We start from the raw sequence: 142,356 nt of genomic DNA, 5'->3' as shown, positions 1-142,356 counted from the left end.
CTGCGCAGCTCTCAGACTGCTCTCCAGAGCCCCCTCCCAAAGAGCGCCTTCACATCATCCTCGCCAGAGACCCCAGAGGAAATCGGCCACATCCTCCTCCCCCCGCTGCCCCCCCATCCAAAAAATGATCTGGATCCCCCAAACCTGGGCAGTAGGGCCATAAGAGAGGGACCCCGTTCCTCCAAGTCTTAAAGGGCTCTGCAGCTTGTATGTGCAGCCTGTGGTGTCAGCACCACGTGGAAAGCAGCCCCAGTGCCTCCCCTGGCCAACAGCTCCAGAACATCTGCTTCCCACAGGCAGCAGCCATTAATTAACCAGTTTACCAAGGAGGAGGAGGCACTGCTGGTGTGGGCTAGGATAGTATCAAAGCTTGGGAAAAGAGCTGCATGGACCGGACAGGACTGGGTGGGAGCTGGACGTGACCTGAGGGTGGCTATGCCTCAGTTTACATCACCTCTCGGTCACGATGGAAGAGCTGAATCAGCTCCAGTCTTTGTGGAAGAAGAAGGTGAACTGGCCTGGGCTGAGAAGCCAGGAGAAAGGGGAGTGAGATGGAGACAGTGCCAGCTAGAGTGAGGGGAAGCCAGAAACAAGGCCTGAGCAGGCTGGGCAGGGCCAAGAGAAGGGACGGGGTGGAAGAGCCAGGAAAAGAGGGTGCTGAGGGCCAGAGAGGCAACTTAGTGTAGACTACACTATAGAACAAAAGGGCTCAGAGCTCAACTGCCTGGGGACGAATCCTGCCTCTGCCACTTTCTCACTTGTTGCATCACCTTCGTCAAGCTTCTTAGTGTATCTGTGCCTCACTTTCCATATCTGAACATGAGGCTAATAATAGAACCCTCATGGGTAGGTGTAAGGGTGAAATAGGATGTAGTAAAATGCTCCAGGCAGTGCCTAACACAGAGTAAGCACTCAATAAATTAAATGCAGGGTATTATTACTTCCCCTTTCTTTCTTTCCTCCCTCCCTCCCTTCCTTCCTTCCTTCCTCTCCTCCTCCTCTTCTTCTTCCTCTCCCTCTCCCTCTCCTTCTTCTTCTTCTCTCTCTCTCTTAAATAAATGACCTTTGAGGTAGTATGAACATTGGGGGGTGGGGGGGAGAAAGGAGGACGACAACATAACACAGTACCACAGTGGCCCCTAGGGATCTCCCTTTGCAGGAATCCCTCTTTCTGCACAGAAAGCCTGGGAGAGGAGGGGGGTCCCAGCATAGGAAAGCACCGAATCATGGAACATTTGTGCTGGGGAGCCTTATGGATGATGCAGTTCAACCTTCTCATTTTACAGGGGAGAGACAGACTTGCAAAGCTGGGCCTAGACTCTCTGAGGTCCTGACTGCAGCCCAGAGCTCTCCCCACCACTCACAGCAGGAGATGGGAGAAGCAGGCTGCTCAGTGGAAGGGGAGCTATCCCAGGGCAGGGGTTGTTTTATCCCCATATTCCCAGGCCTAGTCCAGCGCCTGGCACACAGTAGTTATCCAAAACACATCTGATGACTGAATTAGGAGGGGGCAATGAGAAAGCTGCTGAATTAGGGAGAGTGGTGTGGTCCCCAGAGGAGACAGAAGCCTGGGGGAGGGGAGGGGCCTAGGCAGAGGGGTCTGGAGCAGGCCCAGAGGGATGGGGTTCTCACCTGCCGCCCCACTCGGTTGTTGTGGAGCCTCATGCGCGCATGGATGTCTCTGTGAGGCTCCCGGGAGTCCAGAAAGTCTTTAGAGAAGCGCTCTCCGAAACCCACGTCGGGGCTGCAGCCGCCCCACTCCCAGGAGTCCTGCAGGCCTGGGCTGGCAGAAGGCAGGGCAGGGTGCTCGGGAACTCCGTGGCTCAGGCCCTTACCGCGCTGCAGCGCCTCCAGCTGCAGGCGGTGCAACTTCCGACGGAAGGCCTCCTCGTCCCCGCGCCGAGACGCGTCGCAGCCACAGGCCCTCAGCTTGCCCAGGGCGCAGGCGTTGGATACCGCGTGCACCACGCCAGCTGCCGAGATGGCATAGGCGAAGGCACTCTCTCGGAAACCTGCACAGAGAGACACAGGAAACAACCTTTGAGGAGCCTCCACATCCCATCCCTCTGCCCTCCCTGCCCAACCTTCTCACCATACTGAGAGGAAGTGGAGGCCCAGTGTTGGGGGAGAATCTGGTACAAGGGCATAGATTCAAAGAGGGGCAGAAATCACACCGGAAGTTCTGCACACAATGGAATGGGAGAGGTCTCTCCCACAGCCCTCCGTTTTGAACTCCTTTCCCTTGCTTCACCCTTAGCAAGTTCAGAATTGAGACTACATCTCTCCTGCTGGACAGAAAGTATCTAGTAAACATTATTTTTTTTTTAACCATCAGGGACTTAAGCTACTACCTCTCATGTGATATCTGCAATTTTAAGATAAGCCTGCAGAAAGAAGGCAAATTTTAACCTAAAAAATATTACCAGTGATGGAATTCAGGGCCCCAGGAGATGTTAATGGGCAGAAGGGTAAGTAAGAGGAGAAGGTGTCCTAAAGTTCCCGGCCCCAAGATCTCCTGCCTGCAGCCACCCCCTTAGGCCCATCAAAGTACGCTATCTGACGGCCACATGCGAGAGGCAAACAAAAGAGCCAGCAGAATTTCCCCTTTGCCTGTCTGGACATCCTAGAAGTTCTCCTCAGAAAAGGGCATCGCCCAGCCACCAGCCACCGACCAGCTTGTGGTCGGTCGAGGTCAGCTGAAGAGGTTGTTCGAAGGATGCTGGAGGTGAGCCCACCGCCTGCTCAGGGTTAATCACATAGTGGTGTTGAACACTGAGAAGGAACGGTTAGCTAAGGTAGATGCCTTCCTGAGATGCTTAGGGGTGCAAAGACTCCCTGATGAGCCACTCTCAGGAGTCCAGGACTTGTCTACACTGCTTTCCTCCTTGGTGTTCTCAAGCCTGAGCCATCCTCTGGGCCTGTGGCAGGGGGAGGCCTACTTGCGGAGAAGGGTCGGGCTCTGGGACCTGCAAGCTGCTTCTTCCTTATTCTGCATCTGAGAAAGGACCGGCGAGGGGCAGGTTCTGGTACCGGTCACTGACCAGCCTCTGAACCTGAGAGAGTTCAAGCAGTGGAGAAACTAAGGGTCATAACAGCTCCCACACTAGGAGAAGAATCCACCTGTGCCATAGACACCTGTGGGGGAAGCCCAGAACCCATCTGGAGGCTGATGGCTTGGTAGAGGCCAGAAATTCAGAAAAACAAAACAAAACAAAATTGGGTCCTTCTACATCAGTTCCAAAGACTGGGAGGACTTGGAGACCTCACTGATCCCAGAGAGTCAACCAGGATAGATGCCCGAGGCTGCAGGAGTTACGGAGCTGGACACAGCCCCAGCTCTCCCAGCAGGCCTGGCCACCTTCTGCTGAAGGACATTGGCTCTGGGGAAGACAAGCTGCTGAGTAAGAAACCCAGGTAGCCCACTTCCCAGTCCTATGGCCCTGTCTATGCATGGCACCAGGAAAGAGCAAGATGCTGGTCCAGGGGAATGTGCTGGGCCAACCCAAACACCATTTTCCAGGCTCTGTTACATTCAAGGGCAGGCCTAGAGGAATCTGGAGAAAGCCCACAGCCTACAGAGAACACCCCTACCTACCCCAGGCAGCTAAAGACACCATCCCAATGGCCTCTGGCAGCTGTCACAGCCACTGAAGGAGTGACTGGGCAGGGCTTGTGTGGTCATCCTCTGATCCAAGCATTCAGGCCTCAGAGAAGTCCAGCCCATTGGGTCTGCCCCCCGCTCCTATTCAGGGCCCCAGTTTCGGTCCTGGCCCCGACTGTCTGGGGCAGATGCAGGCACTGTGCCATCTGGCCAGCTGGAGAGGGAGAGGGGAGGGGCCTTGGCCAGCTGGGCTGCCCGGAGCACTGGGGGTGGGGGGCTCCTTAAGACGCACAATTAGCCGCCCTGCCTTTGATCTGGGACAGGGACTGCCAGCATCTAAGTGGAGTCAGCTGCTGCTACAGGAAGAAGCCAACGGCCAGGAAGGGGCTGGGGGAGGAGGTTTGGAGGGCAGGGAAGTGTGGAAGAGAGAGGATTCCCGAGCCAGTGGGAGCTAGGAGGGGATAGAGAAGCTTGAGCCCTGCCCATTCAAGTCAAAGAGGGAGGAGAGGGGAGAGGTCTGGTCTCCATTCCCTCCGTGCAAATAATCTGTGCACAAATAATCTGTGCGTGCTCATGTGCCTGGGCTGGGGAGAGAGAGAGTGTTGTGTGCACGTGGGAACACTTAGGGGTGACGCTGAATGTAGCCACGTTTGCACAAACACGGGTAGGTGTTTGTGTGTGTGTTGTGTGCGCGCGCGCGTGCATATCAGTTCCATTTCTTGGATTACTCCTCCATTGCACCAGTTCACCTCTGGGCACCCGGTAGGAAATCATGGTGGCCTTGTAGCTTGGGAGGCAGTATGCAGGGGGTTGAGGGCATTCTCTAAAGACAGCTGGCCTGCATTTGAGTTCTGGCTCTACAGCTCACATACAAGCTGTGTGACTAATGGCAAGTTAACCAACCTCTCTTAGCTTCATTTGGAAATGAAGATAATGATAGGACCTACTGCACGGGGATTGTTTGAGGATACTAAAGTACAGATAAAGTGCTTTAGAACAGTGCCAAGCACACAGCAAGTACTTAATATGTTTTGGCTAATTTATTGGGTGCCACTAGAATAATAGGACCTTAAGTAATCCTGGGATACAACTGCCTGTGCCTCAGTCTCCCCATCTGAGTACCACCACATACCCCAGGCCTGGAGACCTAGGCATAAAACAAAGACTCCCTGAGGATAAATGTAAAAGGGAGGTGGGAGATGAAAGAGCCAGGGCCTTGGAGAGCAGAGGATGGACTCAAATTGTTGGGTTCCCCTGGGCTGGGAGCCTGGCTTACTGCAGAGCCGCAACCCCCTCTTTCCATCCATTCTCAATGGGCCTGGGCCTTAGAGAGGGCAGTACCCAAACTTCATGAGTGCTCCAGTACCCGCTGTGAGAATCTACTCACTTCCCTCCACCAAGCCTCTCCCTGTCCTCTCATCCCCTCTCACTCCAGTGCCCAAGCCCAGCCCAAAGTAGCCCCTTCCCCAAATGTCCCTCTGGTCCCCACATCCTGAGTAAGCGATGGAGGGGTTCTCTAGTCCTCACAATGAAGAGCTCCCCTGTAGCCGTTGTTTGTCCAGCGTCTCACCCATCGAGGCACCAACCCTGTGGATCCTCAGAACAGAAAGCTGGGGATACCATTGCCCTCGGCACTTAGGTCATAGCTGTGCCTGGGCTGGGGGGTCCTCTCACAGCTTATTTAGGACTGTTTCTAGCCCCGCTAGAGGCCCCTCTCTCTGTGCCCCAACTCCCAGGGCCCAGCACCCTCACATCCCTCTCCTTGGTTGGGTAAAGCCCTATTGTATGTCCTGCTTCCCAAGCACCCACTCTAGGTGCTCAAGAACCCTTCCGTCTCCCTCTTACGTCAGAACTCCAGCCCAGCCCACCTCAGGGAAGGTGTCAGGACAATTAGATGACAGTAACAGCATTCAGATGGAAGACCTGGGGGACCACCTCCTTCTAGCAGTCTCTGAATTTTAAACATGGCAGAGTGCACCTTTAAGAGAACCCCACTGGCAGCTTGGGTCAGAAGGGGGGTGGGCATCCTGATAGTCCACGTGGGGGAAACTGGGGTCACCTGACCCCATGATGGACAATCTGTGGCTTGAAAATAAGAGAGACTGGGGGAAGGATCCAGTCCAGGGGCAGGTTACCACCAAGATGGGCCCCATGGGATTCAAATTTAGCTAGTCCTTGAGGTGATGGGCCAAGATGGACCAAAAAAATGATCCCACAAGTGTTGAGTGAGGGAGACATGGCAATGGTGGCCCCTGGAGGTGGGAGGTGGAGGGAGCGGAAATTTCTTTCCAGAAGCCCAGAGTCCCCTCCGAGGAATGAGAGGTAGAAATGAGGTGTTGCAATGTGGGGGGCGGGGGGCAGAAACCACAGAGGTAGGACGGTGTTCCGAGGCCAAAGGAAGGAGGCCAGCCTCCCTGCGGGAGCCTAGGACCCACTGTCCCATCCCCTCCCGGCGCAGGGCGCCGCCCCGCGCCGGCTAGCTGTGGCAAGTCTCCCGCATCCACACCTCACCTCTCCCCACACCCGTCCCCCCAGCTCACCTCCCGCTTATTAAACTGCAGGTGAACCCGGGAGCATCTGGCACCGCGCCAACCCCGCGGGGTTCCACCGCTCCGAACTCGCCCTGAAGCTTCAAAGCCCCCCGTGTCCTCCACCAGCCGGAACAGGCCTCACCCGGGCGAAGCAATAGGGACTCCTGAGAGTCTAGAGGGGACAGGAGGACCAGAGTGGAAAGAGGGGACACCGAGGCCGGGAAGAGGGAGGAAGAGCTAGCCTCGCCTCACCCGAAGTGGCAGGGGTGAGAACCTCAATGCCTGCCCGAGCCCCCAGTGAGCAGAACCTGGAACGAGCTCGGGGCCCGAGCGCTGGAAAGAGAACCGGACTTCAGGGAGCGAGTGGGCTCGGGCGCGCGGCGGCGGCGGCGAGCGCTGGCCCGGCCCGGCCGGGTCAGGAGAGATGCCGTGGCCTGTCACTTCGTGTCCGCGAGGGAGAGGGCAGCGGGGGCGGCCGGGGCGGGGCGCCGGACCTGAGTTGGGCCGGCCGACCGGCGGGGGTCGCGGGGAGCCTCTCTGGGCAGACGGCTGGAGGGGCTCAGGGACTCAGGGGCTCAGGGGCGGGAGCGCCGGCCTGGGGAGGGGGGCGCCCTTTTTGAGAGGCGCGCGGCTGGGGCCGGGAGCCGTCTGCCGATGCCCGCGGGGATTAGTTCGCGGCTGCATGCCGCCACACGCGTCGGGCTGGGCTCGGCCGGGGAGAAACAGCGCCCTGGGCGCGCGGGGGCGGGAGGAGGGAAAGCGCGCGGGGGCGGGGCGGGGCTGGGCTGGGCTGGGGGAGGCTGGCGTGGCCCCTGACTTGGGGGCTCCGGGGATGCAAGGAGGGGTCCTGGTGGAAAGGGAAAGGCCCCTGACTCTGAGTTCTTTCTGAAGTTCGGGTACATTAGAGTCTGACTCTCCCAGAAGCCTCTGGGCCCCAAGGGTACAGGGGTACCCCTCCTCCTCTACTGTCACCTGAGAATTGTACAAGTCGCAAGGAGCCAGGTCCCCACACTGTCCCACTCAAGCAGCTGAGGGGAGAGAGAGATACCCAGCTAGGTCCATCCAGGAGACAGGACCCCCATCTTTCCCAAAAGACCTGAGTCAAAGTCTAAGATATCAGGGCAGGAGGTGGGTGTGAGTGGAAATGAGTGACAAAACCTTCTGTCACCTCCAGCCCAAGCCACTCAAGGGACTGTGAGGGTAGACCCTGGGTCACCCAGAAGTCCAGGGAGGAGGACAGATAGTGGGCTGCTGCTTCTCTGAGCTGTGAGGGGAAGAGGAATTGCCAGGGCCGTCGGGAAACACACCCATTGCCTCTGATTTAGAGAGGATTTTCAGGGGTGGCAAGGATGACACAGAGGCTGGTGGTGTAACCCCACTGGGAAGAGCTTCTGCAGAAGTACAGTTTTACTTGCCCAGGCTTCCCTCAACTACACCATTTAGCAAAAGTCCCTTACCCCTCTTCATGTTGATTCTGGGTACTTTATCCCAGGCTTCCATTCTACATGGTGTTTACTAGGTAGAGGGTAAATTGAGGCAGGCAACAGATACGGATATTTCCTGGGCCTGAGATATGCAGCGTCAGTCTCAGGGCAGATAACCCAGGAGTTCAATTCTCAGGCGTGAAACCTGCTGCCCTCATCCCACACAGCCCAGCCTGGAGCCACATCTACCCCATTAGTCTGACCCTCATGGACTTTCCCAGAGCAGAAAGAGGCAGGAGAGCAGCACGGCTGGCAGATGAGCACCTGGGGAGGTTGCCGGCTTGAGGGAGTGGGTTAGGGGACGGCTGGCAGATAGGTTCTGGAGTGGAAGTGCTGAGTGGGGTGGGCAGAAGGTCAAGGGTGGAGGGCAGCTACCTCTGCTGAAGATGGGACTCTCATAGGGGATCTTGTTTCGAGTCTCAAGACTAGAGCAGTTCCAGCGCTGGTCCCGGAACTGGTGCTGGCACTCGTGGATGGCGATCTGGATGCCCTGGATGGCCGAGGCGGCCACATCAGGGTGGCGCACACACACCTCCATCTGCCGCTTGCTTAGGCCTGGCAATGTCAGGCACACTGTGTTGGCGTTGAGCACGGGCTCCTGGGGGAGGCGGAGGCCCAGAATATCATTGGGTGAAGACCTGCAGGCATGTGGGGTGGGGGTGGGGTGGGTGAGTGTTTTTGGGGGCTGGGAGGGCCCCACCTAACTATACACACTCTGTCCCAAAGGCCATAATTCCTCTGTTCCCACCCCTGCTTTTGAAGGTTGAGCCCATCAGTATACCCCTAAACATTCTCCTTTCCTCGACCTTCTCACCAACATCCCCTCCAACACGACCCACCTAGCTGCACACCCACACAGATTACGTGCAAATGCACACACGTCCGGTATGCCTGCACACACAGTATTTCATAAGTACATCCCCAGGCATAGATGCTCTCATATGCAGTGTTCTCCGGGAGACCACTCCCAAACGGCATGTTTCAGACAGTCACATTCATGCAGGCACACTTCTGCACACAATGAGGTGGACACACAGACGCAGGAACACTTACCCACACGCACACTTCATCAGACATAGTTATACACATAGACACAGACACTCACAAGTACACACACATGTTCATCTTAACATACATTGATCCATGAGCCCTCGCATTCACACACGTGTGCACACACAGACTGCTGTTTACAACACAGCTTGCTGGGCTCACTCGATCACAGACAGACGAACAGACACACACACACACACACACACACATACTGAGAACGCTTCTAGCTGCAATCTCTCACTGACCCCACCTGGGCTACCCTCATTTGGCCCCCAACCCCTGTCCCCACCTGGGGGTGATCTGCAAGGTGGAGCAGGGCAGTTTGAGTTTTACTCCTGGGGTGGGGGGTGCATTCCCCCAGCACAGCAGGGACTCCAGGTTGGCACTTGCTTCCCCCTAAACACACACCTCCCCTTCTAGCAGCCCTCACTCTCCTGGGCACTGCCCTGTCTCCCTGGACTGCCCTTATTCTGTCACCAGTTCAACCCTCTCCTGTGAGAGTACTCTTTCATTGGTCACCAGCACTTTCCCGCGACACCGTCCCTCCCTCCTTCCAGGGTCCCCTGCCCCAGCAGGAGCTCAGACGCCCCTGTGGCTGAGGGTCCCAGCTCTCCAGGAGGGCGGGGCATAAGGTGAGGGCTCACCTGGGCAAGGCGGCAGCCAGCAGCAGTAGGAAGAAGAGGAGCGCGCAGAGCGCGGGCCGCGGCTGGGGCCGAGGTCGGAGCCGCAGCCAGGGGCAAGGGTGGGTGCTGCCCATCGCGCGCGGGCCGTGATGGGCCAGGAATGGGGGGCTCACAGCCCGGTGGGACCGGCGAGCCAGGGGCGACGGCGCATGATCCGCGGGGGTCGGGGCGGCTGCGACACACAGCTCCAACTCGGGTCACGGCTCCGGGAGCAGACGGTGCCCGCCTCCCCGCTCCATGGGGCAGCGCACCCGGGCACCGCCCTCGGGGGGGTGGGGGCGGGCGGGCTCACCGGGCACCTCCTGGCACAGGGGTTCGGGGAATTTCCCGAGGGCCCCCTGAAACAACTCCCGGTGCCTCTCGAGGGTAAGGGGGGGCCCGGAGGTGCTGCGGGCGAGGGACGAGAGGCTGGGGTGCCGGGAAGCCCCCCCAGCACAGCGCGGTGAGCCTGCGCTTCCGAGGGCGTGCGAGGCGGGCGGGGGTGGGGGGGCGGCGCTGTCTGTGCCCGGCCCCACCGCCCAGTGAGTGAGTGACTGTCCCGGCTCGGGGAGCTCCGCCGCCTCCCTCCCCGCCCCCCCCCCCCCCGCAGTGTGTATCAGGGCTCTACCCCACGTGACGTCATGACGACGGGGCGAGGGGGTGGCGGGTAGAGGCGTGTACTCGTCCCGAGGCCACTGTGTCCGCTCAGGATTCGGGGCGGGAGCAGCGGTGGGGAGGGTGGGGGCGAGGAGAGGTGTTGGGGTCTGTGCGATCAGGCACAGGGCGGTGCCAGTGAGCCGGCTCGCTGGTTTGTGTGGGAAGGTGCGTGTTACTGCGAGGTGTGTGCGCCTGGCTGAGCCGCAGCTGCTGGGGAGCCGTTCCCCCCCAGTATACACACCTGCAGGGGCTGGGGGCAGGGGCTGGCCCTCTGCTCGCCTCCCCCACCTCAGGAGGGACTTCCCAGGCTTGGCTGCCGAGGCAGGTGTGGGATCCTGCAAAGGGGTTTGGCAGCCTCTAGATCTTGCTCTTGTTCGCTGTGTGACCTACAACAGGTGCCTCCTGGACACTGAGCCACCCGCTGCCTCTGTGAAATGCGGTTAATGAGGCCCAACCTCATCTAGTCAGTGAGCCAATGAAGGTTAAGTTACTGGGACACCAGTGAATGCTTGTCTGGGTGCAGAGCACCCCGGGGTGGCACACCCTAGGAGGAGGGATTAGAGAGCCTTTTAATCCTAAAAGTGTGTTTCAAGGTCATCTTATTATGTCCCCTTTTATTTCACAAGAAAATACTGAAGCTCAGAGAGGGTCATGACTTACCCAAGTCCTCACAGCAAGTTAATGGAAGAGCTGGAACCAAACCCAGTGAGAGCACAGCAGCAGCGGCCCCAGCATTACGTACTGCTCGCCTGGGCCCTGCCTACAGATGCTCCAGGTCTTACCTTGGCCCGGCCAGCTGTACTTGGTCCTCTGAGAGCTCCCCAACACCAGCCTCCTGGCTCAGGCCCACTCCTCTCTGGGATCCCTTTCTACCTTCACACCCCAGCTGAACACTGGGCTCATCTCAATATGGGATGAGTGTACTAGACTCAGGTAAGGGTCTGAGAGCCAGAGGGTTGGGGACAGAGGCTCCAGCTTCTGTTTCTGGTTCTAACCTGGGCCCTGATAGTGAAACCTACTCCCACTGTGGCCTTGACATCCTCCTCTGTAAAATGGGCACAAACCTCCCACTCTACACATACACCTCCCTCCCAACCTCACTGCCCCCTCTCTCTGAAGAGAGCCCCTCCTGGTTTAAGGATAAACTACCAGAGCCTCTGGGCTCTGAGACAAAAGGGGCCCATTCCCGGGATTGCCCATCCCTGGGCAGTTGAAGGAGAGGGGTGGGGCCTTCCTTGTCCCCAGACTGTCAGGTGATGGGGGCGGCCTGAGCAACAGCAGGCTGACGGCATACTCCCCCTCCTTTCCCCCATCTCTGCTGGCAGCCACTGCAGCTGTCGGGAATTAAGGGCTTGAGGCTGCTGGGGGTGAGGGTGGGGCAGTGGGGGGAGCAGTCTGGCTGGACAGCAGGAAAACAGCCGGGGGGGCAGGAAGCAGTCTGCGTCAGCCAGAGCCTTGTTTGACCCCAGCCACCCCCTCCCCTCCCCACTCTCCCCCACCATGCTGCAGGGACAGGGACGGCTTGGATCTAGAGTTTGGGAAGGGTATGGGGAGGGGCAGGGCAGGACCACTTTCAACCCGGGAAGGAGGCATGAGCCCAGAGTGGCAGAGGGCACCAGCAGGGACAAGCCAGGCTTGGGAGTCAAATTCCCATTGGCTGTTGGGGAAACTGAGGCCCAGAAAGGATTAGGAACAGGCCCCATGTGATAAGGGAATGAGTTCATAATTCAGGTTGCAGACCTCCTTAACCTGCATCTACTGCTCCGCATTTCCCACACGTGATGCATCGGATGTAAATATCCCCTAGGGTAGGCCATTGAGGCAAATTCTGATTCTGGGCCCGTGCAGCTGACTCAGCCTTTCCGGGGGCAAGACCCAGGGGTCTGCATTTCTAACCAAGGCCCCAAGTGATTTTCTTGAGGCCCACACCTGGGAAATGCTACTGACCTGGCTGGGTGGCTGATTTCTGTTTTCCTCTGGCCTTCATGGGCTGAGGATGGTTTTTTGCTCCCCTACCCTCCACTGTTCATGAAATACAGAAGAGTAAGGGAGAGGAAGAAGACCCTTTCTTTGAAAACTCCAGGAAGTAAACAATACCCAAGCCTTGCTTGCACTCAGGCATGGTACGGGCCTGATGTCTTGAGGGCCCGGGAGTGCCCGTCTGGAGCGCTTCACCTCAGCCTAGGGAGGTGAGGGCATAGGTAGGCACACGGCCTTGGCATGTGTGAAGATGAAGCCCAGAGTGTCTGCAGCAGGATCGCCAGCGCCAGAGGACCCATGCCATGGGCAAGCCCCTATCAGCAGCCCCCAGGCCCTGCCCTGGCCCCGCCCTGGGCTCTGGCCCCAGCCCCTGCAGCCACCGCCTGAGACCACAATTACAGGGGCCACTGGTTGGGGGGAGCACCAGGGATGAAAGGCAGCGCGGAGAATGGTTCCAGCTGTGATGTCTCTGTAGGAGGTTGCAGGGAAGGGAGGGCTAGGGAGGCGCCAGGGTGAGAACAGGTGGGACCCTCACTGCCCCAGCCGAGCCCAGCCCGGCCTCAGTCCTGATGCCCTGCCAGAGAAGGTTATCTTCGTGAAGAAGAGAGGGAAGGAGCCCCAGACTGATAAGGGAGCTCTTTGTCCTATTGTCCAGGCCTCAGGGACCATGGCCCCTCAGCAAGGTAAGGGCGGCTCCAGTCTCCCAAACTCCTGTATGTTAGGTCATTGAAAGGAAGCGGAAATGCTTCCTGAGCCCTCGGCCTCAGGCTGATCCTGGGCCTTCCTGCCGGCCTCCCCACCCATCTGCCTGTGTTCCAACTGTTCCTGATGTGGTCATGCACACATCTGGAGTGCCTCTGTGCTCTTCCCCCATCTCCCCAGTTCCACATTCCCCCACCACTCAGCCAGCGGGGGACCTCGATGGCTCAGACTGTGCCTGGGGCTGAGCAGCTGGGTGAGCAAGGGGGGGTTGAGGTGATGGGGCATTTCTGAGCTCTGCTTCCAGCCCCCCTCCCAGGCAGCAGTGCAAAAGGGCAGAGCCATCTCTGAGCTTAAAGAGGACCAGGATAATTGTGAAAATGGTGCCTCCTGGGCCATCACTCTCACCTTTCACAGAAGGCAGTTCCCAGACTCTTGCTGGAGTTCCCAGTCTCTACTGGTCACAGAAGATGGATGCTAACATGTGAGTGCCATGTGAGTTTAACGACTGCAAGCACTCTCACAATGTGCTATCAGGAACCTCATTTCATTCTGGGGAAACTGAGGCTCAGAGAGATTAACTGACTTGACCCGGGTCAAGCTAGCAAACTAGGCTTTTTGCACTGTATCATGCTACTTCCACTGAATTCCTTTTAACCTGCTTGGGGTGGTGTCAGTCTCTGCCACTGCCTCAGTTTCCCTCTCTAGCATCATGGAGGAAGATATCCAGCATCACACACCCCATATCACCACCACCACTACCCCCCCCGCCCCCCGCCACGGAACCTGGCAGCAGAGACAGAGGCAGGCATCCCAGCCCTAAATCTGGGTCAGCCCAGAGGTCTCAGACAGTCTGGAACCCTAGCAGCTTGACCCGAGCTCTCCGTGGGCCTCCTTACTTCCTTTCCATCCTACCCTCTCCTGTCCACAGCTCTCTGAGTTCCCCCAGATGTCCTGCAGGTCCTATCTGTGAACCCTGTTATTAGGGAAGCTGGGCTCTGTGCGCCCTCTGGTGGCCTCTGAGAAAAGTGCAGCAGACTTTTAAAAAACAGTAAGTATTGTACACAGCCAGGGAGCGCTGGCGAAGGCAGAGCTTTGAATAAAAACCCTATCCTTACAGTGCTTCATTTTTCCACCATATGGCCCACAATACTGGTTCCACTCCCCCCCTCCTTGGTAAGTTAGCCAAGGTTCAAGAGACTCTGAGTCCAAATTCTCCATGACACTTCCCTGAAGCCCAGGTATTTGACTAGAGGGAGCCAGGAGGAAGAAGGAAGGAAGGAAGGAAGGAAGGAAGGAAGGAAGGACGGGGAGGAAGGGAGGAGGGGGAGGAAGAAGAGGAAGGGGAGGGAGGAAGGAAGGAAGGAAGGGAGGAAGGAAGGAAGGGAGGAAGGAAGGGAGGAAGGACGGGGAGGAAGGGAGGAGGGGGAGGAAGAGGAGGAAGGGGAAGGAAAGGAGGAAGGAAGGAAGGGAGGAAGGAAGGAAGGGAGGAAGGGGAAGGAAGGGAGGAAGGGGAAGGAAGGGAAGAAGGGGAAGGAAGGGAGGAAGGGAGGAGGGGAGGAAGGGAGGAAGGGGGAGGAAGGGAGGAAGGGGAAAGAAGGGAGGAAATGGAAGGAAGGAAGGAAGGGAGGAAGGGGAAGGTAGATAGGAAGGGAGGAAGGGAGGAAGGGGGAAGGGAGGAGGGGGTGGAAGGGAGGAAAGGGAAGGAAGGGAGGAAGGAAGGGAGGGAGGAAGTGAGGAAGGGGGAAGGGAGGAGGGAAAGGAAGGGAGGAAAGGGAAGGAAGGGAGGAAGGGGAAGGAAGATAGGAAGGAAGGGAGGAAGGGAGGAAGGAAGGAAGGGAGGAGGGGGAGGAAGGGAGGAAGGGGAAGGAAGGGAGGGAGGAAGGGAGGGAGGAAGGGAGGGAGGAAGGGAGGGAGGAAGGGAGGGAGGAAGGGAGGGAGGAAGGGAGGAAGGGGGAAGGGAGGAGGGAGAGGAAGGGAGGAAAGGGAAGGAAGGGAGGAAGGGGAAGGAAGATAGGAAGGAAGGGAGGAAGGGAGGGAAGGGAGGAAGGGAGGAGGGGGAGGAAGGGAGGAGGGGGAGGAAGGGAGGAAGGGGAAGGAAGGGAGGAAGGGGAAGGTAGATAGGAAGGAAGGGAGGAAGGGAGGAAGGGGGAAAGGGAGGAGGGGAGGAAGGGAGGAAGGGGAAGGAAGGGAGGAAGGGGAAGGAAGGGAGGAAGGAAGGAAGGGAGGAAGGGAGGAAGGGGGAAGGGAGGGGAAGGAAGGGAGGAAGGAAGGAAGGGAGGAAGGGAGGAAGGGAGGGAAGGGAGGAGGGGGAGGAAGGGGAAAGAAGAGAGGAAGGGAGGAAGGGGAGGAAGGGAGGAGGGGGAGGAAGCGAGGAGGGGGAGGAAGGGAGGAAGGAAGGGAGGGAGGAGAGGGAGGAAGTGGGGAAGGGGAAGGAAGGGAGGAAGGGAGGAAGGGAAGGAGGAAGGAAGGAAGAAAACCCAGATGCCCATTCCTTCTCACTGAAGGCTTATACCCCTTCTCCATACAGGCTTCACTCTGGAGCCCCAATGTGATCTTTGAGGGCTGAACCAGGCTAGGTCATACAGGTGGATCCGGGGCCATTGTCAGGACAGGGAAGATGCACTGGAAGCCATGGTTAGGGTCTGTCACATCCAGGACGAGTTCCCCTTCCCTCTGTTTCATTTGAAGTAATGTGCCCTCCCTGTGCCCCCATTCCCTGTGGTCCTAGGGGGGTTGCCAATCCCAGTCATGGTGGTACATTTTCCTCGACATTGTTATTAGTTCAGGGATAGGCAAGCGACCCAAGCTGACCTGATCCAGCTTCCTTAGGACTTCTGTTGGGAAAGCCATTACTTTTTGGATTAGCAGCACTAAGAATGTAGACATACGGCTACCATATAAAGGAAGTCTCTCTGCAGCAGGAGAGCATAAGGACAGTGTGAAAAGAGAGACAGACAAACGGAAACAATAGACATGGGGGTGGGGGTTTAGGGAAGAAGATGGGGGAGAGAGAGAGAGGGAAAGGGGGGGAGAGAGAGAGAGAGAGGGAGGGAGAGAGAGAGAAAGAGAGAGTGTTCAATGACATTAATCACTTGGGCCCCTGGGTTCAGCGGTGCCTAAATTCAGACTTACCGCTGGACTTCCCAGGTGTAAGATCCATTAATTAATTCCCTTTGGCCTAAGCTAGTTTGAGTTGGGTATCTTCATTTGCAATCAGGGCCTGCCCAACGCCTGCAAAAGCACCAGCTCTCTATCCCCTTTCTCACAGTAACTACCATTTATTAAACACAAATTTGTCATAAATTATTGTCAAATGCTAAGTGCTTTGCATATCTCAAAAAGTCTTTCCCACAATTCTATGAGGATGTGGATAGATTATGATGGTTGTAAATTCTTTGCCACTGTCCCTTTGAGAGGTGGAGTGTGTTTCCCCTTCTCTTGACTTTCGGCTGGTTCTGTGACTTGTGTCAACCAAAAAGGAGTGACAGTGATGCTGGGTAACTTCTAAGCCTGGACTTTAAGAAGAGACTTTCAGTTTCTGCCTTCAAGTTTGGTACAGTCTATTTTGAAAGCCAGCCTTATGTAAGAGGTCTGACTACACTGAGGCCACCATGTCATAAGGAAGCCCAAGCTAGTTACATGGAGGGGAGGCCACTGGAGAAGCTCTGGGGCACTAGAGGTATATGAGTGAAGCATCTTGGACTGTCCAGCCCAGCCGAACCACCAGCAGAATTAGCCAAGTGAATGACCAGAGCCAATAGTTCTCTCATAAGGAGCAGAAACATGCAGCTGAGTCCTGACAAATTCCTGACCTAAAGGATCATGAGAAGTAGTTACTTTGGGGTTGTTTGTTATGCAGCAAGGGATAACTGAAACAGAATGATATTCCCATTGCATAGGTAAAGAAACCGAGGCTAACATGGCCTATACTGTAAACTTGTGAGCAGCAGCGCTAGTTTCCAACCCAGAGTGTCTGAATCTAACGCTCATGCTTCGCCCTGCATACCTTGATGGGAGAGTCATTCCCCACTGCAGTATTTGGACTGTGGGAAAATTGGGGGCTCTGAATCCCAGCCATTGGGCTACACCCTCTCTCATTCTCTCTGGAGTTAGATGGAGGCCTGAGGCCCAGTTCTGGCGAACCCAGAACCCCAAATCCTTCTTCTGTCCCTTTACCCTCACCATCAGCTTTCTGAGAGGAATCAGAAAGAAGGAAATGTGATTGGATGCCAAGAGAAACTTTGGGACAACTTCGCTTCATCTCCCTCTAAGCGTGATTGGAAATGCCATTCTGGGCAGTCTTTTCAATGTTAATGGGGGTGAAGTTAGTTTTGATGGTAACAAAATCTGATGTTACTAATAACATTTTCATCACGTTCTACAGTTTATAAAGTGCTTTAATCCTATGAGTTTGGGTGGCCCTAAAAGTCTACCCTCGAGTTCCCCAGGGGCCACAGAAACAGAAAGACAGATAAAGGTGTCCCCTCACCCCCGCCCCAGAATTAGGACCAGGGCTGTGGTGAGAACTGAGTACACCACCGGAGGTTCTGGTCTTCTTTCTCTAGACCCTCTCAGTCTGCTCCTTTAAAGAGGCATCCTAGTTCTCCCCCAGCCTGCAGATTCAAGCCCTAGATGTGTACTAGAAAGAACAAGAAGAATGCCAAGGGAGAGATTTGGTACTCTTCGTTGCCAGAAGAGCCCAGTCCAGTAGGGGGAAGATAAGGAACCAGGGTGATGACCTCTGAGAGGCTAGTTCTATCAAAACCATCTCCCTTTACTCACTCCTTTCAGAGCCTGTCCCCATGGCAGCCCTCCTCCAAACTATGGGCCCAGTCCTATTGATTTAAATATTTTTATTGATACTAAATGCACCCACCCACCCCATGGCCAGCAGTTCTGAGGAGCCCCGCATCCCGAGGCCTAGAAACTGGCTCTTTGGTTTCTATCTGGGGGCCGAGGAGAGAGAAGCTCTCCCCCAGAAGCCCCCGGGAAGCGCCCCTTGGAGGCTCCTCCGGTGCCCTGGGCCTTGATGAGCGGGCGTATATCTCAAGCCCCACCGCCTCACAGTTTCTAGAGAGGCCTGGGAGATGGACTTTCCCAGGGGAAGGCTGGCAACGCCTCCTGCTGGCGCCCAGAGGTCCCGCAGGTGCCGAGAGGCGGCTCTGCGCGCAGTCTGGGGAGCCGGGCGATGGGTCAGAGGCAGAGGCTGAGTTCCTTGCGCACGCGGCAGCGGTGGCACTGCACTACGCAGCACCAGTGGAAGCGGCACAGACAGTTCTCCTCGAGCTGCACGCTCTCCTGGCGGTGGCCGCGGCCGCAGCACAGCAGGTCGCAGCCACTGAGGTCCGGGGCACTGCTGTTGCAGGCGCGGCCGCGCGTGCCCGGCGAACCGGTGCGCCGGTTAGGGGCGCAGAAGTCGGGCGAGTCGGCGGCGTATAGTAGGTCAGCGCGGCCAGGCGGCTTGAGCGTGCGGACAGCGGGCAGCAGAGCCTTGCCGTCGTTGGTGCCCATGACACGCGAGGCGCCGTGGAAGCGCTCGAGCAGCCGCGCGCCCACCTCGCGGAACGGGGGCAACTTCTGCCAGCAGGTGCGCAGCGCGCATGAGCCCGACAGGCCATGGCACTTGCATTCGGTCCGCGTGTGGCTCCGCACGGCCTGCGGGGAGCAGAGGCGCGGGCGGATGGAGACAGATCCGGAAGGCGGCACGCGGCGAGGCCCAGAAGACCGACAGAAAATAAGATGGGGAGGGTGGTGGATGAAAGAAAGAAAAGAGCAGAGACCAAAAACAAACAAACAAAACAGGAGAGCCCAAAGTGGGGAGGAGGAAATCAAGGGCCCCACAGCCCGGAGAGGAGGAGAAAGAATGATGGAGAAGTAGGAGAAGTGGGGAGTGGGGGTCACTATGCAGCGTAGAGGTTCCAGGATCCAAAGCCAGGGAATGGGGGAGAAAGCATAATGGACAGCAGGGGAGAGATTCTCCCTGGAGGGAGGCGGGTGGGGAAGGTGGCAGCTTCGCACCCTATTCCTCCTGCCAGGCCAACCCCCTCATTCCTGCTCCTCAGGGCCCCAGGCAGAGCAGGCCGCCTGGGCTCTGTCTCCGCCACCCCTCCCCAACCCTCTCCGACAGGTATGTGGGCCTGTCTGGACATTCCTCTCTGGTCCCCCTCTCACCCCCCTGCCCAATGCCTCAGGCCGGAACCCTAGAAGACATAGGATGTGTGTGTGTGGGGGGTGGGTCCCTAGCACAACCTAGAACTGAGGCATACGGTGCAGGAGGGCCCACTGTGGACGCACTGCTGAGAACTGGAACCCAGGAGTCCTGCCCTTTATTTACTATTTATGTCTGAAGCTGGGGTCGAAGACTCACAACCCCACTAGGGATTTAAGGGGTCAGACGCCCCAGGAAGATCATTTCCGGAAGCTCAGAGTCCAGGGGCCAACCTGATCTACAGACCTGTACGTCTCCCTCCCGCTCCCAGGCCCCTTCTCTTTCCCCCCATCGCCTCCTGTAAACATCTGACTCACACTGCTTCTAGTCCCTAAACAGGAGCTCATGGGACCCTCATCATCACAGAGGGAAGGGGAGAGGCTGCCAGGGCTCTGGACAGGGACTGGTCTGGGATTGCTGGGCAGCCAGTTAAGTGCCCAGATTCGATCACAGCTTTCCGGCCGCTGCCTGACCCCCTTCTGCCGTCAGGATCTACTTCTCGTTCTTCTCTCCTTTCCAAGCCCATTTTCCCTTGGACCTGTTTAGTCCATTTCCAGGCGTCCCCCACTTCTCCCGGCTCCCCTACCTCCAGACCCCATACCTTTACCTCGCCTCTATCCTTTCTTTCATCCCCAGCCTTTGTCTCCCTCCTCTGCCCCTGCCCTGGCAGCCAGCTCCCTACCTACCCCACGCTTTGCCCCACATGTCCTGTCTCAGAGGTATGTCCTCCCTACCTGAGGTCCCTAAAGGCCCTGGGTCCTCTTCCCTGGGTGTCCCCTCCCTACCCTGCCCACTGGGCCATCAGCCCCAGGCCCTCCCAGGCCCCCCAAGTAACTCCCATCAGCCCCAGGCCCTCCCAGGCCCCCCAAGTAACTCCCTCTTCTAGGCTGGCCACTTCCCCTCCCACATGCCCATCCAGGCCCCCAGCCAATCTTCCCAAGTGGTCCCCATGGCCACGCTGGCTCCCCTGCACACGTTAATGAACTCCTACACTGCATACCCTCACTCACACCCTCACTTCCCCACACCCTTCCACAAACTCAGTCCTCCGCACATACCACACTCTCCCACATCCTTTCAAAGCTGCCCACACTCACACATTTCCGCACACGCATTTCCACACACACACACCCTTACACATCCCTGCCCAGACTCACCAGCCGGCCCGCCTCGTTGTTGTGAAGTTGCACCAACGCACGGATGTCTCCGCGTCCCCGCTTGTGCTGCGCGTCCATAAAGAGCCTCGACTTCTCATCCCCGAAGTCCACGTCGTCGCCGCAGCCTCCCCACTCCCAGGCGGCGCTGCCGTCGGGGGAACCCGCGGGGCCCGGGGGCCCAGGGGTACCTGGCAGGCCGGGGGGACGGGGCGGGGCCCGGCCGCGGGGCGCCTGGCAGCCACACTGCAGCAGCTCGCCCATGGAGCAGGCCTGCGTGACGGCGTGGCTGGCGCCCGCGGCCGTTATGGCAAACACGAAGGCCGTCTCCCGGATGTCTGCGGGGGCGGGGAGGGGCAGTCAGACAGCAGGACCAAAGCTGGGTACTGGGGGAATGCGGTGGGCCAGGCAGTGTGATGGGGGGTTGGGAGACAGGATCCGGGCAGGGTGCCCTTTGACCCGTGGGAGAAGTGGGGCTCAGGCAGCCTACCCAAACCTCCACCCTCTCCTCTGATCCCCCAGCGAAGAGAAAGCAGCCCCCTCCTGGTCTCCTCCCCACACTGACCCTGCTGCAGGATGCGCCCAAAGGCCTTGCTGTGGCTGGAGCAGTTCCAGCGGCGGAAGCGGAACTGGAACTGGCATTCTCGAACCCCTAGCCGGGCGCCCCGCGCTAGCTCGGCCACAACTTCTGGCTCAGCCTGGCACAACTCAGCCTGCCGCCCTGCTAGCCGCCGTGCCTTCCTGCAGATGCTGGTAGGGTCCATGACCAAGGGGCTGCCCACGGCCCTGGGAAGCAAAGAACAGCAGATCAGGGGTGTAACTCAAAGAGCTTGGGTGAGGGGGAGGGAGACCAGCCCTGCCCAGCCCACAGCCAGGAGCTGTGATATGCCTCTTCACCCACCAGCTCCCCACAACTGAAATTCAGATTATCCTGTCTGGTTCTCTTACTATTCCATTTGTGTGTCCCCTCTTAATTAGGTTCTAGACTGAAATTGCTATAGAGCAAGGATTCAGTATTAACCTTCTGTGTACATCTTCATTAATAAATCCTTATAGGAATTTGACTCAAAGTGAAGGCACCTGGCACCAGGTAGGCCACAGTTAAAATTCAACAGGCCTAGCCCAAAAGGGAGACAAGGAGGAAATTAACCAAAGAAAGATCAAGAAGGCTGTCAAAGAAAAGAAAGTATATATCATAAAGAGATACCAAAGAAAAGTAGACAGTGACAGAGAAGGATCTGGTCTTAGTGGACCACAAGCTGGAAATGTGTCAGCTGATCAGCCCTGATGCTAGAAAAGTAGTGGCAATGCCAGAGATAGAGAAAGCCACAGGAGGTTAGAGTGGCTAGGGAATGGAGCCTCTGAGGAAAGTCATACCTTCTCTCTAGCCCAGATTTCTCTTTCTGTCAAATAGGAAGGTGAAGCTTTGATCTCTAAAGTGGGCCCTCCCACCCTGATATCCCCTGTTTCCCTGAACAGGAGAGCAGGAGGAAGGAACTGGGGACTGAGTCTCTGAAGCATTGTTGTAAAGTAAGTGACACTGACCCTTCTCCTGCTCCAGGGTCTGTGACCTTTTCAGAGCAGGATGGCAGCAAGACAAGCTTTTGGTTGCCATGCACCATAACCCTGAAGGTTATACTGGCTAGGTACCGACACCCGGGTGGAACCACTTTAACTGGATTGCTCTTATTTGAGCACTTGGGGGCTGAGGGTAATTTGAAACCACTCAAAAATCCTTTAGCGGAAGGCAGAATAAAATTTTGGGTGGGGAGAAGCGGCACCGAGAGATGGAAAATGATGAGGAAAATGCTGGTGGATAGGTGCCAAAGGTCAAGATGGCCTACTTTTCAGTTTAGCCTTCGTGTGCATCCGCCCCACTGTCCCCATTTGCTCTGTAGGTACGTGCTGACTAGGCACGTTCTGGCCCCAGAGCAAGGAGATGTAATGGGCTTACGTAGCAGCAGGAGGAATTTAGGTCTTAAGCTAGAACTTCTCAACACTGAGGAGTGAGATGTTTGAAGATGTGGTTGCAGGAAGATGTGTAAGCTCAGTCCTTTAAGATCTCCTACCACCCCCTGTGACACACACACACCACCACCCTATCAGGTTATTGTCATCACCCCTACCCAAGTAGTCCAGGAGCCAAGGTTCTCTCCTCAGTGGACAGACTTATAGTCCAGACCTTTCTTCCTCCATGCTTAGGACCTGCCCATCACTGCATTCCAACTGTAGCCTGGGAAGGTCCAGCCCCAACCCTGTCCTTACCTGTCTCTCTCTCTCTCTCTCTCTCTCTCCTTCCGCCTTCCACCTACTTATCCCACTTCATTACAAAAAGGACTGGGGGGCAGCTTCCAGCATGGTTGTACAAGGTCGGCAGATAAGACTATGGAGCGAGCACGTTGAGAGTTAGGACCGTCATTTTCTTTTGTCTCCCATGGCAGATTTTTAGCTACTTAATTTGTATTCCCCCCTCCCATTTTTAATGAAAATTTGCATATTATGAACAATTACTATAATACTACAATGAATACCATTTAATACATGTTTTTTTTTTTTTTTTTTTTTTTGCGGTATGTGGGCCTCTCACTGTTGTGGCCTCTCCCGTTGCGGAGCACAGGCTCCGGACGCGCAGGCTCAGCAGCCATGGCTCACGGGCCTAGCCACTCCGCGGCATGTGGGATCTTCCCAGACTGGGGCACGAACCCGTGTCCCCTGCATCGGCAGGCGGACTCTCAACCACTGCGCCACCAGGGAAGCCCCTACATGTTTTTGAATGAATGAATGAGCCATCTAGGGAGAAGGTCCTCACTTGAGCCCAGGCCCCTGTCCACATGCGGTTTCATGACTCCTAATTAGCTTCCTCAAACATTTTCTTTTTCCCCCGCCACATTCAGAGGCAGGGAAGCGGGCCTGCCCACAGCTGTCCAGCTCCTCTTCTGCCACCTGCATGTCCAGAACTCCACCTGGGAGTCTGGGGCCCTGCAAACCCATCTTCCCCGCCCCACCCCCATGCCGCTAAGTTCCCCACTCTCCCCTCCCCAATCCTGCCCTCTGCTAACTCCCTGCTTTCCCAAGGCTGACTGGCCTTATCTTCCCAAGGTTACTCTGCCCTATCCGTCTCCTCTCCCTCCTCCTGCACTAGGAAAGCAGGAGACGGTGTGGGTGCGCAGGCAAGAGGGGGAAACACCTCTTGACCTTGTCTTTTTCCCAGGAGCTTGAGATAGGAGAGGAATCGAGAGGAGCATGAGAGGCAGGGCCCTCCAGGAGGTGGGGCTGGCTGGCGCTTCACAGCGTTGAGGGGCTGCCCCAGAGTCGGTTTCTGGTCCGGGTCTCGCTCCCCAGGCTGGCTGGCTGCCTGGGAACTAGGCTTGTTTACAAGCCGGTCAGGAGGAGGGATGGGCATTAGTAGCGGCTAGAATCCCGAGGGACTGGCTTGTTCCCTGCCCTCCTGTCCTCACTCCCATCCTCAAGTCACAGGAAAGGAAACTCCGAAGGGGACTGGCAGAGGAGCATTGGGCAAAACAACAGGCCTCGCTTTTGTACCCTGGTCTCTGTCAGCTCTGGGTGAGCTGAGCCACTCTGGGCAAATCAGTTCCCTCTCTGGGCTTCAGAAAAATGAGGAGTTGGCGAGAGAGGCTTGAATATCCCGTCTAACTTTAACACCATCTTTAAGAGCATCAACAAAGAACTCCCCCATCTTCCTTCTTCCTTTACCCTCCTTCCTTCCCTTCTGCTTCCTTAGGGAGTGAACTCTGCTGTCGGGGCCTCTGAGATAGCATCCGTCTGAGATCAGCCCAGAGAGGATGTGCCCGTTTGGGAGCATCTGCGTGTTTGGAGCGGGGCGGTGACGGGAGCACAGTGGTGGTAGGAAATGTATAATATATAACATGTAGGATCTGAGATCCTACACAAATAGTCACTCCAGCATAGAAAAAACAAGACTAGCCCTAAAAGAAATCAGTATGTGGACAAGATGGGACAAGCCTGGGTTTGGCCATTCTAGCTGGCACGGCCTGTGCCAAGATCTCCCTCCCAGGGACCTTGGTCAGGGGGCAGCCCGTTCCTACTGACAACATCTGTAGATCTAAGCCTTGGAGGTCCGGGTTTCTGGCCTAACTTACCTTTCCATTCCTGGATTCAGAGGGCGGAAGAGAATGTCAGAGATACTCTAGTCCAGCTCCACCCACTTCACCCTTATTGTACAGGTGAGCACGGTGAGAAGAGAGGTGACTGACTCTGGCCACTCAGTGGGGGGATCCCCGCTGCGAGAAATTTAGGTGAATATTTTAAAAACCAAAGGGACCGGAGGAAACGGCCACCTGCGGTCTTCGGATACCTCGTGTGGCCTCGCATGCCATCCTCCTCATAGCCCTTACTCTGAGCAGGGTTGGCTAACTCAGAGCCACCCCTCGCCACCCCTAAGTCATCAAAATCTCACCCAGCATCTCTCCAAACTCGCCTCAGATCCCACCTGCTCTAAGGAGCCTCCCCTGGGCCCCAGCCCTCACTGACCTCCCCGACTTGCATCACTCCAAGTGGCACTCATTTGGGGGGTGTTTGTTATGCTGCGAGGGGTGTAATTATTTTGTCATGTTTTCTTGTCCTCTCTCTCCAATTAGATATGAACTCACTCGAGACAAGGCCCTCAGGAAGAAGTAAACGTCATTAGCAGAACACACTCAGGGGTCTGAAGACCCATGGACTTGGGTTTGTGTCTGGGCTCTGCCATTTGCTGGTTCTATGATGTCAGCAAGTCCCTAGCAAGGGAAGCTGGTACCTATCATTGGTTGAACGGACGATGAAACTTAACCTTCTGAGCCTCAGTGTCTTCAACTGTAAAATGGAAATAAATAATACCTGCCTACTTCCCAGGTTACCTGTGAAAAGAGCCTGTCCAGAGAGTGGACTTCCACAAGTGTTTTGTCTTCCCATTCACACCCTTAATCATCTCCTGGGCCTGCACAGCGCATGGCAATCAGGCAGCGTTTGTGAATTCCTGAGAACATGCTTTTCTCCAACTCTCTGCCCTTACTTAGCCTGGATCCCAGTGTCTCCTCCTCCCCTGTCAGCCCAGCCCGTGGACCAGGAGCGCCCTCCAGGACCCCTCCCTTCCCCATCGAGCGCTCCTCGGTCGGTGGATTCTTGAGGCCGAGAGGACCACAGATCCTTCTGATGCCTGCTCCTCTGAAGGGTCTCACAGCCAGCCCCCCGCTAGTTCCCCACGCTCCTTAGTCTGACCCTCACTCCCAAGAGCCAGCAGAGGGAGCCCTGAGCCCTGGGGCCGTGGGCGGGGGCTGCACAGGGGTGGGGGAGGTGGGTGGTGGAGAAGGGGCAGAAAAATGTTGCCTGACGGCTGCTGAGGCAGCTGGGCCCGGGCCTGTGCCCGGCCCGCCTGTCCTGTCCTGCTCTGTCTAACTCGGTAATTACTGCTCCCCTCCCCCTGTCCCTCCCCCCTCCCCGACCACCACATCAAAGCCAGTGATGCCCCAGCTCCATTAACCCCTGCCTCCCCACGGCCCCCCACCACCCCAGCCCAATCTGGTTCTCTCTGCCCTGTGCTGGGTGCTGCCCTTCCCACCTCCTCACACTTCTCTCCTCCTCATTGCTCTTGGAAGAGGCAGGGGCTTTTCCTGCCCTGAATGACTTCACTGCAGAAGAGGGCTTCCCATTGGTCAGGGCTGTGGGAGGCAAAGGCATGGACACAGTGACCATCCGCTGGATATGCCGGTGAGCATCTGTCATGTGCCTTCTGCTCTCCCACGCGGAGGTGGAGAGCACTGTGTGAGGGTGGGGATGGGGGAGCAGAAGGGGCCCGTGGAAGGCCCTGTACCCCTTTCCTGAGCCCCACAGACAGCACACAAGGGTGCGGTACTCAGCAGGAGGTGGGCTCCCGGTCCCAGCCCTCAGCAACTTGCATTCTGGGGGGCCTTGGGCAAGTCACCTCCTGTCCCTGAGCTTTGGCTAGAGTTCTCGCTGTAAGTGAGAAGACTGGACCAGATGATCTCTAAGTCCTTTCTAGATCTCATTTCTGGATTAAACAGAGGGCTCCGAGCTGGAGAAACCAGCCCAAGAGGCCAGGTGGAAAGTGGGTGAAGAACCCTCCCAGCGACCTTTCCCTCCCTGAGCTCCTCCTCAGGCAGTCCAGGGGAAGCACCCAAGATCTCACCCCCCACCCCGCCCGCCCCCCGCAGGAAGGAAGGCGCAGGCTAGAGGGCGCCCTCTCCAGCCCCCAGGGGCCGGCTTCTGCATTCCCCAGAGCCTCCTGCTCTGGCTGGCTGGGTGCCCTACTGCCAGCCTGACCGAGGCCTGGCTGCCCGCCCCACCCTCGCCTCATCCCCTCCACAGCTGGATTTCTCCATCAAAGTACACACTCTGGAATCCCCCTCACTGGGCCCTGGTGATCAAGCCTCCCACTGACCTCCCCCCACCAACTCCTGGCTTCTGATGAGAACGGGGCAGGAGGGGGCAGCGCCCCACAGGAAATGTCACAGTGCCAGGACTCTGGTGGGCTCAGGGCATGCTCTGGCCTGGACCGAGCCAGCCTCCTTTTGCCCCTGCCCTTTTCTGCTCACAGCCCCATTGTCTCCCTCCAGGGGAAGCTGCCAAAGCGGGAGGCCTGGAGGGGGTGCTGGACGGCCACCCCACCCCCGCCCCATCCTGAGTCTGTGGGGGCCAGCCACAGGAGTGCCCATGAAGGGTCAGGGGCCCCAGAGGAAGAGGGGATGGGGAAGGGTGGGGGGGTCACAACTGGAAAACTGGGGTGTCGTGAAGAAGCCTGGGTCCTTTCCCTGCTTCCCCGAGGGACTAGAGGTGAGGCTGTCCTAGGCGTCTGTTCCTGTTTCCATAGGGAAGGGAGGCAAGATGAGATGGGGGAAGGGAGTGAGACTGAGTGGTGCTTTTCCTAGTGGAACGAGGGGAGGGTTAGTTTCTTTCATAGAAACTATAAAACAGAAATAGGAAAGAGGAAGGGAGAAGAAGGGAGATTGATCTGGGTATTCTGTGAGAGTGAGCTATTTTCTACATCCACTGATTGGAGGTATAAATAAAGATGGGTCAGACATTGAGAAGAACTTCCCAGGGGAGGATGGAAGGGGGGCAGGGAGCAGGATAGGAGAGGTGGGAGCTGATGACCAGAACGGGATCTGTCAGGGCCAGAGCATAGGCTGGATGGCCTGGAGGCAGTAAGCTGGACAAGATGACCTCCAGAGAGCCTGGCCAGTGTCCTGGAATCTGGGATTCTGCAATTCACAAAGATATGGTTACAGATGGGAGAGAGACAGACAGAGGCCAGAGGCAGAGTTTAGAAAGCATGCATTGCATCGGAGAAGATGGGGGAGGGGGAAAGAAAGTGGAAGCGAAACTTCTCCGGGACCTGGAGCCAGGTCCCTGAGCCTATTCCAGGGCCTGGGCCGCTCTCCTCCAGGACCCTCCTTTCCTGACCGGGACAGTCCAGTCGCTCAGAGTTCCTGGGGTCCTGTCTCCTCCCAGCCTGGCTGCTGCTAGAATGTCAGCCTGGACTTCAGTGGGCTGCTGCAAGGCCAGCTGCTTTCCTGTCCACCGCTAGAGCTCTGGCCTGGCTTCTCTGAGAAGCAGAGAGAAGAGGTCCAGCAAACCAGTCCTAGACATCAGGGAGCAGCCTAGAATCTCCTGGCCTGAAGAAGCTCTTACTTATGGTGAAGCCTCCGGGGTGGGGGGCAAGGAATGACAGGAGCCTCTCAGAAGCATCTGAGTGAGGCATTCGCCAGACACCTTATCATCCCAACCCCTCACTCTTCACCCGGCTCGCCCTGCAGCTGTGGCCATGAAGGCCTCTGTGTTCTTCCACACCTGCCTTCCTCACCTCCTCCCCCACTCCCTGCTTTCCAGCTTCAGGGTCAGTCTCCAAGGGACCAAGTCTCTCTCCCTCTGGTGTGGCTCCCACCCAACAGCCCTTCCTAAACAAAGGAACCCCCATGGATGCAAACCCCAGAAAGATGAACTCAGCAACACTCCATAAAACTGTCCCCAGCACCTTCAGTCTTCAGGGCCCTACAGACAAACGCTTGGCCTTCCAGGAGCAGGGAAAAGAGACCCAAGAGGAGATGGTTGTCAGTAAAATGCATAACTGGCATAGTTGCCCAATGCATGGAGTGCAGTGGGAGCACAGAGAAGGCAAGGGAGGGAAGACAGAGAGACAGCTTCATGGAGGAAGTGGTTTTTTTTTTTTTTTTTTTTTTTTTTGCGGTACCCGGGCCTCTCACCGTTGTGGCCCCTCCCGTTGCGCAGCACAGGCTCCGATGCGCAGGCTCAGCGGCCATGGCTCACGGGCCTAGCCGCTCCGCGGCATGTGGGATCTTCCCGGACCGGGGCACGAACCCGCGTCCCCTGCATCGGCAGGCGGACTCTCAACTACTGCGCCACCAGGGAAGCCCGGAAGTGGTATTTTTAACTGGAAGGATGAGAAAATTGGGACAAATGGGGCAGGGGGAAGGGAAGGCAACAGCCATCAGGGAGAGACCCCTGTCCCCATACCTTGAGGAAGGGCAAAGTTAGGAAAGGTGTGCATGGGGAACAAGAGATAGAGATCCCTTTACAAAATGTTGCTGGGGACCCTGGATTTTACATTTAAATTAATCCCCCTTTTCACCCATGGGGACTCTGGCCAGAACCTGGGGTGTCGAGGAGGAGACTTACATTTAGGAGCACCTCCTAATGTCCAATTATGTTTTAGGTCATCCCACATAATCCTCCTATGGAGCCTGCCAGCTAGGGGGACTGACTCCCTGTTCTACAGTTGAGACATCTGGGAGCAGGGAGAAGTGGCTTGCCCAAAGTCACAGGCTTAACAAATGGGGGAGATTAGATCTCAGGTCTGTCTATTTCAAAGCTGCTACTGCATTATTCTAAGTCAGGATCAAAGGACGCATGTTCCCTAGCCAGGACCTCGGTCGTCCTCAGTTTGTCCCCTCAGCGACACCCTGAGGGACTTCTCTCCCACATCATGGAAGTGGGATGGTGGCCAGCAGCTCCCTGTGTGGGCATCCAGCTATCTTCCTAGAAGAGAAGGATCTGCCTGCCCCACCCCTTCTTCCAAATCCCGGGGTGGGAGAGGAGTGGAGGGTAGAGAATCCAGCCAGTGACATTGTGATATGCAAATAGACAAGACCTTGCCTTCTTACGATTGGCTGATGCACCAGCGGTATTGTCCAAGTCCCTCCTCTCTAAACACAACTATTCCGGGCGGGTTTTTGCTGCTCCTGAGACTGAGAAGGAAAAAAAAGTCTACGGGATCCGGATCTCTGAGCGGTCCCGGCCGGGCACCCACCTCCCCAGCCTCTGTCCACCTCCCGAGACTCAAAGTTCCCTCAACCTTAGCTGCCTAGGCGTCTGCTCTAGCTAGGGCCAAGTCGAGAGGCTAGGTCTGGGAAGACGTCCCCAACCCTTGGCTGGCCAGGCCTCCCTCCCTTCCTCCAGGACCCTCCACGGTTCCCAGTACGTCCCGAGCTGCACATTTTTTCACCCATGACCCCTACATATAGAAGGGCATAGGCTTGGGTCCCTTCCTGCCTTTCCTCGTCTTTGGTCGGGGAGGAGGAAGTAGAGAAAGCTAAGGTTCTGACTCGGTTTCCCCTTTACACTCCTTTTCCCGCCCCTACTGCCCACTCTGGAGGAGCCCAGACAGAAGCTGGTGGGTTTGTGGGCAAAGCAGGGCGGGGAAGAGGCAGCTGTTTGAGTCTTCCTGCCTGTGGCTTCCCACCTTGCTCCCCTCTTTTCCCTAAATCCAGCCCTCCTCCCCTAAATCCAAAGCCCTCCTCGCAGACTCTTTTATTCGGATCTCAGACTACAGATCTTGCCCGTCTCCCCGATGTCTTTCCTACCCATCTGCCAATTCCTTGGTGACCTGGATTGGGCGCATAACCTGGGGTGGGACACAGGAGAAGGAAACACAGTAGAATGTAAGGGGGGAGCAGGGGTGTGTGGGCATATCTAAGTGGCATTTCAGAAGTGCCCCTGGAGGAGGCTGGCAGGAGCGGCACGCACCTCCCCCTCACGTCTCCAGCTGCCCGGCGGCTGGGCTCTGCGCACAGGTAGAGCCCGGAGGCGGCAGGAGCGCAATTCAGAGCCCCACTATCGGTCCCGAGGTCCCCACCTTCGAGCTCCAGGAGCCCCGCGGGGACAGTCAGACGCAGTACTCACCACCACAGTCCGCCGACGTGCGCCGGACACAGGAGCAGCAGGAACAGCAGCCTCAGGCGGGAGGGCGCGGGCGGCTGCATCGTGACAGCTCTACCGCGGGCCGGGGCGGCCAGGGGACGAGGCTGCGGGGCCAGCCGGTGCGCGCGGGGGCCCGGGCTTCAGGGCGAGCGCGGCGACGGCGGCGGCGGCCGGGAGGCGATGGCTCCGGCGGCGGCGCCGGCGGCGGCGGCGGCGGCGGCGGCGGCGGGGGGGCCCATCCCGGGCGAGGAGGGCGCGGCGGAGGCGGAGAGCGGACGGGGCAGCCAGCGCCTGTGTCTCCTGCCGAGCTCGCTCGGGAGAAGAAATCAGAGCCGGGGGTGGGGGTGGGAGGGGAGCGGGGCCGGGGCGGGGGCGGGGGGCAGGGGGGCCGTGGGGGTGGCAGTTGCGACAGTCAGGCGGCGGGACTCTCGGGAGGGAGCCGAGCGCCCCGGGGCGGCGGGCGCGGAGCTCAGCGGAGGGCGGGAGCGAGGTCCCGGGGCGGGGCCCGAGCGCGCTCGTGGCTGGGGGACCCGCCCGCCTCGCCCCCTCACCTCGCCTCTCACCGCCTGGGAGCCCCCGGCCGCCGCCCGGAGTCGGGGGCAAGGAGGGGCGGGGAAGTAGGGTGGAGAAGGGTTAGCGGGGGAAGGAAAAGGAGCTGAGGAATGGGGGACGGGCTGGAAGAGAGACGTTTGACAGGTTTGTTGACTGTAAAGAGAGAAAACTTCCCAGGAATGAGGGAGTTTGGGTTGGGGGGCGGTGCGGAGTGGGATGCTGGAGCGGGGGCCAGGAGAGGAAGTTGGCCCCGGGCGCTGGGTGCTCCGGCTAGGGGTGTCGAACTCGACGGCCCGATGGGCACACTCCGGAGGGGTCACCTCTTACCGGACCCGGCCTCCGCGCCGCACGCCCCTCTTTCAGCCTTTCCCTGAGCACGGGAGGAAGCGCTAGGCCTCCACTCTCCTCCCCAGCCCCCGCCTCATCAGGCCCGAGTTCAGGGGAGGAGGTGCGGAGGGGAGAGGACACAGCAAGAAGAACCTCTTTATGGCCTGCGATCCAGCGCTCGCACGTGTAGGCGAGCGACAGAGTGGAGCTTGCAGACTTCCAAGAGAGTGAAGGGTCAGAACTCGCTGCAGCCGGGCCTCGTGGGTCCGTGGGTCCCTGCCTCAGGCCGCTCCCCCCAACTTGGCCGGGGCCAGAGGGGGTGGGAGGGCCAGCTGCAGGTGAGATGGCGTTTATCTGATTCTCTAATGCCACAAAAATGTCTTTGATGCCCCTGGCCCCCTCCCCACGGGGGGAGATCAAAGGCCCCGTGGGGAGGAAGGACAGCTCCATTCATCACACCAAGCGGGCTGGCAGGGAGCTGTAGTCCCTGCTCCTCCCTCTGGCCCCGTGTGCCCCAGGGGTGCCAAGGGGCAGGTGGTGCAGGACATTCCACAGCAAAGGCCAGTCTCCCTGCCACCGCTATCCAGAGCAGCCGTCAAGCTGTAAGGTGCTCCTGGGTGGAGAGGACAGACAGACGACCTCAAGCCCGTGTGGCAGAAACTTCAGGCACCTGGAGGAAAGCTCCCGGTCTTCTGGAATGGGAGGGGCGGGGAGCACCTGAACTTGGGGAATGAGGCCACTGCCCAAAGAAATAAGAGGAACACCCTGGTGAGCAGAGAGAAGGCAAGGTTCCGAGTGTGGGCACAAGTGGGTCAAGATGGGCTGGGGTTGCAATAAAAGACCACAGATGCCTATCCCAGGGGAGGAGGCAGATCTGGGAAAGGAAGGATGAGCAAGTGGAGAAGAGAAAGGAAATGGAGAAACATTGGCCTAGGCACATAGGGAAGCCCCTGGGTTTGCTGGGAGCCCCACCCCAGGGCCCCGGTGTCCAGGTTGAGTCAGTCTAATTCCTTGTACTGGGTACTGAGAGTTCTGGTCAGGGTGCTGGAGCGTTCTAGAGAAGGGGGCTAGTGGCTGAGGGAGATAGCCAGGAGGGCATGGCCCAAGTGCAGCCCCTCCCATTTGAGCCCTTAAGAGCATCCAGATGCCATATACAGCCCCTGCACCTCTTAATTTTATACACAGTTGCTGTTGCTGCAGGGCAGTGCCAACTCCAGACCCTGCACACTCAATGACGTGCCCAGGTTGGGCACACACTCAGGCCAGATGGTGCTGAACAGGCGGCTGGAGGGCTCTGGGGGTCCCTGGAGGCTGCAGGTGGCCGACGACCAACCCCTTGGGGACCACTGCCTGGGTTCTGAACCCCCTGCCCCCCCCGGTCCCCCGCCCCCACCCTGCTACTGTTATTGCAGATTATGAAATGCTCTCCCTATCCTGCATTCTTCTCCGAGGCAAGAATTTTAATGTATTTGTCTTTGTCATCAGGGGACCAGGGCTCTGGGACCGCCCTGCCTCTGCCTGAGGAGGGATCGCCCCAAATCTAGTCCCTGCTGCCTCCAGACCCCAGCCTCTCTCCATTACCACCCCCTCATGCCCTAGCCCTGCCCCTCCCCTCCCCCTCCTAAGACACGGTCTCTCTGTGGGGTGGATAAAAATGATGTTATTGAAACAACAGAATTGGGAGCAGTGGCAGGGAGCAGGGATCAGCTCAGGAAACTGGGGCGTTTGCCAAGAAGCCTTCTCCCCCGCAGGCAGCCTTTCTGCCCCCACCCCCCACCTTTCCTACAAACACACGCAGAAGGCCCCACCCCTCCGGCAGTACTCTCTCTGGCCAGACCTTGTAGAATATTTGGCCATATCTGGACTCCCCAAGCCCTCGTGCTCCCCCCACCAATGCACCCCTGAATCCCATTCCAGAGTCAGCCGGCCCAGTAGTGCCTGCAGGAGCACTGAGGCAGGGGAGGGGTGGGCTGCAGTCTGTGATGGGCAGGCCTCCCGAAGCCCCAGTTCCCAGGGCCCCTGTCCCAAGGGCAACCTTGCCTCTGCCCACTGCCTTCTGCCTTCTCTGCACACCATCGAGGGGTTGGCTGGCCTCTGGTCAGAGCTAGAGCAATGACTTCTGCCCTTAAGCCCTCAAACCTTCAGAGAGATGAGTTCAGATGTTCCTGAGGCTTCAGTCCATCACTATCACTTTAGAAGACCCTCCACGGAGCAGGGCTGGGAAACTAGGAGATGGAGCCAGAGGCATACAAAGACAGATCAAGATGCATGCACACGCATGCACACTCGTACACACCCACAGCTGGGCACAGACTTCCAGATACCCCACAGAAACCACAGGACTCCCTCACCTCTCCTAGACAATGCTGGGTAACTTTCACCCACAGGTTTGGATGGACACACAGGTGGGCTGGCTCAGGCTGAGACACATGCCTGCTTCCCTGGAGATCACATGCACACACAAACGCACACACACATCACCTCTGCAGCATGAATGGGATGGTGCCACTCTGATCCCTCTCCCTCTGTCCTCTGGGCCCCCTCCACCTCTTCCCCCATCTCTCTGCCTTAGGTCTAGGCCTCATCGCAAAAGAGAGGTGGGGAAGGAGAGACAGGGGTGTCTGGCTGTGGGGTTGGAGAGGAAGGAGGGGCAGAGGTGGGGACTGTGGAGAGGGAGAGAGGCAGCTGGAGACAGATAACATCAGAATCGCTGCAGGGGAAAGCAGAGCCCTCCGTCTGTCGGATTCTCTCTCTCACTGTCTTTCTGTGTGTCTTTTCACGTCTCTCCCATCTCCATAATTCGGTCTCTATTTGTGTCTGTCTCTAAATCACTTTCTCTGTTTCTTTGTTTCTCAGAATGACTGAAGCTGCAGGAGCCCAGGAATTTGGGCCTGTGACCCTTCCCCTCCCAATCACCTCCCTCTCTCTGTCCCTCCCTACCATCATCCCTCCCTCCCTCCTTCCCCAGCAATGGGACCTAGCTCTCATTCCTTCAGGGTGGTGACTGGACTTGAGAATTCCTCAGGGCACTGGGTCTCTGGGTCCCAGGAGAACAGAGAGAGGAAAGGCCAGCCCTCTAGAGAGACAGAGGGAAGAAAAAAGAGAGAAAAAAGAGAGAATCACTTTCCTCACCCTTCTGAATCCCAGATGCTCTACTCCAGCTTTTCGCAGCCCACCTGAAATCATGAGAATGTGCCTTTCCAGCCCAGAGTGGGAACTCAAATGCCTGGTTCCCAGCTTTAACCAGTCTTTCACTGTCTTGCAGGTCAGGTTTCCCTGAGACTCCCTCTGGGTCTTTATCCAAGGAAACCCCCCACCCCAGGACCTGGTTCCCCACAGAGCCCACCGGCCTCACATCTTCCACATCTCTCAACCCTATCCACGCACCCAGCCTTCCCATCACCCCATCAGTCAAAGGGAAAAAGAACCCAGGGGAGCTGGAAAGAGGGGGAGGGGGGAGCAGGGGCTGAGAAGGAGGGGCTGCTGCTCGCCCACCAGAACTGGGCTGGGGGGAAGCCAGGGAACATTTGTTTCCACTTAGCTCAGCCCCCGTGGCCCCGAGCGGGAGTGGTTGGGCCCAGGAGCCTCTCCAGCCATCCCCATCCAGGCCTGGCTCCTGCCTTGGAAGAACCCTGGCATGGCCTCGGGGGTTCTGGAGACAAGTCCCCGTCCTCTTCTCACTGCGTCATTCTTCTCCAGGTCACACCACCTATCCCCACTGTTTCAGCCCTCACCTCTCAGGGAATCAGGCCTCCTCCATCCAGGTCTCCAGACCCAGACCCTTTCCTAGTTGTGGTGTCTGCTGCCTATCTCTCCCTGGACAGCAGTCAGCAATTCTTTAATCAAACACATACTGTGTGCCAGGCACTCGGCTAGACAGCGGAGAGACAACGGTGGGCAGCAAACACAACCCTCACCCTCGTCGGGCTGATGGTCGTTAATCACATCACGTCACAGACAAGTGGAAAAAATCAAAACCTTGGCCTGTGCTGCAGAGGAGAAGGGAGCGCACAGCGAGAGGCTCAAGGAGGAGGGCCGGTCAAATCCGGGAAGGTGGGGAAGGCCCCTCTGAGGAGGGGACCCTCCAAGTGAGATACAAAAATAAGTTGGGGTTAACTGGGAGATACAGGGAAGGAAGAGCATTTCTAGCAGAGGGAACAGCCTCGTGAAAGCCCTGCAGGGATCTGGAGAAGGCAGGAGGGTGGGGGAAGGGGGCTGTTCTCTTGTGAGGGCACATGGAGTGGGATGGCTGGCAAGGTGCTGCCTCCTTTCACGGCAGTTGCTTTCAAGGGTGTTCAATTGTACATTTGTTCTATGTTCTTTTCTGTGTTATCTTAATAAAATGTTTTTTAAAAAAGCAATAGGAAGCAGTGGAGATTTCACTGGGACAGTGAGTGACATGGTCACTTCTATGTTCCGCAAAGATGACTGTGGCCACAGTGTGAAGAGGAGGTAGGAAAGGGGCCAGAGTGGAAGCAGGAAGATCAGTTAGGAGACTCTGCAGTGGCTCTAAGTGGCCCGGAAAAGCCTCTGTAGCTTCCATCTGCGTCAATGGCAGAGGCGAGGAAAGAAGCAGACAGCACTGACCACTGTGGAGGAAGTAGGGTCAGTGGATTTGTGGAGAGGTTGGAAATGGGGTGAGGAAGAGGGAGGTGGCAAAGAAGCCTCTGGGATTTTAACTGGCCCAACAGGATGAATGGTGGTGCGTGCACTCAGTCAAGGAATGCCGGAAGAGGACCAGCATTAGGCAAGGTTCAGTGGGGAAATTTGGGACGTGAATTAAAGATGCTTTCGAAACATAAGGAACTGTCAAGGAGGCAGTTGGATGTATGGGTCTGGAGCTCAGAGGGGAGGCCGGGGCTGAGTCATCCTGGGATAGGGTGTAATTAAGCTGAGAGCAGGCCGAGATCGCCCAGGGGAGAGTGCAGAGTGAGAGCAGCCTTCGTGAAGTCATGTTTCATGGCTGGATGAAGGGGAAGAAGCTGCAAAGGAGACTGAGGAGGAGCCACAGAGGCAGGAGGGGGAAAGGAGTGCTGTGCTTTCACAGAAGCCGAGGAAAGAGAGCATGGGCAGGGGGCGATCATATCAACCACTTCTGAGAATCAGTCAGATGAGAGGAGGATGTGTCCGCAGAACACATGAGGAAAACCACCGAATCGTCTAGACCTCAGGCTACTTTTGCCAAAGCGCGAGGACGACCCCGCCATTTCCTTGCTGTGACACTTCCACGAGCACACCTCTTACAAAACCAAGTCCACGCTTCTTGACGTGGCATTCAGGCCCCGCCACAGTTCAGCTCTTTGGGGGTCTCCGCAGCCTCATCTTCCTGGTGGTCTCCACCAGAGCTCCAGGCTCACAGTGGCTCTTGATCAGACCCCCAATCCCCGGTTCCCACTCCCACCCCTCCACACTCTGCTCAGCTGCCTCCTGCCCCAGCTGGCCCAGCTCAGTGCCCATATCCTCCAAGGCCCCAAATACCTGTAGCTGGAGGCAATCTTTCCAATTCCCAATCACTCAGAGCACTTTGCAGCTATTTTATAGGAAGTACAGCACTTAGAGTTGATTTTGTCCTCCACTTGCTTGTGAGTTTGGGGGAGGCTGTGATCCATGTCTGGCCTGCAGTGGACACTTCATAACCTTGGATTCTGTTGAACTTCAAGAGGGTGATAGATACTCTGTGGGGTGAGGCAAGGCAGACTCAGCAGGTGGGGTGTCATCTCCTCAACAAAACCAGGTCTTCTGAACTCAGGTGGGAAACTGGGGGTCCAGGGGGGACCAGAGGATTTCTTAACATCCCCTCTCCTGGCACATCCACACAGCCCATCACTAACAGCACGGGCTGTCTCAAGAAGCCTAAGCGCAGAGTCGCAGCGCCATCTCCTGGCAAGATGGGACACTGTTCCTTAAGAAAAAAATACTTCCTGAAAGGTCTCCATAAGAGAGATGCAAATTAAAAATTAGGATTGACATACGTACACTACCATGTGTAAAATAGATAGCTAATGGGAACCTGCTGTATAGCACAGGGAGCTCAACTCGGTGCTCTGTGATGACCTAGATGGGTGGGATCGGGGGAAGGGAGGTCCAAGAGGGAGGTGATATATGTGTATATACAGCTGATTCACTTTGTTGTACAGAAGAAACTAACACAACATTGTAAAGCAAATATACTCCAATACAAAAAAAAGAATTATGAAAAAAATAAAAATTAGAACCAAGAAGAACATCAACCTGTTAAATTAACAACAAAATTTTAGAAGGTGCAAAACTCAAAACTGGCAGAGGTGTAGAGAAAACCCTTGTGTATTGCCGGCGGCACTATAAATTTGACCATGCTTTCCAGAGGGCATGCTGACAAAACGATCATATACCTTGCATGATTTTACCTCTGGGATGATACCCAGTGTAAGTTACCTAAGAGGAAAAGAAGAACATACTCTATGCATGCAAATGTAATTATACATTTTTCTATGTCAGTGAAGATCTAGAAGCTTATGCAGTATTTAGCTAGCAATAGGGTGTAGTTAAACCAAGTATGATCTGATCATACAATAGATATTGTGCAGGCATTAAAATGACAGATACATTCATTGTATTGAAACAAAGAACAGTCTCTATAAAATAATGTCAGGTGACAAAAAGAGCACCCCAAATGTTATTTTCATAATACAGACTATGCAGTAGAAACAGTGAGTGCAGCAGAAAGGATCAGAAGAGGATTTTAAATCTTATAAGTAGTTGATGATATTCAATGGTGAAGAAGCATTTTGAGTTTTTTGCTTAGTTATTTACTCTTTGGCTGAAGCTCATTCTTATTAGAGAGTCTTCAGCTATTGAGTGAAAAGAAATCAAATAAGGAGAGAACTGATTAGGAAAACGTCCAGAGCTCATGGGGCTGGGGAATAGCTCTTGGGGACGGTCAGAGTCATAGAAATTCCCCAAGGCTTTTGTCCAAAACTTTTCACTTCCTAGCACAAGCTCTCACGTGTGATATGCATTCCATATATGTCTGTGGAGCTACTAACTAAGGTGACGCAGTGCCAGAAATACCAGCCATCTTCCTCAGCACCATTCTCTCTCAAGAAGCCTCCTTCAATTGCCCCTCAGCCCTGTGTCTTCAGATGATTTGCCCTGGTTCTATGTGGGCCAGATCACGCAGCGAGGCTAAAACCGAACCCTGCTGCCTGACCTTCCTGCTGCCTTCAGTGCCTTCCCCAAAAATGACTCTTGGACTGGCCGGAAGGTAGGTCCTGATGAGCTGGACAAGTCTCACATTTGGATTCACAGCCAGCCTCGTTTCATCAAAACTGCCGGCATGCCTCCTCTGTCCTGGGTGTGTAAAATGGTTATGGCACAGATTGGATTCTCCAGAAACAGATGCTGAGATGGAGTCTGGGGTGCAAAGGGTTTATCTGGGATCAGCCCCTGTGAAAGAGAGGGGATGCAGGCAGCACTGGGCAAAGGCAGAAGTGGAACTGCGATGCCGTCTCCACAAAGCCTCCATCGACACTGGAGCCTTGGGCTCTGGAGGGAGTTTTGCCCACCAGAGCGTCCCTCATTGGGTTAAAATGGCTGGGCCACTCCACCCCTACTTCACTCAGTCATCAGACGGGTGGGCAGCCCCTAGAAGGGGAAATTGGTTTCTCTGCAGCTGACCCTCAAGGAGCTGGCAGCTGGAGGCTGCCCATAGATGCCCATAGATGCCCATAGATGGGAGGCTGCCCATTCCCCATAGATGGGCAGCAAGTGTTCCAGGAGGAGGAAACACGGTACATCTCTGTGTTAACCGTGGGACACTTGGCAGATGAGGAAACTGAGGCCAAGGTCATAGTCACCAAGTGGTAGAACTATGAGTCCAGCTTGTGCTTCTGAATGAACCCTTCCTCCCACCCTGATTGCCTATCACATAGTGACCCAGCACCACACAAGGAGAAGGCCCCAGGCAGAGCCACCCCATCAAGAAAGTCTCCCATGGATAAATGTTACTGGACGAACTGTAAGTGATCAGGAGAACCCAGTAGTGTCAATGACATTTGCCATGGCATCAGAAAAGCAGGGCCTGGAATGCTTCTCTTACCCGCTCCATCTCCCCGCTCTGCCGCCACCCCCGGGACTTATAGCCCGCACCTTGTCTGATCTTCCTATCCTCCTACATGCCGGGATGTTGCACTTTGCCCATGCCTCTATTACACATGGCCTACCCTACTGTACTCATATGTCTGCTGTCTGTCATATGCCTTCCGCCTGCACAGTGAGTCCCTCCATAGCACAGACGCTGCCCTGGTCATTAGCTCTTAACTTTGCATCATTTTACTTTTAATTTCAAAAGACAAGCAAGTTTACATCAATTGGTTTTGGAAGTAGAGTGTAATCAGATTCAGCTCAACTATTTCCCAGCTGTGAGACCCTGGGCAAATAACTAGCCTGTCTATGCCTTGATCTCTCATGAGGATAACAGGTACTCCCACAGAGCTGTAATGAGGATTAAATAACATAGTGAAGACTCAGAGCAAGGTCAGTATCTGACAGATACCAGATTCTCATTCCCAAGTAATGGTTGTTTTTTTAAGTGAAGAATTCAGGGTGAGGATCGAGTCTTCCTGCCCTAAATGAACACAACAAGGACTAAAAGACAATTCCTAGGGCACCAGGTGCATCTATGGGTCATTCCCCGGGGGAAGGGGATGCATTTGCTCAGACTTTTAAGTTTAAAATGAGACAATTTAAAGAAAAGTATTAAGCAAATTATGGTCTGAGTGGTGCATGGATATGGCAAGATCTGTGAAGGAAAGCCGCAAATGATGGTGTTTGGGGAAGCACAGCCCATGCCTAGGGCATTATTAAACCCATCCACACTCTGATGGGAGAAATGAGGCATCCCAGAAAGGGCAGTAAGGTCACTGCCTTAGAGTACCGCAGCGGAAAAGTCCAGCTCAACATTCAGTCCTTCCAATCCAGAGGTCCCCTGCCTGACAGGGAGCTCCTGAGGATATGTGTGGAAGCTGGACTTTCCCAGCCTGGGGGTCCAGTCTGCCATCTCCTGCATCTCCTTCATTCCTTCCAACGATGGTGTGCTGGAAATAGTGCTGGAAGAAGGGTCAGAAGCCCCAAGTTCCGGTCCGAGGAGCTTATTTGCCTTGTGTTCTTGATCAAGTCATTTCCCCACTTGCTGCCTCAGTTTCCCCATATGACTTTGGGTGTGGAAATGAACGAGCTCTAAATTCAGTACAGGTCGGGTGGTGCTTTAACGATTATGGTGAATCCTCAGTGCCAGCAGAGGGCCCCAGACCCTAAGGAGCAGATTCGAGGCAACCTCCAGACCACCCAGTAAAGGACGGAGAGAGTCACAGTGGGACAGGAAGAGTGACAGCTGCCAACAGAGATGGGGTAACCAAGGGACTGACTGGAGGGACAGGCTGCTCAGGAGAAAGATCACTGTGTGGGCACTGTGTGCAGGGCGAGCGGTGTCCCAGCCTGGCTCTGGGCAGGGCACTTTATCTCTCTGGGCTAATAGCAATTAGAGACCAACCGGTTGGTCTGTATTCGAAAGCAGCATTGCATTCCAGCACTGCTTTCCCTTAGGAGCCTTCATTAATGGGTGGGTGTTGACAGTTAGTCTCTCTCTGTCTCTCTCTCTCCCTCCACCGGTCCCCCATCCAAATATTTTTAAATACTTGAGGAAAAGAAATGTAGCATCATGGAAAACTATCATGTTCTACAGAAGACTCAAATGCATCATTTTTACCTCATCTAAGTTCAAATTATAAAAATTAAAATTTTAAGATGTTTAAATAAGACAGCTCACTAGTATATCACGGGTAATGGGTTTTTAAAAAAAAGCTATAAACAATCTAAATTTTAATGGGGAAATAATTACTTATATTACAGCAAATACTACCATAAAATATAAGATCTCTGCATGTACTGTTGCGGTCAAGACATACTGCTCCTGAAGAAAATAAGAACTGGGAATTCCCTGGCGGTCCAGTGGTTAGGACTCCATGCTTCCACTGACAGGGCTGCGGGGTGCGGCAGGGAGGGGTGGGTGGGCCCAGTCCTTGGTGGGGCAACTAAGATCCCAGTAAGCCCTGTGAGAAGCCAAAAAAGAAAAAAAAAGAAAAAGAAAGAACACAGGATAAATCCTATAAATGGGTAAATTTCTGGAAGGAAACACAAGAAACTCTTAACAGGCACTGCCTTTGGGGCAATGGGAAATGGAGATTTACTTTTCAATTTTATACCTCTGTACACTGCTTTGGAATTTCCTAACAATGTCTGTGTATTATTATTTTTTAAATGTCAACAGGGATTATCTGGTGGGGAGATTATGATTTTGTTTGTTTTTATCTTTATGCTTTACATTAAAAAAAAACTGTTCTGTTCTTTTGAATGGGTAGCACATTATAAGGTTCAGAAACTCAGGGCAATACTACAAATTACGCATGGAAATCTTCCTCCCACCTAGTTCCCATGTACCCCACTTTCTTACCTCCCCATTCCCCAGCCCATCTCCTGTCAAATCCCACGGACAACCACTTTTATTTTTTATGTATCCTACCAGTGTTTCTTTGTGCAGAATCAAGAAATAAAAATGTATATTCCAGTCCCCTTTCTTATATAAAAGGCAGTTAGCATACGATGTACACCATCTGCATCTTGCTTTTTCCATTTAACAAGGTGTCCTGAATATCTTTCTGTATCGCTAAAAATATCTTTCCTCTCTTCCCCCTCCCCACTTTTTAAGTATTTAGAGTTATAAATTTCCCTCTCAGCACTGCTCTAGCCACCTTAGGGATGTAGAGATCAAGGCTCAAAGAATGTAAGTGATTTGCTGAAAATTACACAGGAAGTGTGACACTGTTGGCTGGGCAGAGCAGAAATTCTGTTGAGGCCCAGACTCTCCTTAAATGTCCTCTGTGCCTCTAGGTAAACTAGGACTGCTTAGGACAGATGTCCACTGGAGTTTGCATGTTACCAAGGGGCTCTGCAGGAGAAAACTTGACCTTTTCCCTGGTGGTCCAGTGGTTAAGAATTCTCCTTCCAATGCAGGGGACTAAGATCCCACATGCCGCGGGGCAACTAAGCCCATGCGCCACAACTACTGAGCCCGCGCGCTCTGGAGACTGCACACCACAAATAGAGAGAAGCCTGCGCACCGCAGCTACTGAGCCCATGTGCCACAACTAAAGATCCCATATGCCACAATGAAGATCCTGTGTGCTGCAACTAAGAGCCACCGCAGCCAAATAAATAATTTTTTTAATTTAAAAAAATAAAAAAATAAATGTGCAGCTGGTGGGCTGGGACTTCCTGAAGAAGGTAGACTGGAAAGGAGGTCTAGGGAAGAGTAAGCGAGCTAATGAGCCTGGAGGCAGTCACTGTGTGTGAAAGAAATCTGGTAGAGGAGGCTGTACTGGGCAGCAGGGCTGGGATGCTGGAGGATGCTGTGAACCCAGGTGGGAAGTGAGGCTGTACCTGACCAGAATTCAGTCCGCATTCCATACCCTGAAACTCTGGAAAGGAGATGGCGCTGATACAAGGGAATGAAGGGTATTACTAGGGGCTAGAATTTCGACTATGGGAACCCATTTTTAAATAGCTGATCTGAAGTAGATGGAAAATTTCTGTTGGCCAAAGAGAGAGACAGAAGCCACGGAGATCTGTGGTCAGAGGAGTAAGGAAATGGCACAGGCAGTGGGGTGGACGGTGGGGGGGCCCTCAGCCAATGGAGAGGGCGGCAACTGCAAAGGACAGCAGGGCAGTGGGACTGTAGTCCAGCACGAAAGAGCTGATTGTGTATGGAACAGACTCCAAGAAGGAGTTGCAGGTGGGGTGGGGTAGGGGTTAATACCAGGGGAAAATACCAGGTCTTTTGCTAATTAAAGTGCATCACTTTGAGCTCCGGGATTTTGGCATATCACCTGCAAAGGCAGCACATTTATTATGATCAGCAGGGGAGAAATGAATACACACAACTCATATTGGTTTATTTTTGTCATTATTTAGTTTAAATCGGTATCACAGCCTGCATAGCAGCCATTATTATTCTCATTGAATACCCAAGGACGCGGAAGCTCAGAGTTTTCCAAACACACATAACAAGAAGCTATCACCTCATCCCCCCACCCGGTTCCCTTTAAATCCAGGTGCACATAACTGACTTGATGAAGAGACCTGCACATCCCCCAGAGATGCTGGGTTTGCACCTGGATACATAATGGCATGAAGTTTGGGTGGTATCTTTCTTAGAAGGGCATGAGTGCATTTTGTTAGGCATGGACATTTCTGAATTTGTGTGTAACGTAGCACAGAGGGTGTGTGTGAATATTGGGCAACTAAAGGGGAGGGCTGTAGTTGTGGTCGTTCTGCGATACCCATTCCATTCCTCTTTATTTTGTAGCAGCCATGCCACTGGGAGAATTGATCTCAGTCAAGGATGAACCCTGATTCGTCTTAAACGTGCTTTCCTGGTGACAGGGATTGGTTCTGGAATGAGGACGTGGTTGATTTTGGGCTAATGAGATACAAAGAGAGGTTTGCCGAGGGCTTTGGGAAGGTGTTTCCTTCTATTAAAAGAAAGTAAAGGAAAAGATAGTCTCTTCCTCCGTATGTTGCTGGGCATTGATAAGGAGTCCAGAACTGCTGCTGCCACCTCAGAACTTGAAGCTGGCACTGGAGGGGAAAGCAGAGCTAAGACAATCGAGGGAAAGTATATCAGAGCCACTGGATCAAAGTGGCTCTGGAAGACCAGCCTGCCCCTGGACGCCCTGTTAGGTTTTCTGTTCCTTGTGCCTGATACTGTTACAGCCTGCCTTCTGAGGAATCTAATCTCAGTGAATTCAGGATCTCCTCAGCTCCCCTGGGGTCGTGTCTGAGTTCCTGAGTACTTGTGCAAGGCTGAGGTTGGGGCGTGAGAGTAGGTATTTGGTTCTCAGTCATCATCTGTCCAACCTGGCATCCACTGAGGCATTCATCACACCATCTGGTCCTTAGTTGATGGGCCATACAGGTTGCTATTGTGCTGTTCCTGATTCTCATCCTCTCTTTCTCGCTCCACTTCTGTTCCACTCTTGGGCGCACAAAACGTCATGGGACTTTCGAAGGCTTGGTCTCCTCCTGCATTCTCTTGGATGCTAGGATCCAAGGGATGCTGCTCCCTTACCATGCTGGGTTTGGGGAAACTCTGTAAAGTGATCTAAGGGCCTATCTCCACACACACCCCACATAACACTTTTTACTTTGGATTTCACCCAAGTATTGAGGCAGAGGCCACCTCTGCTCTCAGATACCAAACAAACCAGCCAGGGGGAGGAGGCAGGTGCAGGCTCCCCCTCCTCAGGGACTCGCATCTGCTCACTCTTGCTTCCCATCTAACTCTTCTCTTCCTGCCAAACCAAGAGATCTTCATATCCTCTTGGGGCTAAAGAAGTCTCACGCTATTTCATATTTATTCTCTGAAATCTCTTGTGCTATTTGTCCCATCTGTTCTGTTGTTTCTTTCTCTCTCATTTCTTCCTTCTTTTATTTACTGTGTTTCTATTCTTTTGGGACTTTTTTCTAGACATTGCAGCATGCATGATTAAAATATCAAAATCTAAAGTTAATCAAAATGTTTCCTCTTCCCAGATAACACAAGGATTTTCAAATACTTTAAATACTCCATTTTCACCACCCCTGGTTTGTATGTTGTGGTTGGCAGCATTTTAATTCTAACCTCACAGGACATTATAATTCTTAAGGTGGTTTTTTTTTTGCAGTTATGATTCATTTAGATTCATCTACATTTTTACCACTTTCCTTGCTGTTTACTCCTTTTAGTTCTCAGATCTAACTTGTAGAATGACTTTCTTTCTGAAGCATATTCTTTAGAAAATTTCCTTTACTCAGGTGAACTCTGTTTTTGTTTGTCATAAAATAAAGCTTTTTATCTTCCTTATAAATTTTCTCTGTGTGTAAAATTATAAGTTGGAAGTTACTTTCTTTCAGCACTCTGAAGATGCTCTACTAAGTTCTGGGTTTCCATTATCTACTGAGAAGTCAGCTATTAGACTGTCATTTCTTTGAAAGCGATCTCTTTTTCTGTTACTTTCAATTTTTTTCTCTTTGGTTTTCTGCAGTTCACTATGATGTTTTATGTGTGGGTTTCTTTCATTTACCCTCCTGGGGATTCATAGGCTTTTCGTATCTAGGGATTGCTATTGTTTATCAGGTCCAGAAAATATCAAATAATCTCTTCAGATAGCACTTCTACCCCATTCTCTCTCTACTCTCCTTCTGAGACTCTATTTAAATATGTTTTAGGCTTTTCTTTTTTATTTATTTATTTTTTGCGGTACGCGGGCCTCTCACTGCTGTGGCCTCTCCCTTTGGGGAGCACAGGCTCCGGACGCGCAGGCTCAGCGGCCATGGCTCACGGTCCCAGCCGCTCCGCGGCATGTGGGATCTTCCCAGACCGGGGCACGAACCCGTGTCCCCTGCATCGGCAGGCGGACTCTCAACCACTGCGCCACCAGAGAAGCCCTGTTTTAGGCTCTTCTACTTAACCTCCACATCTCTCATTCTCTTTCATACTTATTTTTGCATATTTTTAAACTTTCTGTATTACACTCTGGGTAACTTCTAACCTAACATTCAGTTTTCTCTTCAGCTGTGTTTCATCTGTTGTTAAATTCATTTATTAAGTTTTTCCTTTCACTCTGTATTTTTCATTCATTTCTAGAAGTTCTATTTGCTTTTTTAAAAAATGTGTTCTGCTGCTTTTTATAGTTTCCCATTTGCTCCATGCCTTTTCAAACTCATCTCCTATTTTATTAAACATAAGAAGCATTTGTTATAAATAAAGTGTCTGATAATTCCAGTTTCTGAAATTCTTATGGATTTATTCCTGCTACGTGTATTTTCTGCTGGCTCTTGTTCACAGTTCCTAGTTTCCTTGTGTATCTAATTATTTTCAACTATGTGCTGGATGTTGTTGGAATAATTTGTGGCTTTGGAAGAGATAACATTTTTCCAGGGAACATTTGTTGTTTGCTTCTGCCAGGCCCTGGGGTGATTACTGACCTTACCACCTTAAACCAAGTTCAAACTTTGACACTCTCTGAACCATTCAGATGAGGAAAGCATTGACTATGTAAGAGCTAGTGTGCTCCTGGATTATGTTTACTCCGAGGATGTGGTCCTTTGAGATACCAGTTTTTTATAGACGGGATCTCCTATCCTGCTGCCGACTTGTATGGGTCCTTGGCCTGCATAACCCCATATGGCTCTTGCTAGAATCGGCAGATGGCCTAGAGCAAAGCTGCTCCTTTTCTCACTAACTTCACTGTGTGCCTATTTTCCTTTCACTTGGGCCTAGTCTTTACTGTCTTGTCTTTTCAGTGCTTTTAAGAAGATTTTCTTTATATCTTATTCACCATTTTAAATTGTTTTTAGTGGAATATGTTTTCTGAATAACCTAGCCTGCCAAAGCTCTCAAATCTTTTCTTTAAGCCAAAGGTATTACCTTCCCTCCCCAAAGACCTCACTTTTGAAACTCAAAAGCCAGAAGAGCTCTTCTTTGTATCATTTCTTCCTTGAGACCATAAACAAGGAAACTCTAACTTGAATGAGAAAAGGGCTAGAGGGTAGAAAGAAGTACCCCTCAATTTGGATTATTTCAAAATATTATATGACCACATATGTAAACTGCTTAACCTGGTGCCTAGTATGTAGTTAGGGTTCAGCAAATAGTTGCTGTTGTCATGATTATTATTTCCATATCCAAACTCACCTTCTTTAGGAGGCCTTCCTTCACTAACTTTGTCACATTCCAATTCTTCTTTTACTGTATTGTATCAAAGTATCTTTTTATCTCCTGTCCCCCAACACCCTGTTGATTACCCTGATTGCATTTTCAAATGTGCACTTTTTCTTGGGAAGATGCAATGAACATCATGCCCAGAAACTTCTGCAAGTGTCTTGGTCTTGTTTCTTTGTTAACTCTGGTATGGGAGCTCTTTCAGCTGTAGGAGAAAATTGAGAAGAGTTCAATTCAAATTGCATTAAACAGGGACTTCCCTGGTGGTCCAGTGGTTAAGACTCCACGCTCCCAATGCAGGGCCTCGACCCTTGGTCAGGGAACTAAGATCCCACATACCGCAACTAAGCCCGTGCGCTGCAACTACTGAGCCCTTGTGCTCTAAAGCCCGTGCGCTGCAACTAGAGAAGCCCGTGCGCCACAGTGAAGATCCAGTGCAGCCTAAATAAACAAATAAATAAATAAAAATTTTAAAAAGGAACTATAAAAAAACAGCATTAAACAAAAAAGGATTCTATTGGTTAATGTAACAGAGAAAACCTAGTGTAAGGTCTTCAGGTACAGTTTGATCCAGGGGTTCAATGAATGTCAGGAGGACCTGGTCTTTCTCACCATACTGTGGTTCTTTTGCCCTCTGTTTTATCTTCATTCTCAAGCAGCTCCACTCTGCATGGTAGCAGAATCTCCACACTTACATCCTCGCAACTCCAAATCCAGTGGAAAAGAGTTCCCATTATCGGCAGCCAAAGTCCCAGGGTTCACCCCTATTGGGCTAATTTGGTCAATACCTTCCTCATTGTGACCAGGGGAATTTGATGTGCTCATTGGCTAAGTCTGAGTCAGATGTATACTTCCTGGAATCCATGGTTAAGCTCCTCTGAAAATCAGGTGCTCTGAGATTGGAGGAAATGTGATTCCCTGAAAGAAAACTTGGGGGGGTTGCCAAAAGAGGGATGAAATGGATCCTGGGTAGACAAAAGCGTCATCTGTCCACTTCAATCTCCAACAGATGACAGAAAAAGGCTCAGTGATGGGGCCTGTGGGGCAGACCAAACTGCAGTAACAAGGTGATGGTCCTGTCCAGGTCCTTAGGACACTGGCATAGATACTGCTAGGTTTTAGCCACACAGACAGGACAGGAGCTGGAGACTGGGTGACTGGCATGAAGGCTGCTCTCACAGCCTGCCAACCATTCTGGCACAGGGGACCCAATTTGCAATTTATCAGTAATGTTCTCATCCAGGCTACTCTCTTGGCTTCCTCAAGCTGCTTAACTCCTACTGATATAAAAATAACACTTAAACAGGATCCCAGCCCCATGTCCTAGACGAATCAGCTATCCAGAGATGGCAGCTAAATTCACCCTAGGGTCAGAGGGCAGTGTCCTTATTATACCGTTTTGAGAGCGAGCCGAGATGTAGGGTTTCAAGAAATATTATACCATGACCAGAGACAAAACTCTAACACCCGAAGAGTATTTATTTCCCGATAAAAGCCAGTACCCTCTGCTGATTCACCCTGCTGAAGAGGATGGGTGGGGCTGGGCTGGCCACAAGAGCAGGTATAGGAGCTCCGTTTTTACAACTGGAAAATCACGACGATTTTAGTGTTGTGCAGCATGGTGTCTGCCCCAGCTGAGCCCTCCTCCATCCCAAGCTTGATGCCACCGTGAGATGACTACTGGAGACTCCGAGCTCCCACCCCACCCTCCAGCCTGCCTGCTTTCAGAACCTTGTAGCTGGAGGGCTAGGGAGACTGGGACCAGGTGGCGAGGTAAGAATTATAGTAAACACTCACTGAGCATATATTACGTGCCAGGCCTGTGCTTCACTGACATTAAGCTCAGTGGCTGAGAGTTTCTGGTCAAACCCAGAAACACTGGGTTTGACCCTGGACTTCTTCTCACTAGCCTTGAGATTTTGATCAAGTTACTTTATCCCTTTGTGCCTTGATCTTCTGACCTGTAGCATCATCATAATAAAAGAACTTACCACATAGGGCTGTGAGGGATCGCATCGGATCCTGCACACAGTGTACTTTGCGGTGTCTAGTAGATGTTCAGCACTGCATCAATGTGAAGCAGCATGATATACACTTGCAATTTCTAATGCTACCCCGATCCCAGGATGTAAATGCATTAGTAAGATGGCATCAGCAGATGCATTAGTCGATGGGTCAGTGGCTTAAATAAGATAGAAGTTTATTTCTCTTTATCACATAACAGTCCAGAGATGGAGAATGGAGGAGATTCTATTATTTTCAACCTGCCTCTTCCACCATTGGGTTCAAATGGCTGACCCAGCTCCCACCACCATACCATAATTCCAGTCAGTAGGAGGAGGAAAATCTGCCCCTTCCTCCTAAGGGCACCCTAAAAGGTTGCATATAACATTGCTGGGCAGATCCCATTGGCCACGCTTAGTCATGTGGCCATGCTATCTGCAGAGGAAACTGGGAAATATAATCCTGCACTTCATTAAAATTGTGAGGAATTACTAGCAGAGGAAGAAGAAGGGGAGAATAGATGTTGCTTGGCCAGAGCCCACCGCCCGGCCACCCCTCACAAAGAACACATTTAGCACCCTTCAAAGGGAGGCAAGGCAGAGTTCCATCTGGACACAGCTCCAGCTGAGAGCCCAGGATCTCTGAGGGCCTGGGTGTGGATGGGTCCTCAGAGTCTAGAGCCCTGTGAACCAAAAGGCAGGTAATCTGGCCCTCCCCCTCCCTGAGATAACAGTGCAGGAGGAACAGGATAAACTTCAGAACAGGAGAGAAAGGCAAACACATGGCAGTTACCTGATCTTTAACAGTCACTGAACCTAGTTGGACAGGAATTGCAATGCTGCTTCCCCGAAGTGGAGTAAGTTCTGTGGCAGCTCATCCTCAGCTCTGGAAAACTGTCTACTCTCCTTCGTGGCCTCTGGCATTGCCTCCTGGGAAGTTATTTCTCACCCAACATCCCCTGTGGCTGCACTTGAGGCCACGCTGTCCTTGCAGATGTTACAACTTTCACAGTCCTCCTTCTGCTGGTGCAGATTTGGGGGGCTAGGGACAACTGGGGGGTCAAACCAGTCTTTGCTGACCAGGTCTGTAGTTTCTTTGCCAATGTAACACCCTCAAAATCTCCCAAGGCTTCTGATTTATTTTCATATTTGTGTAACCACAGCCAACTGTCTCACCATCTTTATGCTTGAATACTCTGGACTTGGTGTTCTTCCTGTTTTCTCTCAAACTGCTGGTGGCTACCTTGAGGTCGTCCGAAAAAATATGCTTGGCTGTGAAGAGAACGTCCCTCTTCTGCCCACTGGGCTGGCTTCCACTGTCTACAGAACAGTGTGTGCTTGAGAAACGTTTGAGACCACAGGTACAGCCCTTGCTAAGGTTGCCTCTTTCAAACTACCATTTACAACTCACTGCCTGAGTGCATTTCTCTTGTGGGACTTTACTAGTAGCGGCAAGCAGAAGCCCATACACGCTCGTTTCCGTGAGTTACAGGCTCTGTTAGCATATGATGACATTTCAAGGCATCATAGATGACAGATATGCCATACGTTTTGGCACATCATAGCAATGGTCACCAGATTACTTTTCTTTGCTACCTGCAGTCCAATTTCCAAACCAATGCCACTTGTTTTAGGCTTTTAAAGCAGTGCCACTTCCAGATGCCCACTTGTGCATTAGTTAGGATACATGTTTGATTGCTGTAACAGAGACTCAATTTAAGAATGACTTAAACAAGGAAGTTTATTTCTCTCATGGAACAGTCTATAGACAATCTAAACCTGGTAGGGTGACTCTGAAAACTTTAACAAGCATTTTCCATCTTGGCTATGACATACCTCCTCTAGCTCCTGCCATCACATTAGCATTCCAGCCATCAGAAGGGGAAAAGGAAGAGGGGAACTCATGCCTCTTTCTTTTAAGGCATGACCTGGAAGTTGCTTACATCGCTACCACTCACATTGGCCAAATTAAGTCACAAGGCTATATTTAACTGCGAGGGTTGGGAACTTAGGCAGCTCTTCCAGCTAAAATTCAAGTGATTCTATTACTAAAGGAAGAAGAGAGAAATAGATATTGGGAGGCAACTGGCGGTCTCTGACACAGACTGTTTTTATCCTCATTTTAGATTCGTGGAAACAGGCGCAGAAAAAACAAGCAATGCTTTCCAGGGTCAAATGGCAGAGCATGAATTTTAATCAGGTCCATCTGACCCCAAAACAGATTTTCCATCACATCCAGCCAACATAGTCTGGTCATCAAGGTGCCCACTGGTCACGAAGAGATAGAAGGCATTTACATGTGAATGTAAATGTGAGTGTCAGTCCAGTGTACAGTGAGATATGCACACAGAACGTAGCTATAAGGAGCTCAGTGCAATGAGGGTGATGCAATCGTTTAAAGAGGACCCCCTGTTATTGGTCCTGTAGGTGGAACATATCTGAGGTGGAGGGGAGAATGTGGTATTGCAGGAGAAGGCAGTGATGTGAGCTGGACCTGTTCTGTATCTGGCTTGGCTGTGAAGGTGGTCCAGAGCACAAGGGGGTGGGGCTTTTCGGGTCTGAGGCACCGCATATCTCCAGGGATGGTCCATGTGATCTTTCCCCCATTTGAAGTGTCCCATTGGCTGTGCCTTTGATATTTCATCATCTGGGACCAGACAGTAACAGGCCACAGGGACCCTGCAGAAGGAGAGCTGCACCTGCCCCCAGTACTACCCAAGACACATGGAAGGCAAGCCCCTTCCCTGCTCTGCTCTCCTCGTCCATCCCCATAAGCAGTACAGGGGCTCTGAGGGATGATGGGAAATACGTTCACTGAATCAGCGAGAAATCCAATAACCCATTACTGTCTGTCCACTCCACGGCAAGACTGGGATGGAAGAGGCTGGAAGGAGGAGAGGAAGGGAGGGGCAGAGAGGGGAGCTGGAGCAGCTGGGTCAGCATTCCCGACTTGGATATTGACTCAGGCCCCAGGAATGCCAAGGAAGGGGGGTGGGCAGCCACCAGAGCTGGCTGGGATCCTGTTGGCATCAGGAGATGTAGGGACAGCACACACAGCGGGATGGGGGGACTGGGGCTTCTGCACACCTGGATGTACCTCCACAGGTAGAAATAGCTGTCTCTGAAGGGATTCTTGCATTGAGGACACTGGACCTGATGATCCCTAGGGTCTCCTCCTGTATTAAATTCCTCTGAACTTTAGGACTGGGAGCTTCCCAAAAGACAGAGCCTAGCTTCTGTGGGTACTTAATTGTTTGAAGAATAAGTGGTTGGATAAAAAAGCAAAAAAAAAAAAAAAAAAAAAAGAAAAGAAAAGAAATAGGTGCCTCTCACACTGTAGACAAGCGCAAGCCCACCTCACTCCTTCAAGGCGATTCTCACAACTCCCCACCTGCCCTAACCATCCAGTTCCAACTCCTCCACCAAAGAGAGGGACGGGCCACTGGGACTCAAATGGAGACATCTGGACACACATTGGCCACTCTCCCGGGACCACCCACAAACCTCTTATCCCCAGCCTCCCAGCTGCAACTTGCCCTTTCTAACTCTAGCACCACCCACGACCGAAGCTGTAAAAGGAAGAGAGTTCAGCTCAGCGCGCCTCTGTTTTCCCTCCTTTGGCGCCTGACAAAGATGACAGAGGCCGTCAGAGAAGAAACCCAGGACTCTGATAGTCCACCTCCTCCCACCCCAGTGCCCTCACAGCGGGGTCCTTCTTCCCTGTCCTCGGAAACCCAGGAGGCAGCCCATGAGCAGGCATCGAGATTCCATACGCGCCCCACCCCTCCCCGCAGGCCCGCAGGTTGCCGAGCTGGAGCAGCTGAGCGGCTGGACCCCTTCCTTCCCACTGCCCGACACCCAATCAGAGAGAACCCGATACGGGAGGGCAGGGTGCCAGGGGCCGGGCCCAGAATAGTGCTGCCCAGATACAGTGTTGCGCACTCGCTCCTGGAGCCCGCCGGAGCCGGAGCACGCGCTGCGCAGGGTCCCGGGGTCCCGGGCTGGGGTGGGGTTGCGGGAGCTGGAGCCGCTGAGGCCGGAGGGCCGGGAGCGCACCACCGCGTGGATGTGTGCGCGTGTGCGTGCGTGTGGGTGTGTTTGACCAGGATTTCTCTGTATGTGAGCATGAGGGTGTTTGCATGTGTATATTCTTTGTGTGAGTCTATGTGGTCCTGTGTGTGTCTGGGAAGTGTTGAATATGTGGCTTTCTGAGTGTGTATAAGTGTTTGGGTAGGTTGTGTGTGTTTATGTGTGTTTGTGAGGCGGGTGTTTGTGTGTGTGTGTTTGTGGCGTGTGTGTGTGGTGGGAAGGGGAGCTCCCTTTGGTTCAGAGTGTTGGGCATTTTCCCCACCCCTTCAGACATTCTTCTCCCTGCAGACCCCTCCTGGAGCAGCCTCCTGGGACCTGAGCACCAAGGTAGGTGCGGCTGGCCCTCCTCCTGGGCCCAGCCTCTTCTCCCACTTCCTTTTCTCCCGTGTCTCTAGGCCCCCAATCTCCCCCACTCTACTAGTCTGGCTTTTGTCTTCCTCTCCTTTTCCTTCTTTGTTCCTCTTTGTTTCTTCTTCCGCCTTTTACCTCACCTCCTCCTTCCTCTTTCAGAAGCAGAAAGGGGGGATCTCGAGTCTGAAGATTTGGACCCTCCTGACTTTATCACTTACTAGCTGTGTGATATGTGGCAAATTGCTAACCTCTCTGATCTCAGTTCCCTTGTTAGTGAAATAGGGATGATAATGCCTCCCTTATAAGATTGCTATGAGGTTTGAATGAGAAACATGTTGGTGGAAAAGGCCTTTGGAAGCTTGCAAATATCAAATATTATCGCTCATAACATTTTAATTGATTTTATTGTGTTACTCCCCAGTAACCAAACAGGCCCCATTCCCCCTTCCAGAGATGAGCTTCCTAGAGCAAGGAGATAGCACTTCATGGCCGTCACCAGCCATGACCACCAGCTCAGAAAGAAGCCATGGGGAGCAGGGGACCAAGGCTTCAAGATGGACAAGGCAGGAGGATGTAGAGGAAGGGGAGCCGCCAGGCCTGGGGGAAGGTGAGGCCAAGGCCAGTTCTGGCAAGAAGGGACTGGGGGCAGTGGGAAGTCCCCGATCCTGGGGCCAGGCTCTGCCCTGGATCTCCCCATAACACAGACACATGACATCGTGTGGCCTCAGTCTCCCCACATGGGAGAGGACAACTGCATAGCTGACCCAGGGGCCCAGCATGGCCAACTCAGGACAGAGCCACCATCCTTTGTGACTCTCTGAGACTCAGCTCTCTCACCTGCAAAATGGGGGCCTCAACATCCAGGCTTCCCAAGGCTGCTGTGAAGATGAACGGAGACAGCAGATGAGAAAGTGCTTTGGAAGATGGAGTTACTGTCCTCTCCCCCCGAACAGGTCTCCAGTCCAGGCCAGCTGCTGAGTCCACCGGGCTGGAGGCCACATTCCCCAAGGCCACACCCTGGACCCAAGCTGCTCCCTTGGCTGGGGTGGGCTCCCCCACAGCAGAGCGGGACATCCTCCCCCCTGACTGTGCAGCCTCAGCCTCCAGCTCCAGCACAGACGATCTGGATGTGGGCATAGAGTTCTCAGCCACAGCAGCCTGGGGCGATGAGCTCGGCCTGGTGGAAGAGAGGCCGGCCCCATGCCCGTCCCCGCAGGCACTGTTACCCAGGCTGAGCTGGGACGATGAGCTGCAGAAGCCAGGGGCCCAGGTATATATGCACTTCATGCAGGAGCACACCTGCTACGATGCCATGGCAACCAGCTCCAAGATAGTCATCTTCGACACCATGCTTCAGGTGAGGCCAGAGCTCTGCCCCACCTCCATCCTCACAGCCCCCAGGATGCCCTGCCAGCCCTGCCCCGCTACAAGCCCCTTCCAGAATTCCTTCTTAGCACCATGGAGACCAGCAGAGGAGGGCTTTTTCTCTCTGTGTACACCCCCTAATTGTCATCCCAGCTCTGCAACTCAGCATCTATAGGGTTTGGAGTAGGTCTTTGTGCTTCCCTCATCTCTAAAATGGGGATAGGAAGGCCTGCTTTACCCTACAAGTTTCAGAGGACTCCTGGGCCAACCCAGGATGAGAGTGAGCATTTTGCACACCCCGAATTGTATGGAAAACATTGCAGGGTGGCTTAGGACAAAGAGCGGGGAACTCTTGAAAAGAGAAAAATAGGATGAGCTCTGGTCCCCGCTCTTCCAGTAGGCTAGGCTACGAAACACCGGATCCCTTTCTTCTCACCGCGTATAGGAGAGCAGTGTGTAGTGTAGAGAAGAAGCAGGGTGTATGTATGACCACAGTTCACTATTTGACTCTAGCAGTATATAGACAAATATATTTAATTTAGTAGTTTTGTATTTATTTTGATATGTATTAGAAAAATACAACCAGCCTGTATAGATAATATTGTTTAGGATGAAGCCAAAATGAGTCAATGTAAAATTTATTTAGAAAAAAATATCTCATACATAACATATAAATAATTACACCTCTAGTACTTAGATTAGCCAAAACTATCCTGTGTGTATATGTACACATATGACTTTGGTGTAGAAACACTGAGTTGGTTTCCTAAACCCTGGTGTGCCTGGTAAGGGGTCACCTCAGTGCCTCTGGCCACCAGCAGCCTTATCTCTGTAGCAAATGCGCCGACAAGGGTCATGTCGAGTGGCAGGCAGGCTCGTGTAGTGGAGGGCCCGGGAGAAGGCCCTGTGGAAGGACCCCGGTTGGGACAGGGGACTCTGAGGGGCAGTGAGCAACACACCCTCGACTGTTCTCCCCGGTGCTCAGATCAAGAAGGCCTTCTTCGCCCTGGTGGCCAATGGCGTCCGGGCGGCACCTCTGTGGGACAGCAAGAAGCAGAGCTTTGTGGGTGAGAAGGGGCTGGGGAGGCAGAGGTGGCGGGGAAGGGAAAGGGGGAACTTGTGGGGTGCTTCTGGGGCTGAGCTCTGACACTCCACAGGCTTGAGCTGAGCAGGGGCCTGGCGTGGGGGAAATGTGCCAGCTGGGAGACCCCATCTGTGGGATAGCTGTGACCAGCTGACCCCTCCAGCTCTACTACCCCGTGGTCCCATGTCATAGGTGCTAAGTAGGAAAAGAGAAAAGGAAGAGGAAGAAATGTGGAGAAAAGAAGAAGTGGGGAGGAAAGGAGAGAAATTACAGGGGAAGCATAAAAGGGAGAAAGAACCCCATTTCTCAGGGACGGGAGGAGCTGCCCTACCCTCCTCTTTCCGAAACCCCACTTTTGTCTCAGTCCGAGGACACTGGCCAGGTGGGGCAGGGGTGCTGAGCCCTCAGCCTGCCTTCCACCCCAAGTCCCAGGCTGACCCCCGTTCCCCGCGCCCCCGCAGGGATGCTGACCATCACAGACTTCATCTTGGTGCTGCACCGCTATTACAGGTCCCCCCTGGTGAGGAGTGGGCTGGGGGTTCCGGCGGCACCCATCTGTGCTGGGGTGGAGGGAGTTCAGGGGGCCCAAGTCTGACTTCAGGAGTTCTGTTGATGTTCTAGGTCCAGATCTATGAGATTGAAGAACATAAGATTGAGACCTGGAGGGGTGAGTGGGCAAAGGGGCCGAGTGTGTGAGGGTGAGGGTAGGGCTAAGGACTTCAGGCAGAGGATGGGCGGTGGGGATCTCCTGGGGGGAGCAGGGAGAAGGCAATAGGGAGCCCAGGGGACCCGAGGGGCTGGGGGCTGCTGGGTGAGGCAGGGTGGCCAGTTCCCTTGGCCTGACTCCAGTTTTTCCTGCAGAGATCTACCTTCAAGGCTCCTTCAAGCCTCTGGTCTCCATCTCTCCCAGTGACAGGTAAGTGTCCCCAGCCACCCACTTGGGCCTCCTTGCCCTGCACAGACCCCTTCACCAGCTCCTCAGTTCTGAACTCACGGGCTCACCGTCGGCAAACTGCGGACAAGGCAGCCTTGGCACCCTGTCCTCCTTTCCAGGGGCTGGGATGAAGGGCATCTCTCCCCAGGCTGCCCCAGCCTCACTGCTCCCACTTCTGCAGCCTGTTCGAAGCCGTCTATACCCTCATCAAGAACCGGATCCACCGCCTGCCGGTCCTGGACCCAGTCTCAGGCGCTGTGCTCCACATCCTCACACACAAGCGGCTGCTCAAGTTCCTGCACATCTTTGTGAGCCTGGGCACAGCCTCAGGGGGAGACCCGAGGGGCAGAGAAGTCTTCAGCCCTAGGGATTGGGGAGGGAGCAGCTGGGAGCCCTCTGGGGACTACTCCACCCTTATCCCTACCTGGCCCCAACCCAAGCAGGGCACCCTGCTGCCCAGGCCCTCCTTCCTCTCCTGCACCATCCAAGATGTGGGCATCGGCACGTTCCGAGACTTGGCCATGGTTCTAGAAACGGCACCCATCCTGACCGCACTGGACATCTTTGTGGACCGGCGCGTGTCTGCACTGCCTGTGGTCAACGAAGCTGGTACCTACACCCAAGATGGGGACTCTGGCTGGGGTGGGACTGGGGGTAGCAGGGGTCTATGTGACATCAGCTCGCGGCCCAGGATGGAGTCAGGGCTACAAGTCTCTGCCTGCTTTGAGCCTTGGATCAGTTACTTAGCCTCTCTGAGCCAGACCTCAATTTCTTGCTCTGAAAAAGGGTTAAAGGAGCCATGGCTGTAAACTGCTTCAAAGTTAAAAATCACCATAATGAAGCTGAATATCAAGAAGTGTTTTAATCTATTTTTTGATTATGAAAAATTTCAAATGTGTGAAAATGGTAGAAAAAACTCTATAACAAACCCCACCTATCCACCCGGATTAACTACTGTTAACACATTGCCATTAACCAGTTCTTTTTTTTTTTCACCGAAGTAATTTAAAGTAAATTATATTATAGAATCATGTCGTTTCACCCCTTAACACTTCATCTGAATCTCTTAAAACAAGTATGTTTCCTACATCACCTAACAAAATTATGAATAATTTATTAATGCTATCTAATATTCAATCCTAATTCCATTTCCCCATTTTCCCCAAGAATATCTTTTTTTTTTTTTTTTTTTTGTGGTACGCGGGCCTCTCAGTGTTGTGGCCTCTCCCGTTGCGGAACACAGGCTCCGGACGCGCAGGCTCAGTGGCCATGGCTCACGGGCCCAGCCGCTCCGCGGCATGTGGGATCCTCCCGGACCGGGGCACGAACCCGCGTCCCCTGCATCGGCAGGCGGACTCTCAACCACTGCGCCACCAGGGAAGCCCAAGAATATCTTTTTTTAATAGTTGATTTGTTCAAATCAAGATCCAATTAAGGTCTATGCTTTGAATTTGCTTCTTTTGTCCCTTAAGTCTCTTTTAATCTAGAACAGTTCCCTCCCCACTTAATTTTCGTGATGTTGATGATGAGAAGCCTGGGTCTATTTATTGTCCTGTAGAACGTCCCACTTCCAGAGATTTTTCTGTTTTCTGCAGTTGGCCTGTACATTGTTCCTCTCTTCCTGTGTTTCCTGTAAACTGGAAATTAGTTCTAAAGTCTCGATCAGGTTCAGGCTATACTTTTTTTTTTTTAATTTACTTTTGGCCGTGTTGGGTCTTCGTTGCTGCGCACGGGCTTTCTCTAGTTGCAGCGAGTGGGGGCTACTCTTCGTTGCGGTGTGCGGGCTTCTGATTGTGGTGGCTTCTCTTGTTGCAGAGCATGGGCTCTAGGTGCGCGGGCTTCAGTAGTTGTGGCACACGGCTCAGTAGTTGTGGGGCACGGGCTTAGTTGCTCCGCAGCATGTGGGATCTTCCCGGACCAGGGCTTGAACCCGTGTCCCCTGCATTGGCAGGTGGATTCTTAACCACTGCACCACCCGGGAAGTCCCCAGGCTATACACTGAGGCTAGAATATTTCAGAGGTGATGCCCTGTACTCATATTTTGTCACATCAGGAGGCATGATGTCAGGTGTCTCTGAGATACTGTTTGATCTGTGGGTTCAGGGTGGTGGCAGCCTGATGCCTCATTATAAAGCCAGTAGCCTGGGGGTGGGGAGGATGTTGAGGAGTTCACTCCGCAAGCCCGCCCTGGGCCCCTACACAGCATCCTGGTTCTGACCTGAACCTCTCCCCTTTCTCTCACCTTCCTCCCCGGCCCCCCAACCCCTGCAGGACAGGTCGTGGGCCTCTACTCCCGCTTTGATGTGATTGTAAGTGTCTGGGGGAATAGAGGGGAGCTGGGGGTGCCACAGGGAGGCTGAGGTGGGGGGATCGATGTGGGGGAGTATCTGTGGACCAGGGGGGCCTTTACAAGTGTATAGAGGGAGATATCTGTGGGGCTGGAGCCTGGCCGAGGGCTGATTAAGAGCGGTTCTTCCTCCTGCCCAGCACCTGGCAGCCCAACAAACATACAACCACCTGGATGTGAGTGTGGGAGAAGCACTGAGGCAGAGGACACTGTGCCTGGAGAAAGTCGTTTCCTGCCAGCCCCACGAGACCTTGGGGGAAGTCATCGACCGGATTGTCCAGGAGCAGGTACCCACACCCCTTCGTACATGTTCCCAACACATGGGGCCCAGTCCTTCTCGTGAGCAGTTTCAGCTAGCCCTATCCATTGGGCACCTGCCCTGTCCTCCCATCTCACGGCCAAGCTCTTGGTGTGCACACTGGCCGGCGACTGGTCCTGTCGTTGGGGCCCTCGGGCCAAGGGCCGCAGCCAGCTGACCACCCTAGGGCAGGCAGAGCCACCGCTAACTGGTTTCTAGGAGGCACTCTCTTGCCCCCACAGTTATGTTAAATTGTTTGCCCTAATTCTCAGTGTCAACCTCGTTGGCTGCTGTAGCCACATGGCGCTGCCCCCTCAATGAGCCTCTGTGGACCCACAGGTGCACCGGCTGGTGCTCGTGGATGAGACCCAGCACCTCCTGGGTGTGGTGTCCCTCTCCGACATCCTTCAGGCCCTGGTGCTGAGCCCTGCTGGCATCGACGCCCTGGGGGCATGAGAGCGTCAGAGTCTTCACTCTTAGGCCACCTTCCACACCCGGAAGCCAGCACAGGGAGCCGGGGACTCGGCCTTCACCTCCCCCCACCCCCCATTTGCTGGTTCGGCTCTCGTTCAGGTAGGCTCTGCCCTGGGCCGTTGACCTCAGCTCCAGCCCCTCAGTCTCCCCGGGCACCCAGATCTCAGATTGGGGCCCCCCTGAGGATGGGAGTGGCCCAGTTCAGAGCTGAGCAGCCTCGTGAAAACTACAAGTGTCAGGACTCACTGCGGGGCCACTGCTTTGTCCCATTCTCAGCTGAGGTGATGGAGGCCCTCATAAGAGGGGTGGACAGGGGCTGGAGGCAGTGATGTGACTTCAGGGGCTCCCAGGAGATCGACCTGCCCTTTCACAAGTCAATTCCCGCCTGCTTGGACTTCCACTGGAAGGAAGCCAGTTACCAAACCTGGGCTGAGTGGAATTTCCACACTCGGTAAGAACTAAGGCTGAAAGGAGAGAGCTTCTCTCTAAGTACTCATCGCAGTCAGTTTGACATGGTCTCAGGCTCTTTCCTGGTAGCACATTTGCTAGGGGTTTGCAGAGGGTGGAGGTGCAGATTCCACCTGCTTAGCAAGGATGGCAAGACTGAGGCTCCCCTATTGGAAAGGCAATCTCCCCTCCCCATTTAATCTTCCTTTCTCTTTCCCTCACAGGCTTCTGCAGCCCTCCCCAATTGCCCTGCCCTGCCTGTGCTCCCAGAAGACCTCAGGAATGCCTGGTCCACCATGGAATGATGAAATTAAGAACAGCTGAGTCAAGCCTGGAGCTCTCTGAACCAGAGGCACTAGGATTACCCCAGGGCTGACTGATTTGTACCACCCGCACTGCTCTCCCCCTACCTGGCCCTGGTGGGGTGGGGAGCCCTCAGTCCATGGGTTCAGGAAGGGGTTCTGGATTCCTCGGCTTCTGGACTACCTGACACCCGTGCCCCCACCTCCTGGGGGTCCCAGGTGTGCTTCCCCCATGGAAACTGCCCTAGCGGTTCCTCACAACTTTGCCACTGCCCTCCTGCTCCCCCAGCATTGCCTTTCAGGGCTGCCTATGGGTCCCCACAGAGCAGCAGTTTTGTAGAGCTGCCTGTTGGAGAGGTCCCCCCTCCTTTCTCATCTTTAGCTCTCACCAGCAAGCAGTGTTCTCAGTCCCCAGGGAGGGTCTGTGTTTGGATCACTGAGGATGAACCATCGAGAAAACAAAAAGAAAAAGAACAGCCCGTGAACTTAGATTTTATAACTTTCACTCAGAAAATGCTATGGTCATTTGATCTGAACCTGCGGCAAGATCCCTGTCCTTTCTGAATTCAATGACACCCGAAGGAAAATCTGTAATTGACAAACACTGCAAGTGGCGTTTCCTTTGCTTGTGGAGCGTTATTCCACCGAAATTTCTTTTTCATCTTTTATTTACAGCAAAACTCTAAAGAAAATGTTAGTTACTTACATAGTGGGTACAACTCAGTCCACAAACTCTAATATGTAAGAAACGTAACTTAATTTTTCTAACACTAAATGTAATTTCTATTACGAACTCCATTTTACCAGGTTGTAGAAATTAGTCTCAGTCAATTTGGGGTTCCTCTCCCACCTATTCTTGGGGTTAAGTTCAGTGATGGGGGGAAGCTTTAAGTGGTACAAGACTTTTTTTCCTCAGCCATCATCATCCACCCGTGCCAGCACCTGCTGAAACATCCCCATTCCCATGTAGTCATCACTTGGTTGGTCACCAGTGGGCATGGCCCCTGCTAGGTGCTCCCTCACTCCCTACCACGAAGCCTCTTTGGGCCTGCCTGCTCCTGGGGCATAGGGACATTCTAGCTCCTGGCCCTGTACCCCTCTGGACTTTAGGAAGCTCTGTGGGGCTATCCCAAGCCCATCTGCTGAGACAGACAGCAAGTGGTCTGGTCTACCCTGTGTTTTACTGTTTTCCCAGCCTCTACACAGGAAACATGGGGCCCAGGGCTCTTCTACCCTTATCATCTCCAAACCTTTCTAGGGTATTTGTCATACTCCCCTCTCACTTCAGACACAGCTCCCTTGTCAGGGCCCTTTTCTCAGGGCCCCCCCAAATGTCTACAGTCTCTTTGCTTCCCCAATACCCAGCAGCCTGTGGAATTTTTACACAGTAGGGAAAGAGGGGGCCTTTTTCTCTAGCCCGTCATATAGTCTTCCAAATCCATTGTATGTGTCTTGAGTTCTTGCTACCTACCCTGTTGAGTCAGGCTTTTGAAATTCCAAAGCCAAGACTGGGCTTCTGCTGTGTCACCCCCTCCCCCGTGATAATGACACTGCAGATCTGCTGTCCAAGGGAGAGAGGGTAGGTTAATATTTCTAAAACATGATCTACCCCGTTTACCTCACAGACCAACAGAGTGGGGCCATCTGTGCTTGATGAGTCAGGCAGTAAGTGAAGGCATTTTCTCATAGACACTCAACTTCTGTTTCCAGTTGTGCCGTAACCAATAGGTCAGTGCTGGCTCTGCTCTGGCCCTACCTGGGAAGGTCCTGGGTTCAAGTGGGAGGATGGGATGGGGGTGCCCTCAGGGCTGTCTCAAGTGATAGTGTCCTTGGGGAGCCTGGGGTGGGCCGTCTCCACTGGCTCTAAGCAAAGTGTAGCAGGGTGTCTTCGAGGCGCTGTCCCAGGTGGCTCTTTGTGTGAACAGTAGTTCAGCTGTCACAGCACAGGCTGTGGGTGGAAAGGGCAGCCTGAGGAAAGCACGCTTTCCCCTTCTGCTCCCGTTGAAAACAGGTAAGTTTCCACCCTCCTGGACACCCCCCTATCCAGAGGACCCAGCAGTTTGCCCCCTCAGGCCCTTCTGTGAGGGACTGTACTACCCTTCTGCCTCAGAAGCCCTGCTCTGACCACAGCCCAGCCCTCAGCTCTTGCCCAGCCCTCCCGCCATGGCTGCTGGAAGAGAGGCCAAGAGTTGCCTTGGGAACTGCAACCACTCCCACCCAAGCGCAGAATGAAAGAGTGAAACCCTGCCCTGCTGTCCTGTCTGCTCATGCGCTAGAACCTGTTCTGATCAAGTTCTCCCGGCATCGTTTGTCCAACTCCTCCCCTGGCCTCCGAGGCCCCCCGGAGGTTCTGTGGCCTTCGGGCTAGATTCCCATAGCCTCCTTAGCATCACCTGTCTCTCCTCTCCCTACCCTCTCAGTAGTTCTCAACCCTGGATGTGCAACAGGATCACCTGGGAAGCTTTATAAAATGCAAATTCCAGGGCCTCCATTCCTGGAAATACTAGTTTCCTGACTTGGGCATGGAACCTGGGCAACTGTATTTATTTTCTGTAGAAACTAGAGATTTACGATGACTAACACTTGGAGCATGACAGCATGCTGAGAAATAAGGATGCCTCCTTCTCAGGATTAGTAAAATCATTTGTCACATTATTGGGTCTATCTATAATTTGTTATGACTAAGATCTACAAGAAGCACTGGCTAAGACTAATGGCACAACATAAAAGATATATGATTTGTTAGTATTCTCACTACTCTTCTTTCAAACATCCTTAAATGCGGAAGAATTCGGTACAATGTCATGTACAGTCCATTCCATGAAGACAGTTGAGCAAGTTTTTATTGGACATGCATATTAAAAGTGGAGTCATACAACCCTCAGAATGGGACAAAATATTTGCAGACGAAGCAACTGACAAAGGATTAATCTCCAAAATATACAAGCAGCTCATGCAGCTTAATACCAAAAAAACAAACAACCCAATCCAAAAATGGGCAGAAGACCTAAATAGACATTTCTCCAAAAGAAGATATACAGATTGTCAACAAACACATGAAAGGATGCTCAACATCACTAATCAGTAGAGAAATGCAGATCAAAACCACAATGAGGTATCACCTCACACCAGTCAGAATGGCCATCATCAAAAAATCTACAAACAATAAATGCTGGAGAGGGTGTGGAGAAAAGGGAACCCTCTTGCACTGTTGGTGGGAATGTAAACTGATACAGCCACTGTGGAGAATAGTATGGAGGTTCCTTAAAAAACTACAAATAGAGCTACCATATCACCCAGCAATCCCACTACTGGGCATATACCCTGAGAAAACCATAATTCAAAAAGAGTCATGTACCACAATGTTCATTGCAGCTCTATTTACAATAGCCAGGACATGGAAGCAACCTAAGTGCCATCGACAGATGAATGGATAGAGAAGATGTGGCACGTATATACAATGGAACATAAGCCATAAAAAGAAGTGAAATTGGGGCTTCCCTGGTGGCGCAGTGGTTGAGAGTCCGCCTGCCGATGCAGGGGACACGGGTTCGTGCCCCGGTCTGGGAAGATCCCACATGCCGCGGAGCGGCTAGGCCCATGAGCCATGGCCACTGAGCTTGCGCGTCCGGAGCCTGTGCTCCGCAACAGGAGAGGCCACAACAGTGAGAGGCCCGCGTACCGCAAAAAAAAAAAAAAAAAAAAAAAAGAATTGAAATTGAGTTATTTGTAGTGAGGTGGTTGGATGTAGAATCTGTCATACAGAGTGAAGTAAGTCAGAAAGAGAAAAACAAATACCGTATGCTAACACATATATATGGAATCAAAAAAAAAAAAAGGTTCTGATGAACCTAGGGGCAGGACAGGAATAAAGACACAGATGTAGAGAATGGACTTGAGGACACGGGGAGGGGGAAGGGTAAGACGGGATGAAGTGAGGGAGTTGCACTGACATATATACCCTACCAAATGTAAAATAGATAGCTGGTGGGAAGCAGTCGCATAGCATAGGGAGATCAGCTCGGTGCTTTGTGACCACCTAGAGGGGTGGGATAGGGAGGGTGGGAGGGACACGCAAGAGGGAGAGGATATGAGGTTATATGTATACATATAGGGGATTCACTTTGTTATACAGCAGAAACTAGCACATCATTGTAAAGCAATTATACTCCAATAAAGGTGTAAAAAAAACAAAAAAAGAAAAACCAAACAATGAAAAACATAAATAAAACTAGTGATTAACTTTGGGGAAAAAAAGTGGAGTCATAAATAATGACCTGAAAATAAACCGATATTACCAAGCCAAAATACATTCAGGGCTAAAACTTCTATAAAACACGAGTATGTGGATAGCCAGAAAACACTGGATTCTCTCTTTTTATTCCCAGGAGCGCTGCATAGTGTTTAAGAAGGCAAGCTGTTTTCTCAAAGTCGTACCCAGAAACATGGATCCTAATTTGGCCAACAAATTCAAATTAGCCAGAATTAGGAGTAACGAGATGTGCACATTCTTTTCAGACAAAGATGTAGCTGCTGTCTACATCTACTTAATGTCTACTCTTCAGTGATTAATGTCTACAGTGAATTAATGTCTACTCTTCAGTGATTATCCTAAATCCTATTCTTCTTTCCTTATACAGTCAGGTGGGTTATTAGGGAGCCTCACTGTGACATCCCTGCACTGTGACTTATGGGGGCAGTCCAGAGTTCCTGAGCCCCCAGACCCTGGAAATGCACCCCATCACTGGCCACTGATGGCCTTTGGGCCAACCCTCACACCAGGGCTGATGCTTTCACTCTCCAGAGAGAAGGTTGCAAGGGAAAGAGCCCACGTATTACATCACATCCATCCTGCAGCTATCTGTGTGTGTGTTTTCTAAACCTTGGATTTTTTTTAAAAAATTAAAGCATAGTTGATTTACAATATTGTATCCTATAGCTATTATATGTATTTGAATGAATCATTGCCAAAGAAAGTAATTTTTTCCATTTACATTAAATGTCTTGTCCAGGCAATGTGATGGAAAATAAACAGACAGAGGCCATTTTCAACTCCCAATATAAGCAGAGGAACTTCATGTACACTTATGGCATATTCGTTTTTCTGTAGGTATATTTCAATAAATGTCTTTAAAAATTTTTTAAAGAACCTCAGGTATAAAGAGAAAACCTCTTTGACCATGCTGTATTTTGTTTTTGTCTGTTTTTTTAAAAAAATTAATTTATTTTATTTTTGGCTGTGTTGACTCTTCGTTGCTACGCACGGGCTTTCTCTAGTTGCTGCGAGCGGGAGCTACTCTTCATTGTGGTGCGCGGGCTTCTCATTGCGGTGGCTTCTGTTGAGGAGCACGGGCTCTAGGCGCACAGGCTCTAGGCGTGCGGGCTTCAGTAGTTGTGGCTCGCGGGCTCTAGAGTACAGGCTCAATAGTTGCGGCGCACGGGCTTAGTTGCTCCGCGGCATGTGGGATCCTCCCGAGCCAGGGCTCAAACCTGTGTCCCCTGCATTGGCAGGTGGATTCTCATCCAATGCGCCACCAGGGAAGTCCCTTTTCTCTGTTTTGAGTAGGAGTCTTTGACTCTTTTCTTCCCAGTGCTGTGTCTGTGGGCTTTCCAGTAGCAACCTCTGGGCAAGGTTTCATAGCTGCGTTAATAGCTCTTCAGCTTTTATATCTTTTAGAACACAACTTGTCGCTTGTCACTTTTGGTGGGGAGCCTCTGAGGTTGTGGCTACACCTCATCAAAATGGAAGGGGATATAGCCTGCTCTTTGATTAATCCTCACAAGGACATCATTACTTCACCAGTCCTCTGAGCTCTTGTTTCGGTTCTGCATTGCTGATTTCTGATTAGAGACTGGATTTTAGGCCCTGCAGATGCACAGCAGGGCACTGCTGCTTCACAATTTCCTGTGGCGCCTCTGGAGGTATGGCTTCCATTGGCAGCTATCTCTACAATAATCTTACCACACTGATCTTCATAGATTTTTAAAATTGAGATCTAACTCACATACCATAAAGTTCACTCTTCCAGTGGGTATAATTCAGTGGTATTTAGTATATTCACAAAGTTGTGCAACCATCACCACTAATTCCAGAACACACTTGTCATCCCAAAGAAACTCCGTATCCATTGAAAATCACTCCCCATTCTCCCGGCAACCACTAACTTACTTTCTGTCTCTATGGATTTGCTTATTCCAGACATTTCATGTCAGTGGAATCATACAAGATGTGGTCTTTTGTGTCTGGTTTCCTTCATTCATATAATGTTTTCAAGGTTCATCAATGATGTAGCATGACTCAGTACTTCATTCGTTTCTTATGGCTCAGTAATATTCTAGCCTTTGGATATACAAGATCTTCACAGATTTTGATGTGAGATCAGCCTATAAATTCATAAACTGAGCTGCAGACATGGACACTGACACTCTTGTACAGCTCTACAAAACCTCAATCCCAAGCCACATCACACAGACTTCCTGCCACCCAGCGTGCCAGCACTGGGGCGTTCACATGGCTTGGGCATCTGACCCCTGGTGGTCTGAGGAGCAGCACACTGGGAAAGGCAGCAGTCTGCCCTGGTTGACTTTGTGACAGAGAGCCTAGCACCCTTGGCGACCAGCCCCCGTCCTCTATATTTATAAAGAGTTCTTACAGTGAACCCCTGCACAGGTGGGTTCGAGAGCCGTGGCCTTATAATCAGGCATCCTGCCCAATTCTCTCCAGGTTTCTCTTCTCAATATGGAAAGCTCTGTATCTTCCCCCCTCTCCTTCCCTTCCCTTCCTCCTATTCCAGTCGCATTCAACAAACGTGTATGCATTACCTTCATTAACTCTGTGCTAGACACAGAGTTCGACATTGGGATTATGCCCTCCATGGGGCTCCCAGCTGGCTGGGGAGACAGTCGGGCCTACGACACGGTGACCGGGCTGAGCGCTCGGTTCTAGGGGGTGGACGGGGGAGAGCACAAGAGGAAGTGCTCAGGCTCACCCTGAGAGGTCAGGGAAGGCTTTGCAGAGGCGGCGACATTTGAGCTGAGTCTAGAGGAAGAGTAAGTTCTGTGAGACGACAGGCCAGTTGGTGAAGAGGGTGTTCCAAGGACAGCAGACATTAAGTACAAAGTATTGAGGCCGGAAAGAGCATAATGTGCTCAGGGAAATACAAGGAATTTGGGCTCAGCTGTGGAAGGGTGGAGGGGGGATAGGGGAGTGTGGAGGCCAGGGTGCCAGAACCCCGAGTCTTCTAAGCCACTTAGGACTTTGCCTCAGGACTGAGGGGAGCCATGGAAGGATTTTAATCAGGGCAATGACGTGAGTTTTTTAATAGGCTCAAACTCAAATCCCCACAGACAGAAGAAATTCTGCTTTAGTTTTCTATGACTCAGCAGAAATTTCCCACTAGGGCTGGGCCTCCTTGAGGCTGGGATTTGTTGACTTTTCAGGCTTGTGTTGTGGTACACTGGATCTCCATGCCAACCTACTTTCCTTCTTGTTGGCTTCCTGTACTGAAGAGGCTGGAAAGTTAGAAACTACAATCCCCAGACTCTCCTGAAGTTCCAGGTGGGATTTAGGCTCCACCTCTCAGTTGTACGTGAGAGATTTGGAAGGTGGTCGTGAGACAGAGACCACCCTCTGCTGCTCCTGTTCTTCCTGTTGTCAGGGGTAGTTGGGAGGAGGGGGCATCTTTTCTTTCTTTCTTTAGTCAGCATAGACCTAGGAGACACGGAGTAGCTCTGGGGCCAATAGTTGTAGTGACAGCTTCCCAACTCTCATTCTCCTGAGTGTGACCAACACGGGCCTTTCCAAACTGATCAGCCCCCCAGTGGTGTCCCTAGAGTCATTCCTGTAGGCCTGGCCTAGAATTCTTCCGACCATTTTTATAGCATGTCACTGCCTGTATCTAAGCACTTTCTATTCAAAAGAGGGTGTCCTCTCGGTGCCTGGGGAATGGCTCTGCAGCTTCTACTTGGGCAGGGCCTCAGCCAATGCCAGGCGAAGCTAAGGCTTCTCTGTGACGTCTGGGAAAGCACACGGCGTTCTCAGCTTCCACGAAGGGAGGCGGTTCTGCCTCCCACCAGGTTTGCTAAGTGGGGAGAGGGTGTTCCCCAAACACAGAAAGAGGTTCAGATGCTGGGTTGTCAAAAAGAATCACAAAGGTCTCCAATTATGAATAAAAGCCCCTTTATTCTATATTTTCCCCAAGGTTAGCGACATGCCACGGAGGCGGCTTTTTATCTGAGAGGGAGACGCTCAAAATGATGAAAGTGGCAAAAGCTCAGGGTTCTACAGGAACTACACTGAGTTTCTCCAACCTCTGGCACCTGGCAGCCCCTTCCTCTCCTTCTTCATGTGCCAGGGAGGGTGGGAAGGAGGCTCAGCTCTGTCTCTGCAGGAAACGCAGGCCCACCTTCTTATTGGGAACGAGCACGATTCGAGCCACGCTTGTCACCTCCCCCGTCTCAGGGGCCAGGGCCACCTCATACTGCTGGATCAGCTGGGAAGTAAAAGGCGCACGGGCGATTAGAGACTGTGGCCTCCATCCACCGCCCTCCTCCGCACGCTCCCACCCCGTGCCTCCCGCCTCCTTCAGCACCCGTGGCCCGCACGGCCCTCCTGTCTCTCCCCATTCACCCTTGTCAGCAGCAGCTGCATCTCCAGCTCTGCAACCCTGCGGCCCAGGCAAGCCCGAACTCCGTAACCAAAGGGCACAGAGCCAAATGGGTGTTGGGCCCTGAGGGCATCAGGCTGGTTCTTCCTCAGCCAACGTTGGGGCTGGAAGCTGTCCGGCTCAGGGAAGATGCGAGGGTCCCGGGACACCACGTAGTGGCAGAACACAAACTGGGTCTGCAGACAAAGAATGGGTGGCACATCAGCAGAGGGCTGCAGGGGCCCCCTGGGAACCCTGGCTCTCCAGCCCTACTCACGTTCTTGGGGAAGAGGAAGCCACCAACTTCAATTTCCTTGTCCACGATGACCCGGGAGTTCACGGGGACCACAGGATAGAGACTGCAGGTAAAAGAACGTGCAGATCTGCCTCTGGATCCAAGGAGGGGCAGAGTGCCCACCCCCTCGGCCACACCCCTCTGGTCCCCCGGGACCCTCTTCCCATCTCATCCCTGGCCCTGGCCGCAGCCTACCAGCCCCCACTCCCAGTCCTGTCTCTGAGTCCTCGTCCACACACAGACCCTTGCTCCCGGGGACAGCATCCTACCGCAGCGTCTCCTTAAGCACAGCTTTGAGCAGGGGCATGTGGGCAAAGTCCTTGTACTGGGGCACCTGCCCGGCGGGCACCATGCCCACCACTTCTTCATGCAGGGCCGCCTGGATCTCTGGGTTCTTTGAAAGATGGTACAGGGCCCACGTCAGCGTGTTGGACGTCTGGGAGGTAGAGTAAGAGATGAAGTGAGGAAAGATCTCTAAGAAAGAGGCCAGTTAAGGTGGTGGGAGGGTGTGTGAGTGCATGCGTGCAAAATGTGGGAGAAAAATTAATTTGCCACGAGTGTGGCAGGATTAGAATCAGGGATTCATGGGGCTCTCCCTCCACGCTCCACGTGACTTCACAGTGGGCTAAGGACCAATATGATGGAGAACTGCACTGTAACAGCAGAGAAGATTGTGACACAGAAATCCAATGTGACGAAAGGACAGGAAAGAGGTCCCACTAAGAAGGTGCTGTGGGCAAGCTCTTCAACTCTGTGCTTAGCTGACAGCACGAGGGAGTGGGTTAGATGTGACATGAAACTTCCCAGCTGTCTGACAGAGGCTCCAGGGCGTGAGGGAATCCCTCTTACACAAGGACCACTCCCTGCCCGCCTCCACCAGGCTGAATGACCACCCTGTTTTCCTTCCAGCTCTACATCCACGTTACAGATAGAGAAGCGGGTATCTGATGAAGGTCAGGCTCAGGTGGGGTAGAGCAGGGAATTGGCTCAGGATGGGAGCTGGGAGGCCCTGGTCTCCTCGCCTGCCCCTCTCACGCACCGTGTCTACTCCAGCCATGAGCAGCTCGGGCAGGCTGCCCTCAGCGTCTCGAGGACTGAGCTGTCCACTGGTCAGCAGGAAGTGCAGGTAACCAGATATGTGGGCCTTCTCTGGGCCCCCTGTCTGAAGTTGGGCCTCTATCTCCTCTAATTTCTGATCAATCAGCTTCTTCCCTGTGGGGACAACAGAGAACAGGGGAGGATGAGGTCAAAAGTCATGCTCTCCCAAGGACCAAGAGAGAAGATCCCGGGAGAGGGTCCTGAGGGGGCTGTTACCTCACAGGCCCTGGGACCCACGCCCCAACTTCTTTCCCTGGACTCCTCACCAAAAGAGAAGATGGTGTTCCAGCCATCCAGATACCGCCTCCAGAAGGGCAGCAGGGAACGAGTCCACTTGGGGAGGAAGGTGGCGTACAGCGAGTTCTGGAACATGAGCCCGACAGATCTGACGAAGGTCTCGGTGTCCTGGGGGATGGAGTGCTCCAGGCAGCCAATACGTTTCTCAAACAGGATGTAGCAAACAGCTGGCGGTGCACAGGGGCCGTCACAGGAGGCAGGGCCATGGCACACAGAGTCCAGGGGGCTTCGAGGAGGAGAGCACAACCTACCCGACTCACGCCCACCCAGCCCCTCTCCCCACAGGGGTACCTTCCAAGGCAAAGAAGTAGAAACTGTGAGCGATGTCGGGCACATGGTCCCCCGAGGCGCTCTCTGCCCGCTGCTGGTTCAGTCGAGTCATGAAGTCCTCAATCACCTCATTCAGAGCATCTGTGTAGAGCGCAGCCTCAGCTGGCTTCAGCAACCGCTGGTTCAGAGCCTGGCGGAGCAGGTACCACTGATGTCCTTGCCTGTAGAGAATGGAGGAGAGACACCAATGTAAGTATCTGGTGGGGATTGGATTAGATGGTATCTTCCCACCCTGAGGCCCCTATGGACTCGAGGAAAATCTCAGACTCCTAGACCTAGAATTAAAGAATCACAAACTTTCAAATAACAGAATCTTTGAATCACAAAACTTCAGAATCTCACTAACAGCATAAAGGAAGTAGTTAAGGTGGGCATCTGGAATGAGTCTGTCTAGGGTCAAATCACAGGTCAGATGATGACTGGCTGAGTGACCTTAGGCAGGTGACTTAAATCCTCTGTGCCTCGGTTTTCCCTTCTGTAAAATGGCAATAATAAGAGTGCCTATCTTAGCAGGATAATTAACATGCTTAGATCAGTGCCTGGCAAATGGTGAATGCTTAATGAATGTTTACTGTGATTATCTTAGGATGATACAACTCCAGAATCTTCTGCATGTGAAATGAGCTATGGAGCTACGGTGGTTCCAGTCCCTCTGTGTGGAGGATGAGGAATAAAGGAGGAGCAAATGAGGGTTCTTGGGGTGCTCAGATTCTGGACCTTTGTGCTCTGCTTAGCTCCGTAGGCCAAGGGGACAGAGTGAGCTACCAGGCTGATCTCCAGGCTCTCTTGCCATAGCCATCCAGTAGGTGGTTGGGTCGCACCCCAGTTAGGCAGGGATGTTCATGCGGGTGGAAACATGCTTCCCATACAGGAGCTTAATATTCAGGGGCTCAGCTGTCCCCCAAACCTGTTACCTTTCCTAAGCAAGCTGGGTATGGGTCAATTTTTTAAAAGCCAGTTGCAGAGTAATAAGTATAATATGGTACAATTTTAAGAGGAAGAGAGGAAATCCTACATGTACACATGCATATTTGCATGTTTCAACACAAAGGAGGGAAGAAGAATACACACCAAATTACTGATGAGAATTACTTAGGAGGATGGGATGGAATTTTTCCAATAAGTATTACTTTTGAATTTTAAAAACCAATAAGGTATTTTAAAAAGGAAAACATTTAAAAAGTCTGAAAGCAAAATTCAGGTTTTTTATTTTGAAGTATAAGTCAACTGTACTTCAATAAATTTTTAAAATATATTTTTATTTAAATGAACCTCAAAAAACAAGCTAAATAAATAAATAAATGAACCTCAAACCCCAGGAATTTTCTTTATTATGTTGGGGAAAACCTGCAAAAAGATAAACTAGGGACTTCCCTGGTGGCGCACTGGTTAAGAATCCACCTGCCAATGCAGGGGACACGGGTTAGATCCCTGGTCTGGGAAGATCCCACATGCCGTGGAGCAACTAAGCCCGAGTGCCACAACTACTGAGCCCGCGAGCCTAGAGCCCGTGCTCCACAAGAGAAGCCACCACAATGAGAAGCCTGCGCACTGCAACAAAGAGTAGCCCCCACTCGCTGCAACTAGAGAAAGCCCGTGCGCAGCAACAAAGACCCAACGCAGCCAAAAATAAATAAAATAAAATAAATTTATATAAAAAAAGATAAACTAAAAGTGTTGTTGGAAAGGAAATAAAAACCAGAATAGACCTATTTATTGGAACTTCAGGTTTTAGGTGCTTCTCCAAGAGTAAAACTCTTCCAACAGTAGGATCTGCAGGACTTAAATCTGAAACTTTCTGTGGTTGTTAAAATATTTCTTGGGGAAACGACAGTCACTCAAAAAATGAGATTTAAAAAATATATATGTTAAAACAAAAAAGGTTATCACAGGTTAGCAAAATAGCTTTTAAAGACATATATGGTATAACATATTTAGGAAACTGGCTTTAGAGTAAACAGTTATAAATAGATCACAAAGGAGTATATATCATGTTTAGCTCCAGTTCTAAACCTGAGCAATCAAGTCCAATGATGGCCTGACCTGTGAAAACCTGTGAGACCCAAATGTTTATTATTATTATTATTGAGGTGTAATTGACATATAACATTATATTGGTTTCAGGTGTACAATATAATGATTTGATATCTGTATACATTGCGAGATGATCACCACAATAAGAATAGTTACCATCCGTCACCATAAAAAACTAACTTCCAGGATTTACTCCCTTGGCAAGATTTGGGTCTCAAATATTGTAGAGCATACCTGAGACACAAATCTTGCCCTCAGGGTCAGACATCAGGTTAAAGAGCTCTTGAAGAACATTCTCTATTCTCTTCCCAGAACCTTGAAAAAAGGGCCCAGAAATTAAGCTCTGAAACCACCCACCTGTGAAGGAACCAGGAATAAAGAAAGAAAGACATGCAATGACAGAATGAATGTATAAGCATCAAAGACAGATAAAATGAACCTTCCAACCAGTCCATTTCCTTTCCAAACATGTCATGGCAGTAGGTCCTTGCATTCCAGAATCAGAGAGATCTATTCCACTACTCACTAGTTGTGTCACTTCTGGCAAGTGGTGCAAAAACCCTTCTAGGCCTCAGTTTCTTCATCTATAAAATGGGGATAATAATACTATCTACTTCATGAGTTTGTTGTGAAGATAAGATGAAATAATAAATGTAAAGAGACTAGCCTGATGCCTGGCATGTTATAAACACATACTTAGTTATCATCAGTGTTGCTGCTACTACTTCCACCACCAGGATCAACTTTAATCCCTTAAAAAATGACTTTAAAAAACATGGATATCAAGCAACTAGGGAAAATCAAAAGCCACTCATTGTTTTTGGAGCTCTTTTAACATACTATAGTAAAAAGAAGCCTGTAATCTATCCAATTACAAGCCATGGCACTGAGAATCACCAATGATTCTCAATTATTTACCTTAATTGATATATGCATATATAATAACACTCAGCCCATCTTTCAATTTGTCACTGCCAAAATAATCTTAACTTTTCTAGGTATAACTTTAAGGCTAAAACCTACATCTATCTCTGTGAGTGGAGAGCATCCATGAAAGTTATAACCAACAACAAGCATATAATACATAACTTGGAAAATATTTTTAATTAAATTGAGCCCTCCCAACTAGTATGGTGATGATGTTTTTTCAACTACAAGTAAATATGTCCCATTATGATTTGAGTTGGTATGTTTTCAACCATAATATAGGATAATGGAGCTTGAAAGTTCTTAGAGATATCTTGGAGATACTCTAATCCAAGCTTCCCATTTTACACACGAGAAACATAAGCCCAAGGAAGGGGAAATTATTCATTTGTTCATAGTCATACGATACATTAGTGGAAAAGCCAATGAATGGTCCATGGGCTTCAGCCCAACCCAACCACCACTTTCTAGACGAGTTTCAGGCTCAGAGGACACAGGGAGATCCTACCCTGCCCATTATCCACTGGCTGCCCAGTGCCACTGTCCTTGGGCTTGGCCCCCTGGGGGCCTGTTCCGGTCCCTCAGGCCCCAGCTCACGTGGTGAAGGGCCCATAGGTCAGGCCCTGCTGGTCCCGGTGCTCCTTCCATAGTTCCATGTCGTTCCGTACTGGGTACTTGCCCTCTTGGCGCATCACTTGCTCCAGGAGTGGGGCACTGGCCAGGTTCACATGGATCTGAGGCCCTAAGCGGTTTATCCATATTGGACCATACTTGGCCTTGTTCAGCACCTGTGGAGTTCAACCAAAGCTGAATAACCATGGCCTAGCTAGGCAGGCACTTCCTGGAGAGGAAGCAGGATAAGGGAGTGTCTTATGGCCACACCAGAGCAAGTGAGCTGAGCAAAAGCACATTGTGTAGGAGGTAGGTGCTGGGATGGCCTGTAGTCTCGAAAGGAGAACACTGGAAAAAAAAAAAAGGTTACACAGAGGTTAGAATATTGAGAGTAATGAGTATCTGGTGGAACTGGCAGAACTGAGGTCTTGGAGGAACGAAATTTTGGAAAAATGGGATACCTGGGAAACTGGGGTATGTTGAGGTATAGATATTTGGGGTCCAGGGTTTTAGGGAAACTGAGCCCTTTAATGAGGTATAGTAGAATGTCTACGACTCCTTCATAGAAGCATTTAAATCTCCTGCAGCTTGCTGTCAAGGAGATGAAGATAAATATCTCGTGTAACCAACAAGAAAAAAGAAACACAATTAGAAACTCCAGGAAAAACAGAAGCTGAATGAGAAAGTCAAGATGTAAATATGAAGTAAACTATGTGGTATGAATATTTTAATAAAAATTTTTATTAGCTATGTTAAGGAATGCAATTCTCAAATATTTTATCTTAGAATTTCTACAGCACATGACAGTTGAGACCCATAGCATCTACGAAATTGACATTGCAATGATGTTTTTATAGTTGTTGAAAATAAGGGAGAAAATAATGTATTTTGGGTTTTGGTGGGGGTAAAACTTAAAAAGAATCCAGAAATACTAAGATTAAATTTACTGGCTAAGTTATACCTACAAACTGAAAGAAAATGAAGCAGAGTGGTCTCCCAAGTACTTCATCTTTTTTTTTTTTTTGCGGTACGCGGGCCTCTCACTGTTGTGGCCTCTCCCGTTGCGGAGCACAGGCTCCGGACGCACAGGCTCAGCGGCCATGGCTCATGGGCCCAGCCGTTCCGCGGCATGTGGGATCCTCTCGGACCGGGGCACGACCCCGTGTCCCCTGCATCGGCAGGCGGACTCTCAACCACTGCGCCACCAGGGAAGCCCAAGTACTTAATCTTTTTACTGAATAAGTGTTAAGAGGATTAGATCTGTTTCAGTATCGAAATTAGGCCAAAAGGCTTCTATAAAAGAAATATTAAAATTATGGAGAATAGATCTATTATTCAAATTATAGAACTCATAGTCCATAAAAACAACAATTTTACTGGATCTTACTGTCAGCATTAAATACAGGGTTGTCCCAGGACCAGTGCAACCTGATTGCCCTTCATATATTACCCAATTGCCCAGAATCCACCCTGAACTAATGGCTGATTCTGCCTGTTCCCAGGAAGACAGCCTTGACAAACCCCCAATGTCCATTTAGCCTTGTTTCCCACTTCTACCTCCCAGTAATACCTGCCAGTGTGGTACAATTTTGAATGGTTAATTGTCTGAAAACGACTGTGATACCTGGAGGAAAATAAGCGTATTCAGACATTGCCAGTGGGAGTCTAACATGACACAACCCTACATGGAGGACAATTTGTTAATAGTTATTAATAATTACAAAACATTTATAAGCAAAGTGTGGGTCATCTTCATAATGGAATACTATATCACCTTAAAAGAGGATGAAGCAGCTCCTTGTGTGCTAAAATGGAAAGATAGATTGTAATATGGAAAGATAGCTAGATAGCCAAGATAGACTGTTGAATGGAAAAACGTGGGGAGCTAAATAAGAATACATAGCATTTGCATTTGCTTTCGCAGAGAAACACTGGACTGATACATCAGAAATGAAGTAAAGTGGTTACCTATGGGAGAGTGGGGAGGACAGCAGTGAGAGTGAGACTGTGTGACGTTTTATTGGTATATTGTTTTGAGTTTTGAACTATGAGAATGTATTCAAACTTTTTAATCTAAAGGGGGAAAGAAGTGTTTTCTGAAGCAATAAGTCACCTGCCATTGATCAAGTAATTCCAGAAAGCAGGAAAGACTTGCTGAACCTCTGAATTCATGTATGTATATACTCCTTAGATTTATAAGTGGCCCCTCGCTGCACTCATTTTGTTTATTTTCCTTAAGGGTTCCATTAGCAAAGAATACTTATATGTCTATTTTTCTCTACTAAATTCCTTAGGAGAATTAACCTAAAAGTAAGCTTAAGTTGTGTTTCTAGTTTGGTTTAAGATATTAATATAATAATATTTCCGTGGAGCTTAGCATAAACTAGACACTGTTCCAAGCACTTTGCTTATACTAGCTCATTCAGCCCTCACTACAGCTGCATGAGGTAGGTGTAACATTACCACAGTTTTGCAGATGAGGAAACTGAGGCCCAAAGAGGTTGCCCGAGGTCACTGTGCCAGTAAGTGGCGGAGTCAGAGTTCAAACTCAGACCACCTGGCTGGAGGCCATGCTCACAACTGCTTACTCCACTGATCCCCGAGAAAGCTGACTATGCCTTACTAACTGAAAACAAACTTAGGCTCTTTAAAAATATGTACTGCTTAAGGGACTTCCCTGGCGGTCCAGTGGGTAAGACTCTGCGCTCCCAATGCAGGGGGCCCGGGTTTGATCCCTAAGTCAGGGATCTAGATCCCGCATGCATGCTGCAACTAAGAGTTCTCATGCCACAACTAAGAAGTCTGCATGCCACAACTAAGAAGTCCACATGCCGCAACGAAGACCCGATGCAGCCAAAATAAATAAATAATAAACAAATAAATATTTTTTTTAAATGTGCTGCTTAAACCCAGCACAACTCTGCTGTAACCCAGGGTTTCTCATGGCGCTGCTGACATCTGGGGCTAGATGATTCTTTGCTGTGGCAGACTGTCCTGTGTATTGTAGAATGTTTAGCAGCACCCCTAGACTGTACCCCAGCAGCAACCCCACAGCAAGCTGTGACAACCAAAAACGTCTCTAGACATTGCCAAAATGTCCTGGGGGGTGGGGGCAAAATCACCCCAGCTTGAGAACTTCTGTAATAACCTCAACCTCTTAAAATGTCTCTTAATTCTTTAATCTTAGAAGACTCCTTTTAAGAAATAATATCTCACTTTGAAGAAATATTTATCTGAAGTTTGGTTTCTTTTCCTTCTGTTAAGCTCATGTAAAATTACATGCAATGTTTTTATAATGATGCAAACAATGGTTATCTCTGAGTCATGGTTTATAGATAGTTTACTTTCTTCTTTACACTGTGATTTGTTTTTCAAGTTTTCTACCTTGATCTTGGAATCGGGGCAAAAAACCATGTTTTAAAGGACTAGATCAATAACCTTTCCTTGGGCACCAGCTTCTTGCCTGGAACCCAAAGCCTCTGGCACCACTTCCTGGCTGTCAGTTTGGAAGTTTCTGGGACATTTCCCCCCATGCCTAGGCCATGCTTTCTTCCCTCTTCCTTCATACTCCTCAGTTTACTTGGTGGAACTTAACAAGGATCTATTTATGTAAGAACTTATTTTAGAAAGACACCAGAGCACTTGCTGAGAAATGTGTTCTATGTCTGTGAGCCTATCACTAGGCTGTAATCTGAACCAGTTAGAGAGCCCCAAGGTTTTCAGATAGGTGCTAAGTGCCCCTTTGCAGAACAGAGTTCCCTAGGGATCATCTTCCAAGATGAATGGGAGGGCTAGCCTCTGCCAGGTGAGATTCCAAAGATGGACAGTGTTAAATTCATCCAACATGCATTTATTGAGCTCATATGCTATTCCTCCTATACTGATCTCGGGGCTGGGGATACTGCTGTGACCTACTCTTAGACAGTTTATTTACATCCTAGGGCATAAGCCACACAGCTGAGAACTTGATTACATATGCTTATAAACTATTCCCTAATTATTTTGTACATATCTTGTCTCTTCAACTAGATTGAAAATCTTTAAGGGCAGGAACCTTGTCGTACTTCTTTATACTTCCCATACTGCTTAACACACTGCTAAACACATTAAAGACACTCAATAAATATTTAGCAATTGCCAGTGAATCAAGTGGAAGAAAAACAAGTTGCAGATAATACAAAGATTATGAGACAGAGACAGAAAAGAAGCAGGGAAGAGGATACATAGGAAATTGGTAACAGTGGCTCCACTGGGGTAGGCATTAATTTTAAAAGGCTGAAGGAAAATCTCAAAAGGAAATTAAGAGAATAGTTCTAATATACAATTACAATAGCATCTTTGATGGCCTGAATGTTGCATCTCCCCCAAATTCATGTGTTGAAGCCCTAACCTTCAGTGTGGCTGTATTTAGAGAGGAAGCATCTAAGAAAGTAATTAAGGTTAAATAAGAGTGGGGCCCTGGGGAGATTGGTTCAAGATGGTGGAGTAGAAGGATGAGTGTTCACTCCCTCTTGAGAGAGCACCAGTATCACAACTAACTGCTGAACAATCATCGACAGGAAGACACTGGAACTCACCAAAAAAGATACCCCACATCCAAAGACAAAGGAGAAGCCATAATGAGATGGTAGGAGGGGTGCAATCACAATAAAATCAAATCCCATAACTGCTGGGTGGGTGACTCACAAACTGGAGAACACTTATACCACAGAAGTCCACCCACTGGAGTGAAGGTTCTGAGCCCCACATCAGGCTTCTCAACCTGGGGGTCCGGCAATGGGAGGAGGAATTCCTAGAGAATCAGACTTTGAAGGCTAGCGGGATTTGATTGCAGGACTTCAACAGGACTGGGGGAAACAGAGACTCCACTCTTAGAGGGCACACACAAAGTAGTGTGTGCATCGAGACCCATGGGAAGGAGCAGTGACCCCATAGGAAACTGAACCATACCTACCTGCTAGGGTTGGAGGGTCTCCTGCAGAGGTGGGGGGTGGGGGTGGATGGCTGTGGCTCACCCTGAGGACAAGGACACTGGCAGCAGAAATTCTGGAAAGGACTCCTTGGAGTGGGCCCTCCCGGAGTCCACCATTCGACCCACCAAAGAGCATGTAGGCTCCAGTGCTGGGTCGCCTCAGGCCAAACAACCAACAGGGAAGGAACACAGTCCCACCCATCAGCACACAAGCAGATTAAAGTTTTACTGAGCTCTGCCCACCAGAGCAACACCCAGCTCTACCCACCACCAGCCCCTCCCATCAGGAAACTTGCACAAGCCTCTTAGATAGCCTCATCCACCAGAGGGCAGACAGCAGAAGCAAGAAGAACTACAATCCTGCAGCCTGTGGAACAAAAAGCACATTCACAGAGAGACAGACAAGATGAAAAGGCAGAGGGCTATGTACCAGATGAAGGAACAAAATAAAACCCAGAAAAACAGCTAAATGAAGTGGAGATAGGCAACCTTCCAGAAAAAGAATTCAGAATAATAATAGTGAAGATGATACAGGACCTCGGAAAAAGAATGGAGGCAAAGATCAAGAAGATGCAAGAAATGTTTAACAAAGACCTACAAGAATTAAAGAACAAACAAACAGAGATGAACAATACAATAACTGAAATGAAAACTACACTAGAAGGATTCAATAGCAGAATAACTGAGGCAGAGGACGGATAAGTGACCTGGAAGACAGAATGGTGGAATTCACTGCTGCGGAACAGAATAAAGAAAAAAGAATGAAAAGAAATAAAGACAGCCTAAGAGACCCCTGGGACAACATTAAATCCAACAACATTTGCATTATAGGGGTCCCAGGAGGAGAAGAGAGAGAGAAAGGACCCAAGAAAATATTTGAAGAGATTATATTTGAAAACTTCCCTAACATGGGAAAGGAAATAGCTACCCAAGACCAGGAAGTGCAGACAGTCCCTGGCAGGATAAACCCAAGGAGAAACATGCCGAGACACATACTAATCAAATTGACAAAAATTAAAGACAAAGAAAAATTATTGAAAGCAGCAAGGGAAAAACTACAAATAACATACAGGGGAACTCTCATAAGGTTAACAGCTGATTTCTCAGCAGAAACTCTACAAGCCAGAAGGGACTGGCATGATATATTTCAAGTGATGAAAGGGAAGAACCTAAAACCAAGATTACTGTACCCGGCAGGGATCTCATTCAGACTCAACGGAGAAATCAAAAGCTTTACAGACATGCAAAAGCTAAGAGAATTCAGCACCACCAAACCAGCTCTACAACAAATGCTAAAGGAACTTCTCTAAGTGGGAAACACAAGAGAAGAAAAGGACCTACAAAAACAAACCCATAACAATTAAGAAAATGGTAATAGGAACATACATATCAATAATTACCTTAAACTTGAATGGATTAAATGCTCCAACCAAAAGACACAGGCTCACTGAATGGTTACAGCAACAATACCCATATATATGCTGTCTACAAGACACCCACTTGAGACCTAGGGACACATACAGACTGAAAGTGAGGGGATGGAAAATGATATTCCATGCAAATGGAAATCAAAAGAAAGTTGGAGTAGGAACACTCATATCAGATAAAATAGACTTTAAAATAAAGAATGTTACAAGAGACAAGGAAGGACACTACATAATGATCAAGGGATCAATCCAAGAAGATATAACAATTATAAATGTATATGCACCCAACATAGGAGCACCTCAATACATAAGGCAACTGCTAACAGCTATACAAGAGGGAATCAACAGTAACACAATAATAGTGGGGGACTTTAACACCTCACATTCACCAATGGACAGATCATCCATACAGAAAATTAATAAGGAAACACAAGCTTTAAATGACACAATAGACCAGATAGATTTAATTGATATTTATAGGACATTCCATCCAAAAACAGCAGATTACACTTTCTTCTCAGGTGCAAACAGAATATTCTGCAGGATAGATCACATCTTGGATCACAAATCAAGCCACAGCAAATTTAAGAAAATTGAAATCATATCAAGCATCTTTTCTGACCACAACACTATGACATTAGAAATCAATTACAGGGAAAAAAACCATAAACAACACAAACACATGGAGGCTAAACAATACGTTACTAAATAACCAAGAGATCACTGAAGAAATCAAAGAGGAAATCAAAAAATACCTAGAGACAAATGACAACGAAAACACGATGATCCAAAACCTATGGTATGCAGCAAAAGCAGTTCTAAGAAGGAAGTTTATAGCAATACAAGTCTACCTCAAAAACAAGAAAAATCTCAAATAAACAATCTAACCTTACATCTAAGGGAACTAGAGAAAGAAGAACAAACAAAACCCAAAGTTAGTAGAAGGAAAGAAATCATAAATATCAGAGCAGAAATAAATGAAAAAGAAATGAAGGAAACAACAGCAAAGATCAATAAAACTAAAAGATGGTTCTTTGAGAAGATAAACAAAATTGATAAAGCACTAGCCAGACTCATTAAGTAAAAAAGGGAGAGGACTCAAATCAATAAAATTAGAAATGAAAAAGGAGAAGTTACAACAGACACCGCAGAAATACAAAGCATCCTAAGAGACTACTACAAGCAACTCTATGCCAATAAAATGGACAACCTGGAAGAAATGGACGAATTCTTAGAAAGGTATAACCTTCCAAGACTGAACCAGGAAGAAATAGAAAATATGAACAGACCAATCACAAGTAATGAAATTGAAACTGTGATTAAAAATCTTGCAACAAATAAAAGTCCAGGACCAGATGGCTTCACAGGTGAATTCTATCAAACATTTAGAGAAGAGCTAACACCCATCCTTCTCAAACTCTTCCAAAAAATTGCAGAGGAAGGAACACTCCCAAACACATTCTATGAGGCCACCATCACTCTGATACCAAAACCAGACAAAGATTCTACAAAAAAAGAAAATTACAGTCAATATCACTGATGAATATTGATGCAAAAATCCTCAACAAAATACTAGCAAACAAAATCCAACAACACATTAAAAGGATCATACATCATGAGCAAGTGGGATTTATCCCAGGGATGCAAGGATTCCTCAATATATGCAAATCAATCAATGTGATACACCATATTAACAAATTGAAGAAGAAAAACCATATGATCAGCTCAATAGATGCAGAAAAAGTTTTTGACAAATTCAACACCCATTTATGATACAAACTCTCCAGAAAGTGGGCATAGAGGGAACCTACCTCAACATAATAAAGGCCATATATGACAAACCCACAGCAAACATCATTCTCAATGGTGAAAAACTGAAAGCATTTCCTCTAAGATCAGGAACAAGACAAGAATGTCCACTCTCGCCACTATTATTCAACATAGTTTTGGAACTCCTAGCCATGGCAATCAGAGAAGAAAAAGAAATAAAAGGAATACAAATTGGAAAAGAAGAAGTAAAACTGTCACTCTTTTCAGATGACATGATACTATGCATAGAGAATCCTAAAGATGCCACCAGAAAACTACTGGAGCTAATCAATGAATTTGGGAAAGTTGCAGGATACAAAATTAATGCACAGAAATCTCTTTCATTCCTATACACTAATGATGAAAAATCTGAAGGAGAAATTAAGGAAACACTCCCATTTACCACTGCAACAAAAAGAATAAAATACCTAGGAATAAACCTACCTAGGGAGACCAAAGATCTGTATGCAGAAAACTATAAGACACTGTTGAAAGAAATTAAAGATGATACCAACAGATGGAGAGATATAACATGTTCTTGTATTGGAAGAATCAATATTGTGAAAATGACTATACTACCCAAAGCAACCTACAGATTCAATACAATCTCTATCAAATTACCAATAGCATTTTTTACAGAACTAGAACAAAAATCTTAAAATTTATATGGAGACACAAAAGACCCCAAATAGCCAAAGCAGTCTTGAGGAAAAAAAACGGAGCTGGAGGAATCAGACTCCCTGACTTCAGACTATACTACAAAGGCACGGTAATCAAGACAACATGGTACTGGGACAAAAACAGAAATATAGATCAATGGAACAGGATAGAAAGTCCAGAGATAAACCCACGTACCTATGGGCAACTAATCTATGACAAAGGAGGCAAGGATATACAATGGAGAAAAGACAGTCTCTTCAATAAGTGGTGCTGGGAAAACTGGACAGCTACATGTAAAAGAATGAAATTAGAACACTCCCTAACACCATACACAAAAATAAACTCAAAATGGATTAGAGAGCTTCCCTGGTGGTGCAGTGGTTAAGAATCCACCTGCCAATGCAGGGGACACGGGTTCGAGCCCTGGTCCAGGAAGATCCCACATGCTGCGGAGCAACTAAGCCCGTGCACCACAATTACTTAGCCTGAGCTCTAGAGCCCGCAAGCCACAACTACTGAGCCCATGTGCCACAACTACTGAAGCCCGCGTGCCTAGAGCTCGTGCTCCGCAACAAGAGAAGCCACGACAATGAGAAACCCGTGCACCACAACGAAGAGCAGCCTCCGCTCACCACAACTAAAGAAAGCTCGTGCACAGCAACGAAGACTGAACACAGCCAAAAATAAATAAATAAATAAATAAATAAATTTATTAAAAAGAAAAAATGGATTAGAGACCTAAATTTAAAACTGAACACTATAAAACTCTTAGAGGAAAACATAGGAAGAACACTCTTTGACGTAAATCACAGCAAGATCTTTTTTGATCCACCTCCTAGAGTAATGGAAATAAAAACAAAAATAATCAAATGGGACCTAATGAAACTTTAAAGCTTTTGCAAAGCAAAGGAAACTACAAACAAGACGAAAAGACAACCCTCAAAATGGGAGAAAATATTTGCAAATGAATCAACGGACAAAAGATTAATCTCCAAAATATATAAACAGCTCATGCAGCTCAATATTAAAAAAACAAAGAACCCAATCAAAAATGGGAAGAAGACCTCAATAGATATTTCTCCAAAGAAGATATACAGATGGCCAAGAAGCACATGAAAAGCTGCTCAACATCACTAATTGTTAGAGAAATGCAAATCAAAACTACAATGAGGTATCACCTCACACCAGTTAGAATGGCATCATCAGAAACTCTACAAACAACAAATGCTAGAGAGGGTGTGGAGAAAAGGGAAGCATCTTACACTGTTGATGGGAATGTAAACTTGGGTTTGGTAACAATTTTCCTGGCTTTCCTGGCTTCCATGCACACACATGCATACACACACACAGAGAACTCTCTAATATCTCTTCTTATGAGGATACTAATCCTATTGGATCAAGGCCCCACTCTTTTTTTTTTTGAATTTTATTTTATTTATATTTTTATACAGCAGGTTCTTATTAGTTATCCATTTTATACATATTAGTGTATATATGTCAATTCCAATCTCCCAATTCATCACACCACCGGCCCCCCACCACCACTTTCCACCATTGGTGGCCATACATTTGCTCTCTACATCTGTTTCACTATTTCTGCCCTGCAAACTGGTTCATCTGTACCACTTTTCTAGGTTCCACATATATGCGTTAATATACGACATTTGTTTTTCTCTTTCTGTCTTACTTCACTCTGTATGACAGTCTCTAGATCAATCCACGTCTCTACAAATAACCCAAATGCGTTCCTTTTTATGGCTGAGTAATATTCCATTGTATATATGTACCACGTCTTCTTTATCCATTCATCTGTTGATGGACACTTAGGTTGCTTCCATGTCCTGGCTATTGTAAATAGAGCTGCAATGAACATTGTGGTACATGACTCTTTTTGAATTATGGTTTTCTCAGGGTATATGCCCAGTAGTGGGATTGCTGGGTCGTATGGTAGTTCTATTTGTAGTTTTTTAAGGAACCTCCATACTGTTCTCCATAGTGGCTGTATCAGTTTACATTCCCACCAACAGTGCAAGAGGGTTCCCTTTTCTCCACACCCTCTCCAGCATTTATTGTTTCTAGATTTTTTGATGATGGCCATTCTGACCTGTGTGAGATGATATCTCATTGTAGTTTTGATTTGCATTTCTCTAATGATTAATGATGTTGAGCATTCTTTCATGTGTTTGTTGGCAATCTGTATATCTTCTTTGGAGAAATGTCTATTTAGGTCTTTATTCACATTCTTGATAATGTCCTTTGATGTGCAAAAGTTTTAAATTTTCATGAAGTCCAATTTTTCTTTTTTTCTTTTATTGCTCACACATTACTGTTCAAATCTAAGAATCCCATTGCCAAATCCAAGGTCATGAAGATTTACCCCTATGTATTTTTTTAAATTTTTAAAATAAATTTATATATTTTATTTATTTATTTTTAGCTGCGTTGGGTCTTTGTTGCTGCGTGCAGGCTTTCTCTAGTTGCCGCAAGTGGGGGCTACTCTTTGTTGTGGTGCATGGGCTTCTCATTGCAGTGGCTTCTCTTGTTGCAGAGCACGGGCTCTAGGCACATGGGCTTCAGTAGTTGTGGTATGTGAACTCAGTAGTTGTGGCTCGCAGGCTCTAGAGCACAGGCTCGGTAGTTGTAGCACACGAGCCTAGCCGCTCCGCGGCATGTGGGATCTTCCCGGACCAGGACACGAACCTGTGTCGCCTGCATTGGCAGGCGACCTCTCAACCACTGCGCCACCAGGGAAGCCCAGTATTTTATTCTTTTGGATGCTATGTATTAGTCTACTCTGGCTGCCATAACAAAATACCATAAACTGGGTGTCTTAAACAGTAAAAATTTACTTTCTTGCGGTTCTGGAGGCTGGAAGTTCAAGATAAGGGTGTCAGCATGGTTGGTTTCTGGTGAGAGCCCTTTTGTTATAGGGGTAGAGTGAGCACACACTCATTAGTGTGAGACCCTTAGCATGGGGGTTAGAAGTCCAGCTCCACCAACAGGAAGCCTTGCAGTGGTCCTCGTAGCAATGATTGCAGTGAGAGGCAGATTGTGGCCTTCTCCCCAGGGCCCTCCAGGCCCTCCAGCCTCAGGGCTGGTGGGTGAGCTGAGGGGCCTGGAGACAGGCTGAGGCCTATGTCCTGCAGAGCCCCAGAGCCAACAGCCACCCACTGGCTGGGCCCAGGCCTTGAAGCAGCAGTGAACCTCTCCGCCATTCCCACCTCTGCGACTTAATGGCAGTGGCAGTCTCCATGGGTCGCAGTCCGTGGAGGTCTTGCAACTGGAGTATATGGACTGCCATTAAGGTAACAGCTTCAACCAGCTTCAGTTTCTCCATTCAAGTTTCAAAAATTGGTAGAGCTTAGATCAGTTGTCTACCCCTAGGAGGTGGCCAGATGTCAGGGTTAAGTTGCAATGACACAGCACATCATTATTTCCAATCCACCTCTGTGGTTGGGGCTATTCTCAAAGAAGGGCAACTGTTGTGAGCTGGGAACTAACCTAATTGGTATTTGTTGCAACATGTATTCTTATTGATCCTATACAAATGAATCTCTCCAGTTTAAATGAAAAGCCTGAGGGCTGGCTGGGTCCTGGGCACCTGGCTCCCTCAGTGATGATGGCTGGGCAGGGTCTGGGGACCTGGCTCTGAGGGTGCCGCCAGTTGAGATCTGCCTCTTTATTTGGGCCCGGGCACTAGCGGGAGGACCCAGACTGGGTTCTGGACAAACATTCCCAGGTAGGGTAACTGGCCTGTGCAGGGGCCCCCTCCGCTTAGCCAGGGCCTAGACCTCGGAGGGTGAAAGTTGAGCCTTGGGACCTTGCACGTTCTTGTCAGAACAGAGAATAATATTTGTTTCAGTGGAGGTTTACAGGAACATTGTGACTTGACCTCAAGAACAGAGGATCTGACACCAAGAAGTCTGCAACAACTAACTATGCCCCTTCCTCACCTTTCCTATAAAAGGGCTTCACTGAAAGCTTTCAGGGAGTTTGGGATTTTTAGGGCATGAGCCACCCGTCTCCTGGCGTGCCCTGCAATAAACATTCCTCTGCTCCAAACTCCAATGTTTTGGTGTTGTTTGGCCTCACTGTGCATTGGGCACACAAACTTGGGTTTGGTAACAATTTTCCTGGTTTCATAAAAAGAAACAAAATTGAGTTATTTGTAGTGAGGTGGATGGGCCTAGAGTCTGTCATACAGAGTGAAGTAAGTAAGAAAGAGAAAAATAACTACTGTATGCTAACACATATATATGGAATCTAAGAAAAAAAAAAAAGGTCATGAAGTACCTAGGGGTAAGACGGGATTAAAGACACAGACCTACTAGAACATGGACTTGAGGTTATGAGGAGGGGGAAGGGTAAGCTGTGACAAAGCGAGAGAGTGGCATGGACATATATACACTACCAAACGTAAAATAGATAGCTAGTGGGAAGCAGCCGCATAGCACAGGGAGATCAGCTCAGTGCTATGTGACCACCTAGAGGGGTGGGATAGGGAGGGTGGGAGGGAGGGAGATGCAAGAGGGAGGAGATATGGGAATATAGGTATATGTATAACTGATTCACTTTGTTATAAAGCAGAAACTAACACACCATTGTAAAGCAATTATACTCCAATAAAGATGTTAAAAAAAAAAAGAATGTGAATAGACAATCTACAGAATGAGAGAAAATATTAGCAAATCATACATCTGATGAGGGTTTAATATCCAGAGTATATAAAGAACTCTTTAAAAACTCAACAACAAGAAGACAATCCAATTTTCAAATGATTAAATGACTTGACATTTCTCCAAAGAAGATATATAAATAGCCAGTATGGGCGTGAAAAGATGCTCAGCATCATTGGTCACTAAGGAATGAAAATCAAAAGTACAATAAGATAGCATTTCACACCCACTAGGATGACTTAAATCAAAAAAACTGAAAATAACAACTTGTTGGCGAGAAACAACCTGTGTGAAGAAATTGAAACCCTTGTGCATTGCTGATGGGAAAGCAGAAATGTTGCAGCTGCTGTGGAAAACCATTTGTCAAGTTCCCAAAAAGTTAAACACAGAATTACCATATGATCCAGCAATTCCACTCCTAGGTATATACCCAAAAGAAATGAAAACATATGCCACACGGAGACTTGTACAGGAATGTTTAGAGCAGCATTACTCACAGTTGTCAAAAGGTAGAAAGAACCCAAATGGCATCAACTGATGAATGGATAAGCAAATTGTGGTATATGCATACAATGGAATAGTATTCAGCCATAAAAAGAACAAAGTATGATACACACTAAAACTTGGATGAACCTTGAAAACATACAGTAAGTGAAAGAAGTCAGACACAAAAGGTCATATATTGTATGATTCCATTTATATGATATATTGAATAGGCAGATCCGTAAAGATGGAAAGCAGATTAATGATTACCAAGGGGTGACAGGAGAGGGGAATGAGGAGTAACTAATGACAGGGTGTTTTCCTGGGGTATTGAAAAAGTTTTGAAACTAGAGAGAAGTAGTAGTTTTATAACATTAAGAATACACTAAATGCTGCTGAATTGTGCACTTTAAAATGCTTCACTGAGGGAATTCCCTGGTGGTCCAGTGGTTAGGCCTCCGCGCTTCCACTGTAGGGGGCACAGGTTCAATCCCTGGTCAGGGAACTAAGATCCCGCATGCCATGAAGTGTGGCCAAATAAATAAATTAATTAAATAAAATGGTTCATTGTATTATAGTTTGTGAATTTCCCCTAAAAAAGGCCTAGAAGAAGTTTGTGATATTTAAAGCCTCCAGAGCCTCAGCAAGAAGCCTGCTGTGGACAAAAGATGGGCCCCCTCAGAAAAGAGAGAACAGAAAGGGAGTGAGGGAGGTTCCCCTGAGCTGGTTCTTCTGTGGTTCCATGCTTCCTCTCTTGTAGATCAAGAAGAGGACCAGACCAACCTTTCCTTCGCCTTGCCAGCTCCTAACCCAGGATTAGAGATCAAGCTTTAAGGGGTGTTTACTCATTTGTTCATTTGCTCTGGGAAAAACACACTGGCGGAGTCTCTCTCTTTAGAAATGGGAACGCCCTCCATTGCACAAAACTGTTGCCCTTGTAACTTTTCTGGAGGACAGTTTGGCAGCCGATACATATCAAAGGCCGGAGCGAAATCATTTACCGCAACAATTCCATTTTAAGAGATTTATTTTAAGGAACTAATTCAGGATGCGCATGACATTTAGTGATAGATGTATTTATCAAATCTTTATACATACAAAAATCTAAATATATAACAATAAGCTTCAGTATATTCTAGTGTAGCCATACAGTGGAACACTATTCAGACATTAAAAATTGTTAACGAAGTGACTATTGATGTAGAAAGATGTTCATATTTATCTTTTAGTAAAAGGCAGGTTTAAAAAATATATATGTGGATGACACATGGGGGAAGTAAAGTAGCCTATTCACCAAGGACAAGCAAGCGGGGATAATGCTTACTTACCCCCAAGAGCATGTGTGTATTTATGTATTCATTTCACAAATGTTTATTAACAGCTATGAGTGCGAGGCACTGTAACATGTACAGAGTGTTGGGATTGTGGAAGATTTGGATTTTTTTCTTTTTGTGTCTTTCTGATTTCTCTCCAGTAAACATGTATTACTTCCGCAAATTATTTCAACTAAGTTGAAATGACGTTCTCTTAAATGTGTTATGTAATCACAAATAATTAGCACGCAACTTGTATTTATGTGATTTTTTTTTTTTTAGAACAAGAGTCATTTTTATAGGAAAAAAAGTGCCTGTCTTGTTGTCATGGGCTTTTATCTCAAGTCAGTCATCCACATCTGGCGGTTTCAGTTGAGAGCTCAGGGACTGCCTGGCAGGAGATTTTGTCCCAGTTCCAGACCCAGCACAACAGGCTCTGTCGCTTTGTTGGGTAATAGCTTGGTGGTGCCATGCTCCTGACCTTGCATGTATCCACAGACACAAAGGCTTGAACCCAACATCAACTGAAAAAAAATGCACAACCTAAAAGCTGAGAATTATGCTTTATTTGGCAAACTTTCTGAGGACTTAAGCCCAGGAGGCAGCCTCTCAGCTACCTCTGAGGGACAGCTCCAAAGAGGTGAGGGAGGAGCCAGGATACGTAGCAGTCTGCAACAAAAACCAAGTAGTCGGAACATCAAACGCTTACTGTTATTAAAGAGAACCGGACACCTCAAGTTAATGAATTTAGTGCTTTCCTATGTATGGAAGAGTCTGGGCTCAGTGAAATCATTCCTCTGATATGCACCTTAGCTATCTAGGGCCAGTATCCTGTTCTTTTCCATCCTGAATTCCCTCACAGTGGGCCGTTGGGGGCAGCCCCATTGGCCGATGGCTTGATGACCACAACACCTTGTGTCAACTGATACAGCAGGAGACATTTTTCATCCACACCAGCCTTCCCTGAGTCTTCAGGGCTGAATGCCCTTCGATCCTCTCGGCACAGGAATGGAGGTCTACACAGAGCTGCCACGGGGCTACCTCCCTCCCTATGTTTCCTATGTCCCCTGATAGGCGTAAGTCCCTGTGTCCTGAGACAGTTTCCCCTCGCCTCTGGGTTCTGACCCATGTGGCCGTTCTGTCCGCCCTCCTTATAAAAGAGCTGCAGAATATAAAACCTCCTCACTGCAACCTAGAAGGGGCTGCTCTGAGGCCACCTCCCACTCACCTCCCTAGCTCATCTGGGTGGCTGTCAGGAGACAGTTTCTTATCACTGCCTGGGTTTTGCAGAGGGCTGGGCAGAAAGCCCACAAAGAAAAGAGCTGCAGAATATAAAACTCCTTCGCTACAGTCTAGAAGGTCTCCTCAGCAACAGGGTACCCTGCAACTCGCAGCACAGTCAACTGATTGAAAGAGTTTCGGGCTGTCCTTCGAGGGTGTGTGGCACAGCATCACAGGGAGCTGGCGCCTTTGCCTCTCTCATCCTTTCACTATGTGAGCAATAAAATGTCTAAACCTAAAAGCGGCTGTTATGGCTTTATTGATTGAATCAGCCAGGCCTTAGCCTTGCCTTGTCTTGTATGTGTGAGCTCGACATCTTCTCATCAGTTAAACAAGGGATTATACTACTAATTGATTCCAGAGGTGCTCTGTGGCTAGCCTATATGTTAAGGTAGATAACACAAAGCAGCTCCTGGCAACCATTACCCAAATTCTAGGTATAGTGCCTAGAACACACTAATCCACCTCCAGGGCAAGGGGTGGTAACCTGGGTGTGCAGACAGGCTCGGGGGTGGAGGGGATGGAGAGCTGAAATCCTATGCAATATGCTGTGCATATACACAAACTTCTGCTGCAGAGAAGCGCCATGGCTTTCAGGTTTTCAAAGGGTGGGGGACCTAAACAAATTTAGGAAACACAGCTGTAGGTTATGATAAAGCTTTTTCTCCTTTACCAAATTCTAGTCAGGCTCCTCAGCCCTCTTCTCAACGAAGCCCCAACATTGGCCGTTTTTTTGTTGTTGTTTGTTTTTTTATAGTTTGTACTTAGTTTCAGAACATGTTTTTTTTTTAACATCTTTATTGGAGTATAATTGCTTTACAATGTTGTGTTAGTTTCTGCTTTATAACAAAGTGAATCAGCTATACATATACATATATCCCCATATCTCCTCCCTCTTGCATCTCCCTCCCACCCTCCCTATCCCATCCCTCTAGGTGGTCACAAAGCACCGAGCTGATCTCCCTGTGCTATGCGGCTGCTTCCCACTAGCTATCTATTTTACATCTGGTAGTGTATATATGTCCATGCCACTCTCTCACTTCGTCCCAGCTTACCCTTCCCCCTCCCAGTGTCTTCAAGTCCATTCTCTACATCGCGTCTTTATTCCTGTCCTGCCTCGAGGTTCTTCAGAACCATGTTTGTTTTTTTTTTTTAGATTCCATATATATGTGTTAGCATATGGTATTTGTTTTTCTCTTTCTGACTTACTTCACTCTGTATGACAGACTCTAGGCCCATCCACCTCACTACAAATAACTCAATTTTGTTTCTTTTTATGGCTGAGTAATATTCCATCGTATATGAGCGCTACATCTTCTTTATCCATTCATCTGTTGATGGACACTTAGGTTGCTTCCATGTCCTGGCTATTGTAAATAGAGCTGCAATGAATATTGTGGTACATGACTCTTTTTGAATTATGGTTTTCTCAGGGTATATGCCCAGTAGTGGGATTGCTGGGTCATATGGTAGTTCTATTTTTAGTTTTTTAAGGAACCTCCATACTGTTCTCCATAGTGACTGTATCAATTTACATTCCCACCAACAGTGCAAGAGGGTTCCCTTTTCTCCACACCCTCTCCAGCATTTATGGTTTGTAGATTTTTTGATGATGGTCACTCTGACTGGTGCGAAGTGATACCTCACTGTAGTTTTGGTTTGCATTTCTCTAATGATTAGTGATGTTGAGCATCCTTCCATGTATTTATTGGCAATCTGTACATCTTCTTTGGAGAAATGTCTATTTAGGTTTTCTGCGCATTTTTGGATTGGGTTGTTTGTTGTTTGGATATTGAGCTTGTAAATTTTGGGGATTAGTACTTTGTCAGTTGCTTCATTTGCAAATATTTTCTCCCATTCTGAGGGTTGTCTTTTCGTCTTGTTTATGGCTTCCTTTGCCATGCAAAAGTTTTTAAGTTTCATTAGGTCCCATTTGTTTATTTTTATTTCCATTTCTCTAGGAGGTGGGCCAAAAAGGATCTTGCTGTGATTTATGTCATAGAGTGTTCTGCCTACGTTTTCCTCTAAGAGTTTTATAGTGTCTGGCCTTACATTTAGGTCTTTAATCCATTTTGAGTTTATTTTTGTGTATGGTGTTAGGGAGTAATCTAATTTCATTCTTTTACATGTAGCTGTCCAGTTTTCCCAGCACCACTTATTGAAGAGACTGTCTTTTCTCCATTGTATATCCTTGCCTCCTTTATCAAAAATAAGATGACCATATGTGCCTGGGTTTATCTCTGGGCTTTCTATCTTGTTCCATTGATCTGTATTTCTGTTTTTGTGCCAGTACCATACTGTCTTGATTACTGTAGCTTTGTAGTATAGTCTGGAGTCTGGGAGCCTGATTCCTCCAGCTCTGCTTTTCCTTCTCAAGATTGCTTTGGCTATTTGGGGTCTTTTGTGTTTCCATACAAATTGTGAGATTTTTTGTTCTAGTTCTGTGAAAAATGCCATTGATAGTTTGATAGGGATTGCATTGAATCTGTAGATTGCTTTGGGTAGTAGAGTCATTTTCACAATGTTGATTCTTCCAATCCAAGAACATGGTATATCTCTCCATCTCTTTGTATCATCTTTAATTTCTTTCATCAGTGTCTTATAGTTTTCTGCATACAGATCTTTTGTCTCCTTAGGTAGGTTTATTCCTAGGTATTTTATTCTTTTTGTTGCACCAACACTGGCCTTTAAAGACTTGAACACACTAACATAGTTTCTAACAGCTCAAAGTCACAAGCCTAGAGTGACCTTCATCCCTAGGATGAAACCCTCCTTAAAGTGCCTACCTGAGAAAACTCAAGGGTGCCAAGGAATGTCCTGTTTGTTCCAGCCATCGTCTGAAGATAGAGCCCCTGTCTCCCAGTCTCCATGGAAGGGTGCTTATCAATAAGATAAGCACCAGTTAGCAAACCCAAATGAGTTTCACATGGACCAACCCTCACCCCAAGTCCTACTTTTTGTCATTTTTCACTTCCCTGACTCTTTTCAGGCCCCTGCCATCCCACACCCCACTCCCTCACTCTCCCTTTAAAACGCCAGTCACCTCTGCACAAATTGGAAAGGCAATAATCTCTTTCCCCTACTGTCAGTAGTTCCTGAATCTGTTTTCACCACTTTAACTAATGCCCAACTCTGCTTATCTTTGACAGTTGTGTGGACCTTAAGAACTCAAAATATAACACTGAGCCAAAAAGTGGAAACGATGCAAATATCATCAGCAGATGGATGGATGAACAAAGTGGGGTATATCCTTATGATGCAATATTATTCATCCATTAAAAAGGAATAAAGTACTGACATATGTACAACATGGATGAACCCTGAAAGCATCATGCTAATAAAAGAAGCCTTTCACAATAGATTACATATTGAATGAGTCCATTTATACGAAATGTCCATAACAGGCAAATCCATAGGGACAGAAAGTAGATTAGTGGTTGCCAGGGACTGATGAGAGAATGGGGAGTGGGGAGTTCCTGCCAAAGAGTATGAGGTTTCTTTCTGGGGTGATTAAAATATTCTAAAATTGATGTGGTGATGGTTGCACAACTCTGTGAATATACTAAAAGCCACTTAATTGTTCAATGGGTGAGTTGTATGGTATGTGATTATATCTCAATAAAGTTGTTACAAGAAAAAAACACATTATAATCATCTAAAATCTCCCCTCAAAAAAATTGATACTGCATTGCGATGTTTTATTCTCCTACTTAGAGGGCTGTTTGGTTTACTGATAGTGGGTTCCTTAAGAAGGCTCTCAGCACAGAAAAACAACACTAAAACAGCAAGTAAATAGTCCTGAGGACAAAAGTGAACTCACAAATACCAAGTACTGTTTTGCCAGTGTCAACAAACCTGGCACGAAAAGCTGGCAGCCATCAGGTAGATAAACAGAAGGAGAGATGTAACTTCAAGCACAGGCCTCTCTTTTGCCTACACTGACGAATGCCAGAAAGAAGGCATCATTCAGGGTCAAAGGTGACGAGGAACCCAGCTGGCACAGCCATGACTCAGTGCTGTCCAAGTGTCAAGAGGAGTTTAGCCCCAACCCCCTCAACAAGTGGAATTCATATTTCCAAGTGACAGAGGGTGCTAAATAACTAACAGCATTCCCAAGTTCTGCTTGCTCTGAACCTTGTCTTGAATGCTTTTCTCTAAGATCAGACCAAGCCAGAGGCACCATTTGAACTCATGATGAGCAGAATTACTTGTATTTTTATTATGAAGATTTTAATGTGGATAATTAAAGAAAATAACATTATAAACACTCATGTACACTTATGTGTACCCTCCTTCCAGAATGTGTACACTTATGTACCCTCCCTCCAGAATTAAGAACTGTTAATATTTGTCATATTTGCTTCAAATCTTTTTAAAAAATGAAAACATTTCATAAAATAGATAGCTAGTGGGAAGCAGCCGCATAGCACAGGGGGATCAGCTCAGTGCTTTGTGACCACCTAGAGGGGTGGGATAAGGAGGGTGGGAGGGAGACGCAAGAGGGAGGGGATATGGGGATATATGTATATGTATAGCTGATTCACTTTGTTATAATGCAGAAACTACATCATTGTAAATCAATTATACTCCAATAAAGATGTTAAAAAAAATACGTCAACAAAAAAAAAAAAAAAGAAAGAAAAGAAAACATTTCAAAGTCCTCTTCTTATCTTTCCCTTTGCCCTCCCTCCCCAGAGCAACCACTATCTTGAATTTGAAATGTGCTCTTTCTGTCAATATTTATATAATTTTACTGCATCACAATGATAGCCCATATTATTTTCATGTGGTTGTTAATTTATGGAAATAGTATTCTACAGTACATATAATTCTATACTCAACTTTGGTTCTGAGTTCTAATTCTTTTATTGAAGTATAGTTGATTTACACTGTTCTGTTAGTTTCTGGTGTACAGCAAAGTGATTCAGTTATATATAATAACTCAGATTCTTTTCTCACATAGGTTATCACAAGATACTGAATATAGTTCCCTGTGCTACACAGTAGGTCCTTGCTGTTTACCCATTTTATATATAGTAGTGTACATCTGTTAATCCCAAACTTCTAATTTATCCCTCCCCCTCCCAAGTTCTATACTGAGATATAAAAAGTTTGTGCGTTCATTATGACTACTGCATAGTGTTCCATTGTATGAATATGTCACAATCTATTTATCCTGCTGATGGGCATTTAACATGTTTCTGAATTTTTGGTTTTATAAACAAAGCTGCAAAAAAATTGTTTTGTGCATGTGTGCAGCCATTACTTCAACATTTATAAAAATGTCTGCTTTTATGCAAGACAGAAGCACTGTCATAAAGTTACAAAGATATGTACCAGATAGGTGGACAGTAGGAATTTTCCTCTGATTTTGTACCACAGAGAAACAATGGGCTGAGGGTAGAGGCAGATCTAAGGGTAATCCAAGAAAAGGCCTTGCCTGGGACGCCCTCAGAGAGGCTGTTAGGAAAACAGAAGCGGCACCCCCAACCTGCACCCCTCACACACCCAGAGGCAAACCTCAGTAAGCTGTGCACCTTTGCCTGCAAGCTGGGATGGTCTGGACTGGAACAATGAGAGTATTCAAGAACAAGGAGGAGATGACCAGCAATGGATGCAGAGCTGAAAAGAGGATGCAGATGCAGAAGTGGACATCAAAAGTAAGGACCCAGAGCCAAACAGGGGTACAAGAGGAAAGGCCATCAGAAGATCTCAAAATATTATGCTGGACCAGGAAGCACTAGGTCAGCCATGCCTTATCTCTTGCTCTCCATTCTTTTGTTGTTGTTTTTAAAATTGTAAAATGCAATATATATGTACACTGTTAAAATGCAAAGGGTACAAAAAGACCCAAAAGATGGTGAACTATGCCTGGGCAGGATGAAGCCAGAGGAAACTCTGGTGGAGGTCCATAGCAGTCTTGCAATATAAAGTAAGTCTTGGGACTTCCCTGGTGGCGCAGTGGTTAAGAATCCACCTGCCAATGAAGGGGACACGGGTTTGAGCTCTGGTCCAGGAAGATCCCACATGCCGCAGAGCAACTAAGCCCATGTGCCACAACTACTGAGCCTGCGCTCTAGAGCCTGCGAGCCACAACTGCTGAAGCCCACGTGGCTAGAGCCCGTGCTCTGCAACAAGAGAAGCAACCGCAATGAGAAGCCTGTGCACCGCAACGAAGAGTAGACCCCGCTCACCACAACTAGAGAAAGCCTGCATGCTGCAATGAAGACCCAAAGCAGCCATAAATAAATAAATAAATAAATAAATGTATTAAAAAAAAAAAAAAGTAAGTCTTCCTCCTAACTCTCATCTCCAGACTCCAAGATCCCTACAGAGAGGCAATCATCATTACCAATTTCTTGTGTGTCCTCCCAGGGATATTTTATGCACATACAAATATATATATATGAATATACCCCTCATACTTTTTATCCACAAATGATGGCATATTATATAGTTTTGCACCTTACTTTCCTCCCATCTCTTACCAAGCAATTCATATTAATACACATAGATCTGCCCCTTTTATTTATTTATTATTATTATTATTATTTTTGTGGTATGCAGGCCTCTCACTGCTGCGGCCTCTCCCGCTGTGGAGCACAGGCTCCGGAAGCACAGGCTCAGCAGCCATGGCCCACGGGCCCAGCTGCTCCACAGCATGTGGGATCCTCCCGGACCGGGGCACGAACCCATGTCCCCTGCATCGGCAGGCGGACTCCCAACCACTGTGCCACCAGGGAAGCCCTGCCTCTTTTATTTTTAATGGTTGTGTAAAATTCCATTGTATGAATGTACTGTAATTTATTTAATTAGTTCCCTACTGGGATATGTAAGTCATTCTAACGTTTCCCAATCAGAAATATTGCTATCTTGAAAAGTGTGTAATATTTCTTGGACCACAAATTTTATCTGTAAGATAAAAATTCTGGCAGTGCATTTGCTAAGTTGGTATGACTTACACTTTATACCTTAATACCTAGTTTCAGATTTCCCATCCCTGAGGTTTTAAAGCGCTACATTAGATTCCACCAGAGTCTCAAGGACAGTCTGTAAACATCTGCCAGATGAGACTGAAAAACACTCAAGCAAGTCAAGGTAACTGGAGGATAATCTCTGGAAGGCTTGGCGGTAACATGAGTACTGGGAAAGAAAATCCATCTGATCAATGGTATTAGCCAAACTGAAGAAAGAATGTGTTAACAGGATGGGAGTGGCCATTACAAAATCCAGAAGAAGGAGCCAAAGAGCAAAAATAGGCAGCATTTATCTCTGAAGAGAGAGAGATACTTAATCTAATGGACAGGCACCAGAGAAGCACATTCAACCAGGTTTCTTTCTCCAAGGCCTAGATGAAATTTTTTTCCATACAATTCTACTGCTTTAGTTCTGGGGTCCCAGCACACCAAGCGGTCCACTAATGTAGTTACTAATTTCTCTCCCTAGGTATGTGGATTCTAGGAAGAAGTTAGGTGTATTAAAGAAGGCCACATATTTTTTGACATCTCTCCCATTAATAGGTCAGGTCTACATCTTCTTCTCTAGAATCTGGGTGGGCTCTGTAACTGTTTTGATGTGTAGAATACAGCAGGAATGATGCTATGCCAGTTTCCAGAACCAGGCTTTAAGAAACTGGCAACTTCCACTTTCTGTCTCTTGGAATATTCACTCTGGGGGAAACCAGGACCCTGTAAGAAGTCTGACTATGCAGAGACTCCCATGCTGTGAGGAAGCCCAGGTTAGCCATGTGGTGAAAGAAATAGCCATTCTGGCCAAACCAGCCCAGGCATCCAACATGAAATTGAAGAAGCCATCTTGGAAATTCCAACCCCAGCAGGTGTGACATGGAGAAAAGCTAAGGAAGCCAGCCAAAAACCAGACCTGAGGCCTAAACATATGGCCCCACTTGAGCCATCCCAGCCATCTTCAGCCATTCAAACTACAGCCCACTCCACTGTGAAGCAGAGATAAGCCATTTTTGATGTGCACCGCACAAATTCCTGACTCACAAAATCATGAGTATAACAAAATGTTGTTTTAAGCCATTATGTTTTGGGATAGTTTGTTAGGTAGGAATAACTAGAATAGGGGGCTTCTATGTGATGGGGTATAAGATCCCTGGGAGGGCTAATTTTGTAAATAAATACTCCAATCCACAATTTGTTTCTGTGTGTTTGGCCAATATGGGTCAGTCCCCAATAGTCTACCCATGCTGAATGAACTGACAGAATTTAGTTTCTGAACCTAGAGCTAAGACCTGATGGGCCAGCTTGATCAATCTGCCCACCTCCCTCACTGTCTCTTTTTCACTCTATCTTATGTCAAACAACTCAGATCAGGGAGCTGAGAAGAATCTCACAACGAAGTTTACCACTAGATGTAGCTACTGCTCAGTACCACTCATAGCCCTTTGACTGGTACATGAAATGTATTCATTCATCAAACATTATCAAGAACCTCCCCTGTACCTAGAACTGTGCCTGGTGCTGGGGGACATAGAGCTGGAAAAGGCATAGGCCCTCAGAGGTTCACAGCCCAATCTCTAAGTTATATTAACAGGTAATGGTAAGAAACATGTGCCCTTAAATATGTGACAGACTTAAAGGGAGAAATAGATAACAATATAATAATAGTAGGAGACTTTAATACCCCACTTCATCATCCACACAGAAAATCAATACAGAAACATTGGCCTTAAATGACACATTAAACCAGATGAACTTAACAGACATATACAGAATATTGTACCCAAAAGCAACAGAATACATTCTTTTCAAGCACACATGGAACATTCTCCAGGATACATCAAATGTTAGGCCACAAAACAAAACTTAATAAATTTAAGAAGACTGAAATCCAATCAGGCATCTTTTCCCACACAATTGTAGGAAACTAGAAATCAACTGCAAGGACTTCCCTGGTGGCGCAGTGGTTAAGAATCCACCTGCCAATGCAGGGGACACAGGTTTGAGCCCTGGTCCGGGAAGATCCCACATGCCGTGGAGCAACTAAGCCCGTGCACCACAACTACTGAGCCTGTGCTCTAGAGCCCACGAGCCACAACTACTGAGCCCGCATGCCACAACTACTGAAGCCCGTGCGCCTAGAGCCCGTGCTCTACAACAAGAGAAGCCACCGTAATGAGAAGCCTGCGCACTGCAATGAACAGTAGCCCCTGCTTGCTGCAACCAGAGAAAGCCCATGCGCAGCAACAGAGACCCAATACAGCCAGAAATAATTTAATTAATTCATTAATTAATTTTATAAAAGAGAAATAAACTGCAAGAAGAAATCTGGAAAATTCACAGATATGTGGAGATTAAACAACATGTGATGGGGTATAAGATCCCCCATGCTGTGAGGAAGCCCAGGTTAGCCATGTGGTGAAAGAAATAGCCATTCTGGCCAAACCAGCCCAGGCATCCAACATGCAATTGAAGAAGCCATCTTGGAAATGAACAACCACTAGGTCAAAAGAGAAATTTAAAAAAATACTAAAGATGAATGAAAATGTAAAACACAACATAGCAAAACTTAAAGTGAGGGGTGCCTGGGAAAGGAGGCTGGGGCCTCGAACATCTGCTTGAGGAATTTAAAGCTGATTCCCCAGGACCTGTAGGGATTCCTGAGCAGGGGAGCAATTAATCAAACATACTTTTAGGGGCACTGACATGGCAGTGTGCATGGATAGATTGTCAGGGCAGATCAAGCAGTAAGGGAGACCAAGCAGGAGGGAACACCCAGACACCACCCCTTCCCAGAGTCCCTATGGGGCTGCTCATGCTGCCAGCCGAGCTGCAGACAAGCACGGAGGCCGACCTGGCGGTGGAGCTGCTGGAGCTGCCGGAGCTGGAAGCGATATCCTCTGCGCTGGGCAGAACAAAGCCCGCCAGGTTTAGAAGGTCATGGATCATCTGGCCTTTGATGCTGATGTCCAGTGGAGGGTGGGAATGGAGGCTTCAGGGAAAGGATGCAAAGAATGGCAAAAGCCAAAACTTATGGGAAGCAGCAAAAGTAGTTCCAAGAAGGAAGTTCACAGCAATAAATGCCTACATTAAGAAATAAGAAAGATTAAAAAAAATAAGAAAGAAAGAGAGAGAGAGAAAGATCTCAAATAACCTAACTTTACACCTCAAGGAACTAGAAAAAGGACAAATTAACCTCAAAGTTAGTAGAAGGAACCATAAACAAGACAAAAAGACAACCCTCAGAATGGGAGAAAATATTTGCAAATGAAGCAACTGACAAAGGATTCATCTCCAAAATAAACAAGCAGCTCATGCAGCTCAATATCAAAAAAACAAACACCCCAATCAAAAAATGGCTGGGGGCTTCCCTGGTGGCGCAGTGGTTGGGAGTCCGCCTGTCGATGCAGGGGACATGGGTTCGTGCCCCGGTCCGGGAAGATCCCACATGCCGCGGAGCGGCTGGGCCCGTGAGCCATGGCCGCTGAGCCTGCGTGTCCGGAGTCTGTGCTCCGCAACGGGAGAGGCCACAACAGTGAGAGGCCCACGTACCGCAAAAAAAAAAAATGTCTGGAAGACCTAAACAGACGTTTCTCCAAAGAAGACATACAGGTGGGCAACAAAGGCATGAAAAGATGCTCAACATCACTAATTATTAGAGAAATGCAAATCAAAACTACAATGAGGTATCGCCTCACACTGGTCAGAATGGCCATCATCAAAAAATCTACAAACAACAAATGCTGGAGAGGGTATGAAGAAAAGGGAACCCTCTTACACTGTTGGTGGTAATGTAAATTCATACAGCCACTATGGAGAACAGTATGGAGCTTCCTTAAAAAACTAAAAATAGAACTACCATATGACCCAGCAATCCTACTACTGGGCATATATCCAGAGAAAACCATAATTCAAATTGACACATGCACCCCAATGTTCATTGCAGCACTATTTACAATAGCCAGGACATGGAAGCAACCTAAATGCCCATCAACAGAGGAATGGATAAAGAAGATATGGTACATATATACAATGGAATATTACTCAGCCACAAAAAGGAATGAAATTGGGTCATTTGCAGAGACGTGGATGGACCTAGAGTCTGTCATACAGAGTGGAGTAAGTCAGAAAGAGAAAAACAAATATCGTATATTAATGCATATATGTGAACTCTAGAAAAATAGTATAGATAATTTTATTTGCAAAGCAGAAAGACAGACACAGAGGTAGAGAACAGAAGTATGGATACCAAGGGGGAAAGGGCTGGGGGATGAATTGGGAGATTGGGAATGACAAATATACACTAGTGATACTATGTATAAAATAGATAACTAGTGAGAACATACTGTTTAGCACAAGGAACTCTACTCAATGCTCTGTGGTGACCTAAATGGGAAGGAAATCCAAAAAAGAGGGGATATATGTATATGTATAGCTGATTCACTTTGCTGTACAGCAGAAACTAACACAGCATTGTAAAACAACATACTCCAATAAAAATTAATTTTAAAAAGTTAGTAGAAGGAAGGAAATAACAAAGATCTGAGCAGAAATAAATCAGAGACTAAAAAGACAATAGAAAAGATCACTGAAACTAAGAGATGGCTTTTTAAAAAGCTAAACAAAATAAACAAACCTTTAGCTAGACTCACCAAGAAAAAAAGAGGACTCAGATAAATAAAATCGGAAATGAAAGAAGAGACGTTACAACTGATACCACAGAAACAAAAAGGATCACAAGAGACTATTGTGAACAATTATATGCCAACAAATTGAACAACCGAGAAGAAATGGATAAATTCCTAGAAACATACATTGTACCAAGACTGAAGCATGAAGAAACAGAAAATCTGAGCAGATCAATTATTAGTATAAAGACTGAATCGGTCACCAAAACCTCCTAACAAACAAAAGTCAAAGACCAGACGGCTTCACTGGTGAATTCTACCAAATATTTTAAAGAAGAATTAATACTAAACTTTCTCAAACTCTTCCAAAAAAAAAAAAAAAAAGAAGGGGAGGGGACAATTCCAAACCCATTTTATGAGGCTGGAATTTCCCTAATACTAAAACCAGACAAGGACAAGTACAAGAAAAGAAAATACAGGCCAATATCCCTGATGAACATAAATGAAAAAACTCTTCAATAAAATATTAGCAAACCAAATTCAACAATACATAAAAAACAACAAACAAACAAAAAAAACATTCATCATGATCAAGAGGGATTCATTCCAGGGATGAAAGGATGGTTCAACAACTGCAAATCAATCAATGTAATACAACATATAACAAAATGAAGGATAAAAATCGTAAGATCATCTCAATAGATGCAGAAGAAGCATTTGACAAAATTCCACATCGATCTATGACAAAAACTCTCATAAAACTGGGTATAGGGGCTTCCCTGGTGGTGCAGTGGTTAAGAATCCACCTGCTAATGCAGGGGTCATGGGTTCGAGCCCTGGTCCAGGAAGGTCCCACATGCCGCGGAGCAACTAAGCCCATGTGCCACAACTACTGAGCCTGCGCTCTAGAGCCCACGAGCCACAACTACTGAAGCCCACGAACCTAGGGCCCATGCTCCGCAACAAGAGAAGCCACCACAATGAGAAGCCTGCACACTGCAACAAAGAGTAGCCCCTGCTCACTGCAACTAGAGAAAGCCCGCGTGCAGCAACAAAGACCCAATGCAGCCATAAATTAAATTAATTAAAAAAAACTGGTTATAGAGAGAATGAACCTTAACATAATAAAGGTCATATATGACAAGCCCATAGTTAACATCATAGTCAATGCTGAAAAGCTGAAGGCTTTTCCTGTAAGATCAGGAAAAAGACAAGGATGGCCACTCTTGCCACTTTTATTCAACATAGTATCGGAAGTCCTAGACAGAGCAATTAGGCCAGGAAAAAAAAAAGCATCCAAATCAGAAAAGAAGAGGTAAAACTATCACTACCTGCAGATGACATGAGACTATATATCAAAAACCCTAAAGACTCCACCAAAACAACTGTTAGAACTAATAAATGAATTCAGTAAACTTGCAGGATACAAAATCAAAAAATCAGTTTATTTCTATTCACTAATAACGAACTATCAGAAAGAGAAATTAAGAAAACACTCCCATTTATGACTGTATCAAAAAGAATAAAATGCCCAGGAATAAATTTAACCAAAGAGGTAAAAGACCTGTACACTGAAAACCATGATATTGAAGAAAGAAATTAAAGACACAAATAAATGGGAAGATACTCCATGCTCATGGATGGGAAGAATTACTATTGTTAAAATGTCCATACTACCCAAAGCAATCTACAGATTCAATGCAATTCCTACTAAAATTCCAATGGCATTTTTCACAGAAATAAATAAACAATCTTAAAATTTGTATGGAACTGCAAATGACTCTGAATAGCCAAAGCAATCTTGAGAAAGGAGAACAAACCTGGAGGCATCATGTTTCCTGATTTCAATCTATATTACAAAGCTATAGTAATCTAAACAGTATGTTATTGGCATAAACACACACATATAGATCAGTGGAACAGAATAGAAAGCTCAGAAATAGACCCACACATACATGGTAAATTAATTTATGACAAGGGAGCAAAGAATATATAATGGAGAAAGGACAGCCTCTTCAATAAATGGTGTTGGGAAAACTGGATAGCCACATGCAAAAGAATGAAATTGGATTACTATCTTACACCATACACAAAAATTAACTCAAAATGGATTAGATTTGAACTTAAGAACTGAAACCATAAAAACCCCAGAAGAAAACATAGGTGGTAAGCTCCTTGACAGCAGTCTTGATGATGATTTTTTGAATTTGACACCAAAAGCAAAGGGAACAAAAGCAAAAATAAACAGGCAGGACAACATTAAACTAAATAGCTTCTGCACAGCAAAGGAGGCCATCAACAAAATGAAAAGACAACCTACCAAATGGGAGTAAATATTTGTAAGTCATATATCTGATAAGGGTTAATATCCAAAATATATGAAGAACACATATAACTCAGTAGCAAAACAAACAAAATCCAATTAAAATACAGGCAGAGGATCTGATGTGACATTTTTCCAGAGACAACATACAGATGGCCAACAGGTAAATGAAAAGGTACTCAACATCACTAGTCACCAGGGAAATGCAAGTCAAAACTGCAATGAGATATCACCTTGCACCGTTAGAATGGCTAAAAGACAAAAAAATAAGAGTTGGCAAGGATGTAGAGAAAAGGGAACCCTTGTGCACTGTTGGTGGGAGTGTAAATTGGTGCAGCTACTATGGAAAACAGTATGGCCGTTTCTTAAACAATTAAAAATACCACTACCATATGATCCCACAGTCCCACTTCTGAGTATTTATCCAAAGAAAATGAAAACACTAAACTCAAAAAGATAAATGGACCCCCATGCTCACTGCAGCAGAATTTACAATAGCCAAGACATGGAAGCATGGAAGCAACCTAAGCGTCTATCAATGGATGAATGTATAAAGAAAATGCAACGCGCGTGCGCACACACCCAGAAATATTATTCAGCTACAAAAAAGAAGGAAATCCTGCCATTTACAACAACATGGATGGACCCTGAAGGAATTATGCTAAGTGAAATAAGTCAGACAGAGAAAAACAAATACTGAATGATCTCATGTGTATGTGGAATCTAAAAATTAAACAAACCAAAACAAAACTCATACATATGGAGAACCGATTGGTGGTTGCCAGAGGTGGGCATGGAAGGAGGGCAAAATGCATGAAGGTGGTCAAAAAGTACAAACTTCCAGTTATAAAATAAATAAGTGGGCGTTACAAGATTACATCCTGGGATGTGATGCACAGCATGGTGACTATAACAACACTGTATTGTATATTTGGAAGTTACTAAAAGAGTAAATCTTAAAAGTTCTCATCACAAGAAAAAAAAATTGTACCTATATATAAAAAAAAGAAACATGATATATGAAATGACAAATATGTACAGGAAGCATTAGGGAGACACAGGAGGGGTCACCAACCCAGGTAGTCCACAATGAGAGCTACAGAATAGACAGCTGATCTCATCATTCTCAGGGTCAACATCTTTGAAAGATATCAATTTGTTACATAAATTTACATATAAATTTAACATATGTTCACATTTCACTTTTTCAGCACTCTTGTCATTATTTTAGTTAGAAAAGAGAAAGGAACTGGCATTTATGGACTAGCAAGGCTTTCACATGTCCCAATTCCCACTCCAACCCCTTAAAGTCCTACAATGCTTCCCTAAGCTGATTTTATTAATTTTATGTGTGATATGCCGTTTTGGACAACTGAGGGTGCAGGAGACATTATGGTCAGCTGCCCTTATGTCATTTCCTGTCCTCTTCCTTGTGCAGCAGGCACCTGTTTAGGTGGCAGGGCCCCCAACCCCAGCTTTAGGAGTAAGCCTGCATGAGTCTAAGCTAGAGTACACCTATGGCCACTATGATGGATTTAGGAATGGGCAATTAACCCAAGCCAGTCAACTAAATTCTGTGAGACAGCAGAGCCAAGAGAACTGCAGAACAGAACTCTGGCTTTGATGGTCTTGTGAATCACTAGAGCAAACTATACCTGAAGGGCACACAACTATTAGATTTTTCCATTATAGGAACCAATAAAGCTGCTTTATAGTTTAAGCTGGTGAGAGTGGCAACCAAATGGATTTGAACTGATGCAAAGTGGGTCACTGGAAGCATCCTCTTTCTCAATAGGGGTATTAACTGGCTTTTATAGATGTGCAGCACTCCGCTGTTTACTAACTCACACCAGCCACATGTAGTGGGAAGGGCTAATATATTTCCCATGGAGCAGCCCAGGTTCATGTGATTCCAGATCTTTGGGATACAAAGGCTGGAGCCAGGAGGCTCTGCAAAATTCTAGTCTGGCCTCTCCTTTAAAAGTCCACACAGGGGGACTTCCCTGGAGGCGAAGTGGTTAAAAATCCGCCTGCCAGTGCAGGAGACATGGGTTCGAGCCCTGGTTCGGGAAGATCCCACGTGCCGCACAGCAACTAAGCCCATGTGCCACAACTACTGAGCCCACATGCTACAACTACTGAAGCCCACAGGCCTAGAGCCCGTGCTCCACAACAAGAGAAGACACCACAATGAGAAGCCCGCACACCGCAACGAAGAGTAGCCCCCGTTCGCCACAACTAGAGAAAGTCAGAGCGCAGCAACGAAGACCCAATGCAGCCAAAAATAAATTAATTTAAAAAAATAAAATAAAAGGTCAAACAGGGACTTCCCTCGTAGGCCAATGGTTAGGACTCCGTGCTCCCAATGCAGGGGGCCCGGGTTCCATCCCTAGTCAGGGAACTAGATCTCACATGCCACAACTAAAAGAGCCCACATGCCGCAACTAAAAAGATCCTGTACGCCGCAATGAAGATCCCCACGAAGATCCCGTGATCCTGTGTGCTGCAGCTAAGACCCAGCACAGCCAAATAAATAAATATTTTTTTAAAAATGAAAAATAAATAAATGGCCACACACTCCTGGCTTTCTCCTGCTTCCTCCTCCACTTCCTAGGGCAGTCGAGAATTTCTTGGTAGTTACCACTACAGAGATAGTCCTGAGCAAAACTTCCCAATAAACTTTCCCTGAAAAATGGTGAGAAATCCTTAGTCCCCACCCTTGGGGCATTCACTGGGCTGCTCACGTTTCCAGAGGTTAAATCAAGCAGGGGACGCTTTCAGGACACTGGTTTCTTGGCTTACTTGGTTTCTTGGAGCTGAGCACACAGGGAATAATTTATTTTTAACCATCTCCGAGTGCCTTGTGACCTGCCTACCATGCCTCAGAAACATGAACCCAACGGAGAAGACCCTAGGGGAGATGGCAGCAGCCCAGGCAGGTGCAGAGAAACTGTGTTCAGTCTGGACCTTCAAACCCTCACAGTCATTTGCTCCCTCATCATTAACTCCCAGTCCAACTTTCCCTGGGGGGTGGCTCAGATAATGCCATACCCTTTGTCACCCGAGGCCCTCTCTGCCTCTCCTGTCCAATCCATCCTACTGTACACACCATAACCTGGACAGTGTCCCCTGGAGGCCATCTTCACCTCATGCCTGCTCAATAGCTCACCATGGCTCCTCAGAAGAACCAGGGCCCTTAGTCTGGCCTTCAGTATCCTCCTCAAAGGCCTGTTGTATCCCAAGTCCCCACAGCTCCTCCTCATTTTTTACTACTGCCCAGCACAGCCACCTGGTGACCAGTCTGTTCATCAGCCCAGCCCAAGGCCTGTCTACTCCAGTCAATCACTGACAACCACACATGAGCCTGGATGGCATGCTCGAATCAAAGGTCCCACTCCTTCCCCAGCCCTGGACTGGCTTCTCCTCCCAGGGCACTCAGCTTTCTTTCTGAAATTAGCTGTTTGCTGATTTGTTTACTCCCTTGTTACCCCTCTTCCCCAAAGAAGCATTTAACCCCCACGTGGGTATTGGCCACATCTCACTGAAGCTCAGCTCTTGGAAAAATGCCTAGGGCAGAGTGGGTGCGTTAATATTTGTTAATAGTCATCAGAAAGACAAATTCCACATGAATCTCTTCGGTTCACTTCCTAAAACCTCTCCAACTTAACCAACATTGGATTTTCCAGTCTCTGTCCATTGACAGTGGGCGATCCATCCATCCCTGCCTCATATCAGTGTTCCACTGGATAAAACCTTCTTACTGGACTTTGATTTCTTAATAACAAAAATGTACCTTTTCCTTAATGTCTATGATTTTGCTTTCACTCTCTGAGCAATGACATCTTTTTCTCCATTAAGGGGAAATTTACCCTGCAAATCGCCAAACCTCTGTAATCCTCCAGAAGCCATTTCCTCTGGAAGAAGTCTGTGGTAGCCGATATCACCATAAATATCACCAGAGATAAATAGTCGTTCTATAACATCTGGCAGCTTATACACTTGCATGTGCTATTCTATTACCAAGACAGCTCCCTTCTCTCTCAACCTCTGCCCACTTTATTTTTTTTAATGTTTGAAATATTAATTTTATTAAGAAAGCATTTGATAGTTGTATTAGATCATATAATCAATCACTTCATTTTTAAATGATGTGGCCTGAGGATACAATTAAAATATGGACTTTTCGGGCTTCCCTGGTGGCGCAGTGGTTGAGAGTCCTCCTGCTGATGCAGGGGACACGGGTTCGTGCCCTGGTCCAGGAAGATCCCACATGCCGCGGAGCAGCTGGGCCTGTGAGCCATGGCCGCTGAGCCTGCACGTCCGGAACCTGTGCTCTGCAACGGGAGGGGCCACAACAGTGAGAGGCCCGCGTACCGGAAAAAAAAAAAAAAAAAAAAATATATATATATATATATATATGGACTTTTCTTTGATTCAACAAATATTTGAGCATCTACAAGTGCCAGGCTTGGAGATACAGGCCAAACAGGAGGACCCCTGCTCTCACAGGGCTTACATTCTTGCAAGAGGGCAATATTAAAGAAATGTTTATATTACTTATAAACATATAACACAGGGGCTTCCCTGGTGGCGCAGTGGTTGAGAATCTGCCTGCCAATGCAGGGGACAGGGGTTCGAGCCCTGGTTCGGGAAGATTCCCACGTGCCACGGAGCAACTAAGCCCGTGCGTCACAACTGCTGAGCCTGCGCTCTAAAGCCCACGAGCCACAACTACTGAAGCCTGCGCGCCTAGAGCCCGTGCTCCGCAACAAGAGAAGCCACCGCAATGAGAAGCCCGCGCACCGCAAAGAAGAGTAGCCCCCACTCGCCGCAACCAGAGAAAGCCTGCGTACAACAACGAAGACCCAGAGCAGCCAAAAATAAATAAATTAAAAATTAATAAATTTTAAAAAACATATAACACAGAGGAAGTGACAGAGAAAGAAGATGGTGCTTTACCGGAGCACTTTAACAGGTGTCTAACCCAGCCCAGGGAAATCACAGAGACAAAAACAAGTGTTTAAGTAGAAGGGTGAAGACAACAGTTCAGGCAGAGGGAACCTCCTAGACCCTAAGGCGGGGGAAGGACTTTCTAGACTTAAGGAATTGGAAGAAGTCTAGAATGGGTGGAGTACCCAGTGTGAAAAGAGAAGTCAAGGAGATGAGACTGAATCTCAACCTCTGTCCACTTTAAACCTAGCCTCCCAAATCACCTCTAGTCCAGTGCCCTCCTGCTTCATACCACCCCTTGACCTGTTCATTTCAGTTCATAGCCCCTACAGATTCCCAAGGTATGACCACAGCCCCACTCGGTCCCGAGCTAAACGTGTCCTTCACTTTTTGTCCAACGTCTCCCCATCCCCAACTTCTCTGTCCGGGTGCGCACCACATCCCCTGGTCGCGAGGCCCCCAGCTCGGTTACCTGGAGCTGGTGCAAGTGCAGAACGTAGCCTTGCACCAACAGCTGGAATAAGAGACGCAGCCGCCCTGGCCCTGAAAGCTCCTCTAGGCTCCGCAGCCTCCGATCGCCAGGCCCGGTTCCGGGAGCCTCGGCTGCCTGGGCCGCAGGCAGGGCGCTGGGGATCGCGGCCTTGGCTCTGGCCCCGTGGGAGCCGAGGCCAGGGAGAGCCACCCGCGTCCCCAGCAGCGCCCACCGCAGCCTTGCGCAGCCCAGCGTACCCATACGATTCATGGCTCGCGCCGCCACGCCTTTGGATAGCGAATACAGAGCGCCAGCAACTTGCCCAGAGACAAAACAGCAGGGGCGGGTTCAAGGGTACCGGTAGCGCAGGGCGGGCCGGACGAAGGTTGACCAGGCCTCTTACTGCTCACTTTTCCTTGCGGTCTTCAGTCCCTCCAAATAGGACCTAAGGGACTCGCAGAAGTCACCCTTTCCAACTGTAAGCCTCCTGGCTCGGGGAGGGGCCGGACAACGCCAAGGCAGAAGATGCACGGGGGACTTACGGGAGACCCACAGAGCGCTGACGATGGCCGCCTCTTCCGCGACTCCCCCACCTCGCACTTCCGCGAACTCTCGAGGAGAACTTGAAGCTCGCTTGGTCTCAATTCCCGGCAGGAGTGCGGCAAAGTTCTCGGCAGCCCGGGAGCCTTCCAAGACGGGGAGGCCGGTTCGCCATCCCAGAGCGCCAGCGTCTCAGCTGATCTCACTTCCCGGAGGGACCAGGAACCGACTGTTGAGATTAAACCGGCCGCTGGCTTTTCCTGATAGCCTCCAGTGTTGATCCCGGAGTCTGAGGGCTGAGCGAGGAAAGAGCAAAAAATCCCCCTGTGCAGAAAAGCAAAGAGCAAAAAACCCGACCCTGTCTCCAGGGTCATCTGATTCCTGGAGGGAGGAAGCCAAACAAATTTAAATATCAGGGTTTTCAAAAAATGCAGTTCTACCCCTCTCCCTCCCCACCACCCACATACTCCCTGGTCTGCTGAGGCAGGATTTCTCAAACTGCAGGTTGAGACCAGATTTAGTGAATGTGACCAAAATTATCTTTTAATAAGATGGAATAGAACAAAATAGTACAGAAAATATTGCAAGAAGGAAAAGTATTATTTCATGAATTCTTTGTTTCATATATGTATATTCAAAGTACAAGTTTCAAAAAGTTAAAAACATAACTCATACACGAGCTCAAAGCTTATTCAACCCATTAGAGGTAGAACCAGCAGAATGATAAAGCTTTTTCTAAGACCATTTGAAGAATTGGTTATTTACCGGCAGCCAGAGGCAGAAAAGGCATATTAAGTTCAAGGGGCAACAATTAGACTGACAGCTGATGTAGCTAGGTGTGGATTTCTTTTTATTTATCCCCTTAGGGGTCAGAGAGTTTCTTGACTCTGTGACTGAATATCTTTCACCAGTTTTGGAAGTTTTCAGATATTCAAACATTCCTTTTACCCCATTTATTTTTCTTCTTTCCTAGGACTTCAAATTATATATATATATGTTAGACTTTCTGACTGTATCCTCCCTGTCTCTTACCCTCTCTTCTGTATTGTTCTATCATTTTGTCTCTTCTAACTCATTCTCTATTCAGCTGTGTCTGATGTTAAATCTATCCATTGAATTTTAAATTTCTATTATTTTATTTCTCAGTTTTTCAACTTTAGTTTTTTTCAAATCTGTCCTCTTTAAAATATTTCTAGTTTTATGCCAAAATTCTTAACGTTATTTTTTTTTAAATAAATTTATTTATTTTTTGTCTGCGTTGGGTCTTCGTTGCTGTGCACAGGCTTTCTCTAGTTGCGGCGAGTGGAGGCTACTCTTCGTTGCGGTGCACGGGCTTCTCATCGCAGTGGCTCCTCTTGTTGTGGAGCACGGGCTCTAGGCACATGGGCTTCTATAGTTGCAGCACATGGGCTCAGTAGTTGTGGCTCACGGGCTCTAGAGCTTCAGGCTCAGTAGTTGTGGCACACGGGCTTAGTTGCTCCACTGGCATGTGGGATCTTCCCGGACCAGGGCTTGAACCTGTGTCCCCTGCATTGGCAGCCGGATTCTTAACCACTGCTCCACCAGGGAAGCCCAATGTTATTTTTTATTATACCCTTTACTTTTGTAAGCATAGTTGTTTTAAGGATTATGACCAATAACTCCAATACATGGAATCTATGTGGGACGATTTCTATTGTCCATTATTTCTGGTGGTTTTGTGCATATTGCCATGTTTCTTCCTGGGCCTTGTTTCTTTTGATTGTGTACCAGAAAATGTATTCATTAAGTTTCTAGTGGAACTAATTTGAAGTTTAGAATGATTTCATTTTCCCCGTGGAAGATTTACTTTTATTTCTGACAGTTGCCTAAAGGCACCCACAATCCAAAATCACCATAATTCAGTTTCAGGGAATGAGATGCTTTGAAGCTGAACTGCAGTTCTTTAGAAGGCTAGTCTATTTCCAGTCCTTAATCTTTTTGGGTCCCAACCCAAAGTTTGGGTATAAGAGATTACGGACTCCAGCTATTCTTCACACAGCCCTGTGAGGCTAAACCACTCAACTTCTCAGCTTCCTCTTCTGAAAATGGGAAATGCTACTAATAGGAAAGTGGTACCTAATGCCTAACTTACCTCTGGAGTTCTGTCTTCTCTTGGTTCTTGTCTGATAGATCTTTATTACCTTGTTTGTTCTCTGATGCTGATTCCTTCAAGTAAATGCTGGTCATATTTTCTTCAGCTTTTCAAGTTATCCTTTGAGAGAGGACTGAGTCAGGTATTAAGAGAAGTGGAAATCCAATTTATGCTTTTACCTTTATTAATTCTTTTTTCCCCCCTCTGGGTTCATTTTCTTGATATATTATATTTTTAACTTTTTTTTTTTAATGACTGCTTAGAGAAATTTTATTTCCTAATGAATGGACTTAATGCTACACATTTTCACATCATACTATTTTGGCCATATCCAATAAGATTAAATACGCAATTTCTTTCACTGTCACTCATTTCCCAATAGTTTGTAATTTCCATTTTGATTTTCTTTTTAATCTAAGTCATGCAGGAAAGTGTTTTTATTTACTTTCAAATAGTTGTAGTTTTGTTTTTCGTTTTGAAAGGGACCGTTCTTTTGTTATTAATTTATAATGCTATTACATTGTGGTTAGAGTATTAATGACCTGCTTTTTAGAATTACTAAAACATTTTTGATGGTCTAGTACTTGTTTATTTTTGTGAATATTCCATGTGTATTTTTGAAAAATATGTATTTTGTTTATTAACTTATTAATTTTGTTATTTAAACCCTCTGTAGCCTTACTTATTTTTGTCTACTTGATTTGTTAATATCTGAGAGACGCATGTTCAAGTATCCCCCAAATATTACGGATTTGTGGATTTGTCAATTTTTTTGTGTCTTTTCAACAGCTTTGGTTTTATATTTTGAAGATCTGCTGTTAGGTTCATAAAGGTTCATGACTATTATATACTATATATTCTTGACTATTATATATTCTTATATAGCACCTTTTATAAATTTGAAATATTAAAATATTAAATTGCTTTGGATTTAGTTTGTTTGACTTTAATATTGTTATTCCTACTATTGTTATTCCTATGAATTTGTTTGATATATCTTTTATTCATCCCTCTTATTTTTCAGTCATTCTAGATTATTTTGATTTATAAGTATCTCTCATAAATACCGTGTAGCTGGATTTTTTTTCTTACCTTACAAGAGAATCTTTAAATAGCAAAAATTATTTTTATAACTTGAATGAAAGTTTTAAAATAAATGAAATGAAATAAAAAATTTAAACATAATGAATGGTGGGACTTCCCTGGTGGCACAGTGGTTGGGAATCCACCTGCCAATGCAGGGGACACGGGTTCGATCCCTGGTCTGGAAAGATCCCACATGCAGCGGAGCAGCTAGGCCTGTGCGCCACAACTGCTGAGCCTGCGCTATAAAGCCCGCGAGCCACAACTGCTGAAGTCCTAGAGCCAGTGCTGCACAGGAGAGGCTGCTGCAGTGAGAAGCCCGCACACCGCATCAAGGAGCGGCCCCCACTCGCTGCAGCTAGAGGGGGCCCGTGCGCAGCAGCGAAGACCCAGAGCAGCCAAAAATAAATAAATTTTTTTAAAAAACCATAATGAATGATAATTCATGGAAGAGGAACTATAAATGGCTCTTTAGCCCATGCAAAAATGTTCAACTTTACTTGCAATGAAAGACAAATCAGAACTACGTCAGAAACCATTTTTCACCTATAAGATTGAAAAAGATTAAAAGTTTGATACCACTATGTATTTGAGGGTATAGGGAAACAAACTCTCAGTCATGGTTTAAGGAAGTACAAATTGCTGCAGAGTTTTCAAAATTTAAAGTGCACTTACTTTTGAGCCAGCAGTTCTACTTGTAGGGATTTTCTTTTCTGCGAATATACTTGCACATTCGTAAAATCACAAATATACAAAGATATTTATTACAGCATTGTTTGTACAGATAAAGAAAATATTGGAAACAACCTGAACCCATCAGTAGGGGATTAATGAGATAAATTATAGTAAATTCATGCATTGGAATCATTTGCAGCTTTAAAAAGACAATGATACAGCTCTATGTGTACTGATATACAACAATTTCCAAGATATAAAATAAAAAAGGCAAGATGCAAAGCAGTAGTATGGTAGGCTACGACAAAATTATGCCAGTGTTTGCACATGCATAGACTATCTCTGGAAGGATACACAAGAACCTTGTAATTGTAGTGGCCTCAGGGACAAAGGTGACAGGGACACAACTTCACAGCATGCTCTCTTGGCTCTTAGAATTGTGTAGTAGGTACTTGCAATATGTCAGGGTTTTTTTAAGTGGCTTATTCAAAAGTCACATAGCAAAACATCTTGTTTTGACATTTCTGGAAACTTGTGTCTCAAAGTGATATCTGGCTATCAGGTAACTTGGTCACTTGGGACCTTACCAGGGCCAAAAAATTTAGTAAAAGCAATAATAATGTATTAAAACAATTAAACCTGTACATACATATAGTACCTTATTTTTTGTTTCTTTTCTTTTTTCTCCTTTCTTTTCTATTTCAGGGGAGGGAGGTATCTAGAAAGAAGTATGTTGGGGAAAAGGTATATTTGAAGATACCCATGAATTAAGTACAAGGACAAACAGTGTGTATAAAAAAATTGGTTTGAGATTCGAGAGTAGGTTAAAAAACTGGTCTGATTCTTTCGTTTAATTAACTCATACATTTTTGTGATTTTGAAAATTAAAATAAACAAATAAAAACTTTCTAAGCCTCCTGAACACAGAGAAGTTATGTTTACATTGCTTTCCAAGGAATTAAATTATACAGCAAAACAACCCCAAAGTAAAAATCACCCATAATCCCACCACTTATATAAGGAAACAAATTAAAAGACCTCTGCTTTGCTTCCCCAATTATATTCCTTCCAAGTGAAGTACTGTTCATAATTTAGTGCATAATCTTCCAGACCTTGTTCTATATTTATATAAACTTTTTTTCACCTGTAGTTGAAAAAAGCATGTTGAAATTTTAATGTGAATTCCCTTAAATATTATAAAGGCTTAGGGCTGTTTTTTAAAAAATATGCCTATTGACCCTTTCTATTTCTTCTATGAAGTCCTTAGTCATATCCTTTGATCTTTCTTTATTGGATTTTCTGTCTTTTCTTATTAGTTTGTTGGAGTTCTTTTTCTACTTAGATTAACAGATTAACCTCTGTTACATATATTACAAGTATTTTCTCCTGGTTGTCTGTTCTTTATATCCTGGCTATTATTTAGGGTATAGGTCTCTTCGTTTGGCTGGTCCTGATTCATAAGCATAATAATAAAACTGTAATTCTAAGTATAGAGCTTTCCTGAGTTCTGGAATCATTCTAGTGAATTATCAAACCTCAGGGGGTTGCAGGAACATGTGAATTGGTGGCCAGTTGGTGAAAACTACAGGTAGCCTGGGGACCTCCAGACTTGTGGCTGGCATCTGAAGTGAGGGCAGTCTAGTTGGGGACTATGCCTTTAAACTGTAGTCTGCACTAACTCCAGGTTTAGTGTCAGAATTGCAGTATTGCACTTGCCCTTTCCTTTCCTTGTGGTTGGTTCTAATTTTGAGGGATTACATTGTGCCTAACACATGTGAGGGCCCCAAACTGGTCCTCAGCTACTATCAGCCTATGCTGCCATTAACTGAAACATCTTCATTTCTACCTGGCTTCACTCTCTACCCCTACTCCTGACCAAAAGTCTCTCAAATCTCTCTCTCTCTCTCTCTCTCCTACTTTCCCACTTCCACAGCCTTTATGGGCCCCTGGGAGCATGTGACTCTTTCTGAAGGAGAACTTTGAGGTCATCTCAGGCCTATCTGCCTACATGTCTCAGATGTCCTCATACTTGGCATGAGGAAACGTCTGGGACTTCCCTTCTAGGAAGCAGGTACAGGTCTTTTTTGTTCTCAGATTCTCAGTCATTGGCATAGGAGAAGTGCAGGACACAGGCCCCTATATCAGGGACACACATCAGCCTAGAAGGAGGAGGAGGAGGAGGAAGAGAAGAAGGGGAATGGAGAAGGAAGAAGAATTAACATTTGAGGACTCGCTATGTATCAGGCACTGTTCTGACCACTTTTCTAATATTAATTCATTTGATTCCTGCATCAACTCTAAGAGTTAATAATGCTATTATCCTAATATTTTACAAAACAGTGGGGCAGAGATTTAAAATAATTTTCCCAAGTCATACAGCTAGTAAAGTCAGAGCCAGAATTCAGGAACTGGGGTCCCAGTGATTATGAATGATCTGTACTGCCTTCTTTTCCATAGACCTCAGCATCGCTGCCTTCCCTTCTACCAGCTAAGGTAACTCTTCTGCTCTCAGAGCAGAAAATCCTGGCTCTCAGTAATCAAATATTTCAGCATTTGTCTGAAGTTCAACTTTCGCAAAGCAAATAACTATTTTGTTCTCTGCTGTGTCAGTCTTTCCCTAAAGGGAATGAGATGAAACGCTCCAACCGCTGCTTCCTTAATGTGGGAGGGCCACTCGATTACAAGGGAGCAGCTGGGGTTGTTGCTATAATCTGACACTTGAATGAGGCTCTCTATCCTGAAACAAAAGAATTTATGGAAACAAGAGGCAGAATGATTCAGTGAAGAGCATGAGTTTTATTAAAATGCTCATAATATTTCATTAAGAATTACAAAACCCTTTCAACAGTTGGTTCTCTTTCTCACACACACACAATTGGAAATATACACACCAAATTTAATAATAATTTAATTTTTAATATAAATTTATTGTATTTATTTATTTTTGGCTGCATTGGGTCTTCGTTGCTGCACACGGGCTTTCTCTAGTTGCCGCTAGTGGGGGCTACTCTTCGTTGCATCACCCTAATCTCTGCCCTCATGTTCACATGGCATATTCCCTGTGTGCATATCTGTGTCCAAATTTCCCCTTTTATCAGGATATCAGTCATATTGGAATAGGGGCCCACTCTGCTCCAGTATGACCTCATCTTAAGTAGTTATATCTGCAATGACCCTACTGCCTAATAAGGTCACAATAGGATCAGTACTTCAGCCTACGTATTTGGGGGCACACAATTCACCCCATCACTAGCATATTCCTAGGAGTGGAGTTCCCAGGTCAGATGAGCTACTGATAATACTGTGATAATGAAATTATCAGTCTTAGTATGCAGATCTCTGCAATAATTATGATATTACATGGTATATTTAGAATTTGCATTTTCCTGATGGCTAATGTGGGACACTGTTTTTTCCAAAGGTAGCTGCAACAATTTCCTTTTCTTTTTTTTTTTTGGCTGTGTTGGGTCTTTGTTGCTGCGCCCGCGGTTTCTCTAGTTGCGGTGAGCGGGGGCTACTGTTTTGCTGCAGTGCGCGGGCTTCTCACTGCGGTGGCTTTTCTTGTTGAGGAGCATGGGCTCTACACACACGGGCTTCAGTAGTTGTGGCTCACGGGCTCAGTAGTTGTGGCGCACGGGCTTAGTTGCTCCGTGGCATATGGGATCTTCCTGGACCAGGGATCAAACCCATGTCCCCTGCATCGGCAGGCGGATTCTTAAATCTTGACTGCCTTTTAAATTTTAACTATTCTAGGGACTTCCCTTGTGGTGCAATGAATAAGACTCTGTGCTCCCAATGCAGAGGGCTAGGGTTCTATTCCTGGTCAGGGAACTAGATCCCACATGCCTGCCACAACTAAGTTTGCATGCCAAAACTAAGGAGCCCTGGAGCCACAACTAAGAAGCCCACGTGCTGCAACTAAGGAGCCTGCAAGCTGCAACTAAGGAGCACGCCTGCTGCAATTAAGACCTCACGCAGCCAAATAAATATTTTTTAAAAATACATAAATCTTAACTATTCTAGTGTCATCTCATCGTACTTTTATTTAATATACATATGCATCATGAAATGGTTATCTCCTTGGCCTTTTTTTTTTTTTTTGCGGTATGCGGGCCTCTCACTGTTGTGGCCTCTCCTGTTGCGGAGCACAGGCTCCGGACGCGCAGGCTCAGCAGCCATGGCTCACGGGCCCAGCTGCTCCGTGGCATGTGGGATCCTCCTGGACAGGGGCACGAACCCGTGTCCCCTGCATCAGCAGGCGGACTCTCAACCACTGCGCCACCAGGGAAGCCCTCTCCTTGGCCTTTTTAAAGTCAGCTTTATTTACTTATAAGAAAATTCATCCATCTTAAGTGTATAATTCGATGAGTTTCAACAAACATAGTCATATAGCCACCATCACGATCAAGGTACAGGATATTTCCAACCTGCTCAACTCTCCCTCCCCTCTGTCATCTATAATCCTTAGCAACCACTGATAAGCTTTCTGTCCCTAGTTTGCCTTTTCTAGAATGTTACATAAATGGAATCATAAAGTACGTAGTCTTTTGTTTCTGGCTTCTTTCACTCAGCATAACGTTCTTGAGATTCATCCATGTTGTTGCACGCGTCAGTTTACTCCTCTTTTTGGCCTCCTCTAAGTAGTATTGAACAGATATATCACAATTTGTTTATTCATTCACTAGTTGTTGGATATTTGGGTTGTTTCCAGGGTTTTGCTATTATGAATAAAACTGCTGTGAACATTTGCAAGCAGGAGTGAATTGCTGGGTCATATGTTGAGTGTATGTCACTTCATAAGAACCTACTGAGCTATTTTCCAATGTACCATTTTGCATTCCCACCAGCAATGTATGTGTTCCAGCTGCTCCATGTTTGCAGACACTTGGTAGTTTCAGCCTTTTTCATTTGAGTCATTCTGCTGTGTAAGTGGTGTCTCCTTGTAGTTTTTCTTTTCTTTTTTTCTCCAAACGCTTATGTTGAGGGCTGACTTTCAACAGATTGCAGTGAGGGAGCTGTTCAGCTGCACACAATCCTGACCCAGAAGCAGGTTGTCTACGAATGGTTTAACACCAGATGCCCCAGGAATGTGCCTTGCGTGACATGCAAGGCGGCAGCCCCCCTTTCTCTGAACTAGAGGCTCTCGGCTCAGGCCCCCGCGCTGCGTGTGCTATGGGCCTCACGGGGGAGAGAAGGAAGCACTTGGCCGCCTGCCTGCAGTAGGGACTGCGGGACCAGCCAAGGAGGCTTAGCCATGACTGCCCTGTGGTTCTGCCTTGCTGGGATTCTTATTTAGAGGTTCAGTCATAATCCCACAGTTGGTAGCTTTTCCCCGTTGGCTCCTCAGCCTGTATCATTATAGTTTTGTTTTGTTTTTTTTTTTCCGGTACACGGGCCTCTCACTGTTGTGGCCTCTCCCTTTGGGGAGCACAGGCTCCGGACGTGCAGGCTCAGCGGCCATGGCTCACGGGCCCAGCTGCTCCGCGGCATATGGGATCTTTCCAGACCGGGGCACGAACCCGTGTCCCCTGCATCGGCAGGCGGACTCTGAACCACTGCGCCACCAGGGAAGTCCTCATTATAGTTTTAACCGCACTTCTCTGACAACTAATGTTAAGGGCTTCAATTTTTCTAAATGAATTATCTTGATTAAATCACCAGTTTGCCATTCCATGTTTATCACAGTTTTGTAGGAGCAACATGCTACTATAATAGTATCATAGTACCATTATAATAGTAACATGCTGTGTTACACGGTGTTACTGTTACTTTATGAAAATGGTTTTGGTGGTGTTAACTGTTTTTTATTAGTCTGCATTATATATGTATCAGGCACTTTACTAGGTGCTTTATGTATATTCTGCCCCCCCGCCCCCTTAACCCTCATAACTACCCTACAAGGTAAGCTCTGGTCTCCTCATTTTACTAGTTGAGATTTAGAGATTATTATCTTTTTAAAATTGTGTTGGATTTCCCCATGACAGTCCGTAGCATTCCATGTGTCTCAGTCCATTATAATAAGGCACAAATGGGTTTTAGAAAACACCCACCTTGCTATTGATCCTTCTCATATTCTTTCACCTATGAGAAATCTGCCAAGAGCAACATAAAGGCTGCTTGCAGCTCTCAATGCTCCAAAGCCGAGGAACAGTCAAGTCAAATGAGCCTGACATTAACAAGGGTGCAAACTGCTACAGGGAGATCTAAATGACCGAGTGTCATTCGAGAGGCTGGATTAGACTCTCAAGTGGCATGAAATGGAGCTCCCTCAACTCCACACCTCTGAAAACCATCACTGTTTCAAAGCAGTTGGGGAATCCATACTGTAAACAGAGCTTAGTCTTAGGACAAATCCAGAGGAAGCCAGGAGAGGAGGTCCCCCAGCTGCCTTTGGTGACTACCTTATTTGGGTAACTAATTCAGCTGTGGAGGGAAGCGGAGCAGACTGTGCACCTGGATTATCAACCTCCTGCACTGGCCCACTGTTGGATGGTCCCAGAGGGCAATAAGGTGTGTCCTTTCGATAGGGTCACAGGAGGCACAATCACCCTCAACTAAATAGCCTCAAATCGTAAGAATGTACCTGTAACGACAAGCGTCCCCTCGGCACAGCTGTTATGTTTGTGCATGTTCTTTGGCTCCAGTTCAAGGTCTCTATTTTCTGTGCCCTGCTCCTCCCCTCTCCAGCCCCCAGGCATCCACTGCTCTCTTATGCTCCCTTTCTTATCAAAGCTTCTCTCTGAATAGGACTGAGTAAGCCCAATTCACATACTTTTAATTTGCATTCTGTCTGTGAAATATTTAACTAAAGAAATAAATCCCCAACAAAGTGTGAAACAGTAGAATGAATAATGGTGATACAGTGAAGGTAGGGGTGATGAGGTATCACCCAGGCCAAACCCTGTTCTGGCCTTCTTCACTTCTAAAATGTCTCCACAGCTGCTTCATTCCTTAGTGGAAAGGGTTTTACATTTCTTGCCTGCCTTTCCCTAATCAAGGAACAGGGCTTGGATAGCAAATGGAGAAAGGAGTAACCATGCATTAAGTCCTATGTCCTAAGTGCTTTTACTATGTTTTACTTAATTTTCACAGCCTTACAATGTAGGTATTAAATTCGCATTATTTAAAAACTTTAAAAAGTTAGATGACATGCCCAAGGCTACACAAACGAACTGAGATTTGAGCCCTAGGTCAGACTCCAAGGTTCACGCTCTTTTCTTATCCCCATGCCACCTCTCCATTAAGTATTCATTCTAAGTTCCTTAGTGGCTGATCAAGCTTGAGTGAATTTGAAGTAAACAGAAATGGTAACCACCCTCCTTCTGCCCCACCCCCAGCCCCCACCCCCAAATCCTTACTCCAGTGCTTCAGAAATACCCTGTACACTGCATTCCCTGACTCAGGAGCACTTGCTCCCCTTTCTCCAAACAGGGACGGGGTACGTTATCAAGTTAGGGAAAAACTGACATGTTCTGACAAACATCTACTCTACTATACCCTCAAATTTAAACTTTCCCAAAAATCTCATTACTTCCCCCAAATTCCTTATTTAGCTGAATACCTCATACTGTAGGTATGCATTGTTAAGTATGTATGCTGAATTCTTAATAAGCAAGATTTCATTTTCTTTCAAGGCTGAAAGGGAAGTATGACACAGTAGCCTCATTCCTTTCTCCAACCCAGCAACACACACACACACACACACACACACACACACACACACATACCAGATACTCAAAGGTGATGAAAACTTTAAAAGTATAAACATGGTTTAAGCTACTAAGAACACTCTACTTCCACCACTCATTTACTTTCCCCACAGCCCACTCCCCTGCTTCCCATCATGCTGCGGTCCCTTCTCCAGTTACGGGGATGGAAATGGTTGTGCTGTCCATCTGGGGATTCTCAGAAGGCAAAGTACTGAAGCTGGTTCCCAGGGAGTGGCACAGCTCTATCAGGCCTCCACACCTAAGCCTTTGCACCAGAGGATGAGCCGCAACAAAACTGCTTAAGCAGGTGGCTAATTTTCCTAGGAATGCTGCTTCCTGCCCTCGTCACAAGGTTTGACATTTGCACTAGAATATTGCACCCACTCTTGCAGAACAAGAGGGAGTTGGCTTCAAGTCTAGCAGAAGAGATTTAACAGGACTGTCAAGGACCTCTCCTACGGACCTGACTTTGAAGTCCTTACCACTGCACAGAAGTGACCCAGGACTTTGCCATCAAGCTTTCTTCACAACTGTCAACATGGCCTTCACACATCAACTGTGTGGCCTTGAACGCAGTCAGGCCTCTCAGTGATTTTTCCAGGGCTCCCTCCCAACTCACCACAGAACTCCTGGAGCCACAAAGCAGGATATCTCTCCCAAGCTCAAGAATGAAGGCAGAGAAAGCCTGGGGTCAGACCGTGAGCAGAGCATCCTGCCTGATGCGTCAAAGGGAAAACCTGGGTAACTGAGTCAAGGAGCCAGTTGGCTTCTTGTTGGGCCCCGCTGACAGAAAAATGAAATGAAGTAAAGGGATTGTAGGGCTGGGGAGGGGGCGAGCAGCAACCAGGAAGTGCCAGGTTAAGGAGGAGCATCGTTCAAGTGAAAACAACCTTTCTGATCCGAACCCTCCCACCTTGGCTTCCCCCTGGGCCCAGGAGAGAGAGAGAGGCAGAGCTTCTGGCTTAGGTGTTTGTGTCCTGTGAGACCTCCGTACGCACAGTTCACGTGGTCAACATTTATTGAACCCTCACTGTTTACTGAGTCTTGGGGAGGCAGATCCAGTTCAGAGTACAAGGTTTAGTCAGGAGCCTGACTGGAAGCCCATCCTACAATGGTGGCTGCTCCTGGAACCCGCCCTCCAGGCCACCAGAGTCTGCATGCCCTAGCAACCTGAGAGCCGGACCCCGAACACCAGAGAGTGTGAAGGGGGAACCACAGCTCCTTCCACCCTCCCCTTGGATTGCGTCCTTTGATATATGGACCCAGACAGGCAACAGCAAGTGGGATTATCTGGGCTCCTTTACTGCAGCCATGGGAAATTCACAAAGTTCATAAAACCTCTCACCTCACAGGGAGACAAGAGCTGAAGGGGTAACATCCATGAGAGAGAGAAGTCTAGAAGGTTGAACAAGTAGTGATGTGAGGTCAGAATAGGAAGACCTAGGGCTACTGGCTGGGTGGGTATATGAAAGGAGAAATGGTCTGGAGGTGGGGATGCCCCCAAGACTAGGACGATAGGAAATGGTTCAGCATGTCATGGCCTCTGCCTGCTTATCTACTGAGGAGGTCTGAAGGCTTCTGAAAGTGACTCCTCAGGACAGGGGGTTGGGGAGGCAGGAGGGTGAGACCTGAGGAAATAAGGACCCTCAGAGGAACCTCCTCAATTATATAGAGAGCAAGGGACTTCAGGCCCAAATATGTTCAGTATGTTTTCTCCTCTTGAGCCATAACTCAGTCACTGCACCAAGGCCTAAAACAAACCACACATGGCTCTCTCAAAGTAGAAACCAAACCCTGCTTTATAAGGCTGAGTGGCCATCATTGGCTTCTCCACTGAGATATGAGGTGCCAGCCAGTGAACCTTCCTCACCTTGTTCCCCTCCCCACCACCCCTCCAGTCCGCCAGACACTCCCCTCTACAACTCAACCACTTCAAAAAATACTCTGAGGAGGGGCGAGGTGGAGGGGTGGGAGCTCAGGCTGGCCGGCCAGCCGGTTCCCATGAGGTAGCTAACGCTGGTGCGCCGGGGCAGGGGCTGGTGGAGGCAGGCCCGTCACAGGCTCACAGCAGCCAGGAGGGAGTCACCAGCTGACTGGGAGGTGGAGGAGGCAGAAAGCCTCGAAGTCTGCCCAGAGTACTTGATCAAGGGTAACGTCTGGGTGGAGAGGCTGGGCTCTTTGCTGGTGTCCTCACTGTCCTTTGAGGAACTGGGTTTCCTGGGGAAAGGGGAAAGGCCAGCTTGGGTCTTCGTGGGCTTGGGCATGGTCCCATCTCCAGAGAGTGGTATGCTTCCCTTGGAGGAGCCATGTTTTCTGAAGGGAACAGAGGGAGGAAGAAATGGCTGAGACATTGTGTAGCTGAGACTTTAACCCACGACCTGCTACCTTCAGAGTCTAGAGCAGGCATTCACCGTATTCATTTCAGTATGGCTGAAAGTGGCTGCTTTTGCGGATGAGGCTATGCTCCAGCTCAGCTTTACTGGGCATACCAAGAGCCACCAGGAAGAAGATACTGTGGCTGCATATTCTGATATTCCCACCAACCCCCAACTGGAGAACGCTGATCTCATCATACTCTGGGAAGAGAGGCAGGAGGAAAACTCCCCGAATTCACACTCAACACCCTTCCCTTGCCCAGGCAGCACTCACCCCAGCTTGCCAGTCTCTGATTTGGAGAAATCATTGAGCGTCACATCACCCTTTGGGACAGTCAGAATTGATGTCGGGAGAGTCCACTAAAAGCAAAGGAAGCAATGAGGCCAAAGGGCGAGGTAGAGGTCAGGGGAGAGTGTCTGGGTCTTAGGACTCTTTCCCAGCTCTATCCCTGAGTGATCAAAGGGTTCTTCCCTTCCCTACCCTGCAGGAATGGGCCCATATGCGGAGAAGTCTTGGTCCTCTCTTGATTCAGATAAGAAGCTGAGGCTACAAAGCATCTGATCCTTGAAAGAAAGGCATCCAGGGAATCCTGGAGGCAATTATTCCCTTGAAAGGGAAGGGTCCTGAGACACAGAGACCTGCAGAACCTTGGGAAGAAGTGAGAGGGTCTGGACCTACACCCAACCCATGCTGCACTCTTAAGGTGGAAGAGGGAGGGGCCTGAGGTAGGACTGTCCCCCTTCACCCCAATGGCACTACTCACCACTGGAGCAGAATCAGAGATGGATCCTGTGTGGAACCCTTTGTAGCACCAACTCCGAAGCAGATCTACTCCTAGGACAAGATTAACAAGGGTGGGACTTAAGAGGGTGGAACCAACTGGCCTATTCTTCTTGCCACAGAGGCCCACTTCTTGGTCTATTGGGATTTAATCTCTCATTAAACATGGCATGTGGGCAGGGAGGACACATCACCTTTGAGCTTGTTGCCATGGTACTTCTGTTCCCACTGGGTGGCGAGAATGTTGAAATATCGTGGCTGCTCAAAAAAGCGGAGATAGCGAGAAGAGATTCGAGAAGGAAAAATTCGTTCAAATTGACCACGGCGAGAAAACTCATCCTCCATCTCAACCAGAACCCGAACATCATCTGGCGTCAGGACATCCAGCACAGATGAATAGAAGTCCTGTGGCCCAAGGAACAGGGGGGAGAAGGGTATGACAAAGAGTGTAAGCCAGAGGCAGAGAATCAAAAAGCTGGGGGATGGGGAGTACAGCTCTGGGGTCCTGAGGCTCCAGGACCAAAGGACCACCAAGGCAGTCTGGTGGGCCCACTCTGGGCCTCATCTATCCCCAAGTCTGCTGAGCTTATTCGGGGCATGAAGAGACTCTTGGCTGGGGTGAGGGGAGACAGGGGGCACAGAGGTTAAGCGATTTGTTGGATGCAGTCAAGATCAGAATCCAGATTTGGCCACAGCCTCGTGTCCGCCACACTTCCATCTGACTCCCTCATCTGCTCGGAGAAAGTCAAGCCTTCCAGGAGCTCAGTGCCCCTCAGGGAAAGAAACCCAAGGGTCTACAGCTCTACAGGGTGGGCTGGTACAGCACTTTGCTAAGAGGAGTGGTTGTTGAACATGTGATAAGGGCCATCAACTCTCTCCGGAATGACATACATTCCAACAAATCCCTGCACATCAGGGGATGTAGGAAACCCTGCCCTAGAGGGAAGAAAAACTGCTTGCCTTGGGGCTCCACAGGTTTGACCAGGGAAGCTTTCTACTAGCACTGGGGTGAAGGCAATTTCCTACCTGATCAGGAATTTTCTGGGTCAGGTAATAGGCTTTCTTCATCTTCTGTGCAGTGAAGTACTCTGGGGCCATTCGACATCTGTCCCTGGGGGAGCTGGGCAGGCTAAGGCAGAGGGTGGAAAGGGGGCAAAGGGTAAGGTCAGCAGCTTCACATCCTGAGGACATGTAGAGAGAGGGTCCAGCCCAGGAAGACACCCTTCTCAAGAGAAGACAAAGAAGGATGGACAGAAGTTCGTTACGTGAGTAAATCAGACTGCAATGCACTGCATTCCGGTAGCCTGAGACTCAAAGATGAAGTACCATGTAAGAACTAAAAGAGTACAAAGCACCCTCTTTAAGTTGTATTTAAATGATTAAAAAAAAGGAGGACCATGGAACAATCACTGTACATATTTCAGTTTAGCTTAATTTAGTGAACACTTACTATAATAAATATCCAGCTTGGCCCTACTGGCTATGTGATCCTGGACAAATTCCCTGACCTCCCTGCACCTCAGTTTCATCACCCACATTACAACAATTACTGCTGAGAGAGACACAAAGATGGCCTCCAAGAAGCTCACAGGATGGCATGTGTCAAATGACAAATAACTATAGCACAGAGCCAAATATAAGTCTACAAGGTACAGTGGGGAAAGCAAGTTTTGTTACCAAAAACTTGAGCTCCCTTTCCTCAAGAGTGGTTCTGAGTGCTTTGTGGGGTGTGGAGGAGAGAGCCCACATTGAGCTGGTTTCATGAAGATGCTGCCTTCAGCTAGGCTTTGATGGATGGGTGAGGTTGAAACAGGGAGGTCTTGCTGAGTGGAAGGAGGAAGAAACCCCATGAGCAGAGGAGGGGACACCACAGGGGAAAAATGAGAAGCAGTGAACATTTCAGAGAGGAGACTAGACTAACTGATCCTTAAGGATTCTTCCAGCCTTGAGGTTCTATGAGCGATCCAGTTTGTCAGAGCACAGGAGCTGGGAAGAGGAATTAAGGGAGGGGTGCCTGGGAAAAAGAGGCTGGGGCCTTGAATGTCTGCTTGAGGAATTTTTTTTTTTTTGGCTGTGCCGCATGGCTGGTGGGATCGTAGTTCCCCGACCAGGGACTGAACCCAGGCCCTCAGCAGTGAAAGCGTGGAGTCTTAACCACTAGACTGCCAGGTAATCCCCTGCTTGAGGAATTTAAAGCTGATCCCCCAGGCTCTGTGGGGATTCCTGGGCAGGGGAGCAATTAAGCAAACAGGCTTTTAGGGGCACTGACATGGCAGTGGTGTGTGAGTAGATTGCAGGGGCAGACCGAGCAGTAAGGGAGACCAAGCAGGAGGGAACACCCAGACACCACCCCTTCCCATAGTCCCTATGGGGCTGCTCATGCTGCCAGCCGAGCTGCAGACAAGCACAGAGGCCGACCTGGCGGTGGAGCTGCTGGAGCTGCCGGAGCTGGAAGCGATATCCTCTGCGCTGGGCAGAACAAAGCCCGCCAGGTTCAGAAGGTCACGGATCATCTGGCCTTTGATGCTGATGTCCAGTGGAGAGCTGGAGTGGAGGCTTCAGGGAAAGGATGCAAAGAGTGGTAAAAGCAGATGCCAAAACTGTTTCCAGTCCCAAGTCCCAGTCAATGCCAGCCCCATTTACATCCAAACTCATGAGCGCCATCACGGGGGTCTTCTTGCCCCACGGATAGTGAATAACCTCACACAGGGTGGTTCCTGCCCATGACCTTGCTAGGGAAAAGCATGCAGTAGGCATCAAGTTTAAAAGAGTAACTTTTAACAATCTGTCTCCAATGTCAGAGAACCCTGAGATAACGGCAAAGAATAAGGGAATGCGTAAACAGACCATGAAGGGAAAACACATATTCTAGTGAAGGAAAGGTTTTCCCAAAGTCAGCAAGACTGGAGCAGAAACAGGATCTTGAGGACACAGAAAGGCTTCTACTGCGAGTGACCTGAGAATACCTACCTTGGGGAGATGTTGACTTCCAGGACCCAGGGCTTGAGGTTCTCATCGAGCATGATGTCGAAACCGAAGAGCTCGTGGCAGCTGTAGGGCCGCCGCACGTACATCTTCAGCAGGCTGGTCACATAGGGTTCTGACCTAGTCACAGGGAGGAGAAAGTATTCAGCTCAGCTCCTCCCAAAGGCTCTACCTAGAGCTGCCCTGCCAATGGAGTGGCTCAGAGACAGGAGGACAGAAGCAACCCAGGAAAAGAAGCTCTCAAGAGATGTCTGTGATCTGGAGCCAGCTTCTGGGGATGAAGTTCAGTAGAAGAGCAGAATTTAAGTCTATCCATTCCTTCCTAAACCCTGTCCTCAGAAACGGAACTTTTGACAGCATGGTCAAAAGTCTGGAGCACAGCAGGGTGGAGGCCCATAAGAAAAGGGGGGGGGGTTCAGTGGCAGGCCCCACACCCAGGGTGGCAGTGTGACTCACGAGATGATCGTTTTGACAACAACGTCCTTTATCTTCTCCCAGATGGCGTCACTGTTGACTCCCTTCTGGCTCAGGTAGCTCCATAAAGCCTTCAGCGCCCTGTAAGGCAGGAGAGGAGGAGGGAGAATTTAGGGTTGTAGTCTATGAATGAGCAATGAAGAAAAGAGAAAGAAAAAGGAATGAGAGGCCCAAAGGTACCTTCTTCATGTATCTTCTTTTGATGTTTTGAATTAAGACAGAAATGAGTTGGATGCAAACAGACCAATTCTGAATTGCCAAGTGTTTATATAATCTCTGGGTCTTATATTAATCCTCCACTCACCACTCCCCCGAAACCTCCCCAAACCCCAGAACCCTGTGCTCCTCTAGACCTCCACTTGATGGGGACACTGTCTGGGTACCATTTGTGGCCCTGGCAGGCCGTTTCGTCTTCATTGGCCTGGTACTCGGCATTCTTTTTATTGACACTGTAGTTGGTCAGGTGCATGAACTTGTTGCCAAGGCTCTTCATGGAAGGAGAATACCTGCAAGTGAGAGGAAAGGCAGAGGATAACGGTCCAAACATTTCCCCACATCCTGAGGAGGCAAAGGACAAGTGGACAGATCTTTTCAGATGCACAAGGGTCTGAGAAGTACACCTACTGGTAAGATTTCCAAAACACCACAGATAAACTCATCTCCCAATTTATCCCACCTCAGTCCTGCAGGAAGACCCTCCCTATTCAGTGAAGCAGAGGACCTCCTTATTTCCCCTTCCACATATAACTGTGATTTATAATAACAAATATACTTATTGGTCTCTGCCCCCAGCCCCTGACACAGAGCTCCTAAAACCTTTGTAAATTCCTAAGTGGTAAGAGTACAAGGAGCATCTTTGTTCTCAGATTTGGTCTTTGACCCCAGTTCCCGACACAGAGCTCCTGAAACTCGTAATTTCCCGGGTGATAGGAGCGTCTTCTGTTCTAATGAGGTGACACTGGGTAAGCTCCTGGATGGCTTCTGGATGAGGGACAGTCACTGGAAAGACCAAGCCATGATTAGACAGTTGCAAGTTTCAACTCCCCCCACTCAACTCCCATTCTCTTAAAAAGGGAGAAGGGCTGAAAATGGAGTTAATGATCGATCATGCCTAAGTGATGAAGCCTCCATAAAAATACCCAAAATATGAGGTTCAGAGAGCTTCTGGGTGGGTAAACCTCTGGAGGTGCTGCGAGAGCAGCCAGCCCAGAGAGGGCATAGAAGCTCTGTGCCTCTTCCTACATACCTTGCCCTGTGCATCTCTTCCATCTGGCTGTTCTTCTGTACCCTTTATCACATCCATCTTTCATAAATCAGTAAACATAAGTAAACTGTTTTCCTGAGTTGAGTGAGCTGCTCTAGCAAATTAATCAAATTGATACCCCTCAGCCCCGGCCCCAAGGAGGGGGGTCATGGGAACCTCTGATTTATACCAATTGGTCAGAAACACATGCGGCACCCTGCACTTGCAACTGGCATCTGAGGTGGTGTAGAGAGGGGCAGCCTGATGAGACTGAGTCCTTAACCTGTGGGATCTGATGCTATCTCCAGGTAGACAGTGTCAGAATTGAGTTCAATTGTAGGACACTCACCTGGTGTTGTGTAGAACTGCTTCGTGTGGGGGAAAAAACCCCACACATTTGGTGACCAGAAGTGTCAGAAGTGAAGTGTAGTAAAGGAGACACACAGGAGAAAAGGAAGACTAGGTTTTCCCAAAGGCACCCTACCTTCTCCTTTGCTAACAAAAACTACCAAAATATTGGTTATTTTCCTGTTTGGTGTCCTCTGGCTTCCCTCCCTGGAGGGAAAGCAAATCCCCAAAGCTGTCAGCATGAGGCCTCACCACTACCACATACTTGCAACTGGCAAAGCGGACGAGTCCATCTGAAAAGAGGTAAATCCGTAGAGGATCATAGGAGGTGACGTAAACATAGATTCGCAGATCGAACTTGCTGCCGCTGATGAGGTAGGGTTTGTGGAGATACCTACACAGGGAAAGGCCAGCTTCAGGGACAGGACAGATGTGATAGGGCTTGGTAGGTAACTGAGCCATGGCAAAAGCCAGCTAACGGTCTCCAGGACAAAGACCTTTAAACAGCTGGCTGAGGAAGTTTTTTGGCTAGGAGGACAAAGGACAAAATAACATCATGAAAAGGGAACCTCCAGGCTGAGAAGATGGGAAACGGGGAGCGGGATCTGAGCTGGAGACCGGCTCACCTCTGTACCAGAAGGGGTCTTCGCTTGGGGAGCTGACTCCACTTGTGAATGACCTGGATGCCAATGCCTCGAGCAGATGCCGGCTAGAGGTCAAGGGGAGAGGAGAGGAGCTGTTTACCTGGCCAGACACTCCGCTGTTCCCACTCTCAGGCCCTGGCCTGCCACCTGCCGTGATCCACTCACTGGTTTAACAATCCACTTTTGGCGGCTGCTGCTCTCCCAGGCTTTGCGCAGAAGCTTGGCATCCTGGGGCAGGATGAAGGACTGGGGGAAGAAACTGAACTCCTTCTTGCCAAACCGGCTCTGCATGCGGGACAGGTTCCGCCACAGTCGGTCCTTTCGCCCAATCTGGAATGAACCTGGGAAGTGGTTTAGCTACAGAAGGGACAAAGGGTGAGAGTAGGGACAGAGAGAGTCCAGGTGAGGCCACAAGGAAGACAGCAAGATTCCCTACACCATTTCAACATTCAAAGCTCCTGTTCCATCTGATTATCACCGTCTAAAGGTCCTTAAGTATTCAGCTGCTGAGCGTTCACCAAAAAATGATTAAAACCCAAACACAACAAAACAGAGTACCCTTTAGGAGTCAACAGTTCACGACATAAAATAGTAACTAAGACAGACATAATATTCACTTAAGAGCAAAGAAAAAGCTGTTAAGTCTTTTTCCATGCCTGTAGGACAAAGACAGGAAACTACCTGGCTTTCCTGGGGAAAAGGGACTATTCATTCCAGCATGAGACCAAAGTCCTCTTTACACATATTCAGCTTGGAGGAATGGAGGCAATGCGCAGCGGTTACGGGAGAAACATAATAAACTGAAAACTGACACTGCATCTCAAGGCACTAGAGGAAAAAGTGTTTTTTAGAGGCTGCAACTATCTAAGACACCGCAGCTGAACTACTACTAGACATGCGTGATCTGCTGGGGGCTCACCCCGCACCTGCCTCCTACACTTCCTACACTCCCCTATGAACCCTCCTGACTTCTCCATGGTCATCCTCCTCTTCCCCCACTTCCAATACCAGCCTCCTCCTGCCCAATCCAGAGTCCAGGGGAAGAATGGCTCAGAAAGGGCCCCTACCTTCTGATGCTCCTGAATGGATCGGAAACTAGGAGACTTCATGTGGTGACCCCAGCAGCCCAGCCAGTCATCATTCCCTACAGAAGGCACATCAGGAAGTCAGTCCTGCTTGCAGCTCAGTCCCTGGGACAGACAGAGGCTCAGAGGCCCCAGAAATACCACTGGGCCTGGGCATAGCTCCCAGCCCCGGTTTTCTAAGAGTTGCCATGGAGCTGTCCTACATGAGGCCCTGGGGTCAGGACTAGAACAATGGGCCTCTGTCTTCCAATTTTGAGGAACAGACTCCAGCCCAGAGGGATTTCAGACCTATGTCCTCCTATGAAGTTGGAAACTTCAGGACAGGGTCCCCACATAACAGGAGGTATCTAGGGCTCCGTTCCCGCCCAAAGCCCATCTGTTGGGGCAGAGGACAGGCTCGAAGTAAGGCAAGTGACTCACTCTTGCTGATTTTGAAGTGGGACCGTCCAATGGTCTGCTTGACAATGTTGGGGGTCACTGTGCTCATCTTCCACCGGAGCAGCTTCCTCTGCTCCCAGGGAAGTTTCTCCACTGGGGGAAAGCGGGGAGGTGGGGGGAGAGTGTGGAGAAGAGCAGGAAAGTCATGGTGAGAAGAGGTAAAAGATGGCACTGTTGCTCAGCCTTCCCTGGGTAGGCAAGTCACTAAGTATTGTCCCATATCAGAGTTTGAAAGGAGCACACTTTGGGGAAGAAAGGAGGCTGCACAGGAATGAGGAAAACAGAGAGGAGAGGCGGTTGAAAGGGGAAAGACACAAGGTTAGAGGGCAAGAATGATCATGAAATTATGGGGCTGAGAGGGTCAGCCAAAGGATGGACAAGATAAAGATCCCCCACCAGACTGGTGAGCCAGGCGGGGAACCAAGCACCAATACAGGCATTCTGGAAAGCCCCTTCCACCCTATTGCCACCCCCTCCCAACTTCGCTAGCATCCTTCTCCTGGGGGTTCTTCTGGGCTGACACTTGGCCAGGTTTACCTCTCTCATCCGAAGTGCCAAAATAGATGGTAGGGGGCACGTTGGGAAAGAGACTGTAGATGAGGGCTGGTCGGACAACTTTCTCTTTGGAAAGGGGTTTGGTCAGAATCTCCATACAGTTCCTAAGATGAAAAACAGAAATGTGGTAGAGAAAGGGAAAGCCACAGCCCTGAGTGCTGTTACTATTACATATTTCTTCCAGGGCACTATCTTTTACACTTTGATTCTACAAAAACAAGTGCTCAATAATTATTTTGCAAATATTAATCCATAAGGTGCTACGGCTAACCTATACACAGTCACACCATTAAAAATCACCTAAAGACAAAGTTTTCCAATACTTCATTCTATGAGACAACTCCAAAACTTCCTGTGACAAGCCACAGGCTGAGGAGGTTCCTGAAAAGAGTGGTTCTCAGAGAGCAGGTAATGAGTTTGAGTGGATACTAGTAGAGGAGTATACTACACTAAGACTAAGAGAAATAACAAGGAGAGAAAAAGAATGATATAGGTAACTAAAAAGGAGGAAAAGCAGAAAAGGTAGAAAAGAACTAAGAAGAGATATAGAGATTTTTAAAAAGAAAAGGGGGAAAAAGGCAACAGAAGAAAAGAAGTAGTGCTACTCCTAACTCATTTTACATTTATCTGAAAATATATGGTTGATTAATGCTCTTCTCTGTTTTAAAAATGATTCGTTAACATCTTATTTTTACATAACAATGTGGTAACACATGTCTGGGAATCTGCGGCAGTGGGCCATGGGGTCCCTACTGTTATTCCAACAATGTCTTGGCCAAGGCTAGCTCAAGGAGTCTCAAAATAGTGAAAACCTCAACTATCTATTGACAGACACAGACCATTTCTTCAAACAGCACTGAAAGTGGAGAGAGTAGTTATTACTCTCTATACTGAGCTATATGATCCACAAATATTTTTTAAGATTAATTTTTAGCTTATGAAGAGCCACTCTACTTGTTGTTTTTTTTTTTTTTACGCGGGCCTCTCACTGTTGTGGCCTCTCCTATTGCAGAGCACAGGCTCCGGACGCGCAGGCTCAGCGGCCATGGCTCACGGGCCCAGCCGCTCCGCGGCATGTGGGATCTTCCCGGACCGGGGCATGAACCCGTGTCCCCTGCATCAGCAGGCGGACTCTCAACCTCTGCGCCACCAGGGAAGCCCTCTACTTGTTATTTTGCAGCACGACAGAAATAGGCACTGTATGTAAAACACTTCAGTGTTTCAAACCTTAGAGATTTTTAGTGCATTTTATTGGGTCAAGTTAAATATTAATTCCTAATTAAATAAATCCAATTAATTCAACTCTATTCCTCATTTCCAAAGTATTTTACTTTAAAGGCTTTTCATTTACTGAGTATCAGAATTTAAGATTGTTGAAAATCAAGGAGAATGAGTTAATGTTTAAAAACAAAGACAAGATAGGAATGCAAAATGGTGCAGCCACTCTGGGAAACAGTTCTGGCAGTTTCTTAAAAAACTAAACATGCAGGATTTCCCTGGCGGTCCAGTGGTTAAGACTCTGTGCTCCCACTGCAGGGGGCTCAGGTTCAATCCCTGGTCGGGGAACTAAGATCCCACATGCTGTGTGGCACAGCCAAAAAAGAAAAAAATCAAACAAAAGAAACTAAACATGCAATTACCATAGAACCCAGCAATTACACTCCTGGGCATTTATCTCAGAGAGGTGAAGACTTATGTTCACTCAAAAATATGTACACAGTTGTTTAGAGCAGCTTTACTCGTAATAGTCAAAAACTGGAAACAAACAAAATATCCTTCAGCAGGTGGCTGGTTAATCAAACTGTGGTCCATTGATACCGTGGAACACTACTCAGCAATATAAAGGAATGAACTATGGATACATGCAACAACCTGGATGAATTTGCAAAGAATATGCTGAGTAAAAAAAGCTGATCTCAAAAGGCTATATATGGCTATCATTCCATTTGTATAACATTGTTGAAATAACAAAACTATCAGTTGCTAGGGGTTAAGAAGGGGATGGGAGTAGGAAGGAAAGAAGTGTGCTCTCAGGACAACAGGAGGGATTCTTGCAGTGACGGAAATGTTTACATTTTCACTAATGTTAATGTCTTGATTGTACTAAATTGTACTACAGTTTGCAAGATGTTACACAGGAGGGACTTCCCTGGTGGCACAGTGGTTAAGAATCCGCCTGCCAATGCAGGGGACACGGGTTCAAGCCCTGGTCTGGGAAGATCCCACATGCCACGGAGCAACTAAGCCCCTGCGCCACAACTACTGAGCCTGTGCTCTAGAGCCCGCAAGCCACAACTACTGAGCTCGTGCACCACAACTACTGAAGCCCATGCACCTACAGCCCGGGCTCTGCAACGAGGGAAGCCACCACAATGAGAAGCCCACGCACCTCAACAAAGAGTAGCCTGGCTCGCCGCAACTAGAGAAAGCCCGTGGGCAGCAATGAAGACCCAATGCAGCCAAAATAAAAAAAAGGATGTTACCACAGGGGGAAACTGAGTAAAGAATTCAGGAAATCTCTGTATTATTTCTTAAAACTGCATGGAAATCTACAAATGTCTCAAAAGTTTTATTAAAAAAATAAATATCTTTGTTAGCTGCCTCTCAAGAGTACTGAACTTAACCTCAATGGGTCTGGCTTCTGGTTTAGCAGTGCTAGAAACCTTGACCTTGCAAATAGTTACTTAACTTCTCTCCTCAATTTTCATGTCTGAAAAAAAGAGGATGGACTTGATGACTACCATCTCTAAATTTACACAATTCTTAGAAAAAAAAATACGGAACAGGAAATGTAATAAACTATTGCTGAATAGAGAAGCAGAGGTAGTGATTTCAATGATCTTTCTGTGACTGCAAAACTTTCTATAATAAATATATAAATCTTTCATAATTGGGAAAAAATAAGATTTTGCAATCCAAAAATATTTCTGATTTTAGTCAAAATGCAAAGTAGTTTAGAATTCATCAACCTCCATTTGCTTGAACTCATGTTTCAAGCTTCATATAGACTGTATATTTTGTAGAAGTTAAATTAATTAATGAGCAAATAATTAACAAACACTTTTGTGAATTTTACCTTATAAATCAGAAAGGTTAAATAAAGGGCTGTTCAGCTGCCTTGAAGTAGGCCTGAACACAAACCTAGATCGCCCTTAAGTGTGGAAAAGGGGTTCCAAGTCAATTAAATGTTAAATATATTTCTCTTCTGGATAGTGGAGGTGCTTAGTCAACATCCAATATATATGACCAGGAGTAGTTTTGCTTTTCTGAAAGAACAATGGGTTAGGCTTAAAGTAACAGAATTTATGCACCAGATTCAGGATACCTATGATAGGATTTCTACTAATCTTCACAGAAAGTCCCAATTTTGTCTCTCCACTTTCCAAACAACTCTCTCCACCTCGTTAGTTTGGACTCTAAAACTAGTACGGCCGCTGCACCATGTGAATGTGCACCATCACATTCAGAGATGCAGCCTGGCTTGTCCATACTAATCTTAGGTGAGGCTAACTTTTCCTCTTAGCTTCATCTAAGGCACAACTGACACAAAGAAAAGCAACCAGAATCTGGGTGCTCCACATGCTAGGCAAGCCTCAACACATATGGCCAGATTTTAATTAAAATTAGAATAGAAATTTTGCTTTTTTTACATTTTCAGTAGAAATTATTTTTTAAAAGAAAAAAACTTTAATGTTTAGTACTTTGTGAGGGTTCTTTTTCTTTTCTTTTTTTAAAAATTTATTTTATTTATTTATTTTTGGCTGCATTGGGTCTTTGTTGCTGCGTGTGGGCTTTCTCTAGTTGCGGAGAGCGGGGGCTACTCTTCATTGAGGTGCATGGCCTTCTCATTGTGGTGGCTTCTCTTGTTGCAGAGCACGGGCTCTAGGGTGCACGGGCTTCAGTAGTTGCAGTACGTGGGCTCGGTAGTTGTGGCCTACTTGCTCTGTGGCATGTGGGATCTTCCTGGACCAGGGCTCGAACCCGCATCCCCTGCACTGGCAGGCGGACTCTTAACCACTGTGCCACCAGTGAAGCCCATGAAGGTTCTTTTTAATATCTAATAATAATTAATGAAGACAGAGCTTCATATTGAGACAAGGTTGGAAGTGATGAGGGAAACAAGGAAGATTATATTGAAGAATGTTAACTTTCTACCCAGAAAGTTGATCTATATGATCCTTAAGCAAGTTCTAAAACTCTTTAGCACAATGACATGTCCTCATTTACAGTGATTTCCTCTTAGTCCTGCATTCCTTCCTCTCCCTGGACTCCCCATCTCAGTTATACAGCATTCTACAACTATCTGTTTTACAAAAGAAAGGTCTACATTAAGAGACTGACTTGTTGGTTCCCTAGTTAGAGATGGGTATCACTCAGATTCCACAAAGGGCAGCCAACAAAATAATCTAGATTAAAGCTAGCGAATTTTAAATTCAATTTCTTATTACTAAGGTCAACATCAGTCTTATAAAATTAACGTCTGAAGGGAGCAGAAGAGCATTGCAAAAAGCTCCAGTTAGCAGTATATCTATCTCAGAACTGTTTCTGCCTGTGGGACATACTCATAATGCAAGGTGGCAATTACCCTCAAGTGGGTAGCCTAACTAAGAATCTACCTCAAACAATATGGGTCTTCATTAATTAGTTATTAATTTTCTAAATACTTCTTGAAATTATTTGCTTTTTACCTGAACAATTTCTTGAAGCCTAAAGACCAAACTGCAGCCTAAGAAACTTGGTACTGTTTTTAAGCCCCACTGATAAAATATGCTTCTGTTCCCTTCCACTGTTTCCTGTTTAAAAACGAAAGTCCTAATGTAAAAATTTGGTAAAAATGAGTTAGGGTTAACAGGGCCATTAATTAATGACTTAGGTGATTAATCTCTTTATAATCTTAAAGAGACGGAAAATGGGCCTCTACCAACGATCTACACAGCCAGCACTCACCGAGAGATCACTGCTACTGACTCGCTGGGGGAAACAGTACTGCATGAGGAGCACTCTGAGTCTCCTGCGGGTGAAAAGCAGAGAAGTCCCAGCTAGGAGAGGCTGCCACACAAAGTCACCAAGCCCAGGCAGCTCTTCCTCGGACATCTTGGCTCAGCCTTCTTACAGAGCCACAAGCACCCGCTGCTGCCTTGCATGGCCCCCCCGAAGCTCGACAGCAGCAGGGAGAAGGCAAGACTCGGGGGATGGCGGACTAGAGAGCAAGTCCCCCAAAAGCCACTACTACCCTTAGACCCCCAAGGCGAATGATGAATGTAGGTGACAAAGTGAGTTAAGGATCTGGTACACAATTGTTAGTCCCCTTCCCTAGCGGTGGTGACCCATGCCCAGTTGGAGGTGAGAGGGTCCCCTACTCACCCTCCTCCTCTTCATTCTCATCATGGTTGCAGCAGTCTTCCAAACCATCTATTAGCTCTTCTTCCAGATCTTCAGCTTCAACCTGGTCTAGCTGGAGGTCAGTAGCTGAACTGTAAGAAAGAATCATGCCCCCGGCCCAGCCAACTCCATAAGAGCGGTCACAGTTGGATTCTCATTCCTTCATCATCTCCCAATGTTTGTCTCTTCCCCAGTCACCAATCTGCTGGCCCTTGCCTGGGCCTTACAACTCTTCCTCTTGTCCTCAGAGCTTAGGTCCAGCCATAGTTCCTCAACCCTACATCCCCTATTCTGCAGAGAGGCACTATGTCTTCCATCTTCTTTGACGTCCCTCATGGCATATAAAAACAAAATTCTGAATACAAAACACCATCAATCAGTGTGTGGTAATAGACATCAAAGGTCCCTAGACTTCTCTCTGGGAACTCAGAACAAGGCCTTGGTGGACCACGGTTCCAGAGAAGTAACAAGACACAAGAGAAGAAGCCAGGTATGTGTATGCCCTAACTCTGAAACGGCTGTCATACCAGGACTGACTGAGAATCTGATTTGGTTTGGAATTAAGTAGAGAAATCACAGTTCGCAACACATGATGTTTGGAATTCTTATTTTTCCCTGGTTATAACCTAAAGCAAGGCTTAGCAAACTATTCCTCTAAAGGGCAAGACAGTAAATATTTTCAGTTTTGTGGGCCATTCAGTCTGTCGCAACTACTCAACCCTACAGTTATAACAAAAAAGCAGCCACAGACAGTAGTAAATGAAGGAGTAAGGCTGCATTTCAATAAAACCTTATTTATAAAAGCAGGCAGAGGGTGGGATTTGGCCTGTAAATTGTAGCTTGCTGACCTCTGCTCTAAAGTGAAAACCAAACTTCTACGGCAGTTAAGAAAGAAAACCAACCTCCAGAGACAGACGGTCAGTGTCACCAAACATGTATACATTCTACTGCTTTAAATGAACCAAAAACTTTCTCCGACTTACCCAATATCCCTAGCAGGTGAGTCCAGCTTCCTGGCTTCCTTAGGCTCCTCCCTCCCAAGCTTGCCCAGATGGATGGAAGAGAGGCGGGTGGCCACCTCGGCCACGCCAAGGGGCTGAGGGGGAGAAGGCAGAGCTGGAGTTTTGTCTTCTCCAAGAGGTGGGGAGTTGATCACAGATCCACAGGCAGGGCTGCAGCTGAGCCCACTGGCGTGTGAGGCAAGGAGGTGAATACTGATGTGTTTGGTACAGAAGACTGTACTGTCCAGCTCCATGGTGTCCGAGGCTCCAGGGAGGACTCTACTGTCTGCTCCAGCATTCTCCTGAGGGAGCTGCTGGCCTACCACAGCTGGTTTCCACCACCTGTTCCTGTTGAGGACATCCCACTGCAAGCTGGGGTTCATGAAATAAGACTGTTCAAAATGGTAGCCTTGCCTTGGCTTCTTCTCAAAGCCTCTTGCAGTCAACTTCCTCACAGCCTCAGTGAACCGAACCTCCTTAGTCAGATTCTGGGAAACAGAGTCCCCATCCAGGCCACAGGGATGTGGCTCTGCCCCTGTGGCTAAGTTACTCCAGTTGTAGTGGGGAGAGGCAGCACTGGTGGTGGAAGCGTCTAAGGAACTGGGTGTAGACAGGGTGCTGTGGGAAGGGTCATCATCTAGGACAGTGCCACTGCTCTTGGGCACCTTGTGCTCAACAGGCTGGAGTGCACAGTCTCCAGTGCCCCCTGAATGATGCCAGGAGACAAGCTGGAACTTCGGTGAGGATACTGGCTTCAGGCCTTCTGTGGCCTGCAATAAAGGCACTTTAGTGCTATTTGGCCGCATGAAGGAGTTGTTATTTAGCATGGGCTTGTAGGAAGAGGAAGAAGAGGAGAGTGGAGACGGGGTCTTCCCTGAGATGGCAGAGGCCAGGCTCTTCCCTGAAGGATTTTCCCCAGCCGCTCCCAGTGAGAGGTATGGTTCTGTGGATGAGGATGCCATGGGGGAGACCTTGGAAGAAGTGGCCTTATTGGCAGTGAGTCTGATAGGGAGTCTCTTTTGAGGGAAAGAAAAAGGTCTTTTTTCTGACAGGCTTGAATGCAAGCAGAAAGACTCCAGCTGCTGGTATGGTCTGTGGCCGTAGTTGGAGTGGCGGTAGAGCAGGGTGCTGCTGAACAGGTCCGGGAGGGAGTGCAGGTAACAGGAGTTGCTGTGGCCTGCAATGACAGCCGTGCTCCCGGAGCTACATAAAGTGCTGGGGCAAAAGAAGTATGTGGGCTGCGGTGGGACACCCAAGAGGCCTGGGCCCAACCCTGCTGAAAGTGTTCCCACGTGCTTCTTCTCCACCTTCCAGATTGGCTTCACCTGCTGATGACCCTGAGCCCAGACTTTGCCCTCAGAGGGTTTCTCAGGTGGCGGGGTAGGCACTGTGCCTGAGGGCCCACTCGGCTTAAAGCTGTTTCCCCGGCCAATAGTGTAGTGCTCTGTTCTTGCTGAGGCCATGAGGAGCCCACATCACGGCCACATGGCCTCATGGCCCAGCTCAGGTAAGCAGCCTCGTACCTCCAGCAGTAGCAGCCGCATCCTTGAGGTCCGTCAGCCTGGAGGGCAGAGAGACAACTGGGAATGTTACAGTCCTAGAAGGACAGACACAATGCTACAGTGGTGCCCAGGCAAGGAAGAGCCCCACCTCAGCACTTCTTGGGCAACCAGTCTTGGTCATCAATTGGGGCCCTGGGAGAAGAACACTAGATCCTTAGGGTGTTTTCAGTGGACTTCCTGCTGCCCTCATGCAACCAAAGCTGGCTCCATCAAGGACTGGGACACTAAGGTGCCACCAGTGTAAGTCTGTTCACATGTTCCCAACCTCTCACTCAGAGAGCTCTTTCCTCTCTCTCCAAAGAAAAAATCACCTTTCTGTCTCATCATCCACAACTTTACACAAGTGGCTTCCTTCCCTCACCTGACACGAGTGTGCCTAGGAAGGAGGCAAGTCTGGGTGTGGCAGAGAAACCAGCTAATACCTTCCTCCTCATCAACCAATTCTGAATGGCCAAAGATCATTTGAGAAGCATATTTTACATCTACTGCTCCCTCACCAATTCTCAGCTGCCCCGGATGTGGTCTGCTTTTCACAGTTAAATGTGACAAGTTCAGGTAAGAGCAGAGATTTCTC

General features: G+C 48.4%; 5 protein-coding genes across 6 annotated transcripts in view; 1 reads left to right on the top strand and 4 right to left on the bottom strand.

The window, feature by feature from the left end:
- WNT10A (Wnt family member 10A) overlaps window positions 1-9,423 on the bottom strand; it is a gene marked incomplete at both ends in the record, with an annotated part of 10,737 nt that extends 1,314 nt beyond the window's left edge. The window contains 3 exons of the mRNA XM_082840962.1: window positions 1,633-2,012; window positions 7,992-8,254; window positions 9,311-9,423. Coding sequence (XP_082697088.1) covers window positions 1,633-2,012; window positions 7,992-8,254; window positions 9,311-9,423 — 756 coding nt within the window. The remainder of the gene's footprint in view (window positions 1-1,632; window positions 2,013-7,991; window positions 8,255-9,310) is intronic.
- Window positions 9,424-17,860: 8,437 nt separating this feature from the next.
- WNT6 (Wnt family member 6) lies at window positions 17,861-30,285 on the bottom strand (the record flags this gene model as incomplete). Its single annotated transcript, XM_082840714.1, has 4 exons — window positions 17,861-18,322; window positions 20,033-20,367; window positions 20,595-20,815; window positions 30,206-30,285. The coding sequence occupies 4 exons, from the start codon at window positions 30,283-30,285 to the stop codon at window positions 17,861-17,863; spliced, it is 1,098 nt and encodes a 365-aa protein (XP_082696840.1).
- Window positions 30,286-52,788: 22,503 nt separating this feature from the next.
- Window positions 52,789-59,825, top strand: PRKAG3 (protein kinase AMP-activated non-catalytic subunit gamma 3; the record flags this gene model as incomplete). 2 transcript variants are annotated; one of them, XM_082841681.1, is made up of 12 exons in its annotated part: window positions 52,789-52,886; window positions 53,793-53,948; window positions 54,295-54,698; window positions 55,692-55,773; window positions 56,252-56,310; window positions 56,412-56,457; window positions 56,652-56,706; window positions 56,906-57,032; window positions 57,168-57,333; window positions 58,996-59,033; window positions 59,212-59,358; window positions 59,709-59,825. In XM_082841681.1, the coding sequence occupies exons 2-12, from the start codon at window positions 53,795-53,797 to the stop codon at window positions 59,823-59,825; spliced, it is 1,395 nt and encodes a 464-aa protein (XP_082697807.1). In that variant the 5' UTR covers window positions 52,789-52,886; window positions 53,793-53,794. The 2 variants fall into 2 exon arrangements, with proteins under 2 accessions (XP_082697807.1, XP_082697808.1); XM_082841682.1 differs by lacking the exon at window positions 52,789-52,886 and adding an exon at window positions 53,287-53,317.
- Window positions 59,826-68,754: 8,929 nt separating this feature from the next.
- CYP27A1 (cytochrome P450 family 27 subfamily A member 1) lies at window positions 68,755-111,545 on the bottom strand. Its single transcript, XM_082841480.1, has 9 exons — window positions 110,790-111,545; window positions 74,816-75,006; window positions 71,219-71,418; window positions 70,897-71,094; window positions 70,572-70,744; window positions 69,802-69,968; window positions 69,515-69,596; window positions 69,222-69,434; window positions 68,755-69,084 (listed from the first exon to the last, which is right to left on the bottom strand). The coding sequence occupies exons 1-9, from the start codon at window positions 111,057-111,059 to the stop codon at window positions 68,965-68,967; spliced, it is 1,614 nt and encodes a 537-aa protein (XP_082697606.1). The 5' UTR covers window positions 111,060-111,545; the 3' UTR covers window positions 68,755-68,964.
- A 13,352-nt stretch (window positions 111,546-124,897) lies between these two features.
- Window positions 124,898-141,760, bottom strand: TTLL4 (tubulin tyrosine ligase like 4). The gene is made up of 18 exons (XM_082841238.1): window positions 140,203-141,760; window positions 139,202-139,311; window positions 138,785-138,848; window positions 133,820-133,941; window positions 133,265-133,375; window positions 132,827-132,903; window positions 131,925-132,116; window positions 131,742-131,824; window positions 131,381-131,509; window positions 129,908-130,030; window positions 129,507-129,605; window positions 129,036-129,170; window positions 128,484-128,621; window positions 127,092-127,194; window positions 126,260-126,470; window positions 126,049-126,119; window positions 125,559-125,644; window positions 124,898-125,222 (listed from the first exon to the last, which is right to left on the bottom strand). Exons 1-18 carry the CDS (start codon window positions 141,681-141,683, stop codon window positions 124,964-124,966), a joined length of 3,594 nt encoding a protein of 1,197 aa, XP_082697364.1. The 5' UTR covers window positions 141,684-141,760; the 3' UTR covers window positions 124,898-124,963.
- Between the last annotated feature and the right edge of the window lie 596 nt (window positions 141,761-142,356).

This window comes from Leucopleurus acutus (genome assembly GCF_964270905.1).
Source record: "Leucopleurus acutus genome assembly, chromosome: 6".
NCBI lineage: Eukaryota > Metazoa > Chordata > Mammalia > Artiodactyla > Delphinidae > Leucopleurus > Leucopleurus acutus.
This window is presented reverse-complemented; position numbering and strand designations above follow the sequence as displayed.

Coding starts and splice junctions, on each gene's coding strand:
- TTLL4 (XM_082841238.1), bottom strand. CDS start 141,683: ATGGCCTCAGCAAGAACAGAGCACTACACTATTGGCCGGGGAAACAGC. Junction 139,312..140,202: donor TCACCTGCTAGGGATATTGG/GTAAGTCGGAGA, acceptor TCTTTCTTACAG/TTCAGCTACTGACCTCCAGC. Junction 126,471..127,091: donor CCCAGAAAATTCCTGATCAG/GTAGGAAATTGC, acceptor CTTGGGCCACAG/GACTTCTATTCATCTGTGCT.
- CYP27A1 (XM_082841480.1), bottom strand. CDS start 111,059: ATGAATCGTATGGGTACGCTGGGCTGCGCAAGGCTGCGGTGGGCGCTG. Junction 71,095..71,218: donor CTACTTCTTTGCCTTGGAAG/GTACCCCTGTGG, acceptor GTGCACCGCCAG/CTGTTTGCTACATCCTGTTT. Junction 70,745..70,896: donor GAACACCATCTTCTCTTTTG/GTGAGGAGTCCA, acceptor TTGTCCCCACAG/GGAAGAAGCTGATTGATCAG.